Below are 144,179 nucleotides of genomic sequence, written 5' to 3'. Positions count from 1 at the left end.
AAATTAAAATCATAAAATTTCATAACCATAACTCCACCTGAGCCTCTACTATATGTTCTTCTTCACTTTTGCTACATCAGATGCAATGGTAGTAGTACCAAATGAATATCATAACAACATGAGGAATCATCATCAAGATATACATATGTATAGCTCCCCTTAATATTACACACCTATGATTCTAAGGACCTAATAATCATAACCTTCTCTTCACAAGGTTATGTATGTCACCACTTCTGGAGTCAATGTGGGAAGTAATATTTAAAAGAAACGGACTGCAGTAGGGTCAATCCTCCATACATTTCACACTTATGTTCCTTATTCCTCAAAATCTATTTGAAATTTCTAATTATGTGCTGGAATTCATCCCATATCCTAGTTTTGTTCCAAATACTTTACATAGACTAAGTGAGCTTATGCCCAAATGAGTTAAAAGAGAAACAATATCCATAAAACCATTCTTAATACCTAAGGACTAATATTGACCTTGATCTAGGATATTGTGTTTCATATGTGTGACTTGAATTAGTATTCCTTTGAACAATACAATATTGGTTTTTGGTATCACATTGTGTATGTGAAGCTATGTGATTGTACCCAATTCCAGTCTTGATTAGAGGAGAGCGTTGTTCATTAATAATCTTCTCTAGCTATTCAGATGTCTTTACCCATTTGTTTATCTTCTCTGTTAGGCCCCTATACTACTAGTGTAACCCCTTGTTGTTATTAGTACAACCCCCTTGTTATATTGTTGCCCTATGTAGTCACCATATTGTTATTATTGTGCCCCATAGAAGCCCACTATTGTTATTATTGTGCCCTTACATTTTTATTGTTATGTCAGCTCTGATTATATTATGACCCCTTAGACTCCTATATATAGAAAGGAGGTCTTGTCATTTGTATCATCCAAGAATTGCTCTTTTGTGTAATGTAAAGGAGGTTTCCCCCTCAAAGAGGCTGATTTCTAAGGCATTCATCTATCTTTTCTATCTTTTTGTGAGCTGGTTTCATAACATTTGATATCAGAGCTTTGGATTCTAGGGTTTCGCTGCTCCAAATAGGTCATTGTGGAATTTTCACTATAACTGTTTTGCTACGAAGTTTTAGAAGCTACAAAAAAACCCATTTGAGAAGAAATTGGTCTGAATCTTGTATCCAAATTTCAGATCTTTTATCGCTATATTTATGGAGATATGATCTGAGGAAGTTAGGGTTTTTGCAAGCTCCAGAATTTCATCTAAAACAGGTCATCGTGGAATTTTCACTATAACCTGTTCGCTACAAAGTTTCAGAAGATAAAACAAAAACCCATTTCAGAAGAAAGTAGTCTGAACTTTTGGTCCAAATTTTATATATTTTCTCGATATATTGTCGAATATATGATCTAAGGAAGTTATGGTTTTTGCAGACTCCAGAATTACATCTTAAACAGGTGACCTTGGAAAATCGTCATAACTTTCTCTCTAAGAATCTGATTGAAATTTCGTCAGAAGTTGCAAAAAGAGGACAACCTGTAGTTTTTTGTATATTAGTTTCAGGTACTAAGATCTAAACAGTGACACGTGGCGCTTTCTACTAGTTCACTCTACTGAACTAGTCTATAATCATGTCACCGTGGGTGATTTGGCATAAATCTTCCTTGAAGAATCCAATTGCGATCAGACTTGTGGAGTTAGAAAGAGGACTCAGAGTGCAATTACAGGCCAAAATTATAGAACCTAAAGATCTGAAATTATAGAGTTACAGTCATTTCAAGATCGAGCTCCTAAAATCAATAAAAAGTGAGATGAGGAAGTTTGATGGCAAGGATCTGGTAAATTGGATACTACAGATGGAGAAATATTTTGATCTACACGGTGTGCCACTCTTACAAAAGGTAGGTATCACATCTTCATATTTAGAACCAGATCAATTTTTATGGTATAAAGGGATTTGTTCTCGTAAACCACTTGTTACGTGGTCAATTTTCACGGAGGAAATGATAGCACATTATGAGGATACAAAGAGAAACACCTTCTTTAGCCAATTTATAAATATAAAGAAAAAGTGTTTAATGGGAGAGCACATTGAGGACTTTCAAAAATTGAATATAAGGGAAAATGATATTCCAGAGAAGTAGAGGATTGATATCTCCATAGGGACTTTAAAGGATAATGTTTAGCATGAGGTTCATCTTTGGGAACCTGATTCATTGGAGAGGGCATTCAGGTTGGCAAGAAAAGTAGAAAGAAAAATTATGGCAACAAGGAATTCTACCCCTCACAACTATAAAGATGAAAGTGTTTTTTCTCCTAGCCTTCCACAACCTACAAGGTTGACACCACAACAATTGAAAGAAAAAAGAGCAAAAGGGCTCTGTTACAATTGTGATAACAAATACACTAAAGATCATAAGTGTACTAAGAAGAAATTATTTTACATAGATTATGAAGAGGAGGAAGAAAAGGATCAAGAAACATTGAAAGAAGAGGATATACACCAGGAACCAACCCCAGAGAAAGAAGAAATGAATCCGACCATATCTTATAAATAATTGGAAAGAATTACCACTCCTCAAGCTCTTAAGATAGAAGGACATATCAGGAATAAAAAGGTTCAAGAAGTGAAAGATCACATCGAGAAAGAAGAAATGAATACTAGCATATCTTGTAATGCATTGGCCGGAATTACCACTCCTCAAACTTTCAAGATAGAAGGACATATCAAGAAGAAAAATGTTTAAGAAGTGAAAGATCACATTGAGCATCAAGAAATGAATATGACCATATCTTGTAATGCATTAGAAGAAATTACCACTCAAAATCTCAAGATAGAAGAACATATCAAGAAGAAAAAGGTTCAAGCAGTGAAAGATCAAATCAAGCATCAACAACAAGTTCTCCAACTTTTAAAGGATAATGCCACTTTTGTGCAGAATTGAATGAAACAAGAGGCAGATCAACATCGTAGTGAAAGAAGTTTTGATGTAGGCGATTGGGTATTTTTACAGCTACATCTCAAGCATGATATTGAAGAGAAGGAAACATTGGCAATACTACATGCACTTAAGAAAGGGTGACCTTACCTAATGGGAATACACCTCAAGGTAAAACTGGATCATGATAGTTTGAAATACTTTTTAGAACAAATATTATCTTTAGAAGAAAATAAAAAATGGGTCAAAAATATGCTGAGTTATGATTTTGAAATCATCTACAAAAAAGGGAAGAAAAATGTTGTTGCAGATGCACTCTCAAGAAAGGATGAGGATTTGGAATAATTTTTTTGTGCTATTTCTATTATCTAACTAAATTGGATAAATGAGGCAAGGGATGAATGGAAGAAGGATGAATAAGTGTTGCCACTCATTCAAAAGTTGCAGAAGGTCCTAGTTCAAACAATATTGCCAGAACTTGATGAGGAAGGAAAAATCATATTGGAACCTAGAGCAGTGACAGAAACAAGAACCCAACAGCTACGAAATCGATCAATTTCATAGTATCTTATCAAGTGGAAGAACTTACTCACTGAAGATTCCACATGGGAGGACAAGAATTTTATACAGAAGCATCATGAACTACTCAAACATTGAGGACAACACTTTTTGAAGGAGAGGGGCATGTTAGGTCCCTATACTACTATTGTAACACCTTATTGTTATTAGTAGAACCCCCTTATTATATTGGTGTGCCCATGTAGTTCCCATATTGTTATTATTGTGCCCCATAGAAGCCCACTATTGTTATTATTGCACCCTTACATTATTATTGTTATGTCGGCTTTGATTATATTATGACCCCTTAGAATCCTATATATAGAAAGGAGGTCTTGTCATTTGTATCATCTAAGAATTGTTCATTTGTGTAATGTAAAGGAGGTTTTCCCTTCAAAGAGGCTTATTTCTAAGGCGTTGATCTATCTTTTCTATCCTTTGTGAGCTGGTTTCATAACATTCTCATAATCTTCCTTTAGGGTCACAACTTCGGGATCTAATGTTTCACAATGCTTTTCTTTTTCTTGAAGTTGTTTTCTTATGGTTTTCGTTCTTCTATTTGTTGCTTAAACACTCACAAAGTGAGCTTATTTATATGCAACTCCTACTTATACATAGGGCTTTATTCACCCAAGTGAGGTCAAGTTTCCAATGATACTAGCATCTCAGTACTAGACATTATTCCAGTGTTCTCTTGAAAGTCAACAACTAAAACAGGCATGCACCACTACCCCCAAATTGATATTTGATGCTCAGTTCTTTTAATCTCCTCCATGAACCCCATAATTGAGATTGGTTGCTAACTAAAGAAATATTCCATATAGTTAGCTACTAGATCATTGAACTAATGTGAAACATTTATGGCTATCTCCCTTTCTTGAATAGTTTCCAAGGATGAATCTTTCTATAACCGACAGCCACCAACATTGTTGGGCTCTTCAAATTTGGGATCGTCTTGAAGGAGTTACTATTGGTAATCTTCACCCAAATTGTTTGTAATAATATCCATTTTATTGTGTGCAACAATCTCATCCTCCTCTAAATCATTTGAATCATAGATCATAGAATCTTTATCGATTTTAATATCATCTTCTTGAAGTTTTTCTCCATTTGAAGGATGTGAATCGTAAACTAGAGAGTCTTTATTAACCTCCTCATGGGCCTCCTCTTTTGGTGCATCTTTCCATGACTGGGATTGTTATATTATCCTTTACTCAACATCTCATCTAAGTCATATGAATCATAAGAAGGTGAATCATCAAATTCGACATAATAATATGTATAAGGGTCTATTCACAACTTTATAATGTCTCCTTCATCCCTTTCTTGATTGCTGGGTGATCCTTCCTCATGAAAGTATATGTTTTCTTGGAGTTGAGCCCCACAAACATCTTTAGCAAAATAATTAACCTCATAAATATTTTCAAAAATCTTCAAATAGAGCATCGGGTAGATATAATATTTTGCAAAAAAGATTAAATGCTATGTGAAATCTATTTAAGGAAGATATGCTACCATGACGTATTGTTCTATACTAAACTCTAGCATCTTCATCTAAAGAATACATGAACAATTTAATTTTCACATCTTCAAAAACAATACCTACTTGTTCCATGCATTCATGAAAATCTTTGGGGTGTTGGTCCAACCTTCTATCAGTGTTTCCACTAAATCTAGGAAAATAGGTATGCCATTCATGAAATGAAGGGACATGATGGGGATAACTAGCAAAAGAAGAAAAATCCAGTGGAGAAAATTTGTTGGCGAAGATGTAGGAATGGTCATTTTGAAAACCCCTTTAGGTGAGTGATCACAAGGTCAAATGAAGGGGAATTTTTCTGTTGTTTAGAATCAGATAAAGTATGAGACCTCTTTAGAACTAGGATGACCAAATAATGATATAGACAGTGGAGCCACCACGGTGTTTACAATAATATTTAAATAGTGGAGTCGCCATGGTGAGAAATATTCAAACCACACTTCCCTTTCTCATCTGACAAAGGGAATGTAAATATTTTCATACCCAAGGAAAAATATTTTGATTCATTCCATGGCAACACCCCAAGAAAGATGTTGTCAGTCCTAGAGACAACCTTTAGGGTTATAGGAGACGAGTACCTAGGAAATCTTAATTAGTTCTCTCAAATTTATCTTAAAGACTTATAGCACGATATTTTTTACATGTAATTAAAATAAGGTTGATTCACAACCACTCATAAAGATACAATGTATGAATCAATGTACATGTAGGGATACACAGGAAATCATCCTTGGTCAGTGGTGGCAAAATCAAATTGAGAGCTTGTAGGAAATCAATTGTTAAGACAAATGTAATGGTAGAAGGCAGTAGACGAGAAATCCATCATATAGAGCTTATGCGTTAAAATTTCTATGTATCTAGATTTAGAGGGAAATTGAAGGAAATACTTATGGAATGCTAAGATACATGGATAATTTTTTAAATACTTTATTTCCACATCAACCCAGGTATTTTCCATCAACAACTTGATCTAAATGAATATGCATCTAATGAGAAATATGTATAGAAGCTACGTGACATGAAATCTGAGAATAATATTTAACATATACGAAAACACAAGGGGAGATGAACATACTGCAATCCAATGATCAGGCGCTCAGTATTTAGCACAAAAATAAAAATTCTCAAAATGGCTCAAAACCTGAAGGATTGTGTACGTCTCAGAAAAATATCCTAATGCATCTTGTTTCACTAAAAAACAAGTTCATATGAGGAATTTATTGACTTCTATTCACTTTCCTAAATAGGTGAAATTTTGCAAAAAAAATGCCTAATCACTACACAATCAGTATTCCATACTACTGGCATGGCATGAAACTAGGCAGGTTCAACTTTTTTCAACATTCAATCATGCTTCACCAAGTGCCACAGTGTGATTGGTTGCAATTTGGTGATGTGGCAGGTGCGTTGGTGGAGTTCTATTGGTTAATTCTGGACCAATGAGAGAATTGCATGTGGCAAGCCTGGAGGCCACCACTTGGCACATCTTAACGACCTATGCAGAGGGCATAGTTTAGCAAATTTGTTATGGAGGCACCAGAGTTTTACCCTGCGACCTCCCCTCCACGACCAAAGCCTTCTACCATCTGTGCTATCATTGTTACTTAACCACTACGGACCTCCACATATATTTAACGTTTATTGTGTTAAGGGTTGGCGGTTGGGGGGGAGGGGTGGGATGCAGCCCGTAGGCCAGCCCTCCCCATGTGAACACACCCATGGTGACTGCAAACAGTTATGCAATTCGATGGCTCCAACACTGCAATGGTTATGGTAGCCATGTGAACATCGACTCCAATGGTTACGATGTATGTTAGTTGAACCAGTGGCTAGCACTATGAAACTGTGACAGCTAACACCACATGTGACCCCAAATAAACCTTCGACAGTTACAGTTAGCACTAATCTCTCAACTATGACGCTAATTTTGAATTACTGGATAATTAAACCTGTTTAATATTTAGTTAAACTCAAGTTTAAAATGGTGGATTTTTTGCAGACTCCACTATTTTTAGGCCTACCCCAAATTTTAGCAGCTCTAGCTGGAGTTCTTCCATATTTGGAGGAGGATTTTAGGGAAAAACCATTTGAGCCATAACTAGAGCATTTTTCAACCAAATTGAGCTCAGGAAAAGGTCTTCCTAGATAATTTTGACATTCTGAACACATTGGTGTGGGTATCGACAGAAGTATATCTTTGTAAACTTATTTTTTGCCATATTGAGCTAATATAGAGGTGCAAGCCATAGAAGTTGGACCAAGGAGATGTAGCCGAGGAGGGGTGAACTCCTTCATCAAAACACTATGTTAAAGTGTTCAATTGATGGTTTGTTGTACTTTTTATTGCTATTGTTCAACATTATTCTTTTAACCTATTTTTATGATGAATGTCACATTAAACTTGATGAAATTTACCTGATTCAATCACCAAACAACCTAAGGAAATATATACATAGGATGAAATGAAGAAGCATGTGCTTATAAATATGTAATTTGAATTAGCACATTAAAACTAACATTCAATAACAAATAAATTTGGTGTCAGAGCAATTGTTTATTTGCTTGATTGCTTGTGTTTTGTGCAAGTAGGGTTTTAATGGTTGCAAAATTGTGATTCTTACAAGGTTAAAGTTGCAGAAAGTAGAAGTGAAATTGTTGGTTGCAACTCTTCAGGTAATGCCCAGAAGAAGGAGAGCCACAAGGCCACAATCTCCACCAAACAATGTTCCAATTTTAGCTTCACTTGAAACTCCTCAAGTTTTTCCTTCAACTTAGATTGAAGAGGTACAAGTAGTACTAGTTGCTAAGCCTGAATCCACAACCATTATGTCTGGATAAAGAGAGCCTGAAGGTCCTTCTTGAGAAGAGGAAGAATTTAAGAAATTTTTCTACACTTTAACTGAGATGGTTAAGTCCTCTATGAAGACATGAAAACTAGAATGGTTGGAGAGAGTTCTAAACCTCAACATGAAGAAGGAAGCTCATGAGACAAAAAGGATGATAAGAAGGATTCCAAGGGTAATGGAGGAAAGCCACCTCCATCTCCACCATACTCATCACATTCCTCATCATCTTCATCATCCTCCACATCTCAAACATCTTCCACTTCCACCACCAAATCTATCCATTCTCATTCCCAAACCCGAAAAGGAAAAACTCCCTTACTCAAACTCGAAATTACGTTTGAACTTCCCATGTACAATGGTAAAGTGAAATTAGAAAGTTAGGAAATTGGATTTGACAATTGGAGGTATACTCTAGAATTCATAACCTTCAACAAGATGACATGAAGATCCAATTGGATTAATTTAGGCTAGAAGGAGCAACATTAGTCTGGTGGGAAGAAAAGACTCAAGAGGGAATTCAAATTCATGGTAAGATATCCATTTCATGGGTTGATTTTTTTTTTGCTGCAATTAAAATACAGTTTTACCCTTTAGCCTATATTCAAAAATCCATTATGAGTTGGAAAAACTCTAGGCAGCTTAAAGGTCAAACAGTCCAAGACTATACCTAGGAGTTTAGAAAGAGGGCTTTGTTGTTAGGAGTAAATTTGAATTCCCAAGATACACTGTTAAAATATATTGGGGTTTTACATTCCTATTTGAAGCATACTATCCTTATGTTCATCCCAAGCAATTTGGATGAGGTATGTGTGCAAGGCACACACCTGGAAGCAAGGGGAAAGCACATTCAAGAAGAGGGTAGTAAGAAGAAGCCATTCGAGGGTATGGAGAAATAGAAGGGGGGAAAATGGAAGGGAATGAAGAATGCAAGTGTGAAGAAAGAAGGGGAGAAAACCATATGCCAACATTGTTCCAAAGCCAGGAATGATGAAGGCCATTGTGCGAAATTACATCCCAAACTAAGGCCAAAGAAACAAAATAATAAGGGAAAACAAAAGATGACCGTTACCACACAACATGACCTTGGATTAGATTCTCGTGATGAGACCAAGATTTCAGCAATGGTCACAAAAGGGAAAGAAGTTGTTGCAATCACTAGTTCTTCAAACAATCAAAACAACACTCCAAATTAAGAATCAAGAATAGAGTTGTTTCATGTAAGGGTGATTTAAAATCATACAAAGATTGATGCATTATTTGATAGTGTGTCATATTCAAACTTAATTTCAGAGGAGTTGGTCAAAAAGCTCAACCTTGAAATTGTACCTCATCATAAGCCATATCCACTGGGTTGGATAGTCAACAATGAAAACTTATAGGTTACAAGAAAGTGTTCATTCAAGTTGGCCATTACAGAAAAGTTCATTGATGAAGTTGAGTTAGATGTAGTTCCACTTGAAATCTCAGGAATCATTTTGGTTAGTCCTTATTTGTATGATATGGAAGTAGTATTTTATCGCCATGAAAACAAATGCTTATTGATCAAGAATGGGGTGGAGTACATTGCAAGATCCAATCGCGAAAGGATAAACATTTCTTTGGTTAATGCAGGGTAGATGAAGAGACTAGTAAATGCAAGTAAAAATTTTGTGCTTCTCATGATCAAGAAAAATAATGATATTGATTATGAATATTTTGAAGGTTGTGATGACAAATTGAAATCTGATTTGTTCGATGTGGTAAGAAAGCATGGCCAGATGTTTCAAGAACCAAAGGGGTTACCTCTCAAGAGGGGAATTCAGCATGAGATGCAACTACAGCAAGATGTTCCACTTCCAAATATTGGCATGTATCGCATGTCAATTATTAAGAGCATGGAAATGAAGAAGAAAATTCAAGAATTTCTTAACAAAGATATCATATGCCCATCTACTTCACCATGTGGTTCGCCCATTGTTTTGGTGCCAAAGAAGGATGAGACTTGGTGCATGTGTGTGGATTTCAATGCATGAAAAAAAATCACAATAAAGAATCATTATCCCCTCCCAAGAATAGATAATTTTCTTGATAAGTTGAGGTATGCAAATTATTTCACTAAGTTAGACTTAAGAAGTGGTTATCATCAAGTTAGAATAGTTGAAGAGGACATTTGGAAAACCACATTTAAAACTAAACAAGGATTGTTTGAGTGGTTTGTTATTCCTTTTGGTCTTACAAATTCTCCAGCTACTTTCATGAGAGTTATGAATGATGTATTGAGACCATTTCTAGATGACTTTTTCATTGTGTACTTAGATGATATACTGATATTCAGTAAATCCAAAGATGAACATGTCATGCATGTAAACAAAGTACTTGATTTCTTGAGAAAAGAATAGTTGTTTTTAAAGATGTCGAAGTGTGAATTAGGCAAGACTTCTTTGGTATAATTCGGACACATTGTTGGAGGAGTTGAGCTGAAGATTGACCCCTCTAAAGTTAAGGTCATTCTAAACTGGCCCAAGCGCAATACAGTTACGGAGGTAAGAAGATTTTTAGGGGTAGCACAATATAGGAGGAAGTTTATTGCTAATTTTTCTTCCATTACATGCATTGAAAAGTGTCAAGAAAGTCTTCCATTGGGGAGATGTACAGTGGAAAAAATTTGATGCTTTGAAGCAAAATATCAGTTCAACACTAGTATTGGCTCTTCTAGATCTTAGACAGCCATTTGAGATTCAAACAGATGCTAGTGATTACGCCATTGTAGAAGTTCTTATGTAGCATGGTAAGCCCATTTCATTTCATTTTGAAATTTTTAATGGAGTTGTAACTAACTATCCCACTTATGACAAAGAACTTTACACATTGTTACAAAGTGTCAAAAAATGGAAGCACTACTTGATGGGAAAGGAGATCATTATCCATACTGACCATCAACCATTGCAGTACTTACAGTCACAGTCAAAGTTGCAGCAGTCATGACATTTCATATGGATGGGTTTTCTACAATAGTTTCATTTGGTTATCAGGTACAAAAAGGAAATCTACAATAAGGTAGCTGATATTCTTTCAAGGCCTATTGTAAATTCATCTGTTATACTCAAGTATAATTCTATTTTACATGAAAGTTACACTGAACAATATGCAAATGATAGTAACTTTCAAGATGTGTATGGAAGCTTGAGTGAAGGAGACCAAATTGAAGAGTTGGATTATCATGTACATAAAAGTTTGTTGTATCATTTGGGCAAGTTGTGTATTCCACGGGAAGAGAGAAATAGTATCATAAGGGAGGTGCACACTTCATTGATTGCTGGACACTTTGGTGTAGGCAAGACAATAGCGAATATAAAAAGGTATTGTTATTGGTCACACATGTTTGATAATGTTTCTCATTTCATAAGAGGATGTTCTTTGTGTGAAGCTAATAAGCCTAGTAATAGGAAACTAGGATTGTACACTCCACTTTTGGTACCTTCATGTCCATGGGAGAGTATTTCAATGGATTTTATAGGAGGTCTTCCATTTTCAAGGAAAGGTCATGATTAGTTATATGTACTTGTAGACAGGTTCAACAAAATGTGCATATTAGCCCCATGTAAAAATCAAATTACAGTTGAACAAACAACTCATCTTTTCTTCCAAAACATTTGGGTTCATTTTGGTCTTCCTACTTCTATTGTAAGTGATCAAGATTCTCGATTTGTTTGGAATTTTTGGTCAAATTTATGGGAGATGATGGACACAAAGTTGAATAAGAATACAACCTTTCATCCGTAAATAGATGGACAAACTGAGGTGATCAACATAACAGTCATTCATCTTCTCAGAGGATATTGTAGCAAACATCTCAAGTTGTGGGATGAACAGTTGCATCACATACAACGTGCATGCAAAAGGGAAAAGCATTCTTCCACAAACACATCTCCATTTCAGGCATGTTATGGGTACTTTCCAAGGTCACCATTGTATTTCATCTTTGAGAAAGATGTACCCATTTATGGTCACAGTGATGTCGATAAGGCAAGGAAGTTCATAGAGAAAATCCAGTTGATGCATCATATAGTGCAGGAACAACTTGAGAAAAGTCAAAGCAACTACAAGGCAAGGCATGAAAAACACCACGTTTGTCACAAATTTCAAGTTGGAGATGTAGTTTGATTATATATCAGCAAGGAGATACTTCAAGGGGAAGGTAAAAATCTTAATCCAATTCATTATGGTCCTTTTAAAATTCTAGAAAAGTTTGGTAACAATGCATTTAAGCTTGATTTTCCTCCTTATATGAAAATATATTCTGTTGTTAATGTTGAAAATTTGAGATTGTTTGAGACTCCTTTGATTCATGATCAAGGAGAGAATATTCAACTACCATCAACAGATGATTTCTTGCCAAAACATCTTGATGAACTTCAACATGATCTCATACTTGACAGAAGAACTAAGACTTCGAAAAGAAGGAATGTCAAATACCTTAGAGTGGGAATCGAGGGAAAAAAGAATTTTAAATCCAAATGGTTGCAGATCGATAAGGTAGGGGAGTTTTACCCTCACCTGTTGAACAATTGATAGTATCTTTTGGGGTCCAAAAGCCTTCTAGTGGGGAGGAACGATATGACACTCAGTATTTAGCTCAAAAAACAAATTCTTAGAATGTTTTGAAACCTAAATGACCATGTACATCTCGGAAAAAGGATCCTAACACAACTCATTTCACTAAAAATTGAGTTTGTATGAGGAAGTTATTGAGTTCTGTTTGCTTTGCTAAACATTTCATTTTTTTTCAAAAAAATGCCTAGCCATTGCACAGTCAACAGTCCGTACTACTGACATGGCAAGCGACTATCAAGGATCAACTTTGGTCAACATTCAATCATGCTTCTCCAAGTGTCACAATTTGATTGATTGTAGTTTGGTGGTGCGGAAGGTGCATTGGAACAGTTCTATTAGTTAATTCTGGACCAATGACAGAATTCCACATGACAAGCCCAGAGGCCCCCATGTGGCACCTCCCAATGGCCTAGGCAAAGGGCACAATTTAATAAAAAAATTATCGAGGCATCGACATTCGACACTAGGACCTCCCCTCTCTGACCAAAGCCTTCAACCATCTCCGATATTTTTGTTACTTAACCACTATAGACCTCCACATATATTTAACAGTTATTGTGTTGAGGGTTGGAAGTTGGGGGGGCTAACCCACAGGCCAGCCCTCCCCATGTGAACACACCCATGGTGACCAAAAATAGTTATGTCATCTGATGGCTCCAACATTGCACTAGTTAATGAAGCCCCCATGTGAACACAAAACATAACGGTTAAGGTTACCACAACTTCCGGGGCTCCAACACTGCAACGGTTATCGCAACCATGTGAATGCAAAATCTAATGGTTATGGTGGAGGTTAATTGAATCGGCATCTAGTGCTATGGAACTACAATAATTAACACCACATGTGACCCCGCATAAACCTCTGATGACTACAGTTAACCCTAATCACGCAGTTATCGCACTAATTGCAGATTAGTGGATAATTAAACATGTTTGATATTTAATTAAAATCAAGTTTAAAACAATGGATTTTTGGTTTACTCCATTATTTTCAGGTCTACCATCAATTTTAGCAGCACTAACTGGAGTTCTTCCAGATTTGGAGGAGGATTTGTAGGGAAAAACTTTTTTAGCCATAACTAGAGCATTTTTTGACGAAATTGAGCTCAGGAAAAGGTTTTCCTTACTAATTTCGACATTTTGAACACATTGGTGCAGGTATCACAAGTAGTAGAGCTTTGTAAACAATATTTTTTTCCATATTGAGCTAATATAGAGGCCCAAGCCATGGAAGCTAGACCAAGGTGATGTAGCCTAGGATGGGTAAACTCCTTCATCAAAACATTGTGTTAAAGTGTTCAATTAATGGTTTGTTGTATTTTTTATTGTTGTTTTTTAGCATTATTCTTTTAAGCTATTTTTGCTCATGAATGTCACATTAAAATTGATGAAATTTACCTATTTCAATCACCAAACAACCTAAGGAAATCTATGCACAGGAAGAAATGAACAAGCATATGTTTATAAATCTGTAATTGAAATTAACAATAAAAAACTAACGTTCAATAAAAATCATCCAATAAGTTGGAATCACTAGAAATATCCCACTAAGTTTCTGAGAAATGTGCATACATCAAGATTGATAACACTACCTTCATGAAAATAGGAAAAGGCCCTTTCCAAGAGTTCTTTCCAAAAATTCTAAACCTTGTTAAGTGTTTCTTCCCTCTATTTATAATGAGAGGGGAGCTCTGAACAAAAATTACAAAATATCTCAGCCAAGACTTAAATATATGATCAACTAAGTGTCTCAGCATGCCATGGATCTACTGCCCAAAATGATTACAATAAATTTGATTGCTTCTTTAAAATGAAATGAGGTGCAAAATAAAAAAAAACCATGGGAAAACTGAATGATGACCATTACAAAATATATTTCCATGCAAATTCATGTGATTGTCTCTGATCAGGCGCCACGCCTTTTCCATGATATTCCTCCTCTGTTACTCAGCTATTTTACCTGCCATTTTCTCATTAGCTTCTTGAATTCCCCACTTTCTGGAGATTGGAGTGATCAATTGTCAGTTTATTGTCACAGTGCTAAAAAAAATCGACATGAAAATCCTTTATTGCTTGACTGTGTGGAGCTCCATGCAGAGAAATTAATTCTCAAGTGACCTGAAAACTTCTTCCTAAGTCCAATACCTCCATTCATCTCATTGAAGACATGCATCAGAGCACAAAGATGGCTTGTATCACATCAAGGCAGACCCAAGGCTCTTTCCAACATTCAATCTTATACTATTCTTATCAGAAAAATTCCATATCACAATCTTCACAATAATGTAGTATTCTCATTTTTTGATTTCCTACCTCCTTTATGATGAGCTCCATCCACTTAGCCCTTCCTACATTTATCACCATGGTACAGAGGGTCATGACCTGCTGCTTAGCCTTAAGGTGCTAGAGCAGTTTTTTCTCACTGGGGGATATTTTTCCTTTGTTAAGTGCTTAGCACTCTTGGTTCTTTAAGTCCTTGTTGGCCATGCACTAGCCAAATATCATAGCCCCTCTCATTGAAAGTTTTGAATCGGGGATTTAACTTCAGAGTTGTGATATTCCCACTTCCAATATCGCCCATAGCTCTTGGTGGTTGGCCCTAGATCCACACATTTAGTTCCTTGAGTCTTTTCCACTATGGTACCAGCCCAATATCAGACCCCCCTTATAAGAAAATTTTCAAGTATCAAGTGTTACAAAGTGTTGAAATCCTCAACCTTTGATATGTGATCTATGATATGATGTCATAACTCCACGTGGCACCTCATGAGTTGTGACACATTTCACCTAGATTTCTCCCCTTAGGTCCCCTCAAAATGCCAAAACTACTTGCCATGTGTCCTTCCATACCGCCACGTCATGCTGATGTCATATGCCATTGTAGCTTTATCAGAACCAATCATATGCATCCATGTGTCCCACTATAGGAGAGAGAAAATGACTCGCCCACCTTTGGTTTTGTGATGAAATCCTTTCTTAATCCTTTAGCGACATTCCCAATAGTTTTTAACACTATTAGTGGTTTACCCATGTCGTAAATTTTAAAAGGTTCTCACGTTCAAAATTTTCGATTCTATGATCGTCGATATGCCTTATGCTTCGATGTGCTTGATGTTGTGACCGTCAATCTTCGACGTCTCTAGACCTCCGATATCCAATGTGTCTATATGCTTGATGCTCTGATGTTGTGATGCACTCGTATGCCCAACCTCCAATATGTGATCACCGATAACTATGATGCTCTGATGTTGTGATCACCAATATCGTTAGACCACCAATATGCGATCGATGATATTCTTTCCCTTTTAAGGCTTTAATCCTTAAAACTTCAGCAGACCATATCGTTTGATCTAGGAGTCCACTTTTGGACTTCTAAATGTTGTTGGAAAGCTTGTTCAAGGAACATTCTACTAGAGAGGGTCTAATGTAGGTGTTGAGTCCTTATGTGCCTTGGAAGATGACTGCAGTATTTTTTGTTCTTTTGCATTCTTTTGACATCATTTGGCACCATTCAAACAATTTTGCAGTAAATGATAACATTTCCCATAGGGTAACAATAACGTATATAATTATTAGCCTCTGCATAGGTCTTGTAGTGATAAATATATGTTCAACCACCACCACAAGGATAATTATGTTTCTCGGGCTCTTCCATAGGTTTAATGTGAAATTTATACTACTTGGCCTCCACCATATTGTAGTAGTGATAACTATATGCTCGACCTCTACCGTAGGGCCACGTTGATAAATATAGTGCACGACCTCTCCCACAAGGTCAATGTGATAACAATACTACCCAGTCTTTGGCATAGTGATAGCTATGTTTCTTAGCCTCTACCATAGGGTTACTATGAGAACAATATTCTTGGTTTATTCCATAGGGTCACTATGATAGCTATGCTACTTAGCCTCCACTATGGGTTCATTTTTGTAGTGATACTACCTAAGCTCCACCATAGTTCTAACTATGCTGGTTGGCCTCCACCACTGGGTCAAACCAAACTTAGAAACGATTCATCCTAAATATGAACCATCACGAAGAAACCAAACTAAACAAAACAAAATAATAATAAAAATTCTTTAATTCGATTACAGGCATTCGGTCCAAAGCACATAGGACAATGATATTTAATCACCAAAAATCTTCATGTATATGTACTAAGTCATATGAAACACTATATTCAGAGTGCTCAAGCCATGGAGGGTTGACCAAATTTTCCCGAAAGGAATCATATTTTACATAATTTTAAAATAAATAGGGTCAATGTCATATGTCCATGTGTCAATACATAATTAGCTCCGAGGATTTGGTTAGATCCCATGTTGTTTCCATTTAATATATTTCTTGGTCTATGGGAAATACCATTGATTGATCCAAAAATTTCATTCCATTTAATGGCATTAACTAGTGTGCTACTTCCATGCTTCTGACCATTTATCCATTAAGGCAATGGTGGATCTACTCCAGACTTTCACAACATTTAAGAAAATCAATTTTGGGGTTTTCTACCTATAGTTTGGACTTTTCATTTTTTCCCCAACTAAAGTTGATTTTCAACAAGCCATAGATTTTTGCCCGGGAGGAGTTTTTCTGAGAATAATATATTGTTGGAAAGGTATCGATGAGAATATGAGGAGTTTTTCTTCATCAATGGAAATCCTATGTGCAATAATTCCCATGTATGATATTTCTTAATTTTATCAAATTCCTCATTCACAAATTTTACCCAATGCTTATCTTAACTTGCTTGAGTAAAATATTTTGGCTCACACATCGATAGCATGGCAAAATGTTATTGACTAGAAGTGTCCATTAATATTTTCAGAGTTTGAACTCTAATTTCCTTATCGCCAACATTCTGGTTTGTAGGGTGATGATTTTGTACATACGATGAGTGGGTTTTTGGTTGAAAACAATTTTCCTACTCTTCTTCTTCATCTCATGATTATTCAGTGCAATCTACTTCATCTTCATTGTTGGGCTCATTAGGGTATGAATCTTGGATTTTGGCTTTTGATTAGTAGCTCCTCATCAACCTTTACATCAATGCAATTAATTATTTTACAAATCCTTTTATTATAGCATGTATATCCCTTTAATTTGTTGGAATATCTTAAAAATATTCCTTCGTCATTCCTAACATCAAACTTGCCTAATTTTTCATCATTATTTTAAATGTAGAATTTACTGTCAAACAATTTGAATTATTTTATTGTGGCTAGTTTTCTATTACACAACTCATATGGAGTCTTATGATTGTTTAGTCTAATATGAGCATTATTTAAAATATTTTTTGTTGTATGAATATCTTTGGCCTAAAAGGTTTTTTTGCAAATTTCTTTCATCCATCATTGTTATAGCCAATCAATATACTAACCTATTTTATATTTAGATATACCATTTTGTTTGTGGGGTGTTAGAAATGGTGAACTATCACTTTATGCCGTGGTCTTCATATAAATTGCTAAACTTTTTTGAAGTAAACTCTCCACTTGGATTTCACCTCACACACTTTGTTCTACAATCAGTTTGATTCCAAACAATCGCTTTGAAAATTTTAAACTTCTTAAATGCTTCAATCTCTCCTTTAGAAATGCCACCCATGTTATTCTAATGTAATAATTAGTTATGAGAATGAAGTATATATTTCCACTTGTAGTCTTGGTACTAGTAGGTCCAAATAAATCCATGTGAACAAGTTGAAGTGACCTGCTATATTAATTATCTTTAGTCTTGAAAGGAACTTGTACTTTCTTTTTTATTGACATGATCTATTGATAGTATTGGATGGATTTGTAATCCTTGGAAAATCCTTCACGTCTCCCTTTTTTGTAAGTTTTATGACATGACTAAATTTAGGTGACCAAGTCTCCTTTTTGATAACCAACTCTCCTCATTCTTTCCAAAATAGAAATTTTCATTATCTTCCTTTAGTATGTACAAATTGTTTTAGGTTCTCACACCTTTTTCTATTACTTTTCCCATGTTTTTTGATTTTATCTCACATAATTTGGGTCCAAATTTAACATCAAAACCTTCGTCACACATTTGACTCACACTTAAAATATTATGTTCAAGTCATTCTATAAAGAGAACATTCTAGGCTTCACCTCTTCCATTGTCAAGGTTATTATTCCTTTACCTTTCATATTTCTTAGTGCATCATTTTACAAAAATGAAAGTTGCCTTCTTTTGATTTAGTGACAATAATTTTCTCTTATATCCAGTGATGTGCTTGGAGCATTCATAATGGAAAAACTAGTGACCCACTTGATTTTGATCATGTTGCACAATGCCACATGCTTCCTTGTTTTTATCCTTTCTTGTTCTTTATTTTTTTTCTCTTCTTGAGTTTCTTTAATCTGAGGAGTTATTCTCATATTACTTATCTTACACTCAACAACGTTGTTTCCATAATTGTGACAATAGTAACATATACATCATAAAATGATGGTGCATATTTTCTGCTACCCTTGATACTATTTTTGTTTGGATTTACAAATCTGCCACTTCTGTATGATTGAAAATACTCATTTCTACTATTTCATAATCGATAATTTTCAAGATAATCTGTACAATACATAGCTTTGTTTCCCAAAAAAAGTATAAGAAAAACAACAATCATTGAGAATACTTTAGTAACTAAAAACAAATTTCATGTTTTGATGTGATCTACTGATTCTTGAATAACTTTATTTGTCATAGGGATTATTCCCTTCATGTTTCCTTGCTCATTCCATGTGTTTGTTTTAATTATTATTTTGAAACTGTAATTGTTATTGAGATGGAATATTTTCCTTCACTTTTCTTGGTTGCTGATTTGATTTTAGTGCATTTTGAGACTAATCCTTTGACTATTTCATCATATCTAATTATTCCTTTAGATTTTTTAAACACACAAGAATAATGGAAAAAAAATAATATAATCATTTAATTCATTACTATTCGTAATAATGTACATTTATACTAGTCAACTTCCACACCATAACCCTTAGCAGATTAGGTGCCTAACATCCCCCCCTTTAATCTGAAGGGGTATATACGAGTCTAAGAAGAGAGCTCTAATACAAAAATAAAAAAACGCATGACATCAATAAACTAAATGTGCTCTCTCAGATGATGGCATAAGGCGGGGGAACTTGAGGTCTTAACAAGTGGTGGTTTAAGGATGAACACCAACATTGGAATTCTTAGTGCAGTTTTGTTGAGATGGCGAATTTTTGCTATACCAACAAGAGGAACTAACCCAATCACAGGCCCCAATTAAATCTGCTTTCGTTTGGGATGGCAAGCTCCAACGAGTTTTAAAGGATCCCATAAACTATTAAAGGTGTTGAGAAATTGCTTCCTAGAGGAAGACTTCAATTTAAATCAACAAAAGAAACAGCTAACCTATATGTATCAAATCTTATCTACGCTACTTCTAACTACTCTAGTCTAGTCCTAACTATCCTAATCTATCCTGCAGGAGCGTAACAAAAAGAGGTTAAACACGATATATAGATTCCAAGTTCAAATTAATTAATTACTGGTTCACATAAGAACAAAGTTGAATTAAATCCTGATTGCAATCAATTTACTCATACAAGAATACACATTCATTTCAATACAAATAAAACTTGCAATTGATGTTTAATATGGTTTCAAATCAGCAACCGCTCATGAGTTAACAATGATATTGAATCATAATCGAATAACTAGGACTAATCATGACCCATATGTTATCAATATGCACAAAACAAAACACATTTATATTCATGCCAGCAAAAACATCCTGATTCTAAACACATGAAATGAGATAAAAAACAATCTCAAAAGGCTCCTTCTAGCCCACAACAGTCTTCTTTATTAACACAATAAATAAATAGCTACTTTTTCCAAAAGAAAAAAAAAGGCCCTCTCCTCCTCTCTGAAGGTGATATTTATGTAGCAGGAAATGACCCTTGGTCTTCCATGACTTTTCACCTCCCCTCTTTTCATTACACAAATCAAAATATATAGATGAGAATGTTCGATGAAACTGTTGACAGGTCGAGGTCACCTTTGTTGGAGCGTTCTACTTCCTAGAGGAATGAATGGATGCCGATGGAACAGAGAATGACTACGTATCATTTCTTTGCACCTGTGTGGAGTGGCTATCATTCCCTATCATTTTCTGAAGGAAACTGAAGATGTTGGGCTCATCATCCCACATCTAGCATGCTTTGAGGTGTATCTGGAGGAAATGACATCTTGATGGATCAGTGTTGCCATAAGTGCTTCAATTTCGCTTCTCATCTCTTGATCCTCACCTGTGGAGATATTTAATCATTAGCTATGGATATAAAAAATATAATAGAAATGCTTAAAAACACAAACTGTTCCTTTATTAAAACTTTCATAAAATAGCAAGGAATAAATGTGAAATAATCAGCCCCTGGTTTAGCTAGGGTAGCGAAGCGATCAAGTCGCAATAGCACATCGTAGTGGTCATTCACAATGCAACATCCCCTTGCTTTCATTGATTGCGATATGCAATAGTTGGAAGCGGATTTTCCTTTGGAAATTTGGCCCACAACATTATATCGAATACACAGGAAAAAACGAGAAAACCCATGGCCGGACCTTAAGGTTGGACTTCAAACATTATGCACCCGGGTCTATAACCATCATCGGGTCCGATAATCGCATCGTGCCTTATGTTTAAGCCTTGGGCTCCACCGATTGCACTATTCGATTGGCCAGACCCAAAATATATATGTGTTGTAGTTGATAGCTCCGGCGGGTCCGCCATATGGGATTGTCCTTTGAAACCCAGGCTCGCAACATTTTATCAAAACCATGGGAATACATGGGAAAACCGCATCCGACCAGAAGGCTGGACTTAAAATACCATAAACCCAAACGTATAATTATCACTGGGTCCACCATATCACGGCACACCTTATATATAACCCTTGGGTCCATCGATTGTGACATGCGATTGGGGAAGTAGAGCCAATAATGTATGTATTATACTTGATAGTCTTGTTGGGTCCGCTGTATTGCATCAGCCTTATGGCCCAGCTTTGACTCCCTCCGATTACGATATGCAATGGGGATCCAGACCCGATATATATATATATATATATATATATATATATATATATATATATATATATATATATATGTGGTTAATAAAGCCATCGGGTTCGGTAGACAGTGGTGTGCCATATATATATAGCCTTAGACCTGGCCAATTGCAATATGCGATAGGGCTCTGGACACGATATATATATATATATATATATATATATATATTATGGTTAATAATGCCGTCGGGTTCGGAGTATAGTGTTGAACATTACACCTTAGTGTTGATTATGATAGGTGAAAAAAGGTGAGTTATGCATGTTTGTGAATCATTTCCATTGTAAAGATTTATAATGGAAATAAAAGTGTGATAGAAGGTTTTTGAGGGTTGAAAAAGTCCCAATGAAGGAAATGAATGAAGGGCTAGGCGGAGTCATGAATGAAACATGTAGCAAGGATTTATTAAGGGGGGTTTAACCATGAAGATTCGACTTGGAAAAGAGTTAAAGTCTCTAGGATAAAGCAAATTATTCAGAGAAGTGAAAGATCGACTTTTAGGGGATCCATTCAAAATTGCTACCAAGGCAAGTTTTAATAGGGTGGTGGTTGTGGCCACAACAAATGGCGAACCGTTGGGTGAACCAGTTATCTTTATTTCCAAATAAATGTTGGATCAATAGAAAATCAAGGTGTTAAGATAAACTTGAAATGCAAATTGTATAGATGGACAGGCAAGGGTTCCACTTCAACATTATTTGCTATAGGTGGGATAAATACAAATAGCTTCTACTTGCTAATAAGGCTTTGATAGGCATTCTCGAATGGTAGTATTATGGGATTTATTGACCTTCCTTTACCTGTTTTCTACTTTCAAAATCCTTTCAAGGCCATCCCCTGTCTTCCAATTCCCGTTTAGGTGTGTACCTCAACTCTTTATTGCATCATCAAACTCGATGTAGATATGCTTATCTTCACTTTATATAAGAATTTCAGCACTATATTTTCATATGATTGAATGGGGCATAGTCATGGATCATGCAATATTTTTAAACCACTTAAGCAAGGTTGGGCTTGCTATGTCAACCGATGCTCTGAGCCCAACAACAGTCCCTACTCCAACTGACTTCCCAAAGAACCTGTCCTTCCAGATTGGCACAAGGACTCAACATTTCATTTTCTTTTAAATAATTCCTTCCAGTTTTAGGCACAAGGACTAGATCATAATTGGATTTTCCACAGGGTATATGATAGTGAGCTTAGCCCATGAAAAGAGGTTTACTTGTAGATGACAGGTATTGGAAAACTTAGTGTGGTAGATGGGGCTAATGGAGCATAACTACAAACCTTACAGGCAAGTATAGGTGAGGTCTGAGTGGGATATTTTAAAAGAAATGCAGTGTTCCGCCATGCCAGTCCTGCTATGGTTACACACTTTTTATTTTATAAAGATGCCCCTACATGCTCCAGGTATCCAGGTTATCAACAAATCTTACCTAGTTCCCAACGAATGCTAATGAGTGGCTTCGATTTGAATTCCACAGTTGATTTTCAAGTTCTCGCAGGCTCATTGAAAGTTTATTTGATTTTCAAGGCAATTATGAATTTAGGACCGACAAACTTCATCAACACGTTAACGAGGGAGGCTAAAGCTAAAGGTGACAAATGAAGGCAATCTGGAGAAATTTATAGAAGTGAAAACAATAGTGGAGGACCGAAATCCATTGGCTGAAAAGGATTGAAATTCAAAAGGAAAATAAACTATGTGGAAATAAAAAGAATAGAAGGGATGAAAAGATAGCTAAGCTAACAGAAAAAAATAAAAATGAATCCTAACCTACTCAGGAAGTAACCACCATGTGGTGGTTACTGGAAGTATTTGTTAAGATGTTGGCCATTAACAGGGAGTTTCTTAGTGTATCCCTATAAAGTTTTCAATGTGTAAGTCCCCTGACCAATTTTCTCCTCAATTTGGAATGGGCCTAGCCATAAGTGTTGGAATTTCATGTCTTTACATTTTGGCTCATTCAACTTGTCCCATTTCAGGACTACCTCCCCTACCTGGTAATCTTTATCTCCTTCCAGATGGTAAACAAACCATCTCTTCACAATCATTTGGTGATTTCTGAATTTATTTCTGGCTTTATCACTCAATTCCTCCAGCCTCACCAGTTGGTTGATCTTTTCTTGAAGTAAGGCTGAAGGGGTCCCTCTTAAAGCTTGGGAGAGTTGTAAGGAGGGAAGGGTAACGTTGGGAGGTAGGATGGCTTCCTGTCCATAGACGAGGAAGTATGGGGAGTTTCCTAATGCCACTTTTGGGGTGACTCTATCGGCCCAAAGGGAGTTTGTTAAAGTGTTGTGCCAATTGCTCTGAAAGTGGAATTCCTAAATTTGAGTGAGGGAAAGGGGGTGAAAGAGGGAAAACACAATCCTAATCTAGAAGCGCAGCAACTAGCTAATGTTGTGTGAGAAAACGATGAAATATCTGAAATTGAGTTAGGGGAATGGTGGGAAGTGTCTAATGAGGGATATTAGGGATCTATACACTTAGAAACTAGCAAAATTCCCTGTCAAGTGAAGCAAAACCAATGAAACTGCAAAAGCGCAACAAAAGCACAGCAGAAAACCCTAGGTAAAGATTTTATGAATTTTCTGAAGAGATTGACTAAAGCAAGGGTTTGTAAGGGTCCCACTTACTTTTTTGAAGATGTTTGAATATCTGTAATCAATTTTTCACCTATTCTTTCCCTCCTTATGCCTCCAAAACAAAATTGTAGCAACCCTGCTAGAAACACAACAAAAGCGTAGCAAGCTTGTGAACTCGACAATTGATGATGGACTTTGAACTTTTGATGGATGTGGAAAGTCTCACAATGGTTGAGAGGAGCTCATGAAGAATTGGAAAGATATATTGAAGTCTTGAAATGTTTTATTTCTCCTTTATAACTCATAAACTTGATTTTGGCTCATGACATCATATGTACTTTTGAAAGAATGACTATTGACTAATGTGATTGCAACATAATTTTTTCAAAAGGAAATGTTATCTTGTTTCACTATATTCCCTAATTTACTAACTCCCATGATGGTGATCAAAATGACGACATGACTCCCTTGTTTAGTTTTGATGACTGATATAATGATGACAATCAAAGGTGAATCCTAGATCATGACCTATATGATGACACATTAACTCTTTTAATGACATAAGATAGGGGATGATGACATGAACATGATGGGTGATGGTGACCTTAAGCAAGCGGAGGGAGTAGCAATGACCTAGACTATAACCAATGACCATTTGACACCCAAGAGGTATCAAATTTTATTTGAAAACATAACAATTTGACCTAATGACCCTATCAACCACATGGAAAGAGTACATTTGATCACTGTGACTATTGGACACTCACAAATCCTACAAGGGTTCTTCTTGTTTGTACCCCAGATTCCTTTTCTCCTAGAATTTGAGTTTCTAGATGATTCTTTTGAACATAACCGGGTGGACCCTTTTCTTTATCTAATGTATCTTCTTCTGTTTCTTCATTAGTATCTTCTTCTATATCATTGCGATTTGATCTAAGAAAGCATTCATCATCATCATCCTCTTTTGTTGGTGTTACCTTTTTGGGCCCTGTGCATGCTTCATCAATCACAACATCAATGCACTCAACAATTTTCTGAAGTTTATTATTGTAACATTTTTATCCTTTGCTTCTAGATGAGTAACCAAAAATGTATTCCTTCATCTACTCTAGCTTCAAACTTACCAAGTTTTCATAATTATTTATGATGAAACATTTTCTTCCAAAATCTTTTAAATGCTTTACAATGGCAGGCTTACCATACCAAAGTTCATATAGAGTTTTATCACTATTCACACGAACATGAGCCTTGTTGAGAATATTTATTGCAGTATGTGCAACTTCACCCAATAAGGTGTCAGGAGTTCTAGACTCATCAAGCATAGCACGAGCCATTTGTTGAATAGTTCTATTCATTCTTTCTGCCATGTCATTTCTTTAAGGAGTTTTAGCTACAGAAAATTGTCTTTATGCCATTTTGTTCACAGAAATCTAAGAATTCATCTGATAGGTATTCTCCTCCTCAGTCAGATTCAATACATTTGATTGTTAGATCTAATTCATTTTCAACTAATGCCTTGAAGACACTGAATTTATAAAATTCTTCATCTTTGTGTTTCAATAAATCAATCCAGCACATTCTAGAAAATTCATCAATGAATAAGATATAGTATTTTTCTCCATGAGGTGACCTTTTCCTTACTGGTCCGCACAAATTAGTATGTATAAGTTTAAGAGGTTTACTTGTGGATGCTTCTTTAGCATTGAGCTGAACTCTAGTTTTCTTACCAAATTGATGTGACTTACATATGGTACTTTCTATTATGGTGATGTAGGGTAGATTACAAACAACTTTGAGCCTTATTGATTTTCTTATTTGAGAGAAGCTTGATTTCCAAACCTTCCATGTCATAACTAGTTTTCTTTTGCCTTGCCTAGGTAACATTATTCTTGGTCACCTTTTAATATATACATATTGCTCGGGGTTCTTGTTCCTTTTATTATGGTATTTCCTTTGTTAATTTCACAAACCACACATTTTTGTGATCAAAATACTACCTCATTTCTTTGATCAAACATTTGGCTAACACTCAAAAAAATATTCTTTAGCCCATAAACATACATAACATTACCAACTTTAACTTTCTCTTTTAGAAAAACAAAACCTTTACCCTTAATGACAACAATTGAGTCATTTTCAAAAGTGACATTCTTTTTTTTCTCTAAGGCAATGTATGAAATAAGTTTATCTTTATCACCTTTAATGTGCTTTGAGCATCTGCTATCAATGTAACATTGATATTCTTATCCTTGTGGAAACAATGTTATGCCATAACTTTCAGATTGTAACAACTTCCTTTTCCATACCTTATAATTTGTTGATATTTGTTCCTTTTTAGATTTCGGCTGTAAGTTTCTCCTGCATTCAGATTAATCATGTCTAAAGTTATTGCAAAATGAGCATTCAATTTCATCTATAAGAGGTGAGAAGATATTATAAGTGTTCTTCTTGACTCTTGTATCATTCCTTTGATTTCTTGCTTCTCTTGTCATGATAGTTTTGTATGAAACACATTGAGCATCCTTATGATCAAAATTATGACATGAAAAACATTGTCCATTAAGGAAGAAATTTTTTTGATCATAGAATCTTTTGGTGTTGTTTATCTTTTGTTTGGTGATTCTATTGTTGTTCATCCTTAGATTGGAGTGAACATGATTTACCTATGGAATTCCTTTATTATTTTGCTGAGGACTAAATCTTTGCTCAATGGTTTTTGTTGCATTAATGAAGCTTTGCTAACTTATTTTTGTTGCATTACTGAAGCTTTTCTAACTGGTTTTTGATGCATTACTGAAGCTTTGCTAACTATTTTTCAATGCATTACTGAAGCCTTGGTGACTAGTTTTTGCTGCATTTAGATAGCTTCTAGTGGTGGTTGAAGACTTTTATGTTTGAGATGTTTCTCTAGTGTATCCAAGACCTGTCTTCATAAGAAGCGAGTGTTGTACCTTGATAATTCCATCTAAGGTTTCAAATACTTTAGCAAATCTAAGATTCATATTCTTTATTTTCTCAAGTTCCTTTCTTAGACTTACTACTTCACATTCTAACTTCTCATTATGCTTTTCTGTTTCTATGAGTTGATGATTCAAAGTATTCATGGCTACTTTGTTTTCTTCCAAGAAAATTTTGAGTTGGGTAATTTCTTCAAAGAAATCCTTTCCGCTAAAGCATCCACAAATTTATCATTAGACGCATTAGTATTTTTCTCAAAAGCCATGAGTAATTTAAGATCTTGATCATGTTCACCTTCTTCACTATTTGAAAATCCATCACTATCTTCATGAGTATAATAACTCCTATTGTCAAACTGTCTCCTATTATCTTTTGCAGTATCCTTCCCTTTGTCATGGTTGTCTTTATGAGGACATTTAGTAGCATAATGACCAACTCTACTGTTGGGTCCCTATAATACTAGTGATTACCCCATTACTATTGTAGTTGTACCCCTTATTAATATTTTTGTGCCCCTATTATCCCCATATTGTTATTATTGTGCCCCATAGAATCCCTCTATTGTTATTTTTGTGGATTTATATTATTATTGTTAGGTCGGCTGGGTTATATTGTGACTCCTTAGACTCTTATATATAGAAAGGAGGTTTTTTCATTTGAATCATCCAAGAATTGTTCATTTATGTAATTTAAAGGAGGTTGCCCCCTCGAAGAGTCTGAATTCTAAGGCATTGATCTATCTTTTCTATCTTTTTCTTGAGCTGGTTTCATAACTTTTGGTATCAGAGCTTTGGATTCTAGGGTTTCGCTGCTCCAAACAGGTCATCGTGGAATTTTCGCTATAACTTTTTTTCTGCAACGTGTCAGAAGTTTCAGAAAAAACCCATTTGAGAAGAAATCACGCTGGACCTTGGGTCCAAATTTCAGAGCTTTTCGCGCTATATTTGCGGAGATATGATCTGAGGAAGTTGGTCTTTTTGCAGACTCCTGAATTACATTCCAAATAGGTGACCTAGGGAAAAGCATCATAACTTTCTCTCTGGGGATCGGATTGAAATTTTGTAAGAAGGTACAGAAAGAGAATGGACCTTACTTTCTTGTATGCATTTTTCAGATCCAGAGGTCGAAACAGTGACTTGTGGCACGTCGTACAAGTTTGCTCTACTGAACTAGTCTATAATCAAGTCACTGTGGGAGATTTCGCATAACTCTTCCTTGGAGAATCCAATTTGGGTCAGACTTGTGGCATTGGAAAGAGGACATAGAGGGCTACTGCAGATCACAAATTTAGATCTAGATGATTGGAAATTACAGAGATACATCAGAGGCAATAGCGAGCTCCTACAAAGTGAAAAAAGGTGTGTAGATTTTCTTAAATTTTTGCTTAAGCCTGGTTTGAAAATTTATTTTGAAGGAATTCAAATGGCATAGTAGAGCATTATTATTGGTAACTGATGCCCTAAGGAAAGAAAATGCAAACACCTAGTAAGGAACCTGAAAGCTCTAGCATGACTCATGAAGAAGAGGAAGAAATGCAACATGATATATCAAAATTACAAGACCAAGTGCAACAACTGTCCCTTGCACAAAAAGGAAAAGAATCTTAGATGGATGGTTTAAAGAAAGGCGTAGAAGCTAAGATGGATTGTTTAAAGAAAGGTGTAGAAGCTAAGATGAATGACATGGAAGCTAAGATGGATTATTTGAAGATAGATTTGAAGATAGACATGGAAGAATTGAAGATAAGTATGAATAAGTTGCTACAAGAAAGGGTCACTAATGGTGAAAGGGTAGTAAAGGAAACTCATGATGAGAACAAAAGAAATGTTAATCATGATTCCATAGACTCTAATGTTGGATCAAAGACCCACCATATTCCAAAAATCGATATGAGGAAGTTTGATGGCAAGGATCCCGCAACATGGATATTACAGATGGAGCAATTTTTCGATCTCAATAATGTGCAAAACACACAAAAGGCACGTATGGAAACTTTATATTTGGAACCAAATCAGTTTGTATGGTATCAATGGCTTTGCTCTCGTAAACAATTTATCACTTGGGCAATTTTTACGGAAGAATTGACAGCACATTATGAGGATACAAAAAGCAACACTTTTTTTAGCCAATTGATAAGTCTCAAACAAAAGGGTTCAATAATGGAGCATATTGAGGAGTTTCAAAAATTGAACATAAGGGTAAAAGATATTCCAGAGGAGCATAGGATTGATGTGTTCATAGGGTCTTTAAAGGATAATATCCAACATGATGTTCGCCTTTGGGACCTAATTCATTAGAGAATGCATTCAAGTGAGCAAGAAAAATGGAAAGCAAAATTATGGCAACCAGGAAGCATACCACTCACAAATATAAAGACGGAAGTGTTGTTTCCGCTAGTCTTCCACAACCTATAAGGTTGACACCACAACAATTGGAAGAAAAAAGAGCAAAAAGGCTTTGTTACAGTTGTGATAGCAAATACACTAAAGGTCATAAGTGTGCCGAGAAGAAATTATTCTACATAGATTGTGAAGAGGAAGAAGAAAAGGAGCAAGAAAGGTCAAAAGAAGAGGATATACTCCAGGAACAAAGCCTAGATAAAGAAGAAATGAATCTGACCATATCTTGTAATGCATTGGCGGGAATTACCACTCATCAAACCATCAAGATAGAAGGACAAATCAAGAAGAAAAAGGTAATAGTGTTGATTGATTCAGGAAGTACCCACAATTTTATTCATTGTAAGGTAGCAAGAGAATTGAATTGCTTCTTATATCTAGCACTAGAGTGTCAAGTGATGGTTGCAAATGGAGGAACAATAAATTGCTCGGGAAAGTTCCATAATATCAAGCTATCCATGGGAGAATATGTATTAGCTAGCCTAATGCTTTCCATTCCAATGGGAGGTGATGATGTTGTACTAGGAGTCCAATGGCTACAATCCTTGGGTACAATAGCTTTTAATTTTCAAGAACTTTTCATGAAATTTTCTGTGGAAGGAAAGGAAGTTGAATTAAGGGGTATTGCAGGGAAACCAGGAAAGATAATCAGCTCTAACGGTATGACAAAGCTTCTAAAAAAGGAACAAAGAGGTGTAATTGCACAATTATGTTCACTAGATGTGTCCACAGTGGAATAATCTATTTCTCCAGATCTCCAAAAAGTCTTGGACAATCATTCTACGGTATTTGAGACTCCCAAAGGTCTCCCACCTATTTGTGATCATGATCATGCTATTCATTTGATTCCAGGAAGTGTTCCTCCAAACATCAGGCCGTACAGTATCCCTATGCCCAAAAGAGTGAAATTGAACATATGGTTGCAGAAATGCTAGAGGCTGGTATAATTCAACCAAGTCAAAGTTCTTTCTCTGCTCCAGTCGTATTGGTGCACAAGAAGGATGTATCATGGTGCATGTGTCTGGATTATAGGGAGCTCAACAAGCTCACTATTAAAGATAAGTTTCCCATTCCTGTCATTGATGAATTATTGGATGAATTGCATGGATCAATTTACTTCACCAAGTTGGATCTTCGTTCAGGATATCATCAAATCAGAATGAAGATTGAAGACATTCCAAAAACAGCATTTAGAACTCATGAGGGTCATTATGAATTTTTGGTCATGCCTTTTTGCCATACCAATGCACCTTCAACATTTCAAGGTTTGATGAATTCAATTTTCAAACCATTCCTTAGAAAATTTGTGTTAGTATTTTTTGATGATATACTAATCTACAGCAAGTCTTGGAAGGATCATGTTGAACATGTTGATAGGGTGCTACAACTATTGGAGGAGAAACAATTATATGCAAAAAGATCCAAATGTTTCTTTGGAGTACAAGAGGTGGAATATCTGGGTCATATTGTATCTCATGAAGGAGTTAAGGTAGACCCTAGCAAAATTAAATCCATTAAGGAATGGAAAATTCCCACATCCATAAAGCATCTGTAAGGATTTCTCGGGTTGACAGGGTATTATCGCAAGTTTGTTAAGAATTATGGGAGAATAGCAGCACCTCTAACAACATTATTGAAGAAAGATGCATTTTCATGGACTCCAGAAGCAACAAAGGCATTCGAACATCTTAAAGAGGCAATGTGCCAAGCACTGGTCTTAGCTACACCGGACTTCACAAAAACCTTTATTGTGGAATGTGATGCTTCAGGAAATGGAATTGGTGCTGTTTTAATGCAAGATGAAAGACCCATTGCTTTTGAAAGTCGTCCAATCAAGGGAAAGTTTTTACACAAAGCTATTTATGATAAGGAAATGTTGGCAATACTCCATGCACTTAAAAAATGGTGACCCTACCTAATGGGAAGACACTTCAAGGTAAAAACGGATCCTGATAGCCTTAAATAATTTTTAGAACAAAGATTATCCTCTAAAGAGCAACAAAAGTGGGTCACAAAGATGTTGGGTTATGACTTTGAAATCATCTACAAAAAAGGGAAGCAAAATGTGGTAGCAGATGCACTCTCAAGAAAGGATGAGGATGTGGAAGCATTGTTGTGCGCCATTTCTATTATCCAACCAGATTGGATAAACGAAGCAAGGGAGGAATGGAAGAATGACAAAGAAGCGTGGGCACTTATTCGAAAGTTACAACAAGATTCTGTTAGGGTCCCACCCTAACCCCCTTATTTATGTCATGGGATCACGTCATAGTCAAGAGTCAATAAAGCCCCTATTAATATTTGTAAGTGGTTAACCCACAATTAATGACGGGACCACAGTTAGTTGCAAATGGGCGGTAGTATTAGATAGAGGGTAAATGGGCGGTAGTATTAGATAGATGGTATTAATAAAACCCACGGTATTGGCCCGTGGTATTGCATGTATGAGTCATATATAAAGGATAGAGACTCCCTGCGAGGAGTATTGTGTCTTGTTTTGTAATCGAGATCTGCTCTATTGGAGGTTGCCCCCTCGAAGAGGCCTGTGAACATTTCTCTCTGAATAATAAAATCATTGCTATTCTGTGTTCTGGGTATATTTTCTTTGCAATATTCTGTGTTCTGGGTATCTTTTCTTCGCATATTCTATGTTTGGGTATTACTTTGCAAGTTAAGAGCATAACAAGTGGTATCAGAGCACTTTCCAGGGCTCGGTGGGATCTCCAAATTTTAGTAAAAATTTTTTTGGCTAGAGACGTGTTCCGGCGTCTTTAAACCACGGTATCTGTCGTTAAGCGCATAAACCTGCGGATTTGGGGAGGCATGCACGCAGGAAATACAAGAGGTGGTCACGTCTGTTGGACTCCCTTGTAACCCCTATGGGTACCCCTTCGAGTAGTAGTGCATTAGACAGAACCGCGCACAGACTGTCTTCCACGTACCCTCTGGGTATATAGGAAGCCCCCTAGCTCCCTTGAAACCTCGCCATAGATAAACCTTCAGCCATCTTGTGGCTACATTACACCGAGAACAGCACTCGGAGAGATTACTCGCCTGTACGATAGGGTAGTCGGGTTGTACAGCTAAGGGTACGATCGATCCTCCTTAGTTAGAGCCCTGAAACATTGGGCCGAGTACTACTGTCAGACCCTTATGTATATTGCGATCTGTAGCACCTGACACTCCTCAAGACCATAGTTCCCTTTCTATCGAGGGATCACACATCATCTATTCTAGATCAGCAAGTGCAGCAGCAGCCGACATCAGTCCTGTAGCTCCATCAGATCAGCAGCAGCAGTTCTTCCACCATTCAGATCTCTCAGATCCACCAGATCAGAGTAGTTGTGAAGGGTTCCTGTCCCTGGATATAATTTTCGCAGGACTTTTGGTGGCATTGACATTTTGAGGATTTGGCGACTGTAGTATTGATCAGGAAGGAGTAAAACTCCGTTAGGAGTTTTCCAAAAAAAAAAAAAAAAGTCTGAGATCTTCCGGGGCGCTTATTGGTGACCTAGCCCATCAGAATCAGGACGACGAGCTGAGCAAGGTGGTACCATTCAATTTCTTAGTAAAAAAATTTTTAGGCGGTCCCAATTTTTCATCAAGTTGGTGTATGGTAGAAACTCGCGCTCAAGCGATGGCCAATGAAAGGATAGACAAAATTGAAGACCATGTGAACTCCCTCCAAACTGCGGTGAAGGATATCCAACTTGAGCTTAAAGGAATAAGTCTCCAAATACATGATGCACTCTCGAAGGGCAAGGAGCCAGCCCATGAGGAGGCGTATAATGGCCATGAATACCATGAGGGTGAGTCTAGCCACTCTCATCACGTCTGGCACACCCATCCACCACCCAGTCAGCGACCTCCCAAGTTGGATATGCATAAATTTGACGGTTCTCACACGTCCGCATGGCTAGCACAAATGGAGCAGTATTTCCAATTGAATCATATCATAGATGAGGGGACTAAGCTTATGGTGGGCACCATGTACTTGGACAATGAACGATGGCAATGGAAGGAATGGCATCAGCGTTGCAATGGACATTTTCAGAATTGGGCCCAATTTGCCAAAGCTCTTCGAAATCGCTTTGAACAGGAAGACTCTTTTTTGGGGCGTCTCACTAAGCTCCGACAGACGGGTACAGTGGAGGAATATATTACTGCTTTTGAAGCCTTAGCCTTCCGCACTAAGGGTCTCACAGATGAGTTCTACATGGAATGCTTTATCAGCGGTCTTAAAGAAGCCATCAAAGCTCAGGTTCTACTCCACCACCCTCCCACATGGACAGAGGCTTGCCAGGTAGCTCGTAAGGTGGAACGTGCATTAACAGCCCAATCCAGGCGCCCCAACTTCCCCGCTAAAGGTCGTCCCTCACAGGCTCCCAACACGACTCAGACACTTAAGATTCAAAAGGTGTCACCTGCGGAAATGGCCGAAAGAAGGAAGCAAGGACTATGTTACTACTGTGATGAAAAATATTCCCCGGGTCATAAATGCAAAGAACCCAAGTTTTTTCAAATAGATGCCACTGACTACAGCTCCACCGAGGAAGATCCACCACTTGGGGAACCGGAGGCGATCGAAGAGGATAACAAAAAGGAGATTGTATCTGATGAACCAATTATTTCGCTAAATGCATTGGCAGGAATTTCTTCCCCTCAAACTCTCAAAATCAGGGGTTTTCTTAAACATCGCCCAGTAGTAGTCTTGATTGATAGTGGAAGTACCCATAATTTCATCCATCAAAAGATCGCTGAAGCAGCACATTGTTTCGTCCGGGCAGTTTCTAACTTCCAAGTCCAGATTGCATATGGGGGCACAATGAAATGTGAAGGTCGCTGTGAAAATGTCAAACTTCAAATGGGGGATTATCAATTGAAAACCCACATGTTTGCAATACACATGGGGGGTTGCGACATTGTCCTAGGCGCGGAATGGCTCCGCACTCTTGGGCCAATCACAATGGATTTCCAGGAGTTATATATGAGTTTTAAGCAGAACAACTCCACACATACCCTCCGTGGACTACAGGCGGGAGCCCCCTCTATCATCAGCTCGCATAGGATGGAAAAATTGTTAAAAAAGGGCCATCATGGAGTGGTAGCTCAATTTAATGCCATCCAGGTAGTTGACACCATGTCTCTGCCAATTCATCCTGAGATGCAACAGATTTTAAATAAACATCAGACGGTCTTTGACAAGCCTCATGAGCTTCCACCCTCGCGAGGGGAACATGATCATAGCATCACATTGGTTCTAGGGGCCCAACCCCCAAATGTGCGGCCATACAGATATCCGTTCACCCAAAAGAATGAAATAGAAAAAATCATCAAGGAATTGTTGGAAGCAGGTGTCATTCGTCCCAGCATTAGTCCTTATTCATCCCTAGTGTTCATGGTCCTCAAGAAAGATGGGGAGTGGCGGGTGTGTCCCGACTTCAGGGCCCTCAATAAGTTGACAGTCAAAGATAAATTTCCCATCCCGGTGGTTGACGATTTGCTGGACGAACTCAATGGGGCTCAATTCTTCACTAAGTTGGATCTTCGCTCAGGCTACCACCAAATTCGCATGAAGGAAGTCGGCATTCCCAAGACGGCTTTCAGAACTCATGAAGGCCATTATGAGTTCCTGGTCATGCCATTTGGTCTCTGTAATACCCCCTCTACTTTTCAGAGCCTTATGAATCACCTCCTCAAACCATATCTCAGAAAATTTGTCCTTGTCTTCTTCGATGACATCCTCATCTATAGTGGCACTTGGGCGGCACATCTTCAGCATGTAGATCTACTCTTGCAACTGCTCCGCACGCATAAATTATTTGTCAAGATGTCTAAGTGTTCGTTTGGCATGGAAGAAGTTGAGTATTTGGGCCACATTGTGGGGCGTGAAGGTGTCAAGGTGGACCCCAAAAAGATCCAGGCAATGCAAGAATGGCCTCAACCTAAGACCTTGAAAAGCTTGAGAGGATTTTTGGGTCTCACAGGCTATTATCGTAAATTTGTCCGCAACTATGGCCGCATAGCGAAGCCCCTAACTCAACTCCTAAAGAAAAATTCCTTCTTCTGGAACGAGGAAGCACAACAGGCATTTACCGCTCTCAAAACCGCCATGTGTTCCACTCCCGTCTTAGCACTACCGGACTTCACCAAATCCTTTGTCATTGAATGTGATGCTTCGGGAACAGGTATTGGAGCGATCTTAATGCAGTAAGGGCGACCATTGGCCTTCACCAGCCAACAACTAAGTGGGAGGAATCTGGGCCAATCTACCTACGAGAAGGAAATGATGGCCATCTTACATGCAGTCGAGACCTGGCGACCTTACTTGTTGGGGCAACGTTTCCAAATCCGCACAGATCATCACAGTCTTAAATATTTTTTGGAGCAATGCCTATCTTCCCCACAACAAAATAAATGGTTAGCCAAAATGCTGGGATATGATTACGAGATCATTTACAAGAAAGGGAAAGACAACAGTGTAGCAGATGCATTGTCGCGCCAATTTGAGGAGGAAAGTACTCTGCTCGCAATTTCCCTCCCCATTCCAGACTGGATTGAAGAGGCTCGCAGGGAATGGTTTTCACATCCCGGGCTCTCCCAACTCATTTCTCAATTGCAGGTAGATCCTAATTCCAGCAAGGGCTACTCGTGGCAGAATGATATTCTTCGCTACAAGGACAGAGTCGTAATATCACCAACATCCACCCTCAAAAGTCGCATTTTGGCAGAATTGCACTCATCTCCCATTGCAGGACATTCGGGCTTTCAGAAGACGTATGCTCGCACCAGAAGATCATTTTTTTGGACCGGCATGAAACAGGACATCCTTACTTTCGTAGCAGAATGTGACATCTGTCAATGCCACAAAGGGGAAACCGTCAACACACCCGGCACATTACAACCATTGCCCATTCTGGCGTCAATTTGGACGGAGGTCTCCATGGATTTCATTACAGGTCTTCCAAAGTCTGGGAACAAGTCAGTCATCATGGTGGTTGTGGACCGACTGTCGAAGTATGCTCATTTCTGCGCCCTACCCCAACCGTTTACACCAACTTTGGTTGCTCAAACTTTCATGGATCAGATCTTCAAATTGCATGGCATGCCCACTTCTATTGTGTCCAACCACGACCCGATCTTCACTAGTAATTTTTGGTAGGAGCTCTTCAGAATACAAGGCACTCAACTCAAAACTCAGTACTTCATATCATCCGCAAACAGATGGTCAAACCGAAGCCGTCAACAAATGTCTAGAAACCTACCTTAGGTGTTTCACTTCAGAAAAGCAACACCTTTGGGTACAGTGGTTACCTCTGGCTGAATGGTGGTATAACACCAACTATCATGCCACCACCAAAATGACTCCCTATGAAGCAGTCTATGGTCAACTTCCGCCTTCCCCTACTTCTTATCTCACGGGGTGCTCCAAAGTACAAGCCGTGGATCAACTCCTACAACACCGTGCAACCATGCTCGCCCATCTGCGCGAGAATCTTCATCAAGCTCAGAACCGTATGAAGCAATAGGCCAACCAACATCGCTCAGAGTGCCAATTTCAAGAAGGGGATCAGGTCTTTTTGAGGCTGCAACCATATAAGCAAACATCACTCAAAGACAAGGGTTGTCAAAAGCTCTCTCCAAAATTCTACGGACCATACCAAGTACTTCAATGCATTGGAGAAGTGGCTTACAAGTTGGCTTTGCCACCTACAGCAAAAATCCACCCATTTTTCCATGTATCGTGCCTCAAGAAAGTGATTGGGAACAATTGCCGAGTTCAAACCAGTCTACCTGAATTGGACGAAGAAGGGTCAATCTGGCTTCAACCTGAACAGGTTCTAGACACACGAGACAAGCACCTGCGCGGCCGCATGATTAAGGAGGTCCTCGTCAAATGGAAAGACACCTCTCCAGAAGATGCAACTTGGGAACCAACCACTATTCTTCAGCAGTTTCCGCAGCTTCAGCCTTGAGGACAAGGCTAGTCTTAAGGGGGAGGGCATGTTAGGGTCCCACCCTAACCCCCTTATTTATGTCATGGGATCACGTCATAGTCAAGAGTCAATAAAGCCCATATTAATATTTGTAAGTGGTTAACCCGCAATTAATGACGGGACCACAGTTAGTTGCAAATGGGCGGTAGTATTAGATAGAGGGTAAATGGGCGGTAGTATTAGATAGATGGTATTATAAAACCCATGGTATTGGCCCGTGTTATTGCATGTATGAGTCATATATAAAGGATAGAGACTCCCTGCGAGGAGTATCGTGTCTTGTTTTGTAATCGAGCTCTTCTCTATTGGAGGTTGCCCCCTCGAAGAGGCCTGTGAACATTTCTCTCTGAATAATAAAATCATTGCTATTCTGTGTTCTGGGTATATTTTCTTCGCATATTCTGTGTTCTGGGTATCTTTTCTTCGCATATTTTATGTTTGGGTATTACTTTGCAGGTTAAGAGCATAACAATTCCAGTATGTCTGATACATTTAGCTAGCAAAATGATTCGTTATGGTACAAAGATCGCTTATACCTCTATAAGAATTCCCAGCTAAAACAAAAGATTCTTATGGAATTGCACACTTCTCCTTTAGGAGGGCACTCAGGATTTTTAAAAACTTACCACAGGGTTAAGAAGGAATTTTTTTGGGATGGCCTTAAATGAGATATTCAAAAGTTTGTAGCGGAATGTTTGGTTTGCCAACAAAATAAAGTTGAAACAATTAAGACACCGGGTCTATTACAACCTTTATCCATTCCAAACCAACGTTTGGAGGAGGTTTCAATGGATTTTATCACAGGTTTACCCAAGTCTGAGGGAAAGAGTGTCATCATGGTGGTAGTTGATAGACTTACCAAGTATGCACACTTTTGTACATTATCACATCCATTTAAAGCCAGTACAGTTTCTACTGCATTTATGGAAAAAATTCAAAAGCTATATGGAAACCCAAAGATTATTGTAAGTGACAGAGATCCCATTTTCACTGGAAATTTTTGGACAGAATTATTTTCTTATCTTGGTACTCAGTTAGCTCATAGCTCATCTTATCATCCTCAATCTGATGGGTAAACTGAGATAGTAAACAAATGCTTGGAAGGATATCTTCATTACTTTGTATCTGATAAGCAGACACAATGGGTCAAATGGTTGCCTCTGGCTGAATGGTGGTATAACACTTCCTTCCATACAGCAACAAAAATGACCCCATTTATGGCACTTTATGGGTATCAGCCACCATCCACCACATCATATTTAAGAGAAAATGCTAAGTTTCAAGCAGTGGAACATCACATTGAACATCAACAACAAGTCCTCCAACTCTTAAAGGATAACCTCGTGTTGGCACAAAATATAATGAAACAACAGGCAGATCAACATCATAGCGAAAGAAGTTTTGATGTACGTGATTGGGTATTCCTACGGCTACAAACATATAAGCAAATGTCCCTCAAGCAAGCTAAGAAGGATAATAAATTATCATCAAAGTATTATGGTCCATACAAGGTGTTGCAAAAGATTGGTACTATGGCATACAAATTGGAGCTTCCTGCAGCTTCTCGATTGCACCTAGTTTTCCATGTTTCATGTTTAAAGAAGGTTATAGGCGACAAGCTCCTAGTTCAAACAGTATTGCCAGAACTTGACAAGGAAGGAAAAATTATATTGGAACCAGAAGCAGTCACAGAAACAAGAACTCGACAGCTACGAAATCGATCAATTTCAGAGTATCTTATCAAGTGGAAGAACTTATCCGCTGAAGATTCCACATGGGAGGATGAGAATTTTATACAGAAGCATCCAGAACTTCTCAAGCGTTGAGGACAACACTTTTTTGAAGGAGAGGGGCATGTTGTGTCCCTATAATACTAGTGATTACCCCATTACTATTGTAGTTGTACCCCTTATTAATATTGTTGTGCCCCTATTATCCCCATATTGTTATTACTGTGCCCCATAGAATCCCTCTATTGTTTTTTTGTGGATTTATATTATTATTGTTAGGTCGGCTGGGTTATATTGTGACTCCTTATACTCCTATATATAGAAAGGAGGTTTTGTCATTTGAATCATCCAAGAATTGTTCATTTATGTAATGTAAAGGAGGTTTCCCCCTCGAAGAGGCTGAATTCTAAGGCGTTGATCTATCTTTTCTATCTTTTTCTTGAGTTGGTTTCATAACATCTACCATAATCAAAACATTTGAAGGGAATCTTACCTCTGAATCTTCCTCTGCCCAGTTGAAGTTTCTTTACAAATTTTACCTCATCTTCTTCTAATATGTATCCAGATTCCTTGTGTTATTCCTTTTCTTTTCCTTTTGTAGATGCTTTAAATGTGGCTTATATGACTTTTGAGGAACCCCCTTTCCTCATTTCAAAAGCAGTCAAGATCCCATGAAGTTGAACAACAATAAGAGTCTGCAAATCCTACTTTTCTTCAATGGCAGACACTTTTGAATCGAATTTAGGAGTTAGAGATCTCAATATTTTCTCAGCTAAAGTAGTGTCCTTTATATCTTCACTAAGATTTTTCATGAGATTTAGAATCTCATCTATATGTAGAAAGAAATTGACAATACTTTCATCATTATGCATTATGAGAGTTTCATATTGAATTTTGAGATTTTGGAGATTAGCATGTTTTACCTTTGCATCGCCTTCATAACTTTGAATGATTCTATCCCATATTTCTTTTGTCATGTTTAGCTGCATAACTTTCACAAATTTTGTTTCTGTCATACTTCCCAATAATGCATTGACAACTTTGGCATTAGTTTCGTACAATTTCTTTTCTATTGCATCTCTGGGAATTACAACTAGATATTAGTAACCCCCTTCCAAAATTTCCTAAACATCAGCTCCATGACACTAAAGATAGGATCTATTTCGTGTCTTCCAGTATATAAAATTATTTTTGTTCAATATTTGTGGTCTGATAGATGTCATTCCATCTTGATTTCTCATCTTTGGAGATCTTCCTTCAAGCGATCAAGCTTATTCTAAAGGACCTGCTCTGATACCAATTATTGGGAAAAATACTTGGGGGGGGGGGGGGGGGGGTGGAGGTGAATTAGTATTTTTAAATCAATAATTTTTTCGTTTGATATTCAGATTTCTATATATGACTTTATTGAAAGGAACCTATGTGTGTATGTGATTGTTCCCAAGGCAAATAGCATACATCTAGCAAACTTATGATTCAGTTAATTCATCATATGTTGGTATTTAGCTAGTGCATCAGTACTTTATTAAACATTAGATAGATAGTAACCATTCATTGTAAGAACAAAATAAACCATCACACATAAGAAACACACATGAACACGAGGATTTAAGGTGGAAACCTAATGCGAGAAAAAAACCGCCTATTGTTCTCGTCTCTATCTTCCTTTTAATATAAAGAAAAATATTTTACCATCTTGTACTGGTATAGACTCATACTAGTACGCAAGCACCCACCTTCAAAATGCTACAAAATTCACTCATTCTCCATCTCCTACTAGAAGAGAGCTCCAACCCCTTGATCTGATCACCAACTACTACTAGCAGGAAGCTTCAACTTCCTCACTGAAGGCTCCAACCCTTAGTAACAACCATGGATCACGTTTCATAAATTTTCACAATGAATCCAATATCAATACTTATGCTCAATCATCACTATAATAAAATCATCAATCTCCAACACACATAATCAACCAATCACTAAAACCCAATCAACTAACACATAGACAAAACTCAACCAATGAACTGGAACAGTCAGATCATTGTACCTAGTACACAAAACTAAATTCAAAATATTGCATTAACACATAGAATCAATTGCAACCTGTTAAAATTGGCAACCAGGGAAAAACTTCATGTGGGTCATCTTATTCAAGGCTGATAATATTTTTATTAGATTCCTCTCGTCGAGAGGTGTAGGATTGATATAAAGATCATCTGATTCCGATAAGTATTCATGGAGATATGAATTTATTTTGATTATGGAATTATTATCAAGCCAACCTACAACTCATGTAGGCTCAGAAGCCCAACAGTCGCATCTATTCAAACACCAACATTGTGTATAAATATAAGAGTACTTTTCCTCATTTTCACTCACTCATCTCATCACATCTCTCTCTCTCTACTGCGCAGAAATGAGTCTCTTCTCTATTGCGCAGAAATGGGTCTCTCTCTCACACATGTGAAACCGGAAGCTGTTGAACCTGAAGCTACAACTATAGAATTAAAGTTTGACTTGTGTGGCCTAGAGTATCTCCTTTTTAGAACCATGTTGTAGGTTCATCTGAACCTCCTCTGAAAGCCGCAACTTTTGGTGGTGGAATGAAGTCAATCCGACGAATGGTTTGCAAGATATCGACTGCCCTAGTTTGAAGCCGGAAACTATTGAACCTGAAGCTGCAACTGCAGAAGTAAAGATTGAATTGCGTGGCCTAGAAGATCGCCTCTTTGGAACTACTTTGTAGGTTCATCTGAACCTCCTCTGAAAGCCACAAATTTTGGTGGTGGAATGAAGTCAATCCGATGAACGGTTTGCAAGATATCGACTGCCCTAGTTTGAAGCTGGAAACTGCTGAAATTGAAGCTGCAACTGTAGAAGTAAAGATTTACTTTTGCGGCCTAGAAGATCTCCTCATTTGAACTGCGCTGTAGGTTCATCTAAACCTCCTCTGGAAGTCACAACTTTTGGTGGTGGAATGAAGTCAATCCGATGGTCAGTTTGTGAGATATTGTCTGCCCTAGTTTGATAATGAAGCTGCTAATGCTGATGTTGTTGATCTAGGGTTCGCTACTGCTGATATGAATCATATTTATTGTACTATTTCTCTCTGTTGAATTATTGAAGATAAAAGAAGATTTGATCAAAGGGTTCCCCACACATTGTGTGGTTTGTCCCTGGCTAGTTGCCACATCTTGTGTCTCTTGTCTTGGCTTGTTTTCTGTCGATCGTTTAATGTTCTATCTGCACTTTACTTTATGTACCTGTGATTGCTAATCTGTGGAATATAATAAGAAAAGAAGTAAACTGTTATAAGAATAGAACATACCATAACTTAACATGGTATCAGAGCTGAGGTGAAGAAAAAGCCTGAGCAAGAGTAAGAGCAATCACCGAAGAGAAGATTGGCAAGGCTATCCTAAAAGAACTATGGGGTCCTCAACACTCTTTCCTACCGAACACAAGCTCCGTGAGAAAGATGACTATCACGCATGGAAGATGTCTATCGATCTAACCCTAGAAGACCCAAGAGTGCTGGACTATGTAAGAGGCAATATTGTTGAGCCTCCATCAAATGCATCCGCTGTTGCGTGGAACAAATGGAAAACTGAAGAAGTCAAAATAGAAGATCATCCGGGACTCTATCGACAAGCACTTGGTGAACTACATCTCTGAACTAGACACCTCCAAGGAAATCTACGATAGACTGGGAAATGGCACTCATGACCCTTGGAGGATTACCATCCGAATGGTACATGTTCAGGACTACTCTTCTAAACTATAATGTAATTCCTGGTTTCAAGGAATTAATGGCTAGATGCATTCAAGAAGAAACAAGGGAAGAAGAGCAAGATATGCCCATGCCTAAAGGTCCTCCTGCTGCTTTTTCTTCTCATGCTAAGAGAAGAAATAATTCTGGGTCTAAATCAAAAGGAAAGGCTGGATCTAAGGGTGGAAGAAAAGGATGATGTTTCATCTGCGATGAAGCAGGTAACTATGCAAGGTAGTGCCTTGATAGAAAGGACTCACATAGGGACGATGATCAAAATCCCTTTGATGGAAATCAAAGGAATGAAAAATTCAATAGCAAAGGTAAGAGGAGAGTTGGGAATCAAGGAAGAGGACAACCATTCAAGAAGGCTAGAAAGTCCAGGATGTATTAAATGCACCTGACCTCAAAAATAACCTAGTGTCCATCTCGGCAATGGAAGATAAAGGCTACAAGGTAACCTTCAGTAATGGCAAGGTATGTATATGGAAAAATAATTTTAAAGATGCCTTTACTCTTGGGTTTAGTGTTATATCAGGTCAATCGAAGTTCGCTAGGTGTCATGTCTTGTGACACAACCCTTCAGTTCGAACTTTGGCATCGAAGGTTTGCCCACCTTCATTACAAAGCTCTACTCGATGTAAGACAAATGGTAACAAGGATGCCCAAATTCCAAGTAGAGAAAGAAGGTATATGTCCGGGATGTGCTGAAGGAAAGCTCAAAAGGGTACTATTCCCCTCAAGCCAAAGCAAGAACTCCGATATATTACAGTTAGTTCACTCAAGCATATCTGAGGCTGGCATTAAGAGGGAGACTACTACACCATGTACTCCTGAGCAGAATGGTGTGGCGGGAAGGAAGAACTGCACGATTGTGGAAGTTGTCCAAGCCATGCTACATGATCAAAGACTTCCGAAGTTTATATGGGCTAAAACTACAAACGTTGTTGTATATGTACAAAATCAATGCCCTCATCAAGCATTGGGTTCCTAGACTCCTGAAGAAAAGCTCACTGGTAAGAAACCTGATGTTTCTCATTTTAGAATTTTTGAAAGCCCTGTATATTTTCATGTGCCGAAAGAGAAAAGAAATAAATTGGGTGCATCTGGAAAGAAGGGAATTTTCGTGGGCTATGGTGAAAATACTAAAGGCTATAGAATCTATGTATTTGGTCAAAGGGAAGTTGTAATTAGTCATGATGTCACCTTTGATGAAGATATGGCTCTCAGCAAGGTGAACAATCTTCCGACTTTGAGGAGCTCTCAAGAAGCCGACACCAGGGAACCAAAAGAAAAGGATGATGAATCAATGCCTGATGTAGAAGAACCCATGGATCCTATTGATCCTCCTCCACATGAGCCTTCCTCTTCTAAGAAGAGGCCTTCATGGCTTAGGGGGCTACTTGATGATGTTGAAGGACATGCTGCACCCGAGGAACCTTTCATGAAAGTAAGAAACCTAATAAGTATTATGGATACCCAACCATCATGAGCACAATCATACAAAATAAGCCTTCATCATTCTCAGATTCCATCAAGCATCAAGTATGGAAGGATGATATGATCGAAGAATATGAGTCTATCATGAAGAATGATGTCTGGGAAGTAGTTCCCAGACCCCAGGACAAGACAGTTGTTACTTCCAAATTGCTTTACAAGACAAAGCATGCAACAGAGGAAAAGTATAAGGCTCGTTTTGTTGCTCATGGTTTCTCCCAGAAGGAAGGTATAGACTATGATGTGATATTTTCACCTGTTTCCAGATATACGACCATCCGCTCGATCATAGCCCTTGTCGCTTCACAAGGATGGAACTTACATCAGATGGATGTCAAGACTGCGTTCTTACATGGCTCGATCAAAGAAGAGGTCTACATGGAGAAACCCAAAGGATTTGAAATTTATGATCGAAAATCTCATGTATGCAGGTTGAAGAAGGTTCTCTATGGGCTAAAGCAAGCACACTGAGCATGGTATGAGAGGATTGGCATCTACTTGATGAAGCTGGGATTCACTAGGAGTGAAGCTGATGCTAACCTTTACTTTAAGGTTGAAGATGATAAGCCTCTCTTACTAGTGTTGTATGTGGATGACCTCTTTCTAACAGGTGCAAACCCTCTCATTCACAAATGTAAGAGGGAGTTGGCTTCTGAATTTGAAATGAAGGACGAAGGACTTGAAGTATGGTAGAAGCCAAGGGAAATTTTCCTATCTCAAGGAAAATATGTGGTAAAGATATTGGAAAGATTTGGTATGATGGACTGCAAGCCTCTGACTACCTCGAGGATCTTAACTTTTAGAAGTTATATGGTAGTGATGTCAGACCAGATTTGGGAAATGCCTCTGAGTTTCAAAAACTCATTCGTGTTGATGTTCTTGGTGAACCTCCATCCGAACATATATTTTTCATTTAGCATTGTGAGCTCATATTTGGTTGAGCCTCACTGGATTGATGCCAAGAATCTTCTTAGATATCTTCATGGCACAATTACTAATGGGTTAAGATACATTGCCGGAGATGTGAGACTACTTGGATATACTGATGCTAATTGGGAAGGCAGTGTGGTGGACCATAAGAGCACTTTCGGGTTCTGTTTCACCTTGGGATCTGCTTCGATATCCTGGATGATCAAGAAGCAAAAGTCGGTGGCTTTGAGCACCACTGAAGTAGAATATATTGCTACTAGCATGGCCTCCTATGAAGCAGTCTGGTTGTGAAAGCTCTTCAGTGAGCTGTTTGGATTTACATTGGATACCACTGTGATTCTCTATAACAACCAGAGGTGGGATTCGATTATTGAGGAATCCCGTGTTCGTCAATTGCTCCAACAGATAGACATCATCTGGGATATGGTAAGATGATGAGCAAGGAGGATCCATCACATTAAGATGATGTACAGGTCGATACACCTTGTCAAAGCCCCGAGGAAAGATCTAATATGTGATTTTCCCAAACGACTTGGAGTCGTCAAGAAAGCCTTGTACAAGGATCCTGCATGTTGCATACATTGAGCTCTGGGAGCTCTGAGGGCTTGCGGTTCTTATTGGAGCAACATACGACCATAGGGTGACTCACCCTCCGCTGGTGGTGTGCACTGGATCAAGATGACTTGCTCTCTTGTGGGACAAGATGATTTTCTCTCTTGTGGAACAGGATGATTTGCTCTCCTGTGTAGCAGGATTGGTGTGCTCTCCTGTGAGGCCTGGATTGATGTGTTCTCCATGGCGATTGTAGCAGGATTGATGTGTTCTCCATGGCAGCTTAGATTGATGTGTTCTCCGTGGTGATTGTAGCAGGATTGATGTGTTCTCCTATGAGGACAGGATTGATTAGTTCTCCTATCGAGGCATCCTGCCCATGCAGTCTGGGACTCATGGGAAGTACCTCTCATCTGATCAATGAGCAGGGAAATGAAGTTAGGGACCATAGTAGTACCGATGGATGCATCGTTGTATCTACTACACTCCCTACGCTAGGATGACCTCCATTGATCTGGGATCAATGATACTGGTCTGGGACCAGTGGTAGGAGTTTTACCATACTATGAAGCTGACTTTGGGTCGGTTGACATTGGTCTGGGACCAGTGGTACATACTCTGAGACTGACTTCATGTCAGTGAAGTACTGGTCTGAGACCAGTGAGAATGGTACATACTATGACGCTGACTTTCGGTCGATTGAGACAGGTTTGGGACTAGTGGTACACTCTCTGAGACTGCAATACTAGTCTGGGACCAGTGGTAGGAGTTGTACCATACTATGATGCTGACTTCGGGTCGGTTGAGACTAGTCTGGGACCAGTGGTACATACTCCGAGACTGACTTCGTGTCAGTTCAGTACTGGTCTGGGACTAGTGAGTGTGGTACATACTATGACGCTGACTTTGGGTCAGTTGAGACTGGTCTGGGACCAGTGGTACACTCTCTGAGACTACGATACTGGTCTGGGACCAGTGGTAGGAGTGGTACTTACTATGAAGCTGACTTCGGGTCGGCTAAGATTGGTCTGGGACCAGTGCTACGCACTCTGAGACTAAATTTGAGTCAGTGGAGGATGATACTGGTCTAGGACCAGTGGAGTTGTACTCACTATGATGCTGACTTTGGGTTGGTTGAGACTGGTCTAGGACTAGTGGTACATACTCTGAGACTGACTTTGAGTCAGTATGATACATCCTCGATCATTTCTTCTTCTTTACAATTCGAACAAAAGTAGAGCAGAACAGAACAATGCAAGAGCAGAGTAGAACAAAGCAAAATAGTACCGATCAGTACAGGGCAAAACAAGACAAAGTAAGACAGGCAGAATAGAGCAGAGTAGGGCAAGGGTCAGGATGTACAGGGTAGTGAATTTGATGGATGAATAGTAACGACCGATAGACAGATTGGAGATGAATTTCTCCCTGGTTGAGAGGGAGTGTTAAAATTGGCAACCAGGGAAAAACTTCATGTGGGTCATCTTATTCATGGCTGATAATACTTTTGTTATATTCCTCTCATCAAGAGGTGTAGGATTGATATAAATATCATTCGATTCTGATAAGTATTCATGGAGATATGAATTTATTTTGATTATGGAATTATTATCAAGCCAACCTACAACTCATGTAGGCTCAGAAGCCCAACAGTCACATCTATTCAAACACCAACGTTATGTATAAATATAAGAGGACTTTTCCTCATTTGCACTCACTCATATCATCACATCTCTCTCTCTCTACTGCACAAAAATGAGTCTCTTCTCTACTACACAGAAATGGGTCTCTCTCACACATGTGAAGCTAGAAGCTGTTGAACCTGAAGCTGCAACAGCAGAAGTAAATATTGACTTGCGTGGCCTAGAATATCTCCTCTTTGGAAGTACGCTATAGTTTCATCTGAACCTCCTCTGAAAGCCACAACTTTTGGTGGTGGAATGAAGTCAATCCGACGAATGATTTGCAAGATATTGATTGCCCTAGTTTGAAGCCGGAAACTGTTGAACCTGAAGCTGCAACTACAGAAGTAAAGATTGACTTGCATGGCCTAGAAGATCTCCTCTTTAGAACTACGTTGTAGGTTCATCTGAACTTCCTCTGAAAGCCACAACTTTTGGTGGTGGAATTAATTCAATCCGACGAACGGTTTGCAAGATATAGACTGCCCTAGTTTGAAGCCGGAAACTGTTGAAACTGAAGCTGCAACTGCAGAAGTAAAGATTGACCTACGTGGCCTAGAAGATCTCCTCATTTGAACTACGCTATAGGTTCATCTGAACCTCCTCTAGAATTTTCAACTTTTGGTGGTGGAATGAAGTCAATCCGACGCTCAGTTTGTGAGATATCGTCTGCCCTAGTTTGATAATGAAGCCGCTAATGCTGATGCTCCTGATCTAGGGTTTGCTACTGCTGATATGAATTAGATTTATTGTACTATTTTTGTCTGCTGAATTATTGAAGATAAAAGAAGATTTGATCAAAGGGTGTCCCCACACATTATGGGGTTTGTCCCTGGCTAGCCGCCACATCTTGTGTCTCTTGTCTTGGCTTGTTTTCTGTCGATCGTTTAATGTTGTATCTGCACTTTACTTTATGTACATGTGATTGCTAATCTGTGGAATATTATAAGAAAAGAAGTAAATTGTTATAATCATAGAACATACCATAACTTAACACAACCCTAATCATTCAAATGCCAAAATTTATACACTATTTCGCTTAAGGAAATCCGTGTGCATACGCACGTTTCTATAGAGAAACCAACATACAGACCTTAATATACTGAAAACTGATAACTTGTAATTCTAAATCAGACACGACATTGACCAAATATATTATGAAATATTTTGTTAGCTTATAGAACTCTCATACAGTTAGCAGCATCAATAATATTTTCAACCAATAAACGTGTAAACAAATTCAACATCATTATTCAATCAATTTTAATTCATAAATTGTCACTCAACACAGATCAACATGAGGACATCATTGACAAACAAGAGAGAAATAGCAGCACTAATCAATTTCATCAGTCATTTATGAAAATAAACCCCTTACTTTATATATGTGACTTTGAAGAAGCGAACTCACATGTATACCTGCTTTTCAGGTGACCAACCAGCATATACATCTGCAAATTTTGGCCTAAAATTACACATCTCTTTAGAACTTCAAAAAGACCCAAATCATAATATTCAGAGAAAAAACATGCGCCAGTACTTAGATCTAGTCAATCCATCAGAAGATCATACAATGAAAATTAATTTCAGGTCTCATGATCCTGATCCATCATTGTATTCATCGGTGCATAATTATTTCAGATCTATGTGACAATTATGGCCCTTACAATGTAAATATACTACAAATTGAAGTATTCATCAAAAATCATTTTACTTACACACTTAACACTTTGATCTTCGCCTCTTTATATATTTTAGCCCTTATCCAATACGACGGGTCAAAACTACATTAATGTCGGTGGTAATCTTTCACAGGATCAATATCAGTTGTCGTGTTCATTACTATTGGCCAATACCATAGTAAGGACCCCTGGTATTTTGAATACCATGGTGCAAAAACCATACGCTACTTTTCTTCACTAAACTCGTGTGTATAAACGACTTGGCCTTGATGAACCTGCGTATATATTTTCAAATATTCACCTGTATCAAACTTCTGATTGTGATCAATAAACCTTTGACCCATCATTCTGGTATTCTATTCCATCATTCTATCACCTCTCAACTGACCTATGGATTCATCTAGTTACCATATACTTGTTCTTTTACAAGTGAGTTGCCATCAAGGACAATACATGCATCAAAATGCCAACAATAACACCATCAACATGGGGACCCACTTTTAGCTTGGCAAGTTTGATTTTCGACCTAGAAGCATAAACAAGGAAAAATATTATAAATAAATCATGGCTGGGAGTAGATGAGCTCTAATAGTTGGGCTATGAAGATAGCTTGCTCTTCAGTCAACAATCCAGAAATTGACACATCCTTAGAAATCTTTGGTTGCAATTATTTAAAAAACCATTCCAGAAGAAATTCATTAGGGATAAAGGCCTCGATCATTCTCTTCCTTCTGTGCCATTCTTGGATGTGGTCAAAAATATGTGTAGACTTGTCTTGCTCAAAATTGGCCAGAAGCTCAGTTCTGACATCATAACGTATAGGCAACTGAAAATGGTTTAGAAACATTTTGGCTCAATCACCAAATGTAGAAAATGTAACCCTCCTTAACTTGATGTACCATTTAACTACATTTCCAGTTAAAGTTTGTTGGAATAATCTCAACCTAATTAAGTCATCAATGAGGGAGTTAGAGGAGCACCATAAATGGAAAGTGGTTATATGGTCAGTTAGATCCTCACCAAACTTACCTTCAAATTTAGGAATATCGGATGAAATTTTAGTAGGTACCATAGGCCAAGCTGGGTTATAATGGATCAAATCATTTGTTAATTTCTAAAGATATGGAAAACTAAGTGTTTCTAGGAATGGTAAGCACGAGGGAATAGGAGAATTCTAAGTGGAATTTACAAAATTCAAAAAAGAGTTTCTGAGATTTGGAGGGGCACTAGGTTTCCATAGATTACTAGTAGAAATACCTAAACCATAAGGAAAACCTTGTAGTCTGCAAGTATATGAATGGTATCCACCCCCTACTATAGGGTTACTTGTCATATGAAGTCTTCTTCCTAGCGAAACATTATATGAAGGTAAAATACCCTTATAAGAATTCCATGCACTAGCTAAAGGAGGAAAAAAGTTTGAAGTACCAGTAGTAGGGAAGGGAATACTCCCCTATTAACCAAATAAATGGGAAAAAATCCTTAGCCCAAAACCACTCACAAAAGGATATTCCAAGCTTGGTTCCCTTGAAAAGGATTAATGTTTCTAGCATGAAAAGTAAAAGGCATTGGTCCTAAGTTAACAATGGATCGAAAGGACAAACATGTCCACTTCTAAATTTAAAAGCTTGTAAAGGAATTGAAACACTATCCATCAAAGTCATAGATGTAGAAGCAACAGAGGGTAAAGTTGAAAATAGAGAGGGAATCCCACTAGATGGCATTCCAAAAGGATAAGCTCCCGTGAAAGGAGCTAAAGTTTATATGCCCCCACTCAGAATTGGCATGGAGGTATAGCCAACAACTATTGTACTAGGTTTAATAGTATATAGGAATAATACCTCCTCCTACAACTGAGAAAGGAGTATGTACACTAGCAGTATAGGCAGAGCCACTAAGATTGACCATTGAGAAGAAATAAGGAGATTCAATAGGGCTAGCCAGTCTATGAGTCGGAGTACCCACATTGTTGGCATTATGATTCAGGTGTTGTCCTTGATGGCAAACCCATTCAGGTGATAAATCAAGAAGGACGCAGGAAATATGTTCAGCAAGTGCGTCCCCGCAGGTATACCATACAGAACCCGCGTCCAGGGACGCAGGCCAGCCGTTCAGGAGGTGCGTCCGCCCAGTGCACACATTTCAAGGCAGAGAAAAGCACGTGGGGGTTTCTTGTGTGGTATCTAGCCGACGGTTTTGTGTTTCTATGGTGTCGGCTCGTGGTTTTGTTCCATGTTTTGGGGAGAAGCTTGCCTATATAAAGCAAAGGAGTTCATTTGGATTAGCATCATCTTGGTTGAATATCTTTTGGTGAGATCTAGTCCAGATCTATGAAGGCGAATCTTCTAATGGACTGTGATCTCTATGGCGCATGATCAGATCTGTGGATCTGAGTGTTTGGGTTGGTTCTGAAGTCCTCATATCTTTTATATCTGAAGGGACGCAGGTTCAGTGAAGGGAAAGTGCGCCGGGACGCAGTACAGTAAAGGCTCAGGTGCGTCTCTGAGGCAAAGGACGCGGCGCGACTGTGTTATTGGGTGCGTCTCTGAAGCAAAAGACGCGTGCGCGATAGTGTTTCTGGGTGCGCCGGTCGCAGCAAAGCATAGAGGAACAGTGCGTCGGCACGCAGAACAGTGGAAGGTAGACTGCGTCCAGTCGCAGGTCACAGAAAGAAAATATGCGTCCCTGTCTTAAGATGATCTGTTGACTGTATATTTTTGTTCATAAGGTGTTCTGGGTTATTTCTGTAATTACTGATCTGATATCTGTAGTGGACTGTATCTGTTGTATACTTGTTGATCATTTGATTCTTCATGAAAAGAAGTAGGGGGTTGTAGCTCCCTTCCAGGAGAGACTGGAAAACGAGAGAGAGTTGTAGCTCTCTGCAGGTTGCAGCCTGCGTGCTGGTAAAGGACTGCACCAGTACAAAATCATTGTAAAAAGAATTTCTTGAAAGAAGATAGAGACATATTGCAGCAGGTGGTTTTCTCCCGCATTGGGTTTCCACCTTACATCTTGTGTTCTTTGGTGTGACTGTCTATTTTCTTTATTCATGCTCATTATTTTATGGTACTGATATGCAAGAATAATTCAAAAGATCAAATAAGGAAGATTTGGTAAATTGCTTGATAATACTGATTCACCCCCCCCTCTCAGTATTATTTCCAACAATTGGTATCGGAGCCAGGTTCTTCAGAAAAGCTTGATCGCTTGAAGGTAGATCGTTCATCATGAGCAACTACGAGAGAGAAGCATCAATCAGGCCACCAGTTTTTGATGGGACAAACTTCAATTATTGGAAGGTAAGAGTCACTGCATATCTTCAATCTCTTGGTACTGAAGTTTGGGACATTGTAGAAACAGGCTATGCTGTTCCTTCAGCTACTCCTACAGATCCAGCTGAGAAAAAGAAGTATGAAACAAATGCAAAAGCAGTCAGTACTCTATTAGGAAGTATATCCCAAACAGAATTCATGAAGGTAATGCACTTCAAATCAGCAAAAGAAATATGGGACAAAATGATCACAAGCTATGAAGGAGATGAACAGGTAAAACAAGCCAAACTTCAAACTCTCAGAATTCAATATGAGACTCTCAAGATGTATAATGATGAAAGTGTGGCTAATTATTTTCTTCGGGTAGATGAGATTGTAAATTGTATGAAAAATTTGGGTGAAGAAGTAAAGGAGTCTCTAGTAGTTCAAAAAATTCTAAGATCATTATCCCCCAAGTTTGAATCCAAAGTATCTGCAATAGAAGAAAAAGAAAATCTCCGTGTTCTTACTATGTCTCAGCTACATGGAATTCTAACTGCTTATGAAATGAGAAAGGGAGGACCATCAGACAGAAGGGAGGCTGCTTTTAAAGCATCAGGCAAAGAAGATTACTATGAAGCAAGCCATGATCCAGAAGAAGAGGAAGAAGAATCAAATTTTGTCAGAAATCTTCAAAGAGGTTCTGGAAGGTTCAGAGGTAAGCTACCTTTCAAATGCTTTGCTTGTGGAAGAGTAGGTCATTATGCTGCAAAATGCTCTTATAAGGATAAAGGAAAGGAACCAGTTAGATGGAACAAGAAACAAAGCGCAAATAAGAAAAGCTACTACACCCATGAAGATAGTGATGGCTTATCAAACAGTGATGAAGATGAACAAGGTAATAAATATAGGTTGTTAATGGCATTTGAAGATGATGATTATGAGGATGCTGTAGATGTGGATAACCTTTATGATGAAATTACTAGACTCAAGAGATGCATAGAAGAAAAGAACATGATTATTGATACTCTACAATTCCAAATTGATGAAAAGGAAAAACATCTTGAAAAATTAGAAGGTGAAATTGTTGGTCTTAGAAAAGAAATTGAGAAAACAAAAACTATTAATCTCAAGTTTGTCAAAGGATCTGAAACTTTGGATGAGATTATCAGTGTGCAGCGGTCTCCACTAAATAAGACAGGTTTGGGCTATAATGGAGAAACTTCTCAAGCATCCACTTCAAAAAGTTATCTTGATGCAGCAAGAAGAAATGAGCAAGAGCACAAGGAAGATCATCAGGTAAAGCAGGGACAAATGTCAAGCAGAAACTATCAGGGGCAATCGAGCTTAAGGGTGAACAAAAGCCACAACCAGCCACAGGTAAAATCTTCTCAATTTGGTTCAAGAATAGATGAAAATAGAAATTACAATCAGTTGGCTGGTAGATCCAATAATCGCAGAAGCTTCTTCAATGGACAATGCTTTTCTTGCCATAACTTTGGTCACAAAGCAGCTCAATGTGTTGCGTATAAAACAATCATGACTAGGGAAGCTCAAAAACAAAGAAGTATGACAGGGATTACAAAAAGGACCTATAACAACTTTTCAGCTCTTGAAAATGAAGTTGAATGTTCTATTTGCAATAATTTTGGACATAAAGACTTTGAATGCAGAAGCAGGTTTCCGGAAAGAAAGGTACAAGAGCAGAAAAAGGAACAAGCCTCAGGCGCCAAAACATGGAGAATAAAGGAACCTCAAACAGAAAGATGTGGGATAGCATTTTATGCAGAAGGACAAGAAAATCTATGGTACATTGACAGTGGATGTTCGAAGCATATGACAGGTGATAAAGAAAAACTTGAGTCTTATTCTAATTTAGAAAAGGGAAAGAAAGTCTCTTTTGGAAATGATACTCCTGCAACTATAAAAGGAAAAGGTATTGCTCCTTTAAAAGAAGATGTTAAGGCTGGAAATGTTTTGTTTGTTGATGGATTGAAGCATAATCTACTAAGTGTCAGCCAGATGTGTGATCAAAGAACCGAGGTTATATTCAGATCAAATGGATGCCTTGTTCGTGATCTTGATACAGGTAAAACAGTTCTCAAAGGAAAGAGAACTCCAAATAATCTATACATATTTGATGAAGGACAACAACAATGCTATCTAAGCAAGAATGAAGAGCACTGGTTATGGCATCGAAGGTTGGGACATCTAAGCTTCTCACAAATAAGGAAAGCTTGCAAATATCAGGCAGTTCGCGATCTTCCAGATATCAAAATTCCTGACAACACCATATGCAGATCATGTCAGTTTGGAAAACAAACCAGAACTAACTTTCCAGAGAAAGAAGGATCAGCCAGCATGCCTCTTGAGCTAGTACATACAGATGTATGTGGACCATTCAGAAAAAGAACACCTAGAGGAGAGGAATACTTGATATTATTTATTGACGATTTCTCCAGGTTTGTTTGGTTAGGACTTATGAAGCACAAAGATGAAGCATTCGAAAAATTCAAAACCTTCAAAGCCTTGGCTGAAAATGAATCAGGTCACAAAATTAAGTGCCTCAGATCTGACAGAGGTGGGGAATTTACTTCAAATGAATTTTTCGATTTCTGTGATGAACATGGGATAAGGAGAGAATTCTCTACAGCTAGAACGCCTCAGCAAAATGGAGTTGTTGAAAGAATGAACAGAACAATCCAACAAATGGCTCGTGCTATGCTTGATGAATCAGGAACCCCCGCAACCTTCTGGGGTGAGGCTGCACATACTGCGGTTATTATTCTCAACAAGACAAATGTCCGGGTGAACAGCACTCAAACCCCTCATGAGCTCTGGAGTGGTAAAACTCCTTCGGTAAAGCACTTCAAAATATTTGGGAGCAAATGCTATATCAAGAATACTGAGGAGCAGCTTGGCAAACTTGATCCTAGAGCAGATGAAGGCATTCTTCTTGGCTATTCTCCACATAGCAAAGCATACAAATGCTACAATAAAAGACTTGGCAGAATTGTTGACAGCATTGATGTAGTGGTTGATGAAAAGGGATATATTCCTAGGCAAATACATCGTGAAGACATCGAAGAAGATGAGAGCTACCCTCAAAGACAGAATGATGAAGAAGAAGAACCTCAAGAAGAATCTCAAGAAGAACCTCACGAAGAAGCAGAAGAACGGACAAGAATAGAAGAAAAGACTCCATCCAGATATGTTCAGAAGAACCATCCAGAATCTCAGATCATGGGACAAAAAGAAGCAGGTATACAAACTAGAAGAACAGTTGCAGAAGCTTCAAGCTATTTGGCATTACTTTCCTCCACCGAACCACAAAATGTGAAAGAGGCATGCAAAGATGAATGTTGGGTGAAAGCAATGGATGAAGAACTTGAGCAAATCGAAAAGAACAACACTTGGGAGCTGGTTCCTAGACCAAAAGATAAGAATGTTATTGGAACAAAATGGGTCTTCAAAAATAAATTGAATGAAAATGGAGAAGTAATTAGAAACAAAGCCAGACTCGTTTGTAAAGGGTATGCGCAGCAAGAAGGAATAGACTTTGAAGAAACTTTTGCTCCTGTTGCAAGACTTGAGGCCATCCGAATGTTCCTTGCTCTCTCAAGTTTTCAGAACTTCAAAGTATTTCAAATGGATGTGAAATCAGCCTTTTTGAATGGAGACTTGGAAGAAGAAGTGTACATTGAACAGCCAGATGGGTTCATTCTTGGAAATGATCCAAATCTTGTATGCCGATTGAAAAAGGCTCTCTATGGTCTCAAACAAGCTCCAAGGGCTTGGTACTACCGGTTGGACAAATATCTTCATCAACAAGGTTTCTTAAAAGGTTCAGCAGATAGCAATCTGTATATAAAAGTTGAAAATGACAAATTGCTAATACTTGTTGTGTATGTTGATGACATTATTTTTGGCAGTAATGAAGAAGCTATGAGTCAAAGCTTTGCCTCAGTCATGCAGAAAGAATTTGAAATGTCCTTGCTAGGAGAACTGACATATTTCCTTGGTTTGCAAATCCAACAGAAGGAAGGAGGAATCTTTTTATCTCAAACCAAGTATCTCAAGCAGATTTTAAAGAAATATGGCATGGAAGATGCAAAACCAGTATGTACACCCATGGTCACAGGATGTAGTCTCAGTGCAAATGATGAATCTGCAGCAGTACATCAACCAACCTACAGATCTATGATTGGAAGTTTACTATATTTGACAGGTACCCGACCAGACATCATGCATGCAGTTGGAATAGTTGGAAGATTTCAGGCAAATCCGAAGGAGACTCATCTTCAAGCAGTAAAGAGAATTTTCAAATATCTTCAAGGGACTCAAAATTATGGCTTATGGTATCCTAGAGATACAGATCTTACTCTTCATGCCTATACAGATGCAGATTGGGCCGGAAGCATGGATGACAGGAAAAGCACAAGTGGTGGTGCGTTCTTTATGGGTCCCAGACTGGTCTCTTGGTTCAGCAAGAAACAGAGTTCAATTGCCTTGTCTACAGCTAAAGCGGAATATGTTGCTGCTGCATCTTGTTGCACCCAACTTCTTTGGATGATGCAGACTTTGCAGGATTATCACATCACTTGTACACCTCCTATTCCTATCTTATGTTACAACACAAGTGCAATCAGCATCTCAAAGAATCCGGTTATGCATTCAAAAACCAAGCACATACCAATCAAGTACCATTTTCTCCGGGAACAAGTACTTGAACAGAAGGTCAAGTTGGAGTATGTTCCTTCTAAGGAACAAGTTGCTGATATTTTCACCAAACCGTTGCCCAGGGACACTTTTGAATACCTCAGGCAAAAGCTGGGGGTTGTTGATGCATCATCTTACTGTTGATCATCTTCCTATTGGTGGTATAGGCTCAGGGGGAGCACATAATGCATTGTTGGCATTATGGTGAAGGAGATCTTGGAAATAGCTGCAATATGTCTCTATCTCCTTCATGATGGATTTCTGGTTACAGATCTGGAGATGCATGAGCATAGGGGGAGCATACCCTTTGCCCTTGATGTCAAAGGGGGAGAATGAAGCTGAAGATTATGTGGTTGCCATCAAGTCCAAAGGGGGAGATTGTTGGCATTATGATTCAGGTGTTGTCCTTGATGGCAAACCCATTCAGGTGATAAATCAAGAAGGACGCAGGAAATATGTTCAGCAAGTGCGTCCCCGCAGGTATACCATACAGAACCCGCGTCCAGGGACGCAGGCCAGCCGTTCAGGAGGTGCGTCCGCCCAGTGCACACATTTCAAGGCAGAGAAAAGCACGTGGGGGTTTCTTGTGTGGTATCTAGCCGACGGTTTTGTGTTTCTATGGTGTCGGCTCGTGGTTTTGTTCCATGTTTTGGGGAGAAGCTTGCCTATATAAAGCAAAGGAGTTCATTTGGATTAGCATCATCTTGGTTGAATATCTTTTGGTGAGATCTAGTCCAGATCTATGAAGGCGAATCTTCTAATGGACTGTGATCTCTATGGCGCATGATCAGATCTGTGGATCTGAGTGTTTGGGTTGGTTCTGAAGTCCTCATATCTTTTATATCTGAAGGGACGCAGGTTCAGTGAAGGGAAAGTGCGCCGGGACGCAGTACAGTAAAGGCTCAGGTGCGTCTCTGAGGCAAAGGACGCGGCGCGACTGTGTTATTGGGTGCGTCTCTGAAGCAAAAGACGCGGCGCGATAGTGTTTCTGGGTGCGCCAGTCGCAGCAAAGCATAGAGGAATAGCGCGTCGGCACGCAGAACAGTGGAAGCTGGACTGCGTCCAGTCGCAGGTCACAGAAAGAAAATATGCGTCCCTGTCTTAAGATGATCTGTTGACTGTATATTTTTGTTCATAAGGTGTTCTGGGTTATTTCTGTAATTACTGATCTGATATCTGTAGTGGACTGTATCTGTTGTATACTTGTTGATCATTTGATTCTTCATGAAAAGAAGTAGGGGGTTGTAGCTCCCTTCCAGGAGAGACTGGAAAACGAGAGAGAGTTGTAGCTCTCTGCAGGTTGCAGCCTGCGTGCTGGTAAAGGACTGCACCAGTACAAAATCATTGTAAAAAGAATTTCTTGAAAGAAGATAGAGACATATTGCAGCAGGTGGTTTTCTCCCGCATTGGGTTTCCACCTTACATCTTGTGTTCTTTGGTGTGACTGTCTATTTTCTTTATTCATGCTCATTATTTTATGGTACTGATATGCAAGAATAATTCAAAAGATCAAATAAGGAAGATTTGGTAAATTGCTTGATAATACTGATTCACCCCCCCCTCTCAGTATTATTTCCAACACACATATGAAGAAACATAGGGAAGATAAGAAGAAATAGGTTTCATAGGAGTCTTAGAAGGCTCTGAAACATCTTCAATTTATTCTTCATCTTCCAACTAGAAGAGTACTCTATCAAGCATTGGAGCGCTACCATTCAGACCATGGACCATACTAGGTTCACCCTATGAAATATAGCCATCAAAGAAGGATCTATCTCTGTCATTTTAGCTAACACTGGTTCAAAAGCACCAACAAAATTACTCCTACACCTTCTAGGCGAAAGCTTGGCACTCATAGGTGAAATCCAGCAAAGCCTTCTAGACCGACGAACCAATCGGTCAACCAATTTTATATATTAAGAGAATACAAAGACTCAAAACACATATGGAAAGCTAGGATCATAGAGTACTCACTAAAACACAACCAAATAAACAACTTCTACGTATTTCTGCACTGAGCGATCAGGACCAAACACCAAAATATAATAAAGTGAAGATAAGGATATGTGGAAGGTAGTTTGGGATGATGACGGACCAAGCCTACCAATGAATATATTAGAAGCAGTTACACTAACCTCCAGACAATAGGCTTTGTCAGTGAAAGTACCTAATCTTCACAAGGGTAACCTCTAGAAGTACTATGAAAGTGATGCAACATCTGCCTCAGGTACCACGGGAATTTCCCCCTATAATCATCTATGTGATCGCTAGGAAAGGAAGCTAATTTCACTAGTTCGTGATCATAATTTGGGCGAAATACTCATGGGTGAATGATCCAACAATTAGGAGAGGGGGTATTTCTCTTTCCTTATCTTAACACGTCCTTATGCTTAACTCACGTGTTAGAAGAGATTTCTTGGACAACTTAATGAGACAATATTTCCACTCTTTAGTAAAGTTCTATACTTTCAGTTCAAGTGGCCTTGAATTGTTTACTCTCCACACACCTATTCCAAGACCCTAATGCCCTAGACTAGTTGATGTTACTATGACAAAACTAAAAAGTCTAGTTCATTTTAATTATATGCTTATTTTAATTGGTTTTTGTTTAGGACAAGGATAGTGGAAGTGAAACTATTGATGTTATGACACAAAAGAAATCAATAGAAAACCTAGGTTACATGCAAATGCAACACTTATTTTTCTTCATTGAAAGCGATTTCTACACGAGTTCTAGGAGAAAGCTAAGAAATAAATAAAAAAATTATTTTTCTTTTCAAGCACTCACACATTCAACACCTAACGAAAAAACCAAATGATGTCTACAATGCAACTAACCCTAATTCACACGAGAATGTAAATGAAAGATTCAAGAAAAGCTCAAAAACAAACAAAGGTGAACTCAAAATAAAAATCCAATTTATCAAGCAACAAGAAGGAAATCTCAAGAAAGAAGTACTTCTTAAAGGAAAAAGAATCTTATTCCTAAAAGAAGAATTCACACCTTTGTCAAAAACTCAAAAGTAAGAAAACCAAAGAAAATAAACCCAAAACAAATGTTTTTCCTTTTCTTCAAAAGATTTAAAGACTAAAAGTTTCAAAAAGTGAAAGCAAGTATCAAATTCAAGACCAACAAAAAGATAGAGACTCAAATCTCACTAGTGATTAATAATACAAAAAATTAAGAGACTAATGTGAATAAGAGGCTAAAACACCTTGAATGATTTGGTCAAGAAGATATAAGGAATTCTAGAAATCAAAAAGATTCCAAAGAACTTAAATCTCTCTTTTACCCAGGAATTTCAAACACTTTTCTGAAACAACCAATGAAAATCAATAACAAGCCAACTTCAAGAATGTAAAAGAAGAAATCAACAATACTAGGTTATAAACAAGTTACAAGAACAACAAACTATCCCAAAAGCATAGAACCATTAGACACTTCTCAAAGAAATTTTGAAACCCAAATTTAAGTATAAAAGCTCAAAAACTACAAACCCTTGGTTGACATAGGTTTTTCACAAAAGATATGGAAGAAACTGACAACAAATGATAAAAATATAATTCTGATCCCCATTATAACTAGAAAGACTCAAGCAAACATGGTCAAAACCCCAGCAAAAGCCAAAAATGAAAAAAAACAGTTTTTTAAATCTGTACATGACTGTGTAACTCCAAAAACACGTATGTATGTGATAATGCCTAGAGAACCTAATGTATACCTACGTTTCTTTGGAATAAAACAAGTATACAAAAAGCGCGTATAAATCAAAAACTAGTAAAACATAAAAATACAATCCTTATCCAAAAGATTGGGCTAAATGACCAAATTTCCTAAGGGTAAAGAAGGCTAGAAAAATTAAGAAACAACAAACCAAAACCCATATCAAATGATAACAACCCTTCTAGGAAATACTTGATGGTATTCCTCAATGGATTCGCCAATTCTCTTGGTGGGAAAAGTTCCCTAAGGTAAGGGTTGACAAGCTCAATAGAGTGAAACAAGATAATTAAAAAAGAGTAGTCAAGTAAGCATGACAAACATATGAATTACTAAATGTGGAATTGGGAACATACTGGAAGGTCCTATGTTTTATTATGTTCCTATATGGTCCAAACGAGCAGGAATGCAAGTCAATTCAGTGAAGGATATACATGATAAATAATTCAATATACATACATAAAATATATGTTGGATCATCATATATAAACATACAAATTAATATTCATTAGATAATAACATATTAGGAACAAGACAAGATATTCTTTATTGATTAACAATAATAGTGGCAAGCACCAGTATTGCAGCAATAATGTTGCAACTCCTGGGCTGCCTACTTTACTCTTATCAACCCAGTAGTTCGTAACAAACTTCGAAGTGATGGTGTTTAAATGCACAAGTACTAGTTCTTACTGCAGGTTTTCACTTGTTCAGCGGGTGCAAGATCACGAGGAGTTCAAGCTAACTTCTATGGATTCCAGAAGAAGCTTTATATGTGATGAAAGGAAAAAGAGAGATTACTCTACAGATGTTATTCTACTTGCAGAAAGGAAGACTGAAATGTAAAGCAAACCAAGGAGATCCTAATTAACCAACTAAACCTACTTTTGCAGAAAGCACTATGAAAACCATGGAAAGAATGCCATTACCTACTCAAGGAAGTAAACAACATCTAACTAAGCTATTTCTAGAAGTAAATGAGCAAAAAGCATCTTTTTTAATTTTGATGTATTTTTATGTGAATTTGTCATGCAAGTAATTTATTTGTTTGTGAATGTGGCAGTGAATAGGTGGCGATGGAGGGCGATTTTGGGACTTGAGAGGGTGTAGGATGGTGTGGATGGGTCTTAAGAGGTTTCAGGTGTTGGATCGTTAATATGCCATTATTATTATCACTTGTGAACACTTATTCCACCCATTTCTACCATTCTTCATCACGTCATTTGTCATAATTTATTATATAAATCCATTTTATGATGATTTATGCTCTTATGAACAAATATTATTTATTGTCCTTTATTTCTAATAAAGTGATGACTATGCATGATTTTATCAATGATAGTTTTAATAAATTGGTTGTAACATTATTCACCATTTTTAGCCTCCAAGATAATTTCCAAATTGAAGATTTGATCATTAAAAGTGCCAACTTAGCAATTCACTGGAATAAGAAGTGACAATTTTGCGGTTGGGATCCTGGGCAAATGAAGAAGAATCTAGAAAATCTGGAACATGGGTTTTGTCTAGAACGGATCGAATTAACTTTAGCAAAGAATGGTTTGCCCAAGTTTAGCTTGTACTGAGAGAAACACAGCGTTCTTTGAGCACGATTTTCTTATATTCGCTGTGTGGCCATTTTCCAAATCTCAGCTGCAAAAGCCAAATTCGCCTTGCTCTTGTTGAAAGATGGAAATATATCTTCTTGTTGATTAATTGGTTGGAAACAATCTAATTTTGTAATAGAAATCATGTTGTAATTATCTCTGTTGAAACTTCTCTCTGATCTCTCTCTATTTAAATGAAAACAGAGATCAGAGAGGGATGGATTCGAATGATGCAATTGAGGATGAATTAGAGATTCAGAATTGAGGATGGCAGAGAGAATGGATAATGGATGAAAGATTTAGAGACTACTTGTTGTAATCCACTGTAACTCTGCTTTGATATTTTAATATAAATCTAGTTGCCATTCCATCTTTGATCCTGAAGTAACCCAGTAGCATCCGCTGGCAGGTAAGGGTCCAGCCTCTGGTGGAGTATGCTGTTGCTGTATTATATCTTTATGCTTCATGTGTGGTTTGATCTCTTTCTTTTACTCCGTTCAGTAATCTGACGCACTTTAGTGTTTTGCATATCAGCGCTATTAGATATACTTGATTGGATACTATCGTTATCTGCAACAGGAATGCTATGTTATCATTTTAACTTTGTATCACATTGTTGTTCCTTTTGATAATTGATATAACATTGTTGTTCCTTACAGATTGTCATTCGATTACAGATTAACCGCGCTGTATGTTCCTAAATCGGTACAACTGTATGATGTATTCTTAAATTGTGACTGTTGTTTATTCGGGATTGCTGTTCCGTTACACTTGCTATTACTTTATAACTATGATTCATGCATATTGTATTGAAGCTCGGATAACTGTCCCTTTTAATGATAAGTGTGTTGCGTGCTTGATTTGGATTGTTGTACATTCATATTTAATCTGTTGTTCCATTTCCTGTTATTCACATTATCTTTGCTTTGGTGTGAAGAACGGTTCGAAACTGTAGTGGGCATTAGCATTTGTTGTCTAGTCGCCAGGCTGATGATCTGTTCCTTGATTACTTTTGGTTACATGAGTTTCCAAAGGGATGAGTTATTGTTACTAGACACTTGACTAATACATTGCTTATTTTTCCGAATGAATGATTTAGGCTTCAAGGTATTTTGTTGTTGATTTCCATTAATTAGAGTTTGTTGTTCAGATTCCTTTAATTACAGTTTGCTACCCATTTACTTTGTTGTTCATTTCTGTTCATTAATTGCAATGGTTTTCTTTTAAAGAGTTTTCCTAGTTTACTTTCAATGGCAACTTTAGTTCAATTTCGATTTCCTTTTAATTTCTTTAAAGCAAGACTGTCGACTGTAGAGAACATTGGTTATTGCTTCCTCGTTCCCAGATTGATTGTCTTGTTCCGGTTTGATTTCAATTGCATCAATCTCTAGAGGAATGAGTTATTGCTACTGTATCCTCGATTGATGGTTGTTTGAGTGAATGATTTAGTTTAGAACATTTCAGTTTCTTGTTGTTCCAATTAGATTTTGTTTCCAGCTTTCATTTACTTTTGCATTTTAAGCACTATACTACAAAACATTACTCTTGAGTAAATAGCCACCTCAGACTGAGTACACTCTTGAAATAAAAAGTCGTCCCTAGGTTGATAATTAATGTGAAGGTAATTAGGAGTTAAAAAGACACCTTTTTATCGCTCCACATTTTGGCGCTGTTGCCGGGGAGAGTGTAGCCATTTCTAAAGAGTAGTGTGAATCTGATGAGTGCCTGCTAGGAGAGAATTGGGTATTAAAAACCGAAGGTAAGAACCTGCGTACGGAGCATGTAACATCCCTGCTCCCCCGCCCGCTTTCTGGCAGATTTGTTAATTTTTGTTGGGTAGAAATAGATGTTTGAATTTTTGTGGGAATGACTAGGGAAAAAATAGAAATTTTGAAAAATAAATCACATGATTTCACTCAAGTGGTGATGTAAGCACCACCCATTTCACTAACTAATTGACAGGAACATCGGAAGAAGGAGCTTCGAAGGAACACATGAAGAACATCTTCTATTATGGTAAGAAACTACCCAACATTTCTACTTTTGAATTTCCTGCTCAACTAATTCCACACTCTCACCACAATAAACTAGTACAACATGCTTACAATGTTGGACTACCAAATTTACCCAACCTTCCAACCCATTCTATCTCACATGTGCCATTAGAGAAAACTTACAATGAGATTCAGAATGTTTCAAATTCAAAAATTGTAGAAGCTATGGAAGAAAATGAGGTTTCTTTAGAATGCACCAACAAACCATTTTAAAAGCTCAAGAACTTCATGGTATGATGGGAAATCAAGAAAGTAAAGGATATATTGAAGATTGGTTTCACTCCATCACGTGTTTGCATCATCACTCCATACTTCAACAATTTTTGATACCATCTTTTCAAGGGAAGTTGGTTTCTCATACCCTAATTTTTATCAACATGCATTTTTCAAATTTGGGTATGTGCATACGTAAAGCCTTAATTCTAAAATGGTTCCACTGGAAATACTCTTATACATAAACATATTCGATTCTCAAAGAAGAGTAGGATAGTGGAGAAAATAAAATAAATAAACAAATAAAACAAACACATATTTTTTATATTTATCTTTGTAAAGCTAGTTGTTTTTTGTTGCAACATGCTATGGAAATCAACATCGGTGATAATTTTTTAATTCATTTGTTTATGTAGATGAATTATAATGGAAATAATAGTTCTACAAACACTCATATTCACTTTTATCACCAATTTGAAAAAATGCTTGAAAATCACATTTTTTTTGGCTTGCGGGCTTGATGAAATTTCTGAAAAACAGTCGGGACAGTCATGTTTTGAGGGACCAAAATACAATATTTTTAAAACCTATTTCTATCCTAAGTAGCCCCTGATATATACTTTCCAACCCAATTTGAATCACTCAATTTGGATTTGAAACGAAAAACTTCGAACCAAAACATTGACAGGGTGTCTAGCAGGCAACTTAGGAACAGAGTTGGGACAGTCAGTTTTTGGAGGCCTAAATGAATGAATTTTTAAAACCTGTTTCTATGGTAGATTCCCCTATGAATCTAGTTTACAATGCAATTGGAATTACTCATTTTCAATATCGTATGTGGAAGTTATGATCAAAATACTGACTGTCTACCGTAAATCAACACTCTTAAAACTTTGTCTTTCCAGCTGTTCCTTACAGTATTTGACCTATCCATTCTTATTGTATTCAAAACTTGTTTATATTGGAGATAAATAAATGAATCTAATTTCATTTCCTATTTGAATCATTCGAATCCGACATCAAACGAAGAATCTATGCTTAAAACATTCACTATTGTTCTAAGTGGGGTAAGCGAAAATGACTCTGTTATGCAGGTTGTTCTAAGTAAAATTGACATATAATATCATTGAATTTTTAAAACCTGTTTTTATTGGAGATACACCTTTGAATTAACTCTCATTTAACTTTGGAATCACTCAATTTGGACAAAAAACAAAGAAGTTGTGATTAAAACACTGCTGTTTAGTATGGTCGACCAATGCTCTCCCGCAAGTGAAAAATAAATTTTACTTTGTTATTTTCTCCATGTATTTATTCTACAGAGTAACTACTTGTTGGTTTTTTTGCATAATTCTTGGATTAGGGGAGTCGTGCGCCTCTCTTTCTCCATGATTTAATGTTTTATTGCAGGTAGACACTCGTTTTTTTGCAGGTCCTAGGAGAAAAAGAATGTCAATTTATGGACGAGTGATTCTTCAAAGAAATTTTAAATGAAACAAAGGTATTTCATCCAACTCATTACCCAATGGATTCATAATAGAAGAAATGAAGAATTGATTTCCATTTGAAGATTCATGTCATGTCTTTGCTGCCAAAACATTTTTCAAAAAGATCATTTTTTTTACATAATATCATAGCTGTTGTAACTTAATTTATTTACATATTGTTTTTAAATAAAATGTTGTTTATTTTCTAATTTCTCTTATATTTTGTGTTTCAGGTGTTGCTTCATTCAAAGTGTAACTCATCCTCAGCATCAATACAGTGAACAGCGAATTCATTCTTTGCATGCTTGCATTTTATGCTTGTGCATTTTTGCTATTCCTTTTTTTGAAGAGACAACATTTGTGTGCACTTTTGTTTCTGCTGTTCCTTTTCCAAAATGACAACATTTGCGTTTTGCTATTCCTTTTCCAAAGGAACAGCACCTTTTGGGGCAGCAGTTTATTTTGTTGTTCCTTTTTCACGGTTCATTTTGTTGTTCCTTTTCCACGGTTCATTTTGTCGTTCCTTTTCCACGGTTCATTTTGCCGTTCCTTTTCCACGGTTCATTTTGCTGTTCCTTTTTCACGTTTTGTTGTTCCTTTCCAAATGGAACAGCACTTCTACACTTTCACTTTTTGCTGTTCCTTTTCGAATGGAACAACACTTTTGCAGTTTTACGTTTTGTTGTTCCTTTCCAAATGGAACAACATTTCTGCACTTTCACGATTTGTTGTTCCTTTCCGAATGGAACAACACTTCTACACTTTTCATTTTTGTTGTTCCTCTTCCAAAGGAACGACACTTGTGTTTTTTTTGTTCCTTTTCCAAAGGAACGACACTTGCGTTTTTGTTGTTCCTTTTCCAAAGGAACGACACTTTTCATTTTTGCTGTTCCTTTTCCAAAGGAACGACACTTGCGTTTTTGTTGTTCCTTTTTCAAAGGAATGACACTTTTTATTTTTGTTGTCCCTTTTCTAAAGGAACGACACTTTTAGTTTTTGCTGTTCATTTTTCCAAAGGAATGACATTTGCATTTTCACACTTTTTTTTGTATTTTTGCTTTTTGTGTGCATTTCCTTTGTTGTTCCCTACAAGGAACACCACTTTTTGAGTGTTTTTGCTGTTCATTCAAAAGAGCAACACTTTGGGATTATTTTCGAGAGCAACCCTTCCTTCCTCTTGTGGGATTATTCCTAATTCATCTCAACCACATTTTACTGATTCCATTTTATGGCATGAAGTACACTACTTTTATGAGGACAAGAATTATGTATTCTTTTGAAGCGAGTTAATATCATTCACGTTATGATGTTTAACAGGACAGTTCCTTGATGATAGATTCTTTTCAAAAGGGAGACAATTATTTATATATTACTTTACTACATTGTTTTCTGTTGTACATGATACTAATTGATCATGTTAATACCATGCTGGTTCCATCCTCCCTGGTTATAATCTTCTCTGGCTATAATAAATGAGATTATGGGTATATTTTTTTTTTTTCTATTGACATGATCAACTTCTTCCACCATCCCTGCTCTTAAGGAGTACTGAGCCTCCCTCTTTTTATCATAAAAATGTGTAATAACAACAAAATTTTGTTCGCAGATGGAGGATAGGGGGTCTCATTACGAGCCAGCCTACCATGTTCATAAGGTTGTAAGAAAGTGACATTCCCATTATGGCCACCACACCAGGGTTATGATCCATTGGATAGCCAAATTATCCTTGGAACAGGAGGTCTCATCACGAGCCGGCCTGATCACTTTTGCTACATCCCAGTGAATGGCAATGTGGTTATCTAGTTACCATGCCAGCACACTGATCTCTTCTGTAGAACAACACTGTAACTCTCCATTTATAAATTGAGGATCCTGGCTCATATGGGTTAAAAAGAAACCCTGCCAAGGCTATGGACGCCTGCTGGCAGCAGCGGCTCTGCTTATGGTAATGAAGTTATATCTTATCGTCAATTATTATTATAATACCCTTTTCTTATTTTTTCTTTTTATCAAAGAAGTTATTTCCTTAACTTTTTCCCTGTTTTGAACCTTTATGCATGAGAAACTGTTTTATGATCAATCGCATCATTTTCAGCTAGCATACTATCAGTAAAGCATCTTTTTGGCATATTGTTGTTCCTTTTCTCTTTTTCATCATTTATCATCAATTCAAAGTGTCCTATCTCTTATTCATAACTATCTTTACACACTCTGCTCTCATTATAACCATAACTCTCGCCGTCCTATCATTGATATGTGTACTCTACTGCTGTATTATTCATTCCCTTGCCTTGCCATCAGCATAACACCTTTCATAGGCTTTATGGTCATGAAATCCCTTTTTCAATTGGAGAGAGGAATGTATGCATTATGGGATTGCATGCGCTATGATTACTACACCCTGCCATAACTTGTTGATTTGACAAAAGTTTTTCTGACTGAAAGTTTTGCATGCATCTTATCTATTTCTATTCAAAGCTAACATTAGATTCAAGAACATTGTATGCAAAATAGTGTTTTGTTTACAGGAGAATAATAAGTATGGGTAGAATTCTATTCACAGCATGACCACACTATTGCAACTAACGGAAGAGGCTCAAGCAACTCGTGAACGTGAACAATTCTTCAGACATGATGTGCTTACCTGGATTCCACCTTTTGCATCACTTTCAGTGCCAACTCTGCCTATATCAGTTTCACCAAATGCCAGTACATATATGTCATTCCACATTTTTCTTTTTGGAGGTAAAACTTGAGGTAAAATAGCATAATTTTCTAATTTATTACGAATTTAGGAGAATTTAATGAAATCCATTTTGAGCATTATTTATTATCCTTCATTCCACATCTTTACCACTTCCCCTTTTTCAGCGGCATATCATCTTTCAGTTTGGGGAAGTGCTGCTTTCATTCATTTCTTTCTTATGACCATTTCATTCATATTCTTTATCATCCATTGCTATTTTTATTCATTCTCAGCACCTCCCTTATTCCATGTTGTTTTACACCAAGCATAGACTTCAACAGATAGTAGCAACCACCTCTATTTGTTTTCTAGCATCGCATGAGGGCATGTTAATTTTTCAAAGAGGGGGAGGAATTGCTATGCATGAAGGATGTTTTCTATTTTATTTCTCATTTAAGGCATACAATTTCAGTGTAGAAATTGATTTCCATAATTATTTTAAAGCTATGAACTCAATTCTTGTGATTTTTGGAAAACACAGACGTATCATTAATACAAACCCAAACTATTTCAAGATAAATTGGTTCATAAAATTTGGGAAATCATGCACTCTCACCTACAGCGATTTTGTTTATATCTCATGATCCATGCATCAAAACAGTCTGATTTTTGGATCATAAATGCATTCATATATTATACATTTACTTGCCAAATTTCAACAAAAGCTGGTTTGTAGTTTTTGAGAAAATGGTTAATGAAGTTTGATGTTACTTATATCATATTTTGTTGCAACTTCATATATACATATAGTTGAATGTCAATGTAAAAATTGTTATGCCTTCATCAAGATTACTAAAAGTGAATATTCATTAATTAAGGAAGAATTCATTTGTTCTATCCATTTCATGAGCTGAGATGAACATATTTTTTATTGCTTGGTTAACACATGGGTTTTTGTCTTTGGGTTGCATGAGGACATGCAATATATTCAGTTTTCGTTGCATGAGGACATGCAACATATTGAGTGTGGGGGTATGTTGGGTCGTTAATATGCCATTATTATTATCACTTGTGAACACTTATTCCACCCATTTCTACCATTCTTCATCACGTCATTTGTCATAATTTATTATATAAATCCATTTTATGATGATTTATGCTCTTATGAACAAATATTATTTATTCTCCTTTATTTCTAATAAAGTGATGATTATGCATGATTTTATCAATGATAGTTTTAATAAATTGGTTGTAACATTATTCACCATTTTTAGCCTCCAAGATAATTTCCAGATTGAAGATTTGATCATTAAAAGTGCCAACTCAGCAATTCGCTGGAATAAGAAGTGACAGTTTTGCGGTTGGGATTCTGGGCAAATGAAGAAGAATCTGGAAAATCTGGAACATGGGTTTTGTCCAGAACGGATCGAATTAACTTTAATGAAGAATGGTTTGCCCAAATTCAGCTTGTACTGAGAGAAACGCAGGGTTCTTTGAGCACAATTTTCTTAGATTCGCTATGTGGCCGTTTTCCAAATCTCAGCTGCAAAAGCCAAATTCGCCTTGCTCTTGTTGAAAGATGGAAATATATCTTCTTGTTGATCAATTGGTTGGAAACAATCTAATTTTGTAATAGAAATCATGTTGTAATTATCTCTGTTGAAACTTCTCTCTGATCTCTCTCTATTTAAATGAAAACAGAGATCAGAGAGAGGGATGGATTCGAATGATGGAATTGAGGATGAATTAGAGATTTAGAATTGAGGATGGCAAAGAGAATGGATAATGGATGAGGGATTGAGAGACTCCTTATTGTAATCCACTATAACTCTGCTTTGATATTTTAATATAAATCTAGTTGCCATTCCATCTTTGATCCTGAAGTAACCCAACAGCATCCGCTAGCGGCTAAGGGCCTAGCCTCTGGTGGAGTATGCTGCTGCTGTATTATATCTTTATGCTTCATGTGTGGTTTGATCTCTTTTTTTTACTCTGTTCAGTAATTTGACGCACTTTACTATTTTGCATATTAGCGCTATTAGATATACTTGATTAGATACTATCGTTATCTGCAACAGGAATGTTATGTTATCATTTTAACTTTGTATCGCATTGTTGTTCCTTTTGATAATTGATATAACATTGTTGTTCCTTACAGATTGTCATTCGATTACAGATTAACCGCGTTGTATGTTCCTAAATCGATACAACTCTATGATGTATTCTTAAATTGTGACTGTTGTTTATTCGGGATTGCTATTCTGTTACACTTGCTGTTACTTTATAACTGTGATTCATGCATATTGTATTGAATCTCAGATTACTGTCCCTTTTAATGATAAGTGTGTTGCGTGCTTGATTTGGATTGTTGTACATTCATATTTAATCCGTTGTTCCATTTCCTGTTATTCGCATTATCTTTGCTTTGGTGTGAAGAACGGTCCGAAACTGTAGTGGGCATTGGCATTTGTTGTCTAGTCCCCAGGCTGATGATCTGTTCCTTGATTACTTTTGGTTACATCAGTTTCCAAAGGGATGAGTTATTGTTATTGGACCCTTGACTGATACATTGCTTATTTTTCCGAATGAATGATTTAGGCTTCAAGGTATTTTGTTGTTGATTTCCATTAATTAGAGTTTGTTGTTCAGATTCCTTTAATTACAGTTTGCTACCCATTTACTTTGTTGTTCATTTCTATTGATTAATTGCAATAGTTTGCTTTTAAAGATTTTTCCTAGTTTACTTTCAATGGTAGCTTTAGTTCAATTTCGATTTCCTTTTATTTGCTTTAAAGCAGGACTGTCAAGTGTAGAGAACATTGGTTATTGCTTCATCGTTCCCAGATTGATTGTCTTGTTCCGGTTTGATTTCAATTGCATCAATCTCTAGAGGAATGAGTTATTGCTACTGTATCCTCGATTGATGGTTGTTTGAGTGAATGATTTAGTTTAGAACATTTCAGTTTCTTGTTGTTCCAATTAGATTTTGTTTCCAACTTTCATTTACTTTTGCATTTTAAGCACTATACTGCAAAACATTACTCTTGAGTAAATAGCCGCCTCAGACTGAGTACACTCTTGAAATAAAAAGTCGTCCCTGGGTTGATAATTAATGTGAAGGTAATTAGGAGTTAAAAAGACACCTTTTTATCACTCCACATTAGGTGGCCTTCTGGAGGCTTTTCCTAAACTTGGCCTTCAAAGGAAAGCCTACAGGAAAATCTACAGGAGAAACACAGGAAATCTGCATGAGGAAAAACAATGTTCTATGGGAGGTCTATAGGAGGAGGCCGAGAGCAGTTTTCACTATTTTGGAGGTGTGAGAGTGGGTGGATAAGGTAGATGAAGGTTGGAATAAAGTGTTAGGGCACCTGGGGTCTACCAAGAATCATTAGGAGAGAGAAATATGATTGGATTTGCTCAAGGAGAGAGGAAGAAATTCCATGGAAAATGCATGAAACTAAGGCAGAATTGATGGGAGACATGGGAAACCTATAGGGCATGGATCATATGGAGGATGGAATGGATGATAGGCTGGCCTACTTCTAGAAGATATCTTTTTCATAAACAATTGACATTCAACCAATGAGACCAAGAAAGCAATGAAATAAGTGCATCAAAAAAACATATTTTTTGCATCAAGGTAAACTATGATCTATGAAAGGAAATGTTGATAACAATTGCATGAAATCAAAGAATGAAAGGAGACTATTGTAAATAAGGAAATGAGCATGATGAAGAACTTCTGAAGCAAAGAAAACTAGACTATTAACCAACTAAGAAGTTGCAAACACTAGAAGTCCTATGATTGAGGAAAAATTGTGTTTTTGGTGCAGCAAGAGGGTCTTTGCCTCAAATAATTGTCCTCAAAGGGAGAGGAGAGGTAAAGGCATTGTTGTTAGCCTTTCAGGTCTTTTTCTATCACTACTTAACCTACTATAGAAAGCACAAATGGAAACAAACTACTGAATCATCAAAAGCAACCTATTCCTAACCATAAAATAAATGCATCTAACAACAACTTAATCTACAAACTGAAATGAAACATACAAATACAAGTAAAGAGGAGCTTGGCTGCTTAGATTGGGCCCTGACCCAAGAGCTTCAGCCCTCTGATTTAACTCAGTGCTAACTCAAAAAGGATTCCATCTTTATTTCCAAAACAATAAAAAATTACATGAACCGTCACAAAATAATAAGCTCGAAGTTGAGCAGAGTGTACATAAGAAAAACTGCAACAAAAATCCAACAAAAATCCGACCCTAGTGAGGTCCTAGGCCTCTCTACTTATATAAATGAAGCTACCAACAGCTTCCTTAAAATCAAGGAGGCTTGGCTCCCAAAACACGAGATAATCATCCGTTATCCTCCACTTACTCGGCTGCCTGCTAATGCATGACTTGGTTGCCTGTACTCCGAGTTGAATGAAGGGGAATTCAAAGTGAGGATTAATAAATGAGGGGGATTCCCTCCTATAAGTTCTCTCCTTTTTCCACCTCAAGTTATTTCTTCCATTTGTCCACTGGATCCTTGATTTTGACCATAAAATTGATCAATAATCTGCATTAAACACATATTAGACCACATGGCATCATAACTAACTCAACTCACTCTATAAGCATAAATATAATTAGAAAATCATACAATAAGCTAAGAGAATGGTTGATTTGACTAGGTTAGGAGGCAAAATGAGCCCATATAATTACCCATTTATGAGGCTCATCATCACCCCCTACTGAAAGCATTACTCATCCTCTGAGTAACTTAGTCCATCTCCTCATCTTTTATGGCCCTGGTGGCCTCCCTAGCATCCCATGCTTCAGATGTGGTCTCCTCTTCTTTGTAATAGAATCCTGCCTTCCTGTCTACCTCTTCCCACTGATATTGCTCTTCTTCTTCTTTTTTGCCTTCTAGCATGCCTTGCAGTAGTGGGTGACTCAATTTGAGGCCAATCCAATTGACCTTCAACCTTTGCATGGAGCGCTTGTACATTGGCACTTTTCTTAATGCCTCTTTCATCCACATTGAAGAATGATATTCCATAATCTGTAGACTATGTGGTAAGGTGTTCCATCTCCTCATACATGCATGCACACAGTCATCCCCAAGTAACCTTTCCATATCCTCAAAATGTGCAATGGCTTGTGCTTAATCACTGATATATCTAGGGGAAATCTGAGGATTATGTGCAAGCAGGTTATGTGTGTTGATGAGTACTGTTATCTCAAAATCAGGCCCTGGAAGGCTGCAGACCAGGAAGACTTCAAGTAACCGTTTCAGACCAATATTTTAGCTAAGGCTTAGCCTCCTTAGCCTGAGAGGGCTCTCTCAAAGGATTTAAGGTTTGTGATTATAATTGAGATGGCTAACTCTTTATAAAACAAATAGGAATGAGGCTGGTAAAATCTAAATTAACAAGCATCCATTGGGCTCATGGAGTCATATGTCATTTAGCATCAACAGTGAATTGGCTTTGCAATAAAATCGAGGCATTCAGACTTCAATATAGATAAAGTGCAGCATACACAAAAGGGACAGTATATGAGCATATGAAGGAAATTAGAACACTGCAGGTGATTTCTAAGTAATCAAATACTCATAATACTATAGACAACATGAAAGAAAACAAGAGGAATTCATACATTGAAGTCACTATGATTCTTGAGCAGCTAAAACCATTTACTGTATTACCAAAATAAACAGAGTCTTTACATAAGCTTGACAACAGAGCTTTTTTACATAAACTTCCAACCCCCAATTACATTTCCCTTTCTCCTATATATAGAACTGACTGAGATTCCTCCTTAAACATTAGGGGAACTCGAAATCTACTTCTAATGACACCTGTTTAAATTTTAACTGCCTATTTAATGTAACAAACTTCAACTAGACTTTCTAGACGTCTAAATCAACTAGGATTCTAACACCATGTTATGCTAATAATAGCCTTAGTTACAATGGTTCTTGTTCTTTGACATCTGGTTCCTTCTTAGTTTGGCTATGATGAATGTTCAAAACTCCATGCTGGTCTTCAATGCCACATGTTCTCCATTTTCCTGAAACATAGGAAACTACCCTTGCTCATCGGTGTTTAGTTTGCCTTACAATTTTCGAATCCAAAGAAGCATGTCCTTTATCTTTGATTATCCAAAATGTAACAGATGGCCACATCTTTGATGTGTTTTCCACCTCCTTTATGTGTAAAGGAAAAAACTCTTTCAAGCTGCTTTGACATACCTTGAACGGTGGTAAATGTGCTCACTTTATGACAAAAATTTAAAGTTGGATTCAAATCCATATTTTCTCCACCTATCTTGACCTGGTTGAATGTTGAAGCTTCAGATGATGCCTTGTATATATTCCCCTTTCAAATTTCCCGCTTATGTTTCAAAACCGGTTGATTGATATTGGATTATTTAGCTTCAGCAGTTTCGTAGCGCGCTACGAAACTGCTGAGCTCTAGTCATCACCTTCAACAGTTTTGTAGCGCGCTACGAAACTACTGAGTTGTTTCAAAAATCACAGTTTCAACCCAAAACTTCGCTATTTGAGCACTTTTTTGTTAAAACATTCTTTCAACTGTTTTAAGACCTTTCAAAACTGAATGGAAATGTTTGAAAATATTATACCAAGGAAAACTATGAAAACTTCGAAACATATCCTTACTTGAAGTGAGATTTCTTTATGGAGATTCTTTTTGCTGGTTCAATTGTATCTTTAAGTCTTCAATTTGTTTCTTCATTACTTTGATACCAAACCTGAGGTTTGTATTGACTTTTTTGATAAATTGAGCTTATTTTATTCCAGGAGTAGTCCAGCTTTTGAATTGAACACTAAGTCAACCACTTCAGGAATTTAAAAAGTTTGGTCCTCCCACCGAGCTTGCATTTGGTTGAAATAAGCCTCCTTAACTGCAAATTTCCTAGCATCTTTCTTCAATCTAGCGATCTCAAAGTTGGCAGATTCCAATCTCCTTTTCAAGTCTGCCACACCACCTTCTTCTTGAGTGGCAACTGTTTTGCCTTTATCCTTTCTTTCATGTGGCCGTGTCACCTCCCCTATTTCATCAGCTCTTGGTGGTACCTCCTGTACTTGTTTGAACTTCCTTGATATGGGTCTCCTGGGTTTAAAAACAAATTGATCAACTTGATCATCAAACTTTTGTTTCTTTGAGGCCTTGACCCTCTTAGCCTTCTCTTTTCCTGACTGCATCAAATCAGCTTGAACTAGTGGGGACTCTTCAATGTCAATTTCTTGCAATAAATCATTTAAGTCTCCCTTTGAAACAGGGCTTTCTTCAATACTCACTGACTTACCTTTTTCTTTGGCCACTTGGCTCCTAGTTCTTCTTCTTTGAACTCCTCCACCTGTGCTTGATTCATGTGCAGTTCCTTTGACCTGAGTTTTTTCTTTAATTGACTGCTCGGGTGTATCCTGAATAGTCAGTGGCTTGGTAGACTCTCCAACTTGTTTCCTTGCTTTTAACTTTGAAACCCTCTTGGCTCTTGTTTCTGTTTGAGGACTGGTTGTTGTTGAAGGTTCTTTTGCCGCTTGAGGACTGAGAACGGTCTTTGCTTTTAAAACTGGACATGAATATGAATGTGTCCCAGTCTCTGCCTACCCTCTAGAGTTCATGCAGAACCATTAACTTAACCAAGCCATGGTGGAAAAGTGAATTCTCATAGGCTTCTTTCCTTAGTTGCACCTTATCACACATTTTACTTAAACTGCGGAATAAATAAAAAGGTAGATCAATAGATGTCTTGCCTGTGAAATGCAACAGTAGTTTAAAATGGTATGAATACACTTCGTTATATCTCCCTTCACAGGTCAGATACTTCTGTATACAAGTAAGCAATTGGGCATATGATTCTTTAACATAACTTCTAGGAACAGACTTGCTCAAATCTGAGTTAATGAACTCCTGCTTTAGAAATTCTTTGCATGGATTCATGTCAAATTTGAAATTATTGAACCAATTTTCTTGCCCTCTTGGAATTTTTGTAACTGTGGATATCATGTCTGGTGAGACCTGCAATTCCAGCATGCCAACCTTTGAGTTTAGCCCTGTGAAATTCAGTGCAAATTCCTTAGTCACTTGTGCATGTCCTCCCTGGAGCTTCTTGCAAAAATTCCAACATCCAGCTTGTTTAAATGCCTGTTAAACCTCTCTGTTCTTCAAGGTTATATCCAAACCTTCAGGCTCGTTTCTCAGACATTTTCCTGATCTATGGTCTTTCCTTTCTGCCTATCCCTCCATGAAGATTCAGTGACCTATAGGCTGGAAATGCTAGCGCTGCTCAAACTCCAAACTCTGCCTCGCTTGAATGGCTGCCTCGCTTGATATCTCCCTCGCTTGATGACGATGTTTTCAAATTTAAATCTAGTAGATTTGTTTCTCATGCAAGGCCTCCAATCATCATTAAAACTGAGCATACCTGGCCTTTCTTGGAACTTGTATTTCGTGTGTACCAACGTACTTAGTGATTGCAATAATGGAGATAAGCGGTTGGAGATGATATATGGAGTGCATAAACTGACAATGAATGACGTAGCCATAGATTAACTTGACGGATTTGAAAGTTGGGAAAGATTCACTGCGGAATGCACGAATCTCCAATTTCGCAGCGTGGTCAGTGTAAATTTTGAATGATGCACTGCGAAATCACCTAGAACCTATCGCGCTGCGAAAACACCTAAAGGAATATTGCGTTGTGTAATCACCTAATGAACTTTTGCGCTGTGAAACTGCTAAACAGGGTCAATGCATTGCGAAAACACTTCAGAATGGTTACATGCGCTACGCAATCACCTGAAAAGGCTTTGTGGTACATAATGATTTTTAAACCAAACTGACACATGGCTATGATATTGGTGATGAATAAGGGTGACCAGTGATAGATGAAAATGCATGCTTGACTCAAGACCTCCTAGGACTCAGACTCTAAGGAAAAATGAAATCAAACTTAGACTAACACTGACCTTTATCATCCAGCTAGTATGAGAAATTTTGGCATTAGAATTCTTAAGTGATAACAAGTATCATGGGGTCTGATGGCTCAGCTTTGATCATCAACGGCTCATTCTGCTATTTTATCATCAACTTTCTTATTTCTGTAGCCCTTAACTCTTCATGGTTCATCCATGAGGCCATGGCCATTAGTTGTAGGTTCCCTAGCCTAGCATTGGGGTCCCACACATTCATTTCTATGAGGGCCATGTTATGCAGATAGAATTATGCCATCTTTGCCTTATCTTCTGAGGTGCTTTGGTCACACAGGTCCATAAACTGCCTGTAATCTTGGAAAGGCATTATGCCTCTTTGTGCCAGAGTCTTTATCTAAAATTGCATCCATTGGTCCTTGAGATACAGACGATAGGATTTTTCTAGTGTCCTACATTGCAATGCTTCCATGGACCAGCTGGCCATGCATGCCAGTTGGGTCTCTTTCTCTTGCAGTTGCCTTCTTAGCAATTCATTCTCAGTTTCAAGGTGACTTCTTGTGATTGCTTCCCTGTGTTTGACAGCACTTAACTCTCTGCCCATTTCTCTGATTTTTTTTCTCCATATGGCCAATATCCTCAACTCATTTGGATTTGACTATTTGCATCCACCTATGGATCCTTATTCTTTCTTTCTCTAATTCAAAGAATAGTGGAATTGCAAATTTTTGTGGAATGGTTCTTCCCCCCTCAAGAAGATTGTAGTAAGAGCCAAGACTAGGTTGGGGATCAGGTTCTTGTGCCTTTGTTGCTTCCTCCTTTCCTTGCGGCTATTCTTCTACCCTTTTTTCAAGTCTTTAGGTCTCCTGTAGTTTTGACAGGGTCTCCTATAGAACAGTTTGTGCCTCCTGTAGGACTATTTTTGAGTCCTGTAGTTCTACTTTTTCTTTCCATGTGGGAGATCTAAGAGTCCCCCTTTCATAAGTGATAGGCACCTTGGAAGGGGATTCTTTTCCTTGGGCAGAAGGTGATTCTTCAATAATAATTAGCACTTTAGAAGAATGTTGGGGTTTCCCTGTTTTGATCCTTGTGCTCTTCCTAGCACTCACATACATTGAGGTCTACCTCTTCCTCTTCTATTTTGGCTTAATTGGTGTGATGAGGGCAGTGAGAGCAGTTGTTGCCTCTCTTTCTAGGGTCTCAGAGGAAACTTCTGTCTTTTCTTCCCCTTTCTCTCCTCCTTCTGTCTCTTCCGTTGTCTCTATTTGCTCTATTTCTCCCTGCTCTGTTTCTTCAGCTTTCTCCTCCTGTATTTCGGTTTCTTCCTTCTTCCCTTATTGTTCCTCTAAATCACAAGTTTCTTCACCTTCTCCCCCTTTCTGCTCTTCCTCATCACTGCCCATAGGGCTAATATCCTCGGTCAGGGTCTTTATGTCATCTTCAACAGTCTTGTTTCGAAAGATTTCCCATGCTATAGGGAGTGTAAATGTATGAAGGGCTTCTTCCACTAAAATTTTGATTAACCCATGGTGAGATAGCTACTCTGGATTTCCTGCTTTTACTTTAGTACTGGAGTCAATGAGGGACTACAGGAGGAAGTATGGGATGCTGAGCTTCTGAGGGGCTAGAGTGTCCATGCCATACCTTAATTCATGCATGATTCTAAAGTGGTAACCATAGACAATGTTGTATCTCCCCTCACAGGAGATATACTTGATTATTTGATAGCTAACCTCATCCAAGGGATATGGTATACTAGCCCTTCTTATGCCATTTTTATCTTCTATATGGGTTTCATTGTTTTGGAAGAAGTTTTTCTTGGCAACCTAGCCAATTGGTTTTTCATCCTTATTCCAAGGCAACACAAGAGGAAGGGTAGTGACCCTACTAATAAATTCAGAGGTTATCTCCATGGAAAGGCCTCTAAAGGTTACAGTGGCATGTGTTCTAGTGTGATGGACCAAAGAGTGGGCAAATTCTTGAGCAATTTCTTCATCAAACCCTTGGAATTTCTCAAAAAAGTTCATCCAATTGGCTGTTGTGAATATGTCCACTACTTAGGGATGTGCATGGAGCCTGGAGGATTTGGTGGGCTCCTTCCTCATAAAAACTCTTCTCATTTTGTTTATTCTTCCTTGTAAAACCAAACATGGAAATGGAGAGAACAATTTTTCAAGAAAAACAGAGAGACAAAGAGATTGTGGTTTTTTTAAGAAATATGCAGCAATTCTTTTATGAATTTCCTCCACCCAAAAGTTTTATTTCCTCCTCAAAATTAAAACACTACTTGCATATTTTGATATTCAATGGAGGTATGCCAAGAAACTACCTCTTTAGCCTGAGAATTGTGCTAAAACCCATGTTTTTATTCTCTAGAATAGCTCACTGGCCCTCCTGTAGAAGACTGCTAGCCCTCCTGTAGAATTCTTGTAGTTTCTCCTGTAGAACCTATAAGTGCTCCTATAGAAAGTGTAGAGAGCAAGGATATTGGAGAGATTAATGGAGAATGATGGTTACGAGGCTATGGGGGCACGAGAAGGTCGTAGGAGCAGAGTTGCGAGGAGAGAATGGAGGAAAAGTTGGTGAGAGTGCTCAAGGAGGAGTACTTATTGCTTTTTATGGATATTTCCGGTGATGGAGGGTGAGCTGGCCAAGTGTACGTTGGCCATATTTAGACCGTTAGTACCCACTTCCTTGTCATCATGGCCCTTTCCTTGTAATAATCCCTCATGATTTCATCAAAGTTCACACCGCCTCCACTACCTGTCCTTGACATCTCTCTTGAGTTGACTATGCACACATGTGGGTGATATCTTTAGATGAGTGGAGTCAAGTAGATGAATGTGGCCCATTTAGGTGGCCACCTTTCCCTCATTCAACCTCAACCATCTCATTGCTATTGCATGCCTTCTAATTACACAGATGCAAACAGAGGAGTAGGTTAGTTACTTACCTATGATCCAAATGCATTCCCTGTGAGGTGTTGTGGCTCTATCTCTGCTGCATGCCTTTGGTTCCTTTGATGCATGTTGTCTTCTTACTGATATGTGGTTGTGCTTTGTGTAGGTTTTTCTTTGGCTGGATCTGATCTTCAAGTGTCTACTTCAACCTTCATATTTGCACCTTCTTGCTGCTGATGATGGTTTTAATTGGATCAACTACTACAGGAATTCCTACAGGAGCTCCTGTAGCTGCTTCTCCCTCTGAAACGTCAGCTTTTTCTGTGCTTGGAGCTGTGAGGATGATGCCAGAAATGTGGATAGAGATGGAGAGGTAATGGGTAGGCTTCAGGTGAGGTGAAGGCTATTTTTCCCTTTCTTGTTTTTTTTTTCTTCTTTCCTAAAAATTGTTTTTTTGTGTGTTTTTCTTGGGCAAGAGGAAGAATGATGTTGCAGGCTTGGAAATGAGGGAAAGGAGGTTTAAACACTACAGGAGGATTTATGTATCTTTTATGAAGCTTCCTTGTCCTTCAAACTTCCTTTTATATTCATTTCTGGCTCTTTGTAATTCCTACAGGAGCTTGGACTTGTAGAAAACACAGTTTTGGAAAAGAATCACAGTGAGGTGGAAAGAATGCTAAGAATGATGGAAAAAGGTATGGGAAGGTAGGATAGGTGTTGGTATTAGTTCCAAGGCTCCCTTGGCACCTTTTGCTGCTTCTTGTAGTCCTCCTGCAAACTTGCAATGCAACTGGAAATTCATTCTCTTTCTCTTTTTTTTTTTTTTTTTGAAAACTACCAAGGCACCTCACGGATGTTTTCACCCTAGTTGCCTGCCCTGGGCACCTCCAAGGGAGGTTTTCACCCAGGGATCTTATTTTTCTCTTCTCTTTTTTTGACATCAATGGGCCACCTCAGAAGAGGTTTTCAACCCAATGATGGGACCCAAGCACCTCATTGAGGTTTTCACTTGAGTCCTTATTATTTTTTTATTTTTTTTCCTTTTATTCAGGGAGTGGGTGAAGTTGAGGCTAAGACATGCTCCACTACCATCACTGTTTTATTCAGATCTTCAATGAACTCTCACTTAGAGAGTGGTTTCTTATAGACTTTCAATTGGTGTCCATTGACAAGCATGGGGATGGCTTCATCATCAATGGTTCTGATCAGAACTAAACCATTGTCATGACATTTCTCCATAGTGTAAGGTCCAGCCATCTTTTCCTCAGATTTCCCTTGAAATATTTGTATCTTGAATCATAGAGTAGTGCCCATTCTCCCTCTTGAAATTGCTTCTCCTTGATGCTTTTGTCATGCCATATCTTTCTCTAAAGCTAAACTATCTTTGTATGGAGAAGGACCTACATTCAGTGTTCATCCAATCCATTGAGCTGGAGTAATCTTTCTTTCTGTGCATTTCTGAGGTATAGGTCTAGCTGAGTTTCCATCCTCAAGGTATTGAATTCAAATTCTATTCAGTAAAGCCTTCTTCCCATAGACCATCTCATAAGGTGTGAACCCTGTAGTGGTCTTCCAAGTTATATTGTAGGCCCAAGTGGCCTCAACTAATCTGTCCACCCAGTCTTTCCTGCTGCTGCTCACTACCTATGTCAGGATCCCTTCCAATGCTCTATTAGTGACCTCCACCTACCCATTGCCTTGTGGATGGTAAGGGGTGGAAGTCTTGTGCTTTATTCTATGATGTGTGAGTAGGTCTTCAATCAAATTGGAAGTGAACTGGCTGCCTTAATCTGCGACCAACTCTCTTAGATACTCGAACTTGTAGAATATGTTCTCTCTCAAACATTCAGCTACTTTTTCCTCTGTCGTTGCATTGATTGCTTTTGTCTCTTCCCACTTTGTCAGGTAATCAGTGCACACAATGATGTATTGCTTATGTTTTGAAGGATGGATGATAGGCCCCACAAATTCGATGCCCCACTTCTCAAATGGCTCAAAGGTCACTTGAGGCTGCATGGGCATTTCATCCATTGGAGTGGGTTTCCCCATCCTTTGACACCGATCACACTGGTTGACATATCTCCTCACATCTTGATGAAGAGTGGGCCAATAGTAGCCTGCTTATAGTATCTTGAAGGCAATTCTTTTTGCTGCAAAATGACCTCCACAAGGCCCATGATGATAGGTTAGGAGGATGTCAAAAACTTCCCCCTCCCTAACACATCTTCTCAAGATCTAATCTGGGCCAAGTTTGAAGAGATTGGGCCCAATCCATGTGAAAGGGGTGCTTTTCCTTAATATCTTGCTCTTCTCTTTTGAGGATAAGTGTGGTGGGAACTGTGTTGAAACCAAGTAGTTTGCTATATCAACAAACCATGGAGAGAGTACTGAGATAGCAAACAGATGTTCATCTGGCATTTGATCATCCAGCATTCCTTCTTCACCGGTAGGAAAATTCACTCTAGAAAAAAGGTCAGCAACAACATTTTCTTTACCAGGCTTATCAACGATGGTCAAATCAAACTGCTGCAGTAAAAGCAACCATCCAATAATGCGAGCATTTACATTCGGTTTGTTCATTAAATATCTAATTGCAGCATGATCAGTGTGCACAAAGGTTTGATAGCCTATGATATAATGTCTGAATTTATTTAAGGAATGCACTACAGCTAGGAGTTCCTTTTCGATGACTGTATAGTTTAGCTCCGCATTTGACAAGTTTTTTCTTATAAAGCATATGGCATAAGGCAGCTTTTCATCAATTTGTCCCAAGGCTTCTCCTATTGCTTTGTTCGAGGCATCAGTGTGAATGTGGAAAGGTAGGGCCCAGTTTGGGCCTCTCAAGATTGGGGCAGTCACAAGTTTGCTTTTCAAGGTATCTAGGGCTTCTTAACAGTTTTTCAACCATATAAACTTGACATATTTACCTAAAAGGCCAAACAAAGGAGAGGCTAGCTTGCTAAAATATTTAATGAATCTCTAGTAATACCCAACTAAGCCTAGGAAGCTTCTGACATCTCTCACCTTTTGAGGAGGTGGAACCCTTTGGATGATGGAAATTTTGTTGGGGTCCACCTGCAGTCCTTGTTGAGGTATTGCATGACCTAGCACGATCCCTTCAGTCATCAAAAATTCACATTTTTCCAAATTGAGGGATAGGTTCATCTCAATACATTTGTCTAGAACTTTTCCTAGATTAGATAAGGCTTCCTGAAAGTCAGAGCCATTAGGAGTAAAGTCATCCATATATATCTCTACTGCATCATGAACTAATTCAAAAAATATACTCAGTACCACTCTTTGGAAAGTGGCTAGAGCGTTACACAAACCAAAAGGAAGAACCCAATATGCAAAGGTACCCCAAGGACAAGTGAAAGTGGTCTTATCTTGATCTTCAGGGCTGATCTATATATGATTGTAGCCGCTAAACCCATCTAGGAAAGAGAACAATTTTTTCCCTTCCAAACCATCCAACACTTGATATATGAAAGGTAAAGAAAAATGGTCCTTTTTAGTGGCTTTGTTCAATTCCCAATAGTCAACACAGATTCTCCACTTACCATTTTTCTTTGGCACTAGCACCAAAGGAGAGACCCATTCACTGTGAGAGATGGGATAGATGAACCCTACATCAAGGAATTTTTGCAGTTCTTCCTTAACAATATCTTTAAGTGTTGGGTTCATCCTCCTTTGAGGATGCCTGACTAGCTTGCAACCCTCCTTGATGTATATATGATGAGTACAGACTAAAGGGTGCACTCCCTTCATATCCTTATAACTCCAGACAAAGGCATCTAAGTGCTTTCTCAGCAAACTACACATTTCCTCCTCCAGAGAAGTGGATAGGGGTGGATTGATTTTCAAGGTTCTTTCTGGACCGAACTCTATATTCTTAACACAAAGAGAAGTGGAGTTGGCTGCACAGAGATCATTTTGGGGGTTGTTTTGGGTTTCTCTTACTATGTCCTCTAAGGGTGATACACTGGGAGGTGGATTCTGAATCAGATTTTCAATCATACCATCCTCATCTTGTTGTTCCCCCCTATGGTGATTCCTAATGTAAAAAGTGGTGCAGAATAAACTTCATCCTCATCTTCCTCCTCCAACCAAAGTGGTAGATAATGTTCTAACAAGGGTTGGGCAGGAGGATATAAGATTAACTGCTTGGACATATGCCTGTTCTTTATGATCATGTTCCCAGCTTGACAGCGGATGTAGGCATTGGCGATACCAAACCAGGGTCTTCCCAAAATGAGAGGATACCCAGTGAGCTTTGCCTTGGGCTAGAGAACTAACAAATCAGTAAGGTATTCCCAAGAATCAATGGAGACCATCACATCTTCCACAATCCCCTCAGAGGTCATGGTGGAGCGGTCTACTAGCTGTAGCACGATTGTGGTCTTCCTCAAGGAACCCTGAAGGTTGAGTTTGAGCATTGTGTCCTTTGTCATCACATTAATGGCAGCTCCTAGATCAATCAAAGTGTGTGGGATCATGGTGCCATTTATGTGGACATCAACTACTGGGCTTCCAGGGTCTAGATATTTTGGACAAATTACCTGCCCCAACATCAAGTCGCACAGTTGCCCTATGACATTGATGGTTGGGGCATCTCTCTTGCACCTTCCTTGATGCATAAAGCACTTCTCTTTAATCAACCTATTGCAGATAGGCACATCCTTTATGGCTTGGATAAGTTGTATCTTTACACATAGATGTTTCAATTCCCCCAGAACCTCGGTTTCTTCTGGGGTAGGCTGAACTGTCACAGATAGTATTTCAAGAAAGGGTGGAATTGCTTTAGGTTCACTTTCATCTTTATCTTCCTCAACCTCCCTAGGTGGAGGTTGACTATCTGAGAGAACTTTTCTAGATCGTAAGTTAATTTCCTGAATCTCCACAGCATAAGTTGGGCATGATGGTTCCACACTATACACTTGCTGAGCCTGTCTGTTGTTTGGGTTTGGGTTCAGCTAGGTAGGCATTTGGGGTTGCTTTAGAGGAGCAGGAGGTAATGGTTGTGGTTGTGCAGGTGGTGGAGGCAAAAGAGTGGGAAGAGAGTTATACTGGGGCCTCCACCCCTGATGAGGTGCATTCCACTGAAGTGGTGGTTGATCATAGGATTGAAATGAATGGTTGGATGGTTAGGCATGATATTGAGATGTGAAGGACCAAGGAGGAGGTGTGGACCAGGAATGATGAGCAGGGGGGCCCCAAGAAGGTATGGAAGTGACAATGTTGGGGTTGTAGTATGCCTGGGATGTCCCTTGCATCCCCTACTAGTATGGTCTAGGTCCATGAGGCCTTCTTTGGTTTATGTAATAGAGTTGTTCAGTGACTCCCTTAGCCCCTTGATATACAGCTTTAAGTCCGGGAAAAGAAGGCACTTATCTATAGAATGATTCTCCTCACAAACTGAACAAACCTCTATAGAGTTCAATGGGCTTTCATTCCTAGGATTCCTCCTAGTGCATCTAGGGTAAAAGATGGCCAAGGCCATCTCTACTTCCTCTTATTTCCTTTTGATATGCAAGGTATCCATTTGCATGGAAAGAGTCTACATCATCTCAATCTTGAAGTCTTCCAACATGGTTCCAATTTTCCCCTTAATGGATGAGTTAGAGGAAGAGGTACTAGCTATGGGTTGACTCCCCCTACCTTTCTTTCTGGTTTCTCTAGAATGGTTTCTAAAACAATCTTTATGTCTTCATAGGATAGTTGGTAGATACCCCCCCCAACCAGTAGATGGAGGGTATCTAAAAGATCTTCCCGAATCCCCCTAAGCAGGACCATCTTCAGAGACTCAGGGTTAAGTGTACACCTGGCCCTTTTATAACTGAGCTGAAACCTCTCCTCATATCTTCCAGGGACTCATGACTTCCTATAATCATTTGGAAAATTTCTTATTTAGTATCTTTTAAACTACAATAGTCTCAATACTTATTGTTAAAGACTTGCTGCATCTGAGCCCAAGTAGTGATACTATTTCCAGGTAATCCCATGAACCAGCGCAATGCTTCATCCTTGAGAGTCGAAGGGAATAGTTTCAACTTTTTCTCATCTTCTGCATAGTCATAGGTTCGAAAGATAACAACATACTCAAACAAGAAGGTGTCAGGATCTTCTGTAGTTAGACCATGGAAATGAGGTAGGGCGAAAGGGCTTATATTCTTCATTTTGGTGTCCCCATTGGTCTCTCGAATGGGAAAGGTACCCTATATTATTTCTCCATTCCCCCTAGCATTTCTGTGTTCAACCATTGGCTCTAAAGAAATGTCTTCTTCTTCTTCTTCTCCTATAGGTTCTTCAAATATGTCTGGCTATTCTCCTAACGGTTCTTCTTGATTGTAGCCACCGAAGAAGAGAGAACATTGGCTGTGTGAAGTAGTAGGGGTGTTCGGCAAAAAAATTCTTGAATTATCTCTATTCCTACGAGGCAAATAAATCTTTTTGGTTGGTTTTTGTTTCTTTTTCCCCACACTGATAGTAGCTGCAAAACTGAAATTGATTGAATAAAACAATTTTCACTAACTGAAATGAACTTGCTAAAATGAAATTTGCAAAATTGAAGAGGAAAGCAAGGAAATGAAGAACTAAAAGAAAGGAAGTGACTAATCTAATTTTGCTAAAATGGAAATTGTGGAATTGAAAAGGAAAGCAAAAGAAATGTAGAACTGAAAGAAAGGAAATGACTATTCTACTTTTGCTAAAATAAACTATTAGAGGAATGTTGAAAGAAGAAATAGAAGAAAGCAGTAATCAGAAAATACTCTGACACTTTCCCGGTAATGGCACCAAAAAGTGGTGAGCACTAGTATTGCAGCAATAATGCTACAACTCCTGGGTTGCCTACTTTCCTCTTATCAACTCTGTAGTTCATAACAAACTTGGAAGCAATGATGCCGTATGCACAAGTACTAGTTCTTACTGCAAGTTGTCACTTGGTCAACTGGCACAAGATCACTAGGAGCTCAAGCCAACTTCTATGGATTCCAAAAGAAGATTTATATGTGATGAAAGGAAAAAGAGAGATTACTCTACAGATGTTATTCTACTTGCAGAAAGGAAGACTGAAATGTAAAGAAAACCAAGGATATCCTAATTAACCAACTAATCATGCTTTTGCGGAAAGCAATATGAAAACCATGGAAAGAATGCCATTACCTACTCAAGGAAGTAAAAAACATATAACTAATCTATTTTTGGAAGTAAATGAGCATAAAGCATCTTTTTGGATTTTTATGTTTTTTTATGTGAATTTGCCATGCATGTAATTTATTTGTTTGTGAATGTGGCAGCGAATAGGTGGCAATGGAGGGTGATTTTAGGACTTGAGAGGATGTAGGATGGTGTGGATGGGTCCTAGGATGTTTTAGGTGGCCTTTTGGAGGCTTTTCCCAAACTCGGCCTTCAAAAGAAGTCTACAGAAAAATCTATAGGAGAACACAGGAAATCTACAGGAGGAAAAACAGCGTTCTACATGAGGTCTACAAGAGGAGGCTGAGAGTAGTTTTCACTATTTTGAAGGTGTGAGGGTGGGTGGAGAAGATAGATGAAGGTTGGAATGAAGTGTTAGGGAACCAAGGGTCTACCAAGAATCATTAGGAGAGAGAAAGATTATTGGATTTGCTCAAGGAGAGAGGAAGAAATTCCATGGAAAATGCAGGAAGCTAGGGTAGAATTTAGGGGAGACTTGGGCAACGTGTAGGGCATGGATTAGATGGAGGATGGAATAGCTAATAGGCTGGCCTACTACTATAAGATATTTGTTGCATAAACAACTGACAATCAACCAATGAGACCAAGAAAGCAATGAAATAAGTGCATCAAAAAAATAGATTTTTTGCATCATGGTAAACTATGATCTATGAAAGGAAATGTTGATAACCATTGCATGAAATAAAAGCACGAAAGAAGACTGTTGTAAATAAGGAAATGAGCATGATAAAGAAGTTCTGAAGCAAAGAAAACTAGACTATTAACCAAATAAGAAGCTACAAACACTAGAAGTCCTATGATTGAGGAAAATCTGTGTTTTTGGGGAAGCAAGAGGGTCTTTGCCTCAAATCATTGTCCTCAAAAGGAGAAGAGAGGCCAAGGCATAGTTGCTAGCCTTTTTGGTCTTTTTCTAACACTGCTTAACCTACTATAGAAAGCACAAATGGAAACAAGCTATAGAATCATCAAAAGTAACCTATTCTTAACCATAAAAGAAATGCATCTAACAACAACCTAATCTACAAACTGAAATGAAACATACAAATACAAGTAAAGAGGAGATTGGCTACATGGATTGGGCCCTAACCCAATAGCTTCAACCCTCTAAGGTAACTCAGTGCTAACTCAAAAAGGATTCCATATTTATTTCCAAAACAATAACAAGATTACATGAACTATCACAAAATAATAAGCTCGAAGTTCAGCAGAGTTTACATAAGAAAAACCGCAGAGAAAATCTAACAAAAATCCGACCCTACTGAGTTCCTAGGCCTCTCTACTTATACAAATGAAGCTACCAACAACTTCCTTGAAATCAGGGAGGCTTAGCTCCCAAACCTCGAGATAATCATTAGTTATCCTCCACTTGCTCGGTTGCCTGCTAATGCATGACTTGGCTGCCTATACTCCAAGTTGAATGAAGGGGAATTCGAAGTGAGGAGTAATAAATGAGGGGGATTACCTCCTATAAGTTCTCTCATTTTTCCACTTCGAGTTACTGCTACCATTTTTCCACTGGATCCTTGACTTTGACCACAAAATTCATCAATAATCTGCATTAAACACATATTAGACCACATGGCATCATAACTAGCTCAACTCACTCTATAAGCATAAATATAATTAGAAAATCATACAATAAGCTAAGAGAATGGTTGATTTGACTAGGTTAGGAGGTAAAATGAGGCCATATAATTACCCATTTATGAGGCTCATCAAATAGGTATAGGAAAGGTGCAACTTGATCCAAGCTAAAGCTCCAATGAAGCCTTCCTCCGAATCCATCCAGCCCGAGCCACGAAGGTAATGTCTCTAACAAATGCAAGGAGATGCTATGAAGATAATGAACATCTCTGCAAAGGAAACCAGTGTTTCTATAGAGACTGGGAGTGCAGGAGGCATAGGAAAATCATACTTGATCTCGGAAAAAAATGGGTATAATGTTGATAGCCCTTCTCTTATATATTTTAGACCTACCCAAGGGGTGTATATATACCACCTAAAAATAGATAATTCAGTTGTGATACGAGCTCTTGTAGGTGGGATCTTGGTAAAACTTGTGAACCCCGCCTGAAAAATACCATAATATTTTATTTTTTCGTATTTTAAAGGGTATACGTGGGTATATAGTTATAGACCCTATAGGAATTTATAGGGTAAGTTGCTTAGATAGAACACCAAAGGGCACCACTCACAAATAGATCACAGATCACTACACTAGTATTTTTGACATGGTTAAAACCCTCAAAGAGGGAAATAGTCCACGGCCTGAGCCAACTTGGCCACTTCAGGAAATTTATTAATGTAAGAGAAAGAAAATTTACATAAGCTTCTCTCATGAACGTTCGCCTAACAAATGACCCTCCATGCTCTTTAAATAGAGATCGTGGACCAATCGGGTTTTAAGCCATAGATCAAGTGTCAGAAATACCGAGGAGAGAACGAATTGTCAGATCACTTCATGTCTAGAACATATCATGACCATTATATTATAAGCTACAAAAATTACATACTAAAGAAAGACACTTTACCTAACTATACACTAGAGCAAGTTATACTTAATTATTTCCTATGTGTCCAAATATCCTAACATGCCCCCTTAAGAACACTCGAGATAGGACTGAAGGATGTACAAAGATGAAACAATAGGAGAAGGAAGGAGGCATTACATCCTATCCCCCCTTAGTGAAAACTTCCTGAACTCCAACCATAAATCGAAATTTAGTAAACTTCGCCTCCGTGAGAACCTTTTTAAAGATGTCTGCAACTTGAACACTAGTTGAACAATATTGCACTTCAAGAACATGGTCATGAATGAGCTTTTCGATGAAGTGAATGTGTAGTAATGTGTTTACTACATTGATATTGGACTGGATCTTTGCATATTTGAATGGCACTTTGATTATTACACCAAAGTGTAATCGGATGTTGCTTCTGAAAACCAAACTCTAACAAGATATGATGAATCCACATGGCTTCCTTACTAGCTTCAATCACGCCACGATACTCTACTTCTGCTAAATAAAGAGAAATGGAACTTTGTTTCTTGTAATCCCATGTAATAGGTCCAGAACCAAGAGTGATGACATAACCTGCAGCAGACTTCTAATCATCAGGGTCAACAGCCTAATCAGAATTAGTGAAACCAACCAATAGAGGAGATGCTTCTGCACTGTAATGAATCCCAAACTAAATTGTACCTCGAACATAATGAAGTATTCTTTAAGTTGCTTTCCAATCACTTTCATTTGGCTTTTGAATAAACTAAGCAACAATTCCAACAACAAAAGAAAGATCAGGATAGGTATGGGTTAGATACAAAAATTTTCTAACAAGCTGACGGTATAAGGTAGCATCAACTTCAGGGGAAGCACAAGAGAATGCAAGTTTGGCTCTAGAATGAAAGGGAGAAGTGGCTGGCTTACACTCTTCCATGTGAAAGTGGCGTAGAAGATCACAGGCATACTTCGACTGGGAAAGGAAAATACCTTCTCTGGATTGAAATCCTTGAAGGCCATGAAAATAATGCAAATGTCCTAATTTTGTCATTTCAAACTTATTTTTAAGGCTGGACTTCACATGGTTTATAAGGTTGGGATCACTACCAATAAGGATAAGATAATCAAAATAAAGAACAAGAATGATACGTAACTTACCCACATTCTTAGTGTAGAAACTATTTTTAGAATGACACCTAGAAAATCCATTATCTAAAATAGTATGTTTTCATAGAGCCAGGAGGTTGTTCCATATAGATTTCTTCATGTAAGTCCCCATGCAAGAAGGTGGATTTAACATCCATCTGATGGATTTCCCATTTGAAAGAGGCAGCAAGGGAAAGAACAAGGTGGATAGAGTTCATTTTCGCAACAAGGGAGAAGGTTTCAGTATAGTCAATGTCTTAAACTTGTGAAAAAACCTTAACAACAAGACGATTTTTTTGTTTATCAAATTTTCCATCTAGTCCAAACTTGGTTCTATAAACCCATTTGCAACTAACAAGTTTTCATCCCTTTGGAAGAGGAACAAGGTCCCATGTATTTTTTTCCAATAGTGAATGATATTCTTCATTCATAGTTGTGTCCCAATATAGATGGCCTGAAGCTTCCACAAATATGTGAGCATCATAATTTTTTTAAGCTTCAGCCAATAAAAAATAGGCTTTATCGAACTGAGAACATGTACGACGCTCATCTCTAGGATCACCTGCAAGAGCACTTGTTGCATCCTAAGTAGCGTGAACCCCTTTTCGAATATAAGGAGCTAAAGGAGGATCTCAAGATGGTGGGGGAGGATTGTCATCCTCTTTGTCATCTTCTGAAGAAGGAATATTTTCATAAGTAGAAGGGATATAGAGAGGTGGCACATCCAACGAACTAAGCTCATAGGATGATATATTTTTAACAAACTTTACATTTCTTTTAATGATAACATTTTTGGATTTAGGTTGAAGAAGTCTATATTCTTTGACATCTTCAAAATATCCAACAAAAAGAAATTTTTCATTATTAGGTTCTAAGGGTTTATGTTTCTCATCTAGAATGTGGGCCCATGCTTCACTTCCAAAAACATAGAAGTGACTTACATATGGTTTAATTGAGTTCCATGCTTCTTCTGGGTGATATTGTTTAAAACCTTTGTAGGAGTGCCCTTTGTAGGAGTGCCATTTACTATGTAATTTTCATAGTTAATTTCTTCTGCCCAAAAATTAATACTAAGTCCTTTAGATTGAAGCATACAATTACCCATTTCCTTTAAGGTAAGATTCTTCCTTTCAGCTACGCCATTTTCTTGTGGAGTATATGGAACAATATGTTTCAATTGAATTCCATTCTCAGTGTAAAAGTTGATGAATTTGTTGTTAACATATTCTCCACCATTATCAGTTCATAGCTTAATAATTTGATGTCTAGATTGTTTCTCAACAAAGGCTTTAAATGCCAAGAACATGTTAAATACTTCACCCTTGAGTTTTAATAAGTATACCTAAGTGCATCTAGAGAAATCATCAATGAAAGTTAAGAAATACTTGTACAAGCTGTAAATCACTATGCACAAGCTGTAAAGGGGCTGAGGCATGCCAAAAGGCACGTTTTTCAAACCTATCTCGACAATGTTTTCCAAGTACACATCTGAAACAAACTCCATTTCTACAAGATACCATAGGAATATGTGTCACTATATTTTCTTTACATAGATTTTGAAGGGAGCCATAGTTTAATTGACCAAATTGCTCATGCCATAGTTTTATCACTTCATCATAATGAGAAACAATTACCAAGGGAAGAGTTGATGACCCAAAGTTGTTAAAACAACCTTGTAGAATCATCAACAAAGTCGGTAGCTAAAATTTGCATAGGATATCTTAGGTACTTAATTACAACATCATGAGGTGAAAATTCAACAGTTTTACCTTCACCTAAATGAGTTATGTGATATACAAATATAAGGTTGCAGGATAAGGTAGGAACACATAATACATCATTAAATAGACCATTGTCTAGATTAATAGTTCCAATCCCTGCAATGCTAAGAGATATATCATCACCAACATATATATTTTTGATGTTACAATCATTTAAAGAAGAGAACATGGCTTTGTTTTTGGCCATGTGTTAAGAAGCTCTAGAATCAATGGGCCACTCATGAGAATTGTTGGAAATAATACTAGGATATGGGGGAATTAGTATTATTAGAACAATAATTTTATTTCCCAAACATATTTATATACGCTACTTTAGTGAAGTGAACTATTGTGTACACGCAACTGTGATTAGAGAAACAAGCGTATATCTAGAGAACTTGTGATTTAGACAATTTATCATGCATTGTCTTAAACTAGTGCATCAATAACATATTAGATAGTGCAATAAAAGTAGAATAAATCATCACACATAATAAACACACATGAACGCCAAGATTTAAGGTGGAAACCCAATGTGGGTGAAAACTACATGCTGATGTCATCTCTGTCTTCTTTTAATAATAAGAAAATGTGTTTACAATATTGTACTGGTGCAAACTCATACCAGTACGCAAGCACCCACCTACAGAAGGCTACAACCTTCTCTCATTTTCCAGCTTCTACTGGAAGGGAGCTACAACCTTCTCTCAGTTTCCAGCTTCTACTGGAAGGGAGCTACAACCCCCTAGCTCTTGTACTAGCCAGTTTGCCGACCTACAGAAGGCTACTACCTTCTTTCTTCCTCTAGGGACCACATTTCATGAATTTTCAGACTGGATACTCCTGGAACACAACACCACAATATGAAGGCCACATTTCATCCAATTTTCATATTGGACCCATCAACAACTTTTAAGCTTAAATTGCATCAACCAACATTCAGATCACTAACACCAGAACACTGTGTTAAACCTAGAAACCTGCATCATCATTCAGAATTAGCTGTAACCTCAAAAACCATGCATCAGACTATATGTGCTACTTGGTTGAACCCAAACTGCATGTATACGCTACTGTTGTTAATCAAACCTACATATACCTCCAAAAATACTGTAAACATAAACTTTTGAATCAAATCTATACCAACCATCAATATACTGAACATCTACTTTCAACTTACAAAGATTTACACAAGAAACAATAGAGATCACTTCTTCTCACTTATACAATCAATTAATAAAGTATCAAACTCCTTATTCATTCAATTTTACATTTAGATCTAAGAAGACTTCATTGAAAGATAGCAGTAAAACAGTGGCACTTATCTAATAGATCAGTCATCCTTGAACATCAAGCTTTTATTTTGCATATGCCACTTGGAAGAGCTAAACTAGTGTGTATACACACCTTCACCAAAGCTAACCAACGTACAGATCTACAAATACTTACTTCATAACTTCGTTGCACTTCTAGACTTTAGACAAACCCTGATAACGATATTTAAAGAATAAAACAGGTGTACATAATCAGATCTAGCCCAATATCAAATCATTCAATAATAAGTCATTTCAAGTCTCATGATCTCGATCCAATATTTAATTCAAGGTGCACAAAGTATTTCAAATCAAATCACAAACATAGCCCCTGCAACATAAAATATACTTCAGATAGAAGTATTCCTTAAAAACCCATACACTTGCACGTAACACTTCATGAGATATTCATTACTTCATTACTTAGCCCTTGATATTCTCCTCCTTATATACTTAGATCCTTTGTCAATACCTTGGACCAAATACCAAGGGTCAATTCCACGGACCAAATACCTAGGGTCAATACCACGGACCAAATACCTCGGACCAAAACTTTGGTTTTCCAACATGTACATGCTTTTCTTCTTGTGGGAATGCATGTATACGTATACTCTCTTTTTGTTCTATGGACCAGCGTGTAGACCTTAGTTCCATCTTCTTATTCTTCTATACCACTACCTTATTACCTCTGAATATACCTATTGTATTGTGAGTTTCCTTTTGCCAAAATTGAATAGACCTGTGATTGAGTTGCCATCAAGGACAACACTTGTATCATAATGCCAACAATGTGTAGAAGAAGATACATTTAGTGCATAACCATACCCAGATGCTTGATGACCACGTGCAAAAAGTGTTTTCCTGAAGTTGAAGTTGAAGTTGAAGAGTGCTCCAAATGGGCGTTATGCTTCTTCAAGGTTGCTTACAAGGCTTCCATCTTCTTAAATCATTTGGATTCTAAGTGGCCACCACAATTACAAAATTTGCAATGTCTCTCAGTCTTCTCCCCTATGTTTTTAGTTTGTTTATCACTTTGTTGAGTTGATTTTTCATTTTGAGACTAAAATTTCCTAAGACCCTTGTTTGCTTTAGGACCATTCTTTTTAGGATGATGCTTCTTAGGATTCTTTGAATTTAGTTGTTGTTGGGTTGCTAAGGCTTTCTTAGAAGAGTTTCCAGTATTAAGAAGACCAAGATGTAAGAGTTTTTCTTGTTCTCTTATTAAAGAATCACAAAAGGAATCAAAAGAGGGGGGCTTGTAGACTTGTCCTTGAGAAATAAAGGCTTCTCTAGTAGAATGGAATGTGGAAACAAACACAGAGTAGGTTGGTCCTAACTTAGTAAAAATGGAATAAATAAGGCTATTGTCTTCTTTCTTAACCTTAACACCTTCCAACAGAAGTCTAAGGGTATTGAACATGGAAAAAAATATTCAATGAAAGAAAAATTATTGGGGTCCAATGTAAGAAACTCATTTTCGAGTTGATGGGCTCTAATTTCATTTTTAATTCAAAAAGCTTTATTGATTTGTTTCATTGCTTCATCAGGGGTATTAGTTTCTGCGATATGGAATCTAAGGTTTGGAAAGATAGACATCCCTATCTACCCACGTGCTTGATCTTTCTTATTTTACCATTTGGCTTGTTTATATTCATCTTTAGGTTTATACTCTTGGCCTGAGGCTATTCTATAAATACCTTTACTTCTAAGTAAATCCACAATGTAGGATAGCCATCAGAATTAGTTGGTGTTTTCAAGAATAACTGGGCATGGACTTTACATTTTAAAAGAAACTAAAGTTGTAGATGCTGAAACTAAGTGTTCCCATGGAAAGATCTTGAAAAATTAGGTCGATTAAAAAACCAGCTTTGAAAACGACTTCTAGATGAAGAAGTTATGGATTTTTGAAGAAAAGTTGTTGAAGATGCCAATGAACCACGTGAATGTTGGGAAGTGAATGATAATGTTATATTTAAAAAATACCCCCCCCCCCCCCTTCCAAACTTAATCTAATTAGCTCACTTAAAAAAATATTACTTTATGTGACCCACTTTTATAAATAAGTGAATCATTTTTACAATGGTACTTTATGAACTATCCACTAAATTATAACTTAAATAAAAGATAAAGTGACTTTAAAATTACAAGTGACTCACTTTTTATAATGGGTGAAAACACTTTTACATAAAGTAACTTTAAGACATAAGTTACATGTGCTTTTTGAAAAAGTAACTCATCAAAAAGAAAGACTTGAACCCAAGACCTCTATTATCATAAAGTAACTTTAGACCAAGTGAGCTAGTTTAAAAGGTTGGTATTTTTTGGAAAGGAGGTTACTAATATTTTATTTTTATTTTTTTCTCACTAAAGCTTTGGGGTGTGTGCATACTTGAAAAACAACTTTTTGCCTACAAAATAAAAAACAACCACACAAACCAAATGAACAAGAAAAAGTATCCAAGCCTTACGACTTAAACCTGGATATGGTCGGAAACTAAATATTTTCCTCAATGTTTATGATTTTCCGAAATCACACTAAGGCATAGCGAAAAAGAGCATATGCATGAGAAAAATCCTTTCTTTCTATTTCTAGTTTGCTCAGATCACACAGAGTCATGGGGAAAAGAGCATACATAGAAATGAAAAGTATAGATACGGTAATATAAAAAAGTATAGGTGACTAACCAAAATAAACAGAGAGATAAATCACTATAACTACAAATAAAGACTATATACCTCCACATCTTAAATGTGGCGTAGCTAGGCCTACCGAAAACCTTTTCGTGTGAAATGAAAGGGATTTCTCACTGGAACATATGCTCCTAACACAATAGAGAAGTCCTCTCAGCTTGAGAGCGGTCAGAAATAATAGATCTAGGAATTGATAGTCAGATGCAATTGTGTCAGCTTCAGATTTGGATCACCAATGGATGTGGCCCTCGAATAGCTCTAGTACCATGTATGAATTTATAGGGTAAGTTCCTTAAATACAACACTGAAGGACACCACTCACAAACATATCACAGATCAATACACTAGTATTCTTGACATGGTTAAAACCCTGAAAGAGGGATATAGTCCATGGTCTGAGCCAACATGGCCACTTCAAGGAATTTATTAATGTAAAAGAAAGAAAATTTACGTAAGCTTCTCTCATGAGCGATCACCTAACAAATGACCCTCCATGCTATTTAAATAGATATCATGGACCAATTGGGTGTTAAGACACAGATCAAGTGTCAGTAATACCGAGGAGAGAATGAACTGTCGGATCACTTCATGTTTAGAACATATCGTGACTATTGGATTGTAAGTTACAAAAAGTACATACTAAAGAATCACACTTTACCTTACTATAAACTAGACCAAGTTATACCTAATTATTTCCTATGAGTCGGAATATCCTAACGGAACCCCTGTATTTATGTCCTTTTGAATGGGCTGAGTCGCATATGGATTTATTTATTTATTTTTAATATAAGATCAAGTCTACATGGGAAAAGGTTTCCCAAGACCATACAAGAGCATCGAGTATACATGAGTGCTAAATGAGTGTATAATTTTCTCTACAAATTAGCTAAGCCACTGATATCATGTACAAATTTCACTTGTAGATCCAACTGATATATGCGATGTACGAAAGCATAATACTAGATCTACATCTACCATAAACTTAGTGGAAGCTTAGTTGAACATGAGTAACATCAAGCATGAATGGATATAAATAAAATGAGAAATAATCAACCATAACACAAAATATATAACCTGGGGAAAGAACCAGCCTAAAACCCCAACTCTGTATTATCAATCAAGTGGAAATCCTCAACAACATACAAAAAGAATCAGCTCAAAAGCTATCATGCTCTCTCTGTACTATGATGATGTAGATCATAGACTACCTAGGCCTCAATATATAGGCCACAAGTCCTCCAATCCCCTATTTCCTTGCGTAATTTTGATTGGGGTCCAATTACATAACTTGTGGGAATTGACCCCAATCATACCTGCTATCAACCTCAGGTCCAACTACGCAATCCTTGAGGACTCAAGTTCTTCCTACATGCAAGGAATATTCACAAGGAAGATCCTAGCATCTGATAGTACATTATCCCTCATTTGATCTCAATTGGGTCTCTGTCTGAATTGCCATGCATCAGTTATCCATGAGAGACTACTTAGTTATCTGAAAATAACAGTTGTCACATGCATGCAAGCATCAAAAAACTGTATCTCATTCATTAAAAAACTTGTTAAATTAATCTAACTGAACTTGACTAAGTTAAACTAAGTCAACGTATCCCCTCAATATAGAACTCATCCTTAATTCCTCAATTAGTGGAGCAAATCAAGGACACATTCGCCAATCAGTGAATAAATTAATGCATGTTCTCACGAAGACTTCAAGTTTGATTTTCCTTAACTAATTAACTCAAACTGAATTAACTAATTAATATTCAAACTACTGGTAAGACCAAATTTGAATTTTACTTCCTATTTTAGGCTAGGGACTGTCTAAAAATAGGAATCCAGCTTGAACTACTAAAAATAGAACTTCTATTTTTATCACTTTCATTTTTCATTCCCTGTTGCCCAATCCAGCACTGATGCCCAAACTGCTATTTTAGCAGTGTTATTTTTAGCACTTCTATTTTTAGCAATTTTTTGTTTCCAATTTTCAACACTCCCTCTCAAAAAGAAAGGCTTCCTCTCGAACCCAATCCTGTACCTCTGGAATGTTCTACATGCAACACATCTACCAAGTGTGGTTGCTCTAGCAACTCTCGAAACAAAAAAACTCCTAACTGACCTCTCTGTTGGGCTAGAAACATACTCTAATGCTAAAGCTCTACCTGCTGCTAACAAGTTCTCCCTCTTTGACCTCTGTGCTACTGCAACATCTCCTTGCATCTTGCACCATTGCACCTTTCTCTGTGCTACCCTGCACTATGCAACACACTTGTGCCTCTCGAATTGCTGCGGCTTGCATGCTCTGCGTTGTCCTAGGATTCCCTACATTGTAGCTCTACCTTCCACTCCTTCCGCATTTGTCTCTACCTAATCAATCAGTTTTGATACTCCTCATCAGGGCTTCCGTAGCAAAGTCAAATCAAAGAGGTTGGGTACCTCAAGGATCCTGCCCCTCCTCCTTGGGACGATCACTCTACATCACCCCACCTCCTACCTGGAGGTATGACTACATGTGATCCCTCATCCCACCTAGCTCGAAGTTTCCCCCTACTGGAGGTCTCTACATGAGTAGATGTCTCTACTCGATCTCCACTCAGCTTCCCCTGTTGTGGCTGCTCCACAACCTCCTGAAGCTACTACACCAATCATGGCTCCTCCACAATTGTCTAAGACTTCTTCTGGCACTGTATGTTGAGAGGTAATATACTCTCCCTCTCAACCACCAAGTCTCCATCATTTACCTTGCTGCTCAAGGCTTTGCATGCATCTTGAACCTCAAGTGCATATAGGTTCTTGACCCATGAACCAATCTGCTTCACCTGTCTAGTGATGATGTGTCTAAGGAAAACCTTTCCCTTACTGAAGACTACATCATAGCCTCTGTCTTCTAGCATCGTGGTTGACACCAAGTTTCTTTTCAATGCTGGTACGTACTTAACATCGGTCAAGGTAAGGCAAGCTTCATGCTCCCTCTGAAGAATAATCGTGCCTACACTTGAGACACTATACTTTTCATCATTACCCATCGCTATGAGTATCTAGAGATCTTTCTCCTCTAAAGTACTGAAAAAATTCTTGTCACTGGTCATGTGGAAAGAAGCTCCACTGTCAAGAAACCAACCACTTCCCACCATGGATTAAACCATGCATGCGAAGAGTGTGAAATCCAGCTCGAACTATGAAGCAAGTGCCTCACCTTCAGATCCTTCCTCGAATCCCTTCTTGGATTTTCTCTGTGGACAATTTGTAACAAAATGGCCCACCTCATGACAATGAAAGCATCGCACTTTTGATTTGTCAACCCTCTTCCCACCATGGGAAGAATTGTACTCAGAAAGAGAAACCTTCTCCTTCTCCTTCTTCGCCTTACTTGCTAAGGCACAGTTCTCTTTGTTCTCCATGGATGAAGAACTATCTCTAGTGCTCCATCTGATCTCCTCCTGCATCAAATCTGACCATAGTCATGTCCAATTTGGCAGTTTCTCCCTTCCATTAATCGAGTCCTGGTAGCTACGCCAGCACTTAGGAAGGCCAAGAAGTGATAGACTCACCATGTTGCCATCAGATGTCACGATCCCTACACTTCCAAGCTCATCCCTACATGAGGTGAGCTTGGTCAGACATATAGATATCATGTCACCCTTTTCACACTTGATCTTTCAAAGTTTGTCCTTCAGTGCCAACTTCCTCTGACCACTGTTGTTCTGATAAATATCTTTTAATGTTTTCCACATAAAAAATAGAGTCTCCTTCCCATGGAGGCTCAAGACTATGTGATCTCGAACTCCCTCCAGGATGATTCTCCTAGCTCTAGCCACACACTTCTTCCATTCTACTAGTTGAGTAGCACCAGTCGGCTTCTAGACTTCTTGATAAATGAAGTCCTTTAGACCGTTATCTTCTAATACTACCTCCATGTGATCCTTCCAGGCTATATAATTCTAACTGCCATCAAGGGCATATTCGAGTCTCAAACCATAGAACGACATCGGTGAAATAGATGTGATAAGAACTCAATTCAATATTCATAAACCACAAACTTCTTCCTTCTTGTATACTATTCTTCCTTGATCACATGTGCTCTGATACCATGTAGAATTTTCTCTACAAATCAGCTAGCTCACTGATATCATGTAGAAATTTCACCTACAGATCCAACTGATATATGCAATGTACTAAAGCATAATACTAGTTCTACATCTACCATAAACTTAGTGGAAGCTTAATTGAACATGAGCAACATCAAGCATGAATAGATATAACTAAGAATGAGAAGTAATCAAACATAACATAGAAGATATAACCTAGGGAAAGCACCAACCTAAAACCCTATCTCTGTATTATCAATCAAGTGGAAATCCTCAACAACATACAAAAAGAATCAGGTCAAATGCTATCCTTCTTTCTTTGTACTCTGATGATGTAGACCATAGACTACCTAGGCCTCAATATATAGGCCACAAGTCCTCCAATCCCCTATTTCCTTGTGAAATTTTGATTGGGGTCCAATTACATAACATGTGGGAATTGGCCCCAATCATACCTGCTGTCAACCTCAGGTCCAACTACGCAATCCTTGAGGACTCAAGTTCCTCCTGCATGCAAGGAATATTCACAAGGAAGATCCTAGCATCTGATAGTACACTATCCCTCATCTAATCTCAACTGGGTCAATGTTTGAACTACCATGCATCAGTTATCCATGAGAGAATACTCAGTTATCTAAAAATAACAGTTGTCACATGCATGCAAGCATCAACAAACTGTATCTCATTAATTTAACAACTTGTTAAATTAATCTAACTGAACTTGACTAAGTTAAACTAAGTCAACTGATCCTCTAAATATAGAACTCATCCTTAATTCCTTAATTAGTGGAACAAATCAAGGACACATGCCCCAATCAGAGGAGAAATTAATGCATTTTCTCACAAATACTTCAAGTTTGATTTTCCTTAACTAATTAACTCAAACTGAATTAATTAATTAATATTTAAACTGCTAGTAAGACCAAATTTGAATTTTACTTCCTATTTTAGACCAGGGATTGTCTAAAGTTAGGAATCCAACTTGAACTACTAAAAATAGAACTTCTATTTTTAGCACTTTCATTTTTCATTCCCTATTGCCCAATCCAACACTTATGCCCAAACTGCTAATTTTTAGCACTTCTATTTTTATCAATTTCTTGTTGCCAATTTTCAACAATGAGGCTATAACACTCTTTTCTATTTGTGCAAAAAAATTATACACATTGCAGTTGGGTACTTTAGAAGGATAAATCACTTACTTTTTTCGAAAGTACATGTGTACTCTCTAATTTTGTTTATTGCAGCCAAGGAAAATAATCAAGATTATGTCAGCCAGGCCTATTTCCCATATGGGACTCCTACTCCAAACAGTGTCAAGTTTAGTTTGTACTTCATATTGGGGATACCCCCTCATATGATGGTTGTTTCCATCACCATTGACATTCTGGAACTAGGAGGAAGGAAACATTTATATGGATGATAACTCAACACATCCATATAAAGAACCTTCACTTAAAGGTATAAATTGTGTGAGTCTAACTACAACTCACATATCTAAGAAAAATGGTTATCTCATTAAATTTTGGAGCTTTCTTATGAATTTACTTATGATCAACACTTGAGGATTCAATTTATCACTTGCCTATTTGCTAGATATATTGGATTACTCCTTGTTACATATGTTCTTCCTCATAAACAATCAAGGAAATAGACAACCTATCACATTGTTATTGTTTCTTTAGTGGAAGATTTTGTTACTGATACCCTTGAGGATTTAGCTAACTCATCTAAATAATCTCATAATCAAGGGGATATTCCACCAACTATTGGAGAAAATTTAGAGGGAGATGGGAAGGACTTTCATTTTTCAGACAATGAATAGTCAAGTGATAACAAACAACCCATCAATAACAAAAATCTGAATAGTGAAGGAGAAGAGTCTTTAGAATAAGAGAGTGAATGACCCCTTGGGAACATGAAGAAAGCTTCTGATGGTATCTCCATCTATGAGCTAGAGAAATTGGAAGGCCAACGTGAGTTGATCATCTGGGCTTTCACATCTCAACCTCCATCAAATAAGACATTTTTTCCTTCTCAACTTTCATCTAGTAAGTTTCCCGCTATCGTTGAATTAGTTGTTAATGTTGGTAATGTAAATTCTAGATTCACTTGCCCCCATTTTCTCTTAAATTTTTAAATTTTCAATTATAATGTCCATAATTTCCTTGTCGATTATGTTGCATCTGTGAATGTTATGCCTTTATCTGTCACAAATAAAATTAATGCTAAATGGGAAAATAGGGATGTCAGTGTAATACAATTAGACATATCCCTGGTGCAAGAAATTGGTGAGCAAGAAAATGTTATAATTCACTTATGTTCTTATCACAAAGTTCCCCAGTATATCAAAATAGTTATTGTGGACATTCTGAAAGCCAATGGATTTCTTCTAAGTAGAGATTGGTCTAGCAAGTTGTAAATATATTTTTCCATGGACTGGTTTCAATTTTGGCTTCCTTTTAGGGGAAATAAAAATCAGATTTGAATTGTAAGTGAACCTTTTATGAAGCATACCATTACAGTTATTGAAGCACATAATGAGACGGTTATCTTTATGAAAGTAATATTCATGAATTATGTTTTAGAAGTTTATCATGGATGTTATCTTGTGTAGCCATCCTCTGTACCACCAGATACATAGTTGGAACCCTTCCTTGTAATACAACAGGTGAAAATGATCTTTGTAACATAGATATAAATAATACTAGTCTAGAAACTAACCCAGTTGCTACTAATGTTTGGACTTTGTATTTTGATGGTTCAAAAGCACAAGTGGGTTCTAGAGATGGTTGCATTTTGATTGACCCTTATAAGAAAATTTATCTGATATCATGCCGATTGGAGTTAGAGTGCATGAACAATATTTCAAAATACGAATTACTCATACTAGGACTAAAGAAAGCCATAGAACTCAAAGTATAAGTGTTATAGGTAATAAGTGACTTTGAGATTGTCACATGTTAGGTACAAAACATTATCCACTTTGTAACCTTATCTTAAAAAATACCAGAAAGAGGTGTCACATATTATATCTTCATTTAAATAATTTAATATTAATTATGTTCTTAGGGTTGGTAACGTAGCTATAGGCACTTCATCTAATGCAGTTATTAGGCTGTCACCACTTAGAGATGGTTTTTCTATTGAGATTATTTATAAGCCATCTATACCTAACAACACCACTAATTTATGTGTTTTCAATAGTGACTAGCAAAGATTGAATTTCATGGCTAATACTGACAAGTATAAGGACGTGTGATTGATGAATTTTAGCGTGAAATGGATTTGTAGGAAACAACTTAGGCACATAAAGGAAACCCCATGCCTAAGGGTGGTGCATCTTTAGAGAAACGTTATTACTTGTAGAACTTCTTTAAAGGACCAACCAACACAAAGACCCAAAGTTCCATATTATTGCACGAACAAGTTAACTTGGGCACCAAGGAATATCTGAAGTATGTAAACCTTGGTACATATTGTTGTCTCCAAGAATGAAATATTTTACTCACCTTTTCAAATAGTACCAATGAGTGTTTGCATGGACATATGGTGATTTTAAAACCTATGATGCACGAATCATCCAGTGGTTGATACCTATAAACGAAGGGGTAAATCCATTTTAAAAAAAATTGAAAAATTTCATCCTATGCTTTAACCCCTAATTCAAAAAGAACTAAGGAAGTTGCTAAATGCTTAGATCATCTTTAAATTTCTTCATTCTAGCTAGGTTTCTAATTCAGTTCTAGTTAGAAAGAAGTCTAGGTAAATATGCTTATGTGTATATTTTCACAACCTAACCCAAGCTTCTAACTAGGATAATTATCCCATGTTATTTATGAAGTAGATACTCCACACAGTATCTAGATCAGAGATGTTCTCACTATTGAACAAATTTTTAGGATAGAATCAAGTCCTAGTGGCACAACGTGATAGGTTGAAAACAACATTCAGGACAAAATGGATTACATCCACATTCAGGTGAATGTCATTTGGAATTATAAATGCGAGTGCTGCATTTCAACAATACATGGACATCACCTTCGGGAGACTCATTAGCTAGAGAATGGTCATTTCCTTAGATGGTGTTATAATGTTTTCTAAGAAAATATTAGACCATTTTTGTTATCTAAACTAAATTTTCTAGTGGTTTCTGAAATATGACATATCATTAAATTAAAGGAAAACACCTTTGGTGTGTTCAAGGGAAACATTTAGGGACACTCCATATCTAAGAGTGGAATTAAAGTGGACCCAGAGCTGGTCAAGGCTACTTCTTATATTCCCTTTCCCATGAGCAAGAAGGCCATGCAATCCTTCTTGGTGAAAATTATGTTTCTTTAGAAGTTTATCTCTAACTATGCACAAATTATTAAACCTTGGAAAGAGATGATCAAGAGGCATACAGTATCTAAATGGGACTTGAGGGAGAAATATGACTTTTCCCATATCAAACAAGTGAATGTTGATGCCCCAGTATTACATAGTATAGCCTTCAATAGATATTTCTTGTTGTATATTATTTCTTTTTATACATTTATTGCATCCATTCTAACTCAAAAGGATAATCAAGGAAATGAAGGGCTAATATCGTTTATGAGTGCTAGCCTACAAAGATTGGAATTGAATTATCCTTCCATATGTAAACAATTGAATGCATTCTACAAGGTAGTGAAGAACTTTATACCTTACGTCTTGAAAGGTCATGTTATCATCTGTGTGCCTCATCAAGCAGATATATCACTCTTTGTACAACAAGAGTTGGGTGAGAGGAGGGTGAACTAGATGACAAATTTGCAACAATATGATCTAGAATTCAAGCCAATTCATACAATTAAAAGCAATGATGTTTACCATCTTGTGATAGAAGGATTCAATTTTCCAGAACATGATTCTTCTAGATGGGAACAAGAAATTGATATGGACAACATCAATCATATTACCCTATAAATGTAGTAACGTTTTGGTACATTGATTTATGTTAGTATCTAGAGAAAGGAACCTTACCCTCATACTGATTGGCAAAACAAAAGATGGAAAATCATCTCAAAAATTTATCTTATTAGCTTCTTCATGGTGTGCTTTCTGAAAGCACCACAATTGACCTTCGTGATTAACTAGCTGGTGGGCACTATGCAAGAAATATTATAACTCAAAAGGTAATGAGGGCTAGATATTATTGGCCACCACTATTTAAGGATGCACACCCATACACCCATAAGTGTCATGTATGTCAAATATGTGATAGTCGTGATCAGAAGTTAATCACCCATAGGGAAAGTTTTAAGGATGGAAAATTATCTTAAATTTTAGAAACCTTAGTGAATCTTATTAATACCTAATATGCAAGTGGTAAAATATGTTGAGATATACTAGTATCAATATTCAAATTTCTAATGATTTTATATATATTATATATAACATTTTGGTGCTCTTTATGGTGAAAGAAAAAAAAATCATAATCTAAAATTTAGGCGAATCATTTTTAGAAAAAATAGAAACTAGTGAATTTTGTTTTTGGAAAAAATATGGAAAATTAACCCACCCATGAATATTAGCCCCTAACATTTTCCATGGTCACCCCATTGTAACCCATTTCCATTTAAGAACCATTTCAGCAATGGAGACTACATGATATTAGAGATATTTTTCCTCATTAGTTAAAGCAACACTCATACATTTTAACTACCATAGACTACTTTAGTCAGTGGGATGAACAAGTTCCATTAAGACAAGTGAACGAATAGGAATTAATTCATTTCATGAAATAGAATATCATTACTAGGTTTGGCATTCCTACGTCACTTGTGTTTGACAACACAGCTTAATTTTCATCGTTAAAACTTTGTGAATTTTCCTTGGAAAATGGTATGGTTTTAAAGATGAAATCTAACTATTACTCTTAGGGAAAGTCATTTACTATAAGAAAAGGAACTGGCATGATGCATTGGTGAATTCTTTATGGTCTAACCATCTTACCCCTAAGACTTCTCTGAATATCTCACATTACTTTCTTGTGTATGGAAAACAATTTATCCTTCCTCTGAACTTATACCTCTCCACCTTACAACTCTCCTAATAATCTTGAGATAAATCATGTTTGATGATTCAAAGCGGGATAGATACCCTTCCTAAAGTTGAGGAAGAAAGACATAAGACAAAGGACAAATTTGTTGTTCCTCAGAGTTGTATCAAATGCTCAGTTGAAAATAAATTTGTGGGGAACAAAGAATTTGGTATAGGAGACCTAGTATTGAAATGGGACAAGGCCCATGAAGAGAAACGTAAACACATAAAATTTCAATCCTTGTGGATTAGAGTCTATCCCATTCATGAAAATCTTAGTCATCATGCTTATGGTCTCTAATCCTTAGATGTGAGGATTGACCCTCTTCTCGTTAATTACCATGAGTTGAAATGTTACCTTCAGTAGTAGCCTCACGTTGTGTTCCTTCCTATGTACACATTTATTTCCTCATTTGTATTTTGTTGTTGTTTCCATTTATGTCACATCTTGTCTTTTCTTTCTTTATTGGTTTTGGCTAACTTGTGGTCCCTCTTCTTTGCATGGGTCTCATATATTTAAGTTCAATGATGTCTCAATGGAAAATATGATTCATTTTGAACAAAAATCTTTAAACTGAACTATAATTCTCGTATCTATTTTATGAACTTCATTCCTTATCTCAACATTACAATTAAAAAAAAAATTCACATGCCGATTCAATCAAATATAGAAGGGAAATAAGAAAATTTAAAGAAAGTACAACAATTTTAGACATGCATATAAGAGTCTCTAAAAGGGGAACAACCTCGCTTTATTATAAATAATTCAGGATCCCTCTTCCACCTTGGCGATAAAACACTGATAAATTTCCAATGAGCATATTGAAAACAGAAATAAGTGGTGAAAGAAGAGAAAGGATTCTTATGCAAAGGAGCAAAGTAAGCAAATTTGTAGGGTTACTGAATAAGCTCACTAGAAGTGAAGCAATTCATGTGTTTCCTTAAAGGGACTTTGGTGGAGTGTTGAATAGGCCTATTGTTTGAAGAGAAACACCATAGATGGCATTAAATATTTGACCATCCGAAAATCACGAATGAATATATACTATCCTTCTCCCCAATCAAAACAATTGAGATATGGCAAGCATTGTAAATGTATTTGAACCGAGAGAGGGAACAAGAGAGACTACATCTATAACTGGGTGTTGGGAGTAGTATATGGTTGATTAATCAAAAAAAATTTAATGTCAATCCAAGGTATGTGGACTTCAATATGCAGCACTGGAAATTCCATAGGGAGACTTCAACAACCTGCAAAACAAAACACTAGTTTCTCTAGAAACTGCTCACACATTTAGTTCCTGCACTTATTCTAATCCCTACTTCAATCCTACACTCAAAATTAATATTTAGAAATGAAATCATAAACAATCATCATATAATGTACCGACAATTGTATGCAAAACCTCATTATTGGTAATTGAAAGAGAATTAAACCCTAACTAACTACAAACCCTAACTACTAATCACCTTGGAAACATGAGCATCAACCAAGCGAATGTAAAGACTCTCTAAACCTTAAGAAATACAATCTCTATTAACGCCAATAAGACTCTAAAGTCAAAATGAAACCTATATTCAAGTTCCGGCACTAAATTCTCTTTCCTCTCAACTCTATGTGGAACTAGTAAAATCAAAATTACTCCACTGTGTATGTAAACAAGAAATTGAATGTATGACTCAAATATTCCTTTAATACTATGAATGCAATAAGGTGAATTAACAATAAAAACTTCTACTGTGTCAACAAGAAAAATTAATGTTACTTCAAGATATTTATTTCTTGAACCTTAGAACACATTTCAACGTGTAATCTCTTCAAATCAACTTAAGACTTCTAATCTACGGATACCAAATGTAAAAGAAATTGAATCATCCTTTACAAAACTGGTTGTAAATTATCAAAGAAGATCACAAGGAGAAATATTCTTCTTTCAATTCCTATTCCTGCACTGTGGGTGAACGATATCACAAATAGAGGTTACTTGTTGAAATATCTAAGTGCACAAGTCAAATCATCTATAATGACCAAAGACAATATTGTTAAGAGATTAAAAGACAAAAACAAATGAACATTCCCTGTTTTAATGTCAATCAATCATGAACCAAGTATGACTCTATATTTCAACTATTTTAAATGAAAATTTGAATTCCCTTTCCAACCTTGGCGCTACGTTTTTTATAGTGTGCTTCAGATCGAGTCTTAATCAAAATTGTTGACTTACTCAAGATTACGAAGGCCTTATTATGTAGTTTATAAACCTGGATTTTAATCCAAGTAACAAAGTTTCTCATTTTCTAGATTAATAGATTCAAATGGATGCAAAGGGTCTGTAAGATTGGGTAAGACTTCCACCCTAATGTCAATAACTATCTTAAGAAGTTAAAACTCTTGTTCACACGACCATATAGGATCTAGTACACTTGTTATGTTGTGTGCAAACCAAATAATATCATGACATGCCACATAATTAAAGAAATGCACTTATTGGAAGCATTCTCACTCTATTAACCCAAGTCTTTCCATATTTGAATGTTGAAGAAATCACACATCAAAGTTCCATACATATATTAAGAAAACAAAGTATAAGAGAGACATTTACAGATCTATCAAAATACACACCCAAATGGAAGATCTACAAATCACACAAACAAATACAAAATAATAAGTATGTTGAGTTGGTCTAGTGAGCCCTAACATTCCAAATCTCACCCACTTTTAGAATACTAAATTACAGAGTAGTAATTGATCATTAAATACAAAATAAGTAAGAAGAGGAACCTGACATTAAAATTTTTGTTCTAAAAAATTCAGTGTTTTACATTATCATTCATATGCTCATGGTCCAAACTAGCAATATGAATTTATAATAACATAATCCCTTCATATAAGCAATGGTTGGGCTTTCTATGAAGGTTACAAGATGAATTTTGGCTCTAACAACTCAATTTTTCAATTCTACAAAATTTTGCATTTTTAACAAATTGGCCCCAAAAATCCTTTCATATCTTGCTAACCATGGAAAATTTTGGAGAACTGTTCACATACATCCAAATTTTTCATATTTTCGACAATCACAATTTCTTGTAATTTTCATATTCAACTTTATTGCCTCGTAAATCGTGCATGAAGTTGATTGTTTGGATATTTTTACAAATTTGGGTTTAAAGTGTTTTTTTACAAATCTTCCTCAAAGAACCCTTCAGATCTCTGAAACCATGACGAATTTTGGAAACAAAATTGGGGGAAGCCTAATTTTCCATAATTTCAACATAACCCATGTTTTATAATTTTGAGATTCACACTCATCTACACAGATATAGAGGATAAATTTGGAAGTTTGAAAACTATATGAATTTTGGGGTCGATTTGTAAATTTTCTTCTAGAAACTCACATGTGTGACCTAGGTACACTCTAGATCATGCGAAGGTGTTAAAACATCATTTTGGACGAAAACCATCTTCATTTTTCTTGGAAAGTGTGCCAATCTATCAAATCCCCAAATTGGTGCATGAAGGAACCCAAGACTAGTACAAGCAAAACCAAAGACTTAGTGAATCACCATCAATGAGGGAAAGTACATTTGACCTTGACCAAATATTCAAAAATATCTTTGATAAGTGTAATCAACAACCCACATGGTACGTTTCAATGATCAAAGTAACCTACATGTCCATTCCTATGGTGAAAGATCTCATATGCGTAGTGCAAGAACTGAACAATATACAATGACAACATTCTAATGAACATTAGCCCTAAAAAATGCATATAATAAAGATATTCTTAGATAAAATATCAACCAAGTGAAAATATTTGTTATTGCATCAAAACAATGTAAAAGTGCAAGATAGAAGTTCATAAGCTGGTAAAATAAGGGAATAATTAGGGCATCGTATGGGTGAAAAGATGTATTAAATATAAAAAATTTGGGGACTGAAATCCCCCCATGCTAATAATCTTGCATTTCCTCGTGCAAGTGAATCAATTGTTATATTATTTCTCCCTTGCAAAAAACGAAAATTAAAACATCTACATGTGACCTTGCACTCGTAGTAATGTTCTTGCAACTCTTTGTAACCAAAAATTCCTTTGCTAGATATAGTTGTTCTAATTAAAGAATGCATGTTGGTTGGTTTTTGTGCTAACTTCTCTATTCATTAATACTAATCAAAAATAAAATAAGATGTTAGATCTACCTATTGTAGAAGCTACAACACCCTCTAAAATTTTGGTTTGCATCCAAATTTCGGAGCCTTGCTTGGTTTTTCCCATGATGGTTGCAAACATTCGAACACATTCCATGAGATCTTATAGAGTCGTCAGACCCTTTTTCTTGTCTGACCAATGGTTGTTTTTTGGCATAATGATTCCATTTTCATGCTTGCGATCTAGTTTTGGAAATTTTGAAGGTTGGTCTTTGTGTGCATGAATTGTCTTCTCTCTGTGAAAAATAGTCGTACTCACACACAAAGTTGTAATGACTATCGCGCAAGTGTATTCACGGTCGTTCAAAAGTATATCTCAAGTGTCATACTTGTCGCTCTTAACCTTAAGACAACAGCATTGAGCACATGCTTATCTTTTTAGTTTGTGGTGTCATGTCGTTGAGTCATGCTTAGTGTCTGATCTCAATGTCACGTCTACACAAGTTCACTTGCTCTCGCACTTAGCCATTTTTCCTGAAAATCTATCAACCAGGAAAACCCCTTCAGCCAGACCTGAATTGAGCTATGTTACACAGTCTTAGTTGTCAATGACCTTACTCTACTACCCAAAAATGCGCGGTGCTTGAGGTTGTCCTCCAGGGAAACTATCATGCGAAGGGGAAGATATAACACACCGAGAGCACATCCATCACGCAATAGCATAGAAGCTTGACATGGAAACCACAGTCAGCGAGTACATGTTAGCAGTGTGAAGTCAAGTTTTGTTATCAGTTGTCTTGACCACATCACTACTATGGACCATACTTGTAGTCAATGTAATGTGAAGTGAAAGTCCAACGGATGCACATATGAAGTTGAAGAGTCACATTAGTTGAAAATTCGTAGGAAGTTGAATAGTCATGAGGGAAGTCCAACGGTCACAAGGGTCAAGTATCACCCTTGGCTATATATACCCCCTCATTATATGAGCAAAATACTGTTCGCCTTCACTCCTCCCACATAGCCTTGAGAGTCTGTATTTTGTTCTTTGAGCAGCAAGGAGTGGCTCCAATGTCCCACTACTGGGACTAGAGATGTATGGTGTACAAATGTGTCTTAGAACGTTTTATTAAGCATGTCTTAGGCCAACACGTTTTCACCCATGTTTTATATTCATTTGTAAGACTATTCTTTAAATGTTTGTAATGAATGTTCACTTAACCTGTACTAACATAGTTGAACTACTTTTTTTATTTTAGTACTTACATTGTTGAAGATGTGTTGTATTGTTTATCATTGTTGTCTCGTCTATGTGGACTACTTTGTCAGACATTAGATAGATCATTTTTGTTTTTCTTGGTTATAACGACCATCACCCCCATGTGGACAACTTCGCTAGATGGTGTATGTGTTTTCCCTTGCACTTTGGTTTTAATGATTGTCTCATCCACTGTGGAATACTCCGCTAGATGCTAGACAAACCCTTTTTGTTTTCATGTGTGTATCTCCCTCAGTGTTACTACTACCTCTCACCTAGAGGCCCACTTTTACCCTATCCCTTACAGTAATAGAACCCGAACACAAAGTTGCATTACGCACTCACCAAGCATACTCACCTTGCTTTTTGAAGATGCAAGCATGACACTCTAATGTCCTGAACAACAAGAGCTAAGGAAAATCTCTAAGATAATGTCAACCTATCCATTGTACCAGATGGGACTCTTAAACCAAATGATTTCAGGTTTATTTGGGACTTCATACCAGGGAAGTCCTCTAAACTTTGGCGGGTCCAGCACATCAACATTTTTGGCATTAGAAGGTGGGCCGCCAGTAGTCTATGGTTGAATGTCCCACCAACCCCACTTAGCTATCATTTGATCAAGGTAGTAATATAAACTCCCTCTCTTCCACTTGACACACTGAAGTTGGTTACTCCTCACCCCCCAGACCTGAACAAGAAATTTTATATCATCACATTTGTGTTGCTCGTCCCATCACCTATCAATTTGCTAACGTTTTTGAATTGATTCTAGGAGTACACACTCTTCCCTCTTCACAGAGGAAGCAGAAGACTACACCCACAAGAGTGGTAGTCTCATATGTTGAAGAAGAAATCCTCACCACTCCTGAAGAGCTGGCAGAATCTATTGAAAATGAAGAGGAACCTCTAGTTTTACTAGAAGGAGAAGAATATAATGTCTTAATCTTGGGCTCAAGTTCTGGTGGAGGTGGCAGAGGAGGTGGAGGCGAAGACAAACCAACAGATTAAGAGGTTTAACCATTAGATTCAGAAGAAGAGGAAGAGGATGAAGAAGAGGACAACATGGATGACCAAAATCTGGGATGGATGTCATAGGGCCCATCGGCACTCCTGGGTGTCTTGCACAAGATTCCAAGGCACGTAGTGAAACTGTTAAAAAAGTATGCCCTGAATAGAACAGTGAAGGAAGAAGATCATCTAGACAAGTTCAACCTACATCTGGAGACACTCGAGGTACATTATGATGATGTTGCATGTAGATAATTTCCATGTACCTTGGATGGAAGAGAAGTTGTACGGTACCACAATCTTCTTGTCAACTCCATTCAAAACTGGGGGGTGTTCAAGAGAATTTTCCTTCAGAAGTTTGTTGAAGACAAAACCCCTGCCATGTTTCTATAATAGTTGGGTGGTCTCAAGATGGAGAAGAAAGAAAAAGTGAAAGATTTTAACCACAGTTTTAGTTGTATCTTGAGCAAGTTCATTGCAGACACCATACCTCATGACTCCATCATAGTTGACTACTACATGTCTGCATTATCAACCAACATTGTGCAGTTCATCAAGCAAGCTATGAAACTGACACTTTTGGAAAATTTCCAAGAGGTAATTGATGTGGAGAAATACTTGTGTGCTATTGGAGTCATAGTAGATGATGAACCAGCTAAGGACTCCAAAGACACAGGTAGGAGGTGTTAGGCTAATATGAGTAAGGAAAATGAAAAGGAAGCAATTGAAATCAAAAACCTTACTCATCTCATCAAGCCCCTGACAACTGACGTTTCCAAACTCAAGCATTAAACAAGCAAGACAACCATGAATAGTATGCCTCCCAGATTTTCATAAAAGAAGAACTCAACTTCTAGCAACAGCAGTCACCCGGCCAAAACTGCGTAGAGATCTAACTTTGTGTTCAACATGGACACAATTGTGGCATATCATTATTCCAAGTTCCATGGTGAATGACATTCAGAGAGGACTTGCAAAGGTTGGAACTAAGGAATGAGCTCAGTTGACTGATCAATTTATGGTCGGTGAGAAGGCTAAGCCAGAGAATGAAGACCAGGAGGAAGATGTTTCATTTGATGAAGCTCCAAGTGTTGGGAATGTAATCAACATGTATCAATGTACTAACACTATCTAAAAGACAACCACTAAGAAGGAGCCTCCGAGTGACCATCTGGCCCCGAAGCAGAACAATCGATATACTTTTAGGAGTCAAGGGGCCCCCACTATTTTTGACATACCTAGAGAAAATGTAAGACAACATCTGCTCAGAACAGTGGATCCACCAATCATCTCAACACAGAAAACACAAGGCAAGTCCAGGAAGACAACTACAACTAAAAGTACATATGTGCACAGAAAAGACAAAAGTAGCCTATCGGACAACATGAAGACAAGTCTATCCCCAGACATCTTGGTGATTATCCCCACTTTGCATTACAATATTGTTTAATTCATGAAAAATACCCATGCAAACATCTCTCTTTATGCGTTAACCAAGCTCACAGGTTAGTGGGATATTGTTTTGTGTGCACTGGGGTAAACCTTAGCAGACATTGTTGCCTCTTCCAATAAGGGACCAAGCAATTTTCCTGACTCACTTGCATCCATTCTCAATGTGATTTGCATGGAGGAAGAAAACTTGCTCCACCCACCATTTCTATTACCATTTGAAATATTCAACTTCAATTTCCACAAGCGTTTGGTTGATTCTGGTCCATCAATCAATGGCATGCCACTCTCTATTTCTAAGTGGATCAATGCTCAATGGAGTAGTACAACTCCACAGATCATCCAACTTGAGGGAATGTGTGTCCCATCCATTAGTGAACTCTAGGATGTGATAATCCGAGTATCATGTGACAAATGAGTTCACTAGTGCATTAACATTGTGATTATGGACATCCTGGAAGCATATGGTTTATTACTCACCAAATATTGGTCGAGAAAGTTGCAAGGATACTTTGGTATGGACTGGTCACACTTATGGCTTCCACACAAGGGAAGAAACAAATAGATTCAGGTATTGTTGGAAAGATATATGAAACATAACGTTACTCCCTTTAATGGTTAAAATGAATCATTGGATTTTGCAGAACTTATGTTTGGAAATTTCTTTCTGGAAATGCAACTAGGATGTTATCTCACACAACTAGAACCAACCCCACTAGACACATAGTTGGGTCTCCTTCCTTATCTAACTGGAAAAAATGAAACTTGTACCATATATTGTAACAGTAAAAACAGTAGTGATAGTAGTACCAATGTGACAAGGGGTTCTTGTATAGATAGCATGTGGACCTTGTATTTCCATGGATCCAAGACACAAGAGGGCTCTAGAGACGATTGTGTTTTGACAGACTTGTTGCAAAGGAAGCACTTACTCTCAAGCTGCTTGGAGTTCAAGTGCACGAACAACACTATCGAATACTAAGCACTCATTTTGGGCTTACAAAAAGCCATCCACCTTAACATTGTTGTTCTTAAAGTGGTAGGTGATTCAGAGATCATGGTACATCAAGTACGTAACACCATACACTGTGTTTCACCTCGTCTTAAGAGTTACCAAAAAGAGGTATGTCAACTTATCTCTAACTTACAAGCTTTCAATATTTTTTCTAGACCAAGAATGCATAATGTAGCTACAGATGCCTTGGCTAATGTAGATGCTAGGATGACACTTCTTAGGATAGATTTTATGTTGAAACTTTTATAAGCCATATATCCCTAATAAAATCACTAACTTACGTGTTTTTTATGATGATAAATAGATACTACATTTCATAGCCAATGCTAACATCTTCAAGGACACAGCAATATATGAAGATGAGTACAAGAAGTCTCTACAAGACACAACTAATGCAAGAGCAAGAAACCTCATCCCTAAGAGTGTGGCTTCACTTGAGAAGTTATATGACTTGGAGAGAAGCTTCCAGGGACCTAGGAACACTAAAACCCATAGTTCCACACTGATGCACGAACATATAAATATGGGAACAGACAAAGATCTGAAGTTCGTGAATCTCGGTATGTGTTTCACAATAAAAGATTGACAAGCCTTTTTCCTGATATTCAGATAGTACCATGATGTGTTCGCATGGATGTATGATGACTTGAAAACATATGACATGCAAATAATCCAACACATCATCCCAATCAAGGAAGGGGCCAAACCATTTCAGTAGAAGCTCAGGAAAGTACATCCGTCTCTTGAGACCCTCATTCAGAAAGAGTTGACTAAGGTGTTGGATGCTCAAATCATTTACAATGTTCATCATTCTACATGGGTTTCAAACTTATTTCCTATGAGAAATAAGTCTATGGAGATCCACCTGTGCATAGATTTCCATAACTTCAACCATGCCTCGAACAAAGACAATTACACTGTGTCATCCACGAAACACATCTCGCAGATAGTATTTGGAGAAGAAATTTGTTCTCTACTAGAATATTTTCAAGATACAACTAGGTTCTAGTGGCAGAACCTGATAGACTAAAAACAACTTTTCGTACCAAGTGGGGTACATTCACTTATCGAAAAATGCCATTTGGGCCATAAACGCATGTGCAACTTTTCAACATGCAATGGACATCACCTTTCATGGGCTCATCGGATAGAGCGTGGTGTCTACCTTGATGACGTAACCATTTTTTCCATAAAAAGGTTAGACCACCTGCACCATTTCAATAATATCTTTGAGTGATGTCGCAAGTACGGGATATATTTGAATCCAAAGAAGAGCATCTTTGTAGTGTCTAAGGGGAAACTACTTGGGCACATCATTGCCAAGAGTGGGATCAAGGTAGATCCATACCGATAATGAACCATCACATAGATTCCTTTCCCCATGAACAAGAAAGCCATGCAGTCCTTCTTGGGGAAGGTCAACTTCCTTCAGAAGTTCATCTTAGATTATGCACAGATTGTCAAACCGATACAAGAGATGATCAAGAAGGACACAATTTATAGCTAGGGAAAGAAGGAAAAGGACACATTCACTTGTATTAAGTAGGAGATAGAAAAAGCACCTACATTGTACAACCAAATTTTTAATAAAGAATTGTTGCTCTACACATTTGCTTCTGACACTTCACTCACTACAGTACTCACTCAGAAGGATGATTTAAACAACAAACGTCCCATCTCCTTCATGAGCACAATCTTGCAAGGACCAGAACTAAACTACCCCTCTATGGATAAGCAAGCGTATGCAGTATACAAGGTGGTGAAACACTTCACGCCCTACTTGCTGAAAAATCATTGCATAGTCTTTGTGCCACACCCAACAGTTAGATCATTGATTGTTCAACAAGAGTTGGGTGAAAGGCGAGTAAACTGGATCATAGAAATACAAGAATATGATCTTAACAACAAGCTAGTTCACACCATAAAGGGTCATGGTCTTTGTAGACTAGCAATAGAATAAGTGCACGCACAAGAGGAAGAAGAAGAGCTTGTTGGATGGGAGAAAGAAATTGATATGTACAATGTAAAGCGAGCACCACCCCACTTCGCATGATAAATCTTAGTACGAAGAAGTGTGCCAATACCTTGAGCATGGTACCATGCCCTCTCACTTCTCTATGTAGTAGAAGAGGGCACTCTGAATGAAAGCCTTATCATACCAGTTGGTGCATGGAGTGCTTTACATAAATCCCCACAATGGCATTTTTCTCAAGTGCTTGGAAGCAGAGAATTCAAAGAGATTATTATGTGATCTACATGACGAACAATCCGAGGCTTACTTTGCAGGTAACCCAATAGTGCATAAATTCATGAGAGATGGTTTCTACTAGCCCACATTCTTCAAAGATGCAAATGATTATGCCTGCAAGTGCCCAGTCTGTCAGTGATGAGCCGATAGAACTCAAAGGTCAACAGCCCCATTTTAGCCCATTGTAATGAAAGAATCATTCCAACAACGAGGGTCATACATCATTGGGGATATTTTACCACATGCATCAAAGCAGCACCACTACATCTTGACTCCTACAAATTACTTCACGTAGTGGACAGAAGCAGTTCCCCTCAAACAAGTGAATGGCTAGGAAGTCATCAGCTTCCTATAGCAGAACATCATTTCAAGGTTTGGTATTTTGAATCAATTTTTTTTACAATGGAAATTACTTTTATTCATTGAAGCTTTATGATTTTTCATTGCAATATGGTATTGAGCTAAAAAATTCTGCTAACTACTATCCGCAGGGAAATGGGCTTACCGAATCAACAAACAAAAACCCCATCTGTATCATAAAAAAGACAATTTACTTTGAACAATGAAATTGTCACTCTACTCTCGTGAATGGTCTATGGGCGAACCACGTCACACCCAAATCCTCTCTGAGCACATCTCCATACTTCTTGGTATATGGAAAAGAAGCCATCCTCCCACCAAATATCTACTTGCCTTCTCTCCAATTATCCCAAGAATCCTAAGGCAAGCAGTCTCTATTGGTTCAGCGTAGGATGGACACATTACACAAGATGCATGAAGAAAGGGTGAAAGTGAAAGAAAAGTTCACACTTCACCAGAACCATATTAAGAGATGGTTGGACAGGAAGTCTGTAGGGAACACCAGCTTCATTGTGGGTGACTTAGTTCTGAAGTGGGATAAATCCCATGAAGATAAAGGCAAACACATGAAGTTCTAGTCTTTGTGGATTGGTCCTTTCACTGTTCACAAGAATCTTGGCCAACACACGTATCATTTACAATCACTTAACGAGAATATTGACACTCTCCCTATCAATGACCAAGATTTAAAATTTTATTTTCAATTATCTGGGGCCATGCCCCGCACTGTGTATATACTTCTTTCATTGTTGTTATGTTATTTTCTTTGCTTTTTCTGATTTTCTTTGTTGTTTTTTTCTTTTCTTTTCTAATTTGTTCTTGCTTTGTTGTTCGATTTTATTTTATTGTGTAAATAAATGTTGTCCCACACTGCATTTGGGCTTCTGAATGTGCTTGTGATTGAAGTTCAAAGAGTCTTGTGACACTGTAGCATTTGGCCAGTCATGTGTCCATCTTCTCTATGCCTGATTGCAACTTTTGGCCAATGAAGTCTTCATAAAAAATACGATCCATCTATAAGGGAAGCTCTTGTCAAACCTTGAACCTTTGTCCAAACTAGGAAACCCCATGCACGTACTTAGTCTTCTGCTATGTGTGTTCAAGCTTATCCAACTAGTAGAAATGGGGAAGGTGAAAATCTAAATGAGCAAACCTAAATTAGAGGTATTACATGCTTATCTGAAGGAACAACCTCTCCTGCTCTTAATAATTTGGGATCCCTCTTCCACCCTAAAAATAAATAAGTACCTATGCACAGTCTTCTTTCAAAAACAAATACAAAGGTGAAAAAAGAGAAAGGCTTCCGACGGAGAGAGGTGAAGCCAACAACTCCACCGACGTACTGACCAGCCTTACTGGCAGTGGAGAAATGTTTGTGTTCCTCCATGACTCCACGATGGTAATGTCCATTCCTACAGGTAGCAGAGACACACGAGAGATGAAAACTTATACTCTAAAAATATTAATCTCGGGAGCCAAACTACCCTCCTTGATTTTGAAACACTGTGATCTAGTTGAATCTTTCGTTGTGTTCGACTAAGTTGGTACAAGGTGAACCACGTATGTCCATGGGGTAAGTGGGGAAGCTGAAGTGACCTACACAATGAATTAATACTCCCTAAAAGGCCAAGGCCCTATGCTAAAAATGAACTAAAACAGAGAAGCTGGTGTTCAACCAGTGTGTTTCCAAGTGTTGTAGTAGTTGCAAGATGCTCCAAAATTTTGGCCTGCACCCAAATTTTGAAGCCTTCCTTGGTTTTTCCATTGATGGTTGCAAAAAAGAAAGCTCATTCCATGAGATATTATAGAGTCTTAACACCCTTTTTCTTATCTGATCAGCGATTGTCTTTTGGCATGTCGATTTCATTGTCATGCTTGAGATCTTGTTCTAGAAATTTTGAAGGTTGGTATTTGTGTGAATGAGTTGTCTTAGCTCTGTGAACATCAGTCATACTCACACATAAATTTTTAAGCATTGTCACACAAGTTTCGTCATAGTCATTCAAAATTCTATCTCAAGTGTCGCACTTGTCAGTCTTAACCTTAAGACAGTCTCACTAAGCACATGTTTGTCTTGTTGGTTTGTGGTGTCATTTCATTGACTCATGCTAAGTTTTTGATGACAATGTCACGTCTACACAAGTTCATTTGCTCTCGTACTTAGCCATTTTTCCTAAAAATATGTCGACCGACAAACCCTATTGGGTCCCTATAATACTAGTGATTACCCCATTACTATTGTAGTTATACCCCTTATTTATATTGTTGTGCCCCTATTACCCCCATATTGTTATTTCTGTGCCCCATAGAATCCCTCTATTGTTATTTTTGTGGCTTTATATTATTATTGTTAGGTCGGCTGGATTATATTGTGACTCCTTAGACTCCTATATATAGAAAGGAGGTTTTGTCATTTGTATCATCCAAGATTTTTCATTTATGTAATGTAAAGGAGGTTGACCCCTCGAAGAGGCTGAATTCTAAGGCGTTGATCTATATTTTCTATCTTCTCTTGAGCTGGTTTCATAACATTTGGTATCAGAGCTTTGGATTCTAGGGTTTCGCTGCTCCAAACAGGTCATTGTAGCATTTTCGCTATAACTTTTTTCTGTGATGTTTCAGAAGTCGCAAAAAAAACCCATTTGAGAAGAAATCACTCGAACCTTGGGTCTGAATTTCAGAGCTTTTCGCGTGATATTTGCGGAGATATGATCTGAGGAAGTTGGTCTTTTTGCAGGACTCCTGAATTACATTCAAAACAGGTGACCTGGGGAAAATCGTCATAAATTTCTCTCTGGGAATCAGATTGAAATTTCGTAAGAAGGTACAGAAATAGGATGGACTGTAGTTTCTTGTATGTCTTTTTTTAGAACCAAAGATCGAAAATTGTACACGTGGCACTTCATGCAAGTTCCCTCTTATGGAAAGGTCTATAATCAGGTCATCTTGGGAGATTGTGCATAACTCTTTCTTGGAGAATCCAATTTGGATCAGACTGGTGGTCTTGGAAAGAGGACATAGAGAGCTACTACAGGTCACAAATTCAGAACTAGATGATTCGAAAGTACAGAGAAACATCAGAGGCAATATCAAGCTCCTACAAAGTGAAAAAAGGTGTGTAGATGTTTTTAAATTTTTGCTTAAGCTTGGTTTGAAAATTTATTTTGAAGGAATTCAAAGGGCATAGTAGAGAATTATTATCAGTAACTGATGCCCCGAGGAAAGAAAATGAAAACACCTAGTAAGGAACCTGAAAGCTCTAGCATGACTCATGAAGAAGAGGAAGAAATGCTACATGATATATCAAAATTACAAGAACAAGTGCAACAAATGTCACGCTCACAAAAGTTAACAGAAGCTAAGATAAATGGCATGGAAGCTAAGATGAATGGCATGGAAGCTAAGATGGACAATTTGAAGATATATTTGAACACAAATTTTAAGACAGGCATGGCAGATTTGAAGACAGATTTGACAAATTTTCTACAAGAAATACTTACTAATGGTGAAAAGGTAGTAAAGGAAACTCATGATGAGAACAAAAGAAATTTTAATCATGATTCCATAGATGCTAATGTTGGATCGAAGAATCACCATATTCCAAAAATCGATATGAGGAAGTTTGATGGCAAGGATCCCGCCACATGGATATTACAGATGGAGCAATTCTTCGATCTCAATAATGTGCAAAACGCACAAAAGCTATGTATGGCAATTGTATATTTGGAACCAAATCAATTTGTATGGTATCAATGGCTTTGTTCTCGTAAACAATTTATCACTTGGGCAATTTTTACGGAAGAATTGATAACACATTATGAGGATACAAAAAGCAACACCTTTTTTAGCCAATTGATAAGTCTCAAACAAAAGGGTTCAATAATGGAGCACATTGAGGAGTTCCAAAAATTGAACATAAGGGTAAAAGATATTCCAGAGGAGCATAGGATTGATGTGTTCATAGGGTCTTTAAAGGATAATATCCAACATGATGTTCGCCTTTGGGAACCTGATTCATTAGAGAAGGCATTCAGGTTAGCAAGAAAAATGGAAAGCAAAATTATGGCAACTAGGAAGCATACCGTTCACAACTATAAAGACGAAAGTGTTATTGCCCCTAGTCTTCCACAACCTACAAGGTTGACACCATAACAATTGGAAGAAAAAAGAGCAAAAGGGCTTTGTTACAATTGTGATAGCAAATACACAAAAGGTCATAAGTGTGCTGAGAAGAAATTATTCTACATAGATTGTGAAGAGGAAGAAGAAAAGGAGCAAGAAAGGTCAAAAGAAGAGGATATACTCCAGGAACAAAGCCTAGATGAAGAACAAATAAATCCGACCATATCTTGTAATGCATTGGCGGGAATTACCACTCCTCAAACCATCAAGATAGAAGGACAAATCAAGAAGAAAAAGGTAATAGTGTTGATTGATTCAGGAAGCACCCACAATTTTATTCATTGTAGGGTAGCAAAAGAATTGAATTGCTTCCTATATCCAGCACCAGAGTGTCAAGTGATGATTGCAAATGGAGGAACAATAAATTGCTTTGGAAAGTGCCATAATATCAAGCTATCCATGGGAGAATATGTATTGACTAGCCCAATGCTTTCCATTCCAATGGGAGGTGCTGATGTTGTACTAGGAGTCCAATGGCTACAATCCTTGGGTACAATAGCTTTTAATTTTCAAGAACTTTTCATCAAATTTTCTACGGAAGGAAAGGAAGTTGAATTAAGGGGTATTGCAGGGAAACCAGGAAAGATAATCAGCTCTAATGGCATGACAAAGCTTCTAAAAAAGGAGCAAAGAGGTGTAATTGCACAATTATGTTCACTAGATGTTTCCACATTGGAATCATCTATTTCTCCATATCTCCAAAAAGTCCTGGACAATCATTCCAAGGTATTTGAGACTCCCAAAGGTCTCCCACCTATGCGTGATCATGATCATGCTATTCATCTGATTCCAGGAAGTGTTCCTCCAAACATCAGGCCATACAGATATCCCTATGTCCAAAAAAGTGAAATTGAATGTATGGTTGCAGAAATGCTAGAGGCTGGTATAATTCAACCAAGTCAAAGTTCTTTCTCAGCTCCAATAGTATTGGTGCACAAGAAGGATGGATCATGGCGCATGTGTCTGGATTATAGGGAGCTCAACAAGCTCACTATTAAAGATAAGTTCCCCATTCCTGTCATTGATGAATTACTGGATGAATTGCATGGATCAATTTACTTCACCAAGTTGGATCTTCATTCGGGATATCATCAAATCAGAATGAAGATTGAAGACATTCCGAAAACGGCATTTAGAACTCATGAGGGTCATTATGAATTTTTGGTCATGCCTTTTGGCCTTACCAATGCACCTTCAACATTTCAAGGTTTGATGAATTCAATTTTCAAACCATTCCTTAGAAAATTTGTGTTAGTATTTTTTGATGATATACTAATCTACAGCAAGTCTTGGAAGGATCATGTTGAACATGTTGACAGGGTGCTACAACTATTGGAGGAGAAACAATTATATGCAAAAAGATCCAAATGTTTCTTTGGAGTCCAAGAGGTGGAATATTTGGGTCATATTGTATCTCATGAAGGAGTTAAGGTAGACCCTAGCAAAATTAAAGCCATTAAGGAATGGAAAATCCCCACATCCATAAAGCATCTGCGAGGATTTCTTGGGTTGACAGGGTATTATCGCAAGTTTGTTAAGAATTATAGGAGAATAGCAGCACCTCTAACAACATTATTGAAGAAAGATTCATTTTCATGGACTTCGGAAGCAACAAAGGCCTTTGAACATCTTAAAGAGGCAATGTGCCAAGCACCAGTCTTAGCTACACCGGACTTCACAAAAACCTTTATTGTGGAATGTGATGCTTCATGAAATGGAATTGGTGTTGTTCTAATGCAAGATGAAAGACCCATTGCTTTTGAAAGTCGTCCAATCAAGGGAAAGTTTTTAAGTAAATCTATTTATGAGAAGGAAATGTTGGCAATACTCCATGCACTTAAGAAATGGTGGCCCTACCTAATAGGAAGACACTTCAAGGTAAAAATGGATCATGATAGCCTTAAATACTTTTTAGAACAAAGATTATCCTCTGAAGAGCAACAAAAGTGGGTCACAAAGATGTTGGGTTATGACTTTGAAATCATCTACAAAAAAGGGAAGCAAAATGTGGTGGCAGATGCACTCTCAAGAAAGGATGAGGATGTGGAAGCATTGTTGTGTGCCATTTCTATTATCCAACCAGATTGGATAAATGAAGCAAGGGAGGAATGGAAGAATGACGAAGAAGTGTGGGCACTTATTCGAAATCTACAACAAGATTCCAGTACTTCTGATACATTTAGCTGGAAAAATGATTCGTTATGGTACAAAGATCGCTTATACCTCTGTAAGAATTCCCAGCTAAAACAAAATATTCTTATGGAATTGCACACTTCTCCCTTAGGAGGGCACTCAGGATTTTTAAAAACTTACCACAGGGTTAAGAAGGAATTTTTTTGGGATGGCCTTAAATCAGATATTCAAAAGTTTGTGGCGGAATGTTTGGTTTGCCAACAAAATAAAGTTGAAACAATTAAGACACCGGGTCTATTACAACGTTTATCCATTCCAAGCCAACGTTGGGAGGAGGTTTCAATGGATTTTATCATAGGTTTACCCAAGTCTGAGGGAAAGAGTGTCATCATGGTGGTACTTGACAGACTTACCAAGTATGCACACTTTTGTGCATTATCACATCCATTTAAAGCCAGTACAGTTTCTACTGCATTTATGGAAACAGTTCAAAAGCTACATGGAAACCCAAAGATTATTGTAAGTTACAGAGATCCCATTTTCACTGGAAATTTTTGGACAGAATTATTTTCTTGTCTTGGTACTCAGTTAGCTCATAGCTCATCTTATCATCCTCAATCTGATGGGAAAACTGAGATAGTAAACAAATGTTTGGAAGGATATCTTCGTTGCTTTGTATCTGATAAACAGACACAATGGGTCAAATGGTTGCCTCTTGCTGAATGGTGGTATAACACTTCCTTCCATACAGCAACAAAAATGACCCCATTTATGGCACTTTATGGGTATCAACCACCATCCATCACATCATATTTAAGAGAAAATTCTAAGGTTCAGGCAGTGGAACATCACATCGAACATCAACAACAAGTCCTCCAACTCTTAAAGGATAACCTCGTGTTGGCACAAAATAGAATGAAACAACAAGCAGATCAACATCGCAGTGAAAGAAGTTTTGATGTAGGTGATTAGGTATTCCTATGGCTACAACCATATAAGCAAATGTCCCTAAAACAAGCTAAGAAGGATAATAAATTATCACCAAAGTATTATGGTCCGTACAAGGTGTTGCAAAAGATTGGTACTATGGCATACAAATTGGAGCTTCCTGCAGCTTCTCGATTGCACCCAGTTTTCCATGTTTCATGTTTAAAGAAGGTTATAGGTGACAAGCTTCCAATTCAAACAATATTGCCAGAACTTGACGAGGAAGGAAAAATTATATTGGAACCCGAAGTAGTCACAGAAATAAGAACTCGACAGCTACAAAATCGATCAATTTCAGAGTATCTTATCAAGTAGAAGAACTTATCTGCAAAAGATTCCACATGGGAGGATGAGAATTTTATGCAGAAGTATCCAGAACTACTCAAGCGTTGAGGACAACACTTTTTTGAAGGAGAGGGGCATGTTGGGTCCCTATAATACTAGTGATTACCCCATTACTATTGTAGTTATACCCCTTATTTATATTGTTGTGCCCCTATTACCCCCATATTGTTATTTCTGTGCCCCATAGAATCCCTCTATTGTTATTTTTGTGGCTTTATATTATTATTGTTAGGTCGACTGGATTATATTGTGACTCCTTAGACTCCTATATATAGAAAAGAGGTTTTGTCATTTGTATCATCCAAGAATTGTTCATTTATGTAATGTAAAGGAGGTTGCCCCCTCGAAGAGGCTGAATTATAAGGCGTTGATCTATATTTTCTATCTTTTCTTGAGCTGGTTTCATAACAAACCCCTTCAGCCGAACCTCAACTAAGCTTCACTACACAATCTAAGCTCTTAGTGACCCTGCTTTGCTACCCAGAGCTGCGGAATGCTTGAGGATGTCCTCCAAGGTAGTTGCATTACACAACCTTAGAATTGAGCAGGTTGTCTATTTCCTAGAACTACGTAGAAGTTGTCTCCAAGCCCCATTCAATCTGTACTTCCCGCAAGATCAGTTATCAAGCCTCCCTCTGGTCTAACGGAAATCTACACTACACTGTGACCTAGGGCTGCACTTCTCTTTGAAACTATGCAGACATACCCAATTTCCTACCCTGCACTACTTGACGAAACTATGCAGTCATGCTGAGTCAGGGCTCTGTTTCCTTACTCTACACTATTCCCAAAAAATGCACAGGCCTATCTGGCAGGTCCTCCTGTTGGCTTGTTCTACTCTTCTCTTGAGAATTGTGCAGTCCTAACTAGTACACCTTCTGTTTCCCTACTCTGCACTGTTTTCGAAAGATGTAGTAGTCATGAAGAGAAGGCCCCTATTGCATGTCTTGCACTATACCCCAACACTACACAATTGTGACCAGTAGCTCCCCCCAACCCTATCATGCCTTTCTCTTGAAAACTACGTAGAATTTCCTACCAATGCCCTCGGTTGCCCCACTCAGTCTCCTTGCAACAAAATGCAAAGATTCCCAGTTGGACCCCGAGTGGACCACTTATTCCTCATCCTAAAAATTGTGTGAAACTGTACAATAGTTCTACCCGACACCATGCCTTATCTTCCTCCTAGGAATTGTGCAGTTTTGTGTAGCTAGGTTCCACCTCACAGTTGTCACTACTATCCCTGATTATGTAATTTTGCCTCCTGGTGACCTCTGCACAGTTTTTCCCGACAGTACTCAGAGCCCCTCATCCCAGCCTGAGCTATGCTCTATGCAGTTTCAGTGTCTTGTCCTCCCTCATGGTCACCTGGACCTGAAAGAAAAATCAATGCATCATGCTAGAATAAGAGATTTTAGAATTTGGTGTCCTCCCGTTATGAGTGAATTGCATGAATATGTACATTGATGGAACATGGCGGGGTGACGAATGGGATGAAGAATGATATTATACTAGAACACTTGCTCACAACTGAACAAACATACAAATCACATCGAGAAGCAAGCCAAAGGGATACATGCACTAAACCATCAAGAAAAGAGCAAGACCATTGTAGACCCCACAACACTTTGCCATGTGGAGGTGAAGACACAACACACCTAGAGCACATCCATCATGCAACAACATAGCAGCATGACATGGAAACCACAGTCAGCCATTACATGTCAGCAATGTCATGTCAAGTTGTGTCATGAGTTATCTTGGTCACATCACTACTATGGGACATACTTGTTGTAATAAATGTAATGTAAAGTGAAATTCCAATGAATTCACGTATGAAGTCGAAGAGTCACGTCAACTGAAAAGTCATAGGAATTTGAATAGTCATGAGGAAAGTCCAAGAGTCACAATGGTCAAGAATAACCCTTGGCTATATATACCCCTTCATTATATGAAAAAAATACTTTTCACCTTCACTCCTCCCACATAGCCTTGTGATTCTGCAGTCTATTCTTTGAGGAGCAAGGAGTGGCTCCAATGTCCCACTACTGGGACTAGAGATGTATGGTGTACAGATGTGTCTTGGAACTTTTCCTTGATTCATAAACCTATCTCAAGCCAGCACGTTTTCACACATGTTTTATATTCATGTGTAAGACTATTCTTTAAACGTTTGTAATGCATGTTCACTTAACATGTACTAACATAGTTGAATCAATTTTTTTATTTTAGTACTTACATTGTTGAAGATGTGTTGCATTTTAATCATAGTTGTCTCATCCATGTGGACTACTCTGTTGGACATTAGACAAACCATTCTTGTTTTTCTTAGTTATAACAACCATCACCGCCATGTGGACTACTTCGCTGGATGGTGTACGTGTTTTCCCTTGCACTTTGGTTTTAACGATTGCTACAACTTTTGTGGACTACTCCACTGGATGCTAGAAAGACCCTTGCTATTTTCACGTGCATCTCTCCATGGGTGGTACTACTACCTCTCATATAGAGACCCACTTTTACCATCTCCCTTATAGTAAGAGAACCCAAACACAAACTTATATTACGCACTCACCAGGAATACTCACCTCACTTTTTGAAGATGCAAGCATAACACTATCATGTGTTGAATGACAAGAGTTAAGGAAAATATATAAGATAGTGGAAACTGAGCCATCGTACCAAATGGGAATCCTACACCAAACGTTGTGAGGTCTAGTTGGGACTTCATACCGGGGAGATCCCCTTAATGTTGGCGAGTCCAACACTATCAACACTACCATAGGAATGCTAACAATGCCATTTCCTACAAGAATAATATTATCATTAATTGAAATAAACTATCATCAAAATATCCATAAGCTTCTTAGGAGTAACCATAATCAATAGTTTTTCACCTCAATATCCTCATTACAAATAAAAGTGACATAATTTGAAACCCATGGTACTAAATATGAATGGAAATAGGGAACAAGAAATATGACAAAATGATACCTTCCTAGGATGAACATATTACTACTACCCAAGCGTATAGCTAAATCTCCTCTTGTTCAAGCAAAGTGAATCACATGCACTATGTGTCCCACATCCATGAAAACCTTCATATTTCTAAAATATAGAACTCCAAAGCACATTACTGACTGGATCTTAAATCCGTTCTTAGAGAGATATGATAATGAGTCCAGTGAAAGAAAAAAATGACCAAGTAAATCATAGTGTAAAATTAAACTTAATACCATAGGAATGACTCTACTATGATCAGGCATCTATAGCCTCGACAAGGATGCTTTTTAACCCAATGAAATGCTTGTGTCTCTTCTATTAGATATAGATTCATATTCATTTAAGAGCATTTACATTGATTTAGAAATTAATTGAAGGTCATTTTCCTGACTTGGTAACCAACTAACGACGGTTCCATTCATGAGAGCTAACAAGAATGAATAATTCGGATGGTAATGGGACCTCTTGTCTTCCAAATTTTTAGTTGAAAGCCATTTCCCTGGCTTAGTGACCAGTAGTGGTAATGTTATTCTCGTTATGACCCATGATCATGGTAGGTCTAATTGTAATGAGACCTCTTATCCCTCAATTAATCATTTTTTAAAATAAACTTTGATTATGATTAACATCAGATAGGTTACTTAATAGGTGGGGAGGAAAATCTACTCCTTAAGAGCATGGGATGGTGTAAAAAGTTTGTTGGGAATAACGATTTCCATTAGACCAAAAAACGCAGGTGTTAGTCAATGATCACATTCCTAGAGATAAGTATCCATGAGAGGATGTTAGTCCATGTCGCAAAACACACAGGGAAAGTTGGTTTATCCAATTTCCAATAATCTCCCCCCTTAACTCAAGCTGTGTGTGTATCAAACTCATGATCTATGATCTGATACCACTGGTTGGGAATCATGATTTTCATTAAACCAAAACTCATAGGTGTTAGTCAATTATCGCATCGCCAAAGATAAGGATCCATGAGAGGTGGTTATTCCATGTCACGAAACACATGGGGAGCATTGGTTTATCCAATATCCAACAAAGTTTTTAATGACTAATATTTACTGGTTGGTCCTTCTACTCTAAAGACTCATATAAGGCATCTTAGATAATGACCAAAATATTCCTTGAGTTAATCATGCTATGGTTCTCATGAGAGCTCATTACGGTTTTATAGGAGTTTTCCACCATAAGAGGATTTTCATCACTCCCTTTGAAGAGAAACTTGAAAAGTTTTCTTAGATGACAATCTGTTAGAATTAGTAGGCCAAAGTTAGGCTTTTAAATTTATTAATGGAAAGTAGTAAACATAACAATAAAAAACCCCTAATTAGCCCAATTAATAATATCGCCCAATAATCAAAGTCACTTTATAAAATATGAGGCATTAAGAGTGAACTTCTTCTAACAAGTTGTTGTAGCAGCTACAACCACCCTCCAAAATTTTTCCTTAGCTTTGTTTTGGAACCTCCCTACCAACTTTCCATAGCACCTTGTCTTGCTTCGTCAAGTACACAAGATTCAGTGTTTTTCCTACAAAAAGGTAGCTTGTCAATCACAACTGGATGCATTCCTGTGACAAGTTGTTCATCTAGACTTGGTCCAACTGCAGGCTAAGCAGCTCCCCCAAGAATTTGTGCAATTCTGGAGGGAAACCACTGTTCCCTCCAGAAATTGTGCAATCATTTCTGGAAACCTACTAGGCTCTAGAATTCCGCAATTCTGCCAGTCTACCCCCACCGTGAAAAATGTGCAATTTTCCCTAGCAGGGCTGCTCAACCCAGAATTTGCGCAAATCTAGGCAGCAATCAGCTGCTCTGCCTAGAAATTACTTAAAACTCCTGGGTAGCCAGCCCATCTCCCGACTAGAAATGCACATTTCCTTCCAGCAGTTGAGCAGCTTCATGCATGAGCAATTGGGTTGACCAGTTCCACCCAGGACCAAGGAAACTTGACTTGCATGCATGGCTTTCTTTTTCCCAGAATAGAAAAAGGTAACATGCAAAAGGCATCCCATGATTCAGGTAGCTATTTTTAGCATCTATAGCTTACATGAAAAAGTTGTTTTAAAAACCTTCCTCCAAGTGTCGCTTTTTCCTAGATTTGTGGCATTCGCGTCATGAGCTCAAAACTTATTTATTTGACCCATCAGAGCTCATTATTTCACATTGATCTTGGAGATCTGACATCCTAGAGCACTTCCAAGACTCTTCATCACATCCATCTCAGCTATTCATGGGTAAGTCGCCTCAACTTGTCTTTTTCAAAATTTCTATCTCTTTTTGTTTTTTCACTTTTGTGAGTGTTGTTTACTTGATTTATTTGAATGCTTGTTGTAATTTACATGCATACTAGCTTGTCCTAGCACTGTTTCTTTTTTTTTTCTATCTCACTGTTGTCGCATACATGAAACTATTTTGCACAAAATGTCATCGATTCAACAACTCACTTCACCTACATGCAGCTTGATCTGTTTACTGAATCTTTCATTCATGTTTGCATGCAATGTCAATCACTTCTGCTCTCACTTAGTATTGTCACGCATCCACTTTCATATTTTCTTTCAGCTGCCCATTGGCAAGTCTAGCCAACCTTGGCCTGGACTCGGCCTTCTTCAAGACAGCATTACACAATGTCGGGAAGGAAGGATATGCCTTGCTCTCCAGAAATACACATTTATGCCTAGGAGCTATCCTCCAGGACTGTTATGCATATTTTTGAGCGACAGTGACTGCTACCCCAGAAAATTGCGCAATGCAGTGCCTGAACCTGCAGTCACTCCTAGCTGGAATTGCAAATTGCGCAATCCCAACAGTCAGCAGCCAACCTGGATTATGCATTGTGCAAATCTAGTAGCCAGTCTAGATTATGCATTACATAAATCCAACAGCCATTCTAGCCTCTGAAGTAGCCTAGACTACCTTTTTTGTAGTTCTGGTAGCCAGTCACCCAGCCTCCCAGAAGATATTGCTCAATCTTGCCTATTAGTTCCCATAGTATGTGTTATGTCATTTCCTAAATTTTCTTTCATTGTTGCTAATAGATTTCCTGCCATGCATGTTTCTTGTCTCCAGAACTTGCAGGTGTACATCCACCTATTAGCAGTACAGGATCAATAGCCTCCAAGAGAGTGGGATCAAAATATATTGACAGAAGTGCAACTAGAGTAGCAGTTGAATGGGTGTCTGCATGTCTACCAATCTATGAAGATACAAAGTTGTTTCTAGACAAGGACATCAAACTAAAGTAGCAAGAGGTTAATGAAGCATTTGTAGGCACTTTTGAGGAAGACCTCGAAGACCGTCAAGTGTATGTGAACATTCACAAGTGACCCGGCTTGTACCGGATTGCATGCAGATATCCCGCATTCCCATGCGCACACAAGATACACTGGATCGTCTCTCACAATGATCCCAAGACAATGACCTTGAGAAATTTCAGTGGGACAAAGCTTCCAACCTCTTCGGAATGAGATTATGATCACATGTATCAGATGTTAGAGCCCATGACTATCATGAAGACTCCCTTCATCTTACCCATTAGCAGTGGTAACTCCAAAGGTATTTTGAAGAACTGGGAAAAGGAGCCGGCTCGATTCAGGTTGACACCCAAGAATATCTACAAGACAAAGATATTTCAGAAGGCGTATCAATACTTGGTCATATTTCCATGTCGACTCTATGGCCAAGAAACCAGGAAAACCTTCCCACAAAGTTGGGTGATCATGCTGGACCAACTGGCCAGAGAAGGAAAACCATGTAACTGGTCTAGCATGTTGGCTCATGAGCTGAAGGAACAAGTAACAAAGGCTTGACGGTGACCTGGAGATATGCATGGAGACATTTACATGTACACCTTCATCTGAGATGCAATTTGTGCCTGACAGGAGTTCCCAGGCTGAGTGGGCATGGTCACCAACGAAGGCTGCTATGAACACATATTTCAAGTTGTTGTCCGAATGCAGCTTTAGAGGAGTAATCACATGATTATCTGATCATTTTTTCACCCCAATTTACAAGATCATATTCAAACAAGGCCCACCCTACATGTTGAAGAAAGCAATGGTGGCATTGATAGACATTTCTGATTGGTATGCCTCACCATATGACACCTTCATATGAATGTTTAGCATGGAGAAGCCTCCACATGTTCTACCAAAGTTCGCCTTACACATATTCATCATGTAGGAAGTATCATGTCACATCTCAGTAGGATTGATAGCTAGACTACACCAGTAGAAGAAGGCACCTTGGCCTGCTCTCCCGTTGTGGATTGGGTTATATGAGATTCAGAGTATTAAGCAAGAGGATTTCGAAGCAGAACAGATGAAGAAGTATCCATTCGACCTCCGAAGTTACAATCCATATGACCCACATTGCATTTTGAAGGATCACTGCATGAGAGTATAGTTCAACTGGATCCATGGGTCATTTCATTGGGCTGACGAGGACCCATGGAGATATTGCTACAGTTTCTCCAGACCCAATGAACAGGTCAACTTCGTTGGGGAGTAGTTAATGAACAACATGAAGTAGCATCATGGAGAGCACCAACACCAGCACGATCTATAGTAGCAGAGGCAAGCATACCAGTGCACGACAAGGGAAAGAGGAATATCGTTGATTGCATGGAGGAAGAGAAAAGTTGCAAGTTCTTAGCAAACCCATTAGTAGAGAAAGTAGCTATGGCTATAGAGGCAAAGAGGCACCAGCACGACATGCGAATCACATAGAGGCGGAGGAATAAGAGAAGAATGGAAGAACTAGAGAAGGAGTTGCATGAGCTAAGGGAGGAACTCCATAAGGAACAAGAGTTGGGCAAACAAGAGAGGGAAGCGCAGCAGCAACAGGTATATCAGGAGGCGCAACATGTGAAAAAAGATGAAACAAAGCCCATAGAGGTAGTGGATTCATCAGAATATCTAGCATCAGGAAGACAGGGTGAACCATCGCAAGAGCAAGACTTTGCTGATGAGATATAATAAAAACTCCAAAAGTTTGATGTGCACATGGAGTATCAAGAGTTGGAACAGGACATTGACCTCATGCCTCACCACCAAGAGGTCGACTTACTTGCTTCACTGCATCTAGATAATGAGAAATTCTCAAGTGAACAAGGAGGCACTGAGATCTTTAGTGATTAGCTCAAAGGAGAGATGCACATCATCTCATTCGATGAATCTCAAGATAGAGTTGTGTAGTCTCGCAGAGTGTCAACTCCCGAGGATCATACATCTCCTGCGCAAGTTGAGGAATAAGTGATCATAATTGATGTGTGTAAGAATCGAGAAGCCTTGGCTGATGTAACCAAAGTGTATGCCAAAGCCATTAGCTCAAGTGTTCACTTTCTAATAGGTCAGAATGAGTGAATGGTGAAGGAACTACAAACAACCAAGTAAGGACGAGAGTTGCTAACAACGTCCACCTGAGCTGAACTAAAGAAGACAATACAAGATGAAGTATTGTCCCTTGACAAAGTTATGCAACCATTGTACTCTAAGTTTGGTACCATGCGTAAGGTAGTCGTCCATCTCAACAAATGGTAGCAGCGATGTGCTAGAAGAGCACGTATCTTGACGAACTTGCATGCTGTTTTTGGTGACATGCAAACATGGACAATGAAATAGAAGGGAGCCCTGTTTCACTTGCCTAAGATGATGAGTTCCAAAGAGGTTGAGCTAGAAGCATGTATCCGAAGTCAAATCCAAAGCTATGAATAGCTCCCGCAACTCATCACTAGCATATATGCTTCCCGTGCATGAGTATTAAAGAGTATGGATGTTGTGGTGCACACACATGCGATCCCATCTATTAGGACTCTCACCTAGGCAAAGACAAAGGCATGGGTCTAACTAGAGCTTAACTCCTACTTTGATAAATTGATGTGTGTTAACACTAGCATAGACTTTCCCATTAGTGCAAACATCATGCACAAGTATGTTGTTGGTTCAACCGCATTGAAGACAATGATGTGCATGCTTTCAGACGAGTTGGACAGAGGAACCCGAGCAGTGTACCCAGATGCTATGGAGGCAAGAGTCAATTTTCAAATAGATGTTACTAAGAAGAACATGGACACCATCAAGGACTACCAATCTTAGCATCAGTATGTTACTGTCAATCAGCATGAGGATGTTGAGGACTTGGACTTCCATGGTTGTTTAAGTCAGAGTGATGTCTAGCATGGCTTGCTCAATCCATTTTCTTTCACATGGGTACATGTGCATTGTAATGTAATATCTTTTCAAGTGTAAGTCAAGTGTCGATAGTTGGATGTAACAATCATAGAGTAGATGAAGTGTCATGAGGGTACTTGAACTATCATAAAGGGGAATGCCAAGGGTCACCCCACCCTTTGCTATAAATATTCTCTCATAACTCATTGTTTAGGCTTTTGGTCAGCCAAGCCTCCGATAAGACTATCTTAGATATAGCTTGGATAGTATTGTAGTGAACCTTGGCTTCTCCACTGCATAGAGCTAGTACATCTCTTTGGCGAAGCAGGTGGTTGTGGTTGTAATGTTCACTATCAGGACTAGTGGTTGGACATGGATGTATTGTATGACTGGAACTTACACTTCTTTATATAATAAGAGCCATCGTGTTTCATGCATATGTTGTATTGTATTCTATCCTTTCTGGTTTACTCTAAATGATATATGTATTGGTTTGCTTATGCATGCATGTATAGAATATTATGTATAAGTATGTATGAATATTTCTTAAATGTGTTGTTGGTTTAACCATCACTTTGGATTTCTTGCTAACTTGCCATCCATGTTGTGATGTATATTTTCTCGTTTGTTCCCTTCCAAGCCGAGTGCTATCATAGGTTTCCAAGGGGTGCACTCATCTCAACCCCCATGTATTAGAACCTCTCATGCACCTTCCTTGACTCACTACAGTTGTCACACCCTTTCTACCAACAGAGTTATTCTACTTGCCTATGTGAAAAATCACGATTAAGGCATTACCGTACGACCCACTGCTAGGACTCCTACACTAAACGGTCTGAGGTCTAATTGGGACTTCTAACCGGGGAGATCCCATAACATGTTGGTATGTCCAACACCGTCAACATTTATGGTGCTAGAAGGAGGGCTAGATGATAAGCTATGTCCTCTCATCCTGTTTTGAACCTTTGCATATCTTTCATGAATTCTTGCACTCTTCTCCCACCGCGATGTTTTTCGAATCATGAAGATGTCACCATCACGAGGGAGTTTTCCAATCACTTATCCACTTACACATATGATGGTTAAGGAAAAGTGGTATGGCTTGAGTACTTACATGAATTTATTTCCATGCTTCATGAGGAATATGGGTGTTCTGATGAATAGGCCAGCTTACTGCTTGCATACACACTTCTCGAATCTCCACTTCGATGGTTGTGCAGCCTACTAGCTGATAGCATGCACTCACTTGAGCACTTTTGTGATCTCATTGAAGACACTTTCTATGACTTTGATCTAGATCATCTTGACCAAGAACTATTACAACAATGGAAGGCCCCTCATGAATCGACTATGGAGTTTTGGCATCACTTCCGTGACTTGCAGTTTCAAGATTCGAAGAGATTGATGAAATTTCTCTATCTTTGGGATTGATTTGAGAATTGTGTTAAGAAATCTGCTCGTCCCAAGAAGAATTTTGAAATCAAGCCTCACTCAACATTCTTCAGTGATGGAGTTGCACAATTCCATACGGATGCGGTCACTATCACAAGTGACTGTCTGCCATCCCCTCATCAAAAAGCTCCACCGCTAAAGAGTGATGTTGAGGAGCATGCTCACACACCTATTCAGCTATCACATCCTCTCAACATCACTTCGCTTAATTTTTGCACAGATTTGGTTGTGAGTCCATCGAGTTGTCACATGCATCTTGTTCCATAACCTCTGTCTTCGCACTCAGATGCTCCTCCAGATGATATTGTCTTGTGTTCTTCAATTCTGGACTCTTCACTTGTTGTGAATGATGAACAAGCCATTAACGGATTTGGTGTTGCACAACATGTGTTGTCATTCATGAAGAGTATGAGCGGAAGATTGAGGATCAACACTCGATGAAGGATGACTCCCTTCTATCCAAGCCTCCTCCTTTCTTTCCTAACATCTTTGGCAAACCTGCCATCCATGATTTTGCATGTGTATCTTCATCCATAAATATACCCATTGTTGATCACTCGCAGGACACATCAGATGTCATTCCATCATTCGATAATAAAGAGGATAAGTTATTCATTGAAAATCCACTTGATCTTTCATCTGCCTTTTCGAAAAACACAGAGGATGAGTTTGTTCACTTTTCATCAACCCCTATGTTTGATTCATCAAATCATGAGGATGCTGATGAGATTATTGATTTTTATTATCATGGCAGTCATCATTCATCTACTACCATATTTGATCACGATCATGACTCTATCGCGGTTGATATTTCGAAGCCATCAGTGTATGATGATATATCTGATGATGAAGATGAAACACCCAAGACCATCGAGGCACTTCATCCCAAGCTAATGGTTATGCTAGGCCCTCGTTCTCTTAAGGTTAGTCTCACTTCCGATCAGGAAATTGTTCAATCACCCAAGGCTCCTCATCACTCATTTGTATGCATTGAAGATCAATATTACACACAGATCATGCTTCCTCCACTAGAACTGCATGATCCTATCGCTCATGCATTGGAGGATTTTTACATTGAAATCACATGTGCATGATGCAAGTTATCTTTGTTTCTTTCATTTTCTTACATGTCATAGTCAAGAGTGTTCTTATGCTTCAAAGTTACACATGGTGTCACACAACACCGTTATAAGTCCATGGACTGCTTGTGATGCACTTGCACTCACTTATGTCCTGTGGGCACTTTGGAACATGAAGTGTGGTTGTCTTCATTGTTATATATTTCATGCTTGCTGGTTCACACAATTGGGTTGCTCACGAACCAAGCCTTCACCAACATGGGTTAACCAATGTGCTAGTGGTTGCATTCGAAATATCACTTCACATGATTAGGCCCATGCATCGTTAGCTTAAGAGTAGGACTAGTGTTTTCTTCAGTTGGTTTTCTTGAATTTTTTTTTGATTACTCACTTTGATTTCTATTTGTTTTCTTGCTTGTTTTCTTACTAGCTTTTCTTTTGCTTTTGCTTCTGCTCTTGCTTTACTTTTTTGTTCGTTGTTTGCTTGTTTTTTTCATAGAATAGTTTCACATGAAACCATGTATGACCATTGAAACAAGTTGGGTAAAGTACAAGAGGCCTTATATAGCTATCACTACTTGGTTATCTTCCATCTTGCCTCTATATGAAGAGCTAGTTACTTTTAATCCATGATACGTCAAAGGAAAATACGTGTTGTTGAAAGTGAACCTTGGTGATAAAACAATGCTTGTGTGCTAACTAGTATCACCTACTCTAGTCAGTTGTTTTCTGGTTAACCCTTGTCAGCTCAGCCAAGTAGAGCAAGGTGAGGGGGGAAACCTTAATAGGAACATCCGAGGTATAATAAACTATTTCTCCACTGAAGCAACCTCTTCTGCTCTCAATAAGTCAAGATCCCTCTTCCACCTATGAAATGAATAAGTGTTATGCACAGTTTTAAAAATGAAAAAATGAAAATGAAAATGAATAAGGTAAAAGAAGATAAAGGCTTCCTATGTAGAGAGGTGATGCAAGTAACTCCATCGGTATACTGACCAGGCTCGCTCGCAGCGGAGCCATGCTTGTGTTCCTATGTGACTCCCCTGGGGTACTGTCCAACCCTGATGGCAGTGGAGCAACATCAGAGATGAAACTAAGACTTTGATGATTATACTGCCTGTGCACCAATATACCCCTCAACCCCAATCGAAACAACTATATTGCTTTGACTTGGAATGTGTGTCAATCGACCAAGATCTTGGCAGATGCTACATCTTATAATGAAGCTAGTGTGAAACCAAGATGAACTGAGAACTAAACAATACTTCCTGAGGTGTTAGACTTTCTTTTCACAAACAAGGTCCATTCAAAGAGCTAGATTTCTACCAGTGTGTCAGCAAGTGTTGTAGCAGCTACAACCACCCTCCAAAATTTAGCCTTTGCTTCATTTTGGAACCTCCGTACTAACTTTCCACAACACCTTGTCTTGCTTCATCAAGTACACAAACTTTGGTGTTTTTCCTACACAAAGGAAACCTGTCGATCACAACTTGATGCATTCCCCTCATAGACTATTCATCTGGACTTGGTCCAACTCCAGGCTAAGCAGCTCCCCCAAGAAATTGCACAATTCTGGACAGAAGCCAACCTTCCCTCCAGAAATTACGCAATACTATCTGGCAGCCTGCTAGGCTCCAAAATTTCACAATTCTGCCAGTTAACCCTCACAGGGAAAATTGTGCAATTTTCCCCAACAATTTTGCTCAACCCAGCATTTGTGCAAATGTGGGTAGCAATCAGCTACTCTGCTCAGAAATTGCACAAAACTCCTGGGTAGCCAGCCCAACTCCTAGCCAGAAAAGTGCATTTCCTTCTAGCAGTTGAGCAACTTCATGCATGAGCAATTGGGTTGACAAGTTCCACCCATGACCAAGGAAACTCTACTTGCATGCATGGCTTTCTTTTTAGGGAAATAGAAAAAGGAAACATGCAAAATGCATCCTATGATTCAGGGAGCTATTTTTAGCATCTAGAGGTTACATGCAAAAGTTGTTTTAGAAACTTTCCTCCAAGTGTCGCTTTTTCGTAGATTTGTGGCATGCGCATCATGATCTCAAAACATATTTATTAGACACATCAAAGCTCATTATTTCACATTGATCTTGGAGCTCTGACATCCCATAGCACATCGAGGACTCTTTAACACATCCAACTCAGCTATTCATGGGTAAGTGGCCTCAACTTAGCTTTTTTAGCATATGTGTTGCTTTTCGTGTTTTCGCTTGTGTGAGTGTTGTTTTCTTGATTTCTTTGAACACTTGCTTTCGTTTACCTTCATACTAGCTTTTCCTAGCACTATTTCAATTTTCATTGCTATCTCAATGTTGTCGCATGCATGAATTTTTTTTACATGAAAGGTCATTGCTTCGGTGACTCACTTCACCCAAATGCATGTTGATCCATTTGAATCTTTCATTCATGTTTTCATGCACTATCAATCACTTATGCTTTCACTTAGTGTCACCTTGCATTCACTTTCATATTTTCTTTCAGATTCCCATCGGTGATTCTGGCCAACCTTGGCCCAAACTCTGCCTTCATTGAGACAACATTACGCAATCTAGGGAGGGAAGGCTCTACCTTCCTCTCCATAAATGCACATTTCTACCCAGGAAATGTCCTCAAGGACTATTTTGCACATTTCTGAGGGACATTGACTGTTTCTCTAGAAAATTGTGCAATGCAGTCCATGAGCTTGCGGTCACTCCCAGCTAGAATTGCGCATTGCATAATACCAGCATCCAATAGCCAGTTTGGATTGGCATTGCGCAAATCCAAAAAATAGTCTAGCCTCCTAGATAGCCCATACTTCCTTTTGTGCAATCCTGGCAGCTAATCACCCAGCATCCCGGAAGATATTGCACAATCTTGCTTATTAGTTCCCCTAGTATGTGCTATGTCATTCCTCGAATTTTCTTTGGTTTTCACTGACATATTTCCTACCATGCAAGTTTCTTATCTCCACATATTTCACGTGTTCATCTACCTCTTAGTAGTACAAGATCAATGGCCTCCAATAGATTGGGATCAAATGACACTAACGGAATTGCAACTAGAGCAACAGTTGAACAGGTGTCTGCCTCTCTACTGATCTATGAAGAGACAAAGTTGTTTCTAGACAAGGACATCAAACTGAAGTGGCAAGAGGTCAATGAAGAATTTGTACAACCTTTTGAGGAAGACCTCTAAGATCGTCAGGTGTATGTGAACATTCACAAGTCCATCTTGTACCAGATTGCATGCAGATATCCCGCATTCCCATCCGCAGACATGATAGAGTGGATTATCCCTCACACTGATCTTGAGACGATGGCCTTGAGTAGTGTCAGTGGGACAATGATTGAAACCTTTTGGGCATGAGATTATGATGATATGTATTAGATGTCAAAGCTCATGACTATCATGAATACTCCCTTCAGCTTACCAAACAGAAGTGCTAACTCTAGAGGCATTCTGAAGAGATTGGTGAAGGAGCTGGCTCGATTCAGGTTGACACCCAACCAGATCTACAAGACAAGGATACTGTGAAAGTCATATCAATACTTGGTCATATTCTCATGTCAATTGTATGGCCAATAAAGCATGGAAACCTTCCCACAGAGTTGGGTGATCACATTGGACCAACTCTGGCCAAAGAAGGAAAACCATGTAACTCATCCTGCATGTTGGCTCATCTTCTGAAGGAACAAGTAACAAAGGCTCGACAGTCACCCATAGGTATGCATGCATATATTTACATGTCCACCTACATCTGAGATGTAATCTATGCCCGACAAGAGTTCTCGGGCTTGGAGTGGGTAGGGGCACCGATGGAGACTACTGTGAACACATATTTCAAGTTGTTGTCTGAATGCAACTTCAGAGGAGTAATCACATGGTTGTCCGATCATTTTCTCACCCCAGTTTTACAAGATGATATTCATACAAGACCCACCCTACATGTTGAAGGAAGTAATGGAGGAACTGATAGACATTTTTTATTGGTATGACTCACCATCTGGAATCTTCATCTAAATGTTTACAACAGATATGCCTCCACATGTTCTACTAAAGTTCGCCTTGGACATACTCGTCATGCAGGAAGTATCATATCACATCTCGTAGGATTGACAACTAGACTACACCGGTAGAAGAAGGCACCTTGGCCCACTCTTCCATTGCAAATTGGGTTGTATGAGATCCATAATATAAAGCAAGTGGACGTCAAATCATAAAAGATGAAGAAGTATCCATTTGACCTCCGAAGTTACAATCCATATGACCCACATTGGATTGTTAAGGATCACTACACTAGAGTACAATTCAACTAGATCCATGGGGCATTTCATTGGGCCAAGGAGGACCCATGGTGATATTGCTACAATTTATCCAAACCTAATGAACAGGTCAACTTCACTGTGGAGTGGTTAGTGAAGCAACATCAAGTTGCATCATGGAGAGCACCAGTACCAGTAGCAGTAGAGGTAAGCATACCAGTGTGCAACAAGGGCAAGAGGAAGATTTTTTATCACATGGACAAAGCGAAAAGCTGCAAGTTCCAAGTAGACCCATTAGTAGGGAAAGAAGCTATGGCTATAGAGGAAAAGAGGCACTAGCACTGCATGTGAATCGTGTAGAGGCAGAGGGATAAGAGAAGAATGGAAGAAGCAGAGGAGGAGTTGCATGAGCTGAGGGAGCAACTCCGGAAGGAGCAAGAGTTGTGAAAATAGGAGAGGGAAGCACAACAGCAGTAGGTACAATAGGTTGCGCAACATCTGCAAACAAATGAAATAAAGCCCATACAGGTGGTGGATTCATCAGAAGAGTTGGCATCAAGTAGATAGGGTAAACCATCGTAGGAGCAAGACTTCACTAATGAGATAGAATAATCACTTCAAAAGTTGGATGTAGACATGGAGTAGCAAGAGTTGGAACAAGACACCAACCTCATGACTCACCACCAAGATGTATTGTATTGTATGAACAGGACATAGATGTATTGTATGACTAGAACTTACACTTCTTTATATAATAACATCCAGAAAGCTTCATGTGCATATGTTGTATTGTATTTTATGCTATCTGGTTTACTCTAAATTTTATATGTATTGGTTTTCTTACGCAATCATCTATAGACTATTATGTATATGTATGAATATTTTTGAAATGTGTTGTTGGTTTAACCATCACTTTGGATTGCTCGCTAACTTGCCTTCAATGTTGTGATGTATATTTGCTCATCTATTCCCTTCCAAGCTGAGTGCTATCATAGGCTTCCAAGGGGCACACTCATCTCAACCCCCATGTCTTAGAACCTATCATGCACCTTCCTTGACTCACTGCAGTTGTCACACCTTTGCTACCAACAGAGTTATCTTACTTGCATCTGTGTGAAATCACAATAAAGGCATTACCATACGACCCATTGCTGGAACTCCTACACCAAACGGTCTGAGGTTTAATTGGGACTTCTTACTAGAGAGATCCTCTGACATGTTGGCAAGTCTAGCACTGTCAACATTTCTGCCACTAGAAGTAGGGTCAAATGACAAGCTATGTCCTATCATCCTTTTTTGAACCTTTGCATATCTTTCATGAATTCTTGCACTCTTCTCCCTCCGCAATGTTTTTCGAATCATAAAGATGTCACCGTCAT

Source organism: Pinus tabuliformis, chromosome J, assembly GCF_031772625.1.
Source record: "Pinus tabuliformis cultivar Carrire ecotype Pingquan chromosome J, CPIR1, whole genome shotgun sequence".
NCBI lineage: Eukaryota > Viridiplantae > Streptophyta > Pinopsida > Pinales > Pinaceae > Pinus > Pinus tabuliformis.
The sequence above is the reverse complement of the archived record's forward strand: the minus strand, read 5'-3'. Positions refer to the sequence as shown.